The 143,138-nt window shown below is 37.6% G+C and overlaps 7 protein-coding genes and 4 long non-coding RNA genes across 22 annotated transcripts; 7 read left to right on the top strand and 4 right to left on the bottom strand.

Moving 5' to 3' along the window:
* The first annotated feature begins 2,481 nt into the window (after positions 1–2,481).
* marchf5l (membrane-associated ring finger (C3HC4) 5, like) lies at positions 2,482–15,714 on the top strand. Its single transcript, XM_051938728.1, has 7 exons — positions 2,482–2,591; positions 4,797–4,878; positions 6,343–6,545; positions 10,220–10,350; positions 12,181–12,352; positions 13,161–13,327; positions 13,415–15,714. The coding sequence occupies exons 2-7, from the start codon at positions 4,856–4,858 to the stop codon at positions 13,574–13,576; spliced, it is 858 nt and encodes a 285-aa protein (XP_051794688.1). The 5' UTR covers positions 2,482–2,591; positions 4,797–4,855; the 3' UTR covers positions 13,577–15,714.
* A 1,117-nt stretch (positions 15,715–16,831) lies between these two features.
* kctd9b (potassium channel tetramerization domain containing 9b) lies at positions 16,832–26,261 on the top strand. The gene is made up of 12 exons (XM_051938729.1): positions 16,832–17,004; positions 17,126–17,247; positions 17,885–17,928; positions 18,182–18,275; positions 18,526–18,584; positions 18,666–18,794; positions 19,867–19,934; positions 20,023–20,118; positions 21,504–21,653; positions 23,157–23,262; positions 23,956–24,089; positions 24,605–26,261. Exons 1-12 carry the CDS (start codon positions 16,957–16,959, stop codon positions 24,719–24,721), a joined length of 1,167 nt encoding a protein of 388 aa, XP_051794689.1. The 5' UTR covers positions 16,832–16,956; the 3' UTR covers positions 24,722–26,261.
* Positions 26,262–45,217: 18,956 nt separating this feature from the next.
* fgfr1b (fibroblast growth factor receptor 1b) lies at positions 45,218–71,830 on the top strand. Its single transcript, XM_022208463.2, has 17 exons — positions 45,218–45,595; positions 57,481–57,610; positions 63,061–63,162; positions 63,248–63,420; positions 63,508–63,631; positions 64,146–64,336; positions 65,436–65,580; positions 65,663–65,853; positions 65,923–66,068; positions 66,191–66,312; positions 67,604–67,714; positions 67,797–67,987; positions 68,862–68,984; positions 69,063–69,133; positions 69,420–69,557; positions 70,167–70,272; positions 71,264–71,830. The coding sequence occupies exons 2-17, from the start codon at positions 57,511–57,513 to the stop codon at positions 71,369–71,371; spliced, it is 2,142 nt and encodes a 713-aa protein (XP_022064155.2). The 5' UTR covers positions 45,218–45,595; positions 57,481–57,510; the 3' UTR covers positions 71,372–71,830.
* Positions 71,831–78,594: 6,764 nt separating this feature from the next.
* stc1l (stanniocalcin 1, like) lies at positions 78,595–89,304 on the bottom strand. The gene is made up of 5 exons (XM_022208454.2): positions 82,230–89,304; positions 80,646–80,788; positions 80,462–80,569; positions 80,286–80,389; positions 78,595–79,153 (listed from the first exon to the last, which is right to left on the bottom strand). The coding sequence occupies exons 1-5, from the start codon at positions 82,342–82,344 to the stop codon at positions 78,865–78,867; spliced, it is 759 nt and encodes a 252-aa protein (XP_022064146.1). The 5' UTR covers positions 82,345–89,304; the 3' UTR covers positions 78,595–78,864.
* Positions 89,305–89,346: 42 nt separating this feature from the next.
* Positions 89,347–114,170, bottom strand: LOC110961004 (cGMP-dependent protein kinase 1-like). 11 transcript variants are annotated; one of them, XM_051938989.1, is made up of 21 exons: positions 113,912–114,170; positions 112,548–112,884; positions 110,078–110,213; positions 108,907–108,973; positions 108,736–108,835; positions 107,713–107,826; positions 100,251–100,356; positions 99,249–99,312; positions 99,083–99,160; positions 98,196–98,290; positions 97,265–97,330; positions 97,097–97,171; positions 96,551–96,647; positions 96,344–96,483; positions 95,185–95,274; positions 94,257–94,398; positions 94,016–94,179; positions 91,333–91,455; positions 91,192–91,254; positions 91,047–91,113; positions 89,350–90,116 (listed from the first exon to the last, which is right to left on the bottom strand). In XM_051938989.1, exons 2-21 carry the CDS (start codon positions 112,744–112,746, stop codon positions 90,021–90,023), a joined length of 2,082 nt encoding a protein of 693 aa, XP_051794949.1. In that variant the 5' UTR covers positions 112,747–112,884; positions 113,912–114,170; the 3' UTR covers positions 89,350–90,020. The 11 variants fall into 11 exon arrangements, with proteins under 11 accessions (XP_051794958.1, XP_051794950.1, XP_051794952.1 ...); XM_051938987.1 differs by having other exon boundaries at positions 112,548–112,781; positions 113,912–114,169; XM_051938988.1 differs by having other exon boundaries at positions 112,548–112,749; positions 113,912–114,169.
* On the top strand, positions 91,232–99,549 carry LOC127530977 (uncharacterized). Its single transcript, XR_007937767.1, has 4 exons — positions 91,232–91,352; positions 95,172–95,305; positions 98,204–98,313; positions 99,236–99,549. It is a non-coding gene; the product is annotated as an uncharacterized LOC127530977 (long non-coding RNA).
* On the bottom strand, positions 100,385–103,243 carry LOC127530979 (uncharacterized). 2 transcript variants are annotated; one of them, XR_007937769.1, is made up of 3 exons: positions 102,986–103,243; positions 102,887–102,952; positions 100,385–102,853 (listed from the first exon to the last, which is right to left on the bottom strand). It is a non-coding gene; the product is annotated as an uncharacterized LOC127530979 (long non-coding RNA). The 2 variants fall into 2 exon arrangements; XR_007937770.1 differs by having other exon boundaries at positions 102,920–102,952; positions 102,986–103,242.
* On the top strand, positions 108,715–110,258 carry LOC127530981 (uncharacterized). Its single transcript, XR_007937772.1, has 2 exons — positions 108,715–108,827; positions 110,093–110,258. It is a non-coding gene; the product is annotated as an uncharacterized LOC127530981 (long non-coding RNA).
* Positions 114,171–115,177: 1,007 nt separating the features above from the next.
* On the top strand, positions 115,178–117,353 carry LOC110961014 (EKC/KEOPS complex subunit Lage3). The gene is made up of 3 exons (XM_022208462.2): positions 115,178–115,311; positions 116,893–117,021; positions 117,114–117,353. The coding sequence occupies exons 1-3, from the start codon at positions 115,265–115,267 to the stop codon at positions 117,232–117,234; spliced, it is 297 nt and encodes a 98-aa protein (XP_022064154.2). The 5' UTR covers positions 115,178–115,264; the 3' UTR covers positions 117,235–117,353.
* Positions 117,354–120,579: 3,226 nt separating this feature from the next.
* Positions 120,580–123,862, top strand: LOC127530978 (uncharacterized). The gene is made up of 2 exons (XR_007937768.1): positions 120,580–120,840; positions 121,130–123,862. It is a non-coding gene; the product is annotated as an uncharacterized LOC127530978 (long non-coding RNA).
* A 4,422-nt stretch (positions 123,863–128,284) lies between these two features.
* Positions 128,285–136,083, bottom strand: wdr45 (WD repeat domain 45). The gene is given in 14 exon segments (XM_051939000.1): positions 128,285–128,542; positions 128,544–128,566; positions 129,431–129,576; positions 129,653–129,707; positions 129,710–129,753; positions 132,133–132,341; positions 132,415–132,494; positions 133,530–133,582; positions 133,584–133,622; positions 133,866–133,971; positions 134,521–134,625; positions 134,813–134,887; positions 135,597–135,736; positions 135,940–136,083. Coding segments are annotated over 13 exon segments (1,071 nt in total). The 5' UTR covers positions 135,646–135,736; positions 135,940–136,083; the 3' UTR covers positions 128,285–128,455.
* Between the last annotated feature and the right edge of the window lie 7,055 nt (positions 136,084–143,138).

Here is a 143,138-nt window from a genome sequence, read left to right as displayed (position 1 = left end):
CAAGAGGAAGAGCCAATCATAGTGTTGGACAGAGAGGCCATGCGGCTGTTTGTCAACGGCAGCAGCAGCATCAACAGCAGCATCTGTCTGAGGGAATAAAGGAACCAGTTTAACCTCCAGTAATGCTGCTGGTCAAACTGACCCATTTTAAAGTGAAAAAAATCAACAAGAAAATAATAGTTTTTAATATTTTTTCGTTTTGAGACTTCTTCTGCTTGGCTTCATAGGTGTAATCAACACATAAAATGATTAACTTCACATATTTGCACCCTGAACAGAAGAGTTGTTAATTTATCAACTCCATATAAACAAAAACAAACCAAAACGTAAAATAGATTTTTTCTAAAAAATCATTATCATGTAAAACTGTTGCATTTTATATGTAAGTCATTCCAATCAAGGGCGCCAGTTAGACCACAGCACTTTGAGAAAATGTCGAAGAACGGTGGAAAAATGACACAAGCTGGGCTCAAACTCACAACTGCTGCACCAAAGGCAGAGGCTCAACCTGTTGAGCTATCGGAACATACAGGTAGAAGGGTCTGTGGGCCGCTATAGTACTAATTCTCCAGGGCCGAAATTTTGCCCCTGCACGCCTCTGGTCGGAGCTTCCACTTGGCACAGGCGCAAATTTAGCATCTGCGCGTTTTTTTTTTTTTTGTTTTAACCTCACGAAGGTGTGCTGCGTGTCTGTGCAACTCTCGGCCGAGTGCGGATGGTGCGTTCAGGAGCGTCGGAATTTTCTATACTACTGAAAATAACTGGGTTTACAGCGGCTTACACGTAAAGAATTTGAATGTGTTGGAGACAAAATGACCCCTGACAAAAAGTGGGGGGGACACGTCCCCACCGTCCCCCCCTAAACTGACGCCTATGATTCCAATGTACATTAAAAAAAGTTTTGACTAGATTTTTTCATGAAAAATGAGTAAATTATTCTCATTGAACCATTGATCTATGAGACACAAAGAACACCACTGCACTACCATTAATTGAAATGATTAGTAATGGAATTAATAATGAAATGTAAACAATGATCAGTGGTATCTCTGGATACTTAAGCATGCCCCGGCTTTAATTAACGTTCTGAGAAACAAACCTAGCAGGTTAATTTGACTGGTTTATTCTAGTCTATAACCTCATTTGAAGTGTTTATAAGTAAATGCATTTAGCAAACTTTAAAGATACATAGATAAATAGCTAACAGACAGTAAAAAAATAAAAATAAAAAAAATAATGCTTTGTTGTGTTACTGTCACATTCACTGATCTAATCCATGAGTACAGACAACATTAATAAAGAGTGTTGGTGTTCAAATCTGCATATTTAAATGCTAATAAAGCCTCAATAAAGACTTTGCTATACATGTTAATATGTTAATAATGACTGATATAGCCACACATCTCCATGTTTAAATGGTAATAAGTCCAATGACCTATTACCAATGACTTATCTGCACCTATAAATGTCAATAAATCATTAATACAGTGTTGAATGATCACCTTTGCATGTTTTAATGCAAATAAAGATGTTTGATTATGAAGTCTGCAGGTTAAAATGGTAATAAATTGGTACTAGGATGTTGTCATTAATCAAAAAGGTGGGTTTGAATCGTAATACATCGTTAATAAAGCATTTTAATAATGAAGTCTGCACTTTTAAATGTTATTAGATCATTAATAAAGACTTGTAGTCACCACATCTGCAAGTATAAATGTTACTATATTAGTAATACATGTCTTAATTACCAAGTCTGCAGGTTTAAATGTTGACATGTAAATGTCATTAAAAATCTTCAACTATGAATGTTAATAATTTATATATAAATAGTTTAGTCTCCAATTCTTCTGGTGTAAAGGTTAAAATGTTATTATTGAAGAGTTTTATTCACCAAAAATGCAGTCATACATGTTAAGATGTTATTATTTAATTGTTTAGTTAGTTATCACGTTATTAAAAAGAGATATCATCATGAAATATGCGTGCTGAAACATTAATCTGCTATTTATCAGTCATTTTGTCGACAAGTCTGCACGATTTAACGTCAATAAGTCATTGACTATGAGATTAAATTGGGAATTCTGCAGTTTTAAATATAATAAAACATTATTTAAACCATTTACTGATCTAATATGGATATATAAAAGTTGATAATTTGCTAGTGAAGGATTTTATTCTCCAATTCTGCAGTTTTTAATCAACCAATCAATCAAACTTTATTTACGGGGCAGTATATAAGAAAAAACAAAGCAAATATTGCTCAAAGTGCTTTAAAAGTGACTGAAAAACACATCATGAAGACAGATTAGATACTAAAGCACACAAAACAACTGAATAAGGCAACAATAATGCAAACATTCCTCAATAGAAAGTAAAAATGTCTAGAAAATGAGGAATTTTTCGATTTTTTACTCAAACACCGTGAAGGCACCACATGCTATCACAATTTTCGACCAATCAGAAAGCACCTAAAAGATATACTGGGCGGGGCTTGACCTGTCTATGGTTCAGAGAGTCAACAGAAGCCAAAGAGTGAAAATCAGTGGAGAACTACGGAGGATTTTAACCGTAAAAACACTATTTATCCTCAGGTAGGCGGTGTTTTTATATCAGTACTACTTAGATATCAATGTTTTACAGACTGACCCTCACCGAGATCAGCTGTATTGTCTGTTAACTGAGCTTAGCTGCCGTTTGTAGCCCGCTGTGAACTGAACTAGCTAAAGTTGTGTTAGCCGCCGAGCTAACCACCGGCTAATCTGACAGAAGCTGAACTTTTACTGATTAAAAACAACTTTTAGAAACACCGACAGCTGCTCAAAATGTGTGTCTTCAATCCTTACAAATTCATCTAGTGATAGCTGAAACAAACGTAACGTTTACTGAAGGATAAAACAGATTTTTAAGTCGTTTCTTAAGTTTCTCGGTTTCAAAACAAAGGTGGCGGCCTGCTGCCAAAAAGTGCTTATTAATGCCCCAAAGTCCAGGTTATGCAAATACTTCAATCTGGGTCAAATACTCAGAAATACAAGTACACACAACCTTACATCTGTGATGACAGCGAACGTAAGTATTTACACTTTCTAATAATGATGTTTTAGGTGAGTTCACATATTTATTTTTATGTTTTTTGGGTCAGTTTTCAGGTTAGATTTACCACTTAAGGTGAGTTTGCTTTATGATTTAACGTTTTTAGGTGATTTTCTTGTTAAATTTTATAATTTTAGGTGAGTTTTCATGTTTATTTTCGTGTTTATGGGTGAATTCTTAATCTAGTTTGTTGTTTATAGGTGCACTCTCATGTAAATTTGATGGTTTTAATGAGTTCACATATTTATTTCTATATTTTGAAGTGAGTTTTAATGCCAGTTTGTTGTTTTTAGATATGTATTTTTATGTTAATTTTATTTTCTAGATGAGTTCACAAATGTATATTTATGTTTTTAGTTTAGTTGTGCTAATTTTATGTTTTTAGGTGAATTTCCAGGTTATTTTCCGTATTTTTTGGTTAGTTTTCATGATAATTTTATGTTTATAGGTGAATTTTCAGGTCATTTTATATTTATAGGTTAGTTTTCATGTAAATTTTATTTTTATAGGGGTATTTTATTTGTATGCGTTTGGGGCATTTTCATTTTCTCTTTCTAAGCAGTTTCTTTTTTTTAACAGAAGGATTGTTTCTATCAGTTTCAGTTTGTACTTTTGTTTCTGCTGCGTCACATTTGGCTGCTGACTTTGGAATTTGTTTGTGGATAAATTTAGTGTCGCTGCTTTGGTTTTACTGCTTCTATATTCAGAAACGGACGCTGGTTTTCTGCAGACGGCGAGGACGATTAGTGAAGAACAAATCAGAGGCAGCTGGACTGTTGTATTTTTACGCCACGTTCTACTTCTTTGATGTGATTCTCTCTTTTTAACGAATTAGATGTGAAAGTTTTCTTTAAGAGACGTTAAAAGAGACGTTCAGTTTGTTCCGGAAACAAACGCATAATTCTTCATTTCCACGTCTCTGATTCTTAGAATATGGTTTAGTGATTTAATTTTTATTCACGTGTATATAAGATATCAAATTATGACAAAAATGGTGGAAAAATCTGTTTTATATATCAGAAAATTGTGCTAATAATGTTAATAGGCAATGTTTGTTTTTGAAAGTCTAAAAATATTTGTGATGTCAGGAAATTGGTTTTTAAACATCTGAAAAATATTCTTAAAATATTTTTAAATTAGATATAAAGAATTAAAATCCTGATTTTAAGCTTTTTTTCCTGAGAGAACAGCACATCTCATGAAATATGTTTTTTTATTTGATATAATATTAATACTTATTCAATAAATTTGATTATTTGTGACTTTTTAAATTTTGATTTATTTTTTCAGACATTTTCTTCTAACATTTTTAGCAATTTTCTGAAATGTCAAACATATTTGTAAAAAATTAATATTTTTGTCCAAACATTTCTTATCAGCATTTTTCTGAAAACATATATAGCAATTTTCACTTTTGATTCATATATATTTGCTATTTTTATTGACACTTTTTTGATATTTTAGAAATATACATTTTGCATTTAAAATATTTTATGTTTTGACATTTAATTCACACATTTTTGTGATATTTTAATCGTTTTCTCTGATGTTTTATTTGTATATTTTCAGATTTTTATTCATATTTATGTAAAGAAAAATAACTCAGACACTTTACAGAGGCGGTTTTCAACTCTGTACCTGCTGTTGAACGTTGTTTCTATGAATCAGTGTCTAAACTCTATAAATATCTTTTTATTTCTTCACAGATCTTCCTTCAGTCTGATGGGTTCAACGTCTCCGACATCAGATCTCCATCTTTAGCATCATGGCTGAGGAGACGCCCGAGAAGTAAAACAAACCTGCAGACACAATCTCACTTCACACTTAACGAAACTATAATTAAATATGTGTGTTAGTAGTTCTCAGTTATGTATTTATCCTCCAGTATTATTCATGTTTATTCATTTTACACTCCACTGATTTCCACATCAGTAACGTCTTGCTCATATTTGTCAGATTTAAGATGATATACGTATGGGATTTAAGTATAAAATGAAGGAATGATCTGTTTTTCAGTTATTCTGATGTCCTATTCATTATTTTACCTGCTTTGTGTTCTATTTTATAAAAACTACAATTATTTTCACTGGTTAAAATATATTTAAAGGATAAATTCAGCTCACGTAAAGCAGCTTTGGTGAATGCTCGTGTTCATTTTTATATTTTTAGGTGATTTTTTGTGCCATTCTTTTTGTTTTTTAAGTGAGTTCTAGTGTTAGTTTTTATATTTTTAGGTGAGTTCTTAGTTTTATGATTTTAGATTTTATTAATTATTAAATGCTAAATGTTAATTAGCATTTTATAAGTATTTTGGGAACATTTTCTATATTTTTTTCTGACATTTAAAAATTATCTTTCAAATATTTTCTTAATATTTCATAGAGGTGTTAGTAATATATTTTTTTGGACATTTAAAAACAGTTTTGGACATTTAGTTCATTTTTTTCACTTTACATTTGAAAATATTTTTAGATCGGATTTTTTCAGACTTTAAAAATTTGCTTCAGACATTAATTAATTTTCAGCATTTTAAAACTATTTTTCCAAAATTTAAAAAAATATTTTTCAGATGTTTTTAAAAATGTATTTCAGAATATTATAATAATACTTAAGACCTTGAAATATTTTTCATGTGTTTTATTATTTTCAGACATTTGTAAAATTATATTTCACCCATTTTAATGAGACATTTTATTCAGTTTCAAACACTTGAAAATATATTACAGACATTTAAAAAATCTTTTTCTGACATTATACTATCTTCAGATTGGAGCTCCAGGTTGTTGATTAATTAGTTTTAAATAATGACAAGCCGTCATTGAGTATTAATTTATAACCACCGTATATCTAAGGTAGCTACCAGTTTTGTGTTTCTGTGGTGCGTTCAGGCACTGCTGGGTTTGTTTTACCATCATTAAGTCTTAATATATAACCACCATATATCTAACTACCAGTTTTGTGTTTCTGTGGTGCGTTCAGGCACTGCTGGGTTTGTTTTACCATCATTAAGTCTTAATATATAACCACCATATATCTAACTACCAGTTTTGTGTTTCTGTGGTGCGTTCAGGCACTGCTGGGTTTGTTTTACCATCATTAAGTCTTAATATATAACCACCATATATCTAACTACCGGTTTTGTGTTTCTGTGGTGCGTTCAGGCACTGCTGGGTTTGTTTTACCATCATTAAGTATTAATATATAACCACCATATATCTAACTACCGGTTTTGTGTTTCTGTGGTGTGTTCAGGCACTGCTGGGTTTGTTTCGCCACTGAGAGGGACGACCACAGTGCAGAGTGGGTGAGTCCCTGCAGGTGTAAAGGCTGCACCAAGTGGATCCACCAGGCCTGTCTGCAGCGCTGGCTGGACGAGAAGCAGAAAGGAAACAGTGGAGGCTCGGTGAGCTGCCCTCAGTGTGGAACCGAGTACCACATCGTCTTCCCCAAGATGGGTGAGTTAGTGTAGGTAACTGGAACCAGAGGGGTGAGTTAGTGTAGGTAACTAGAACCAGATGGGTGAGTTAATGTAGTGAACTAGAACCAGAGGGGTGAGCTAGTGTAGTTAACTAGAACCAGAGGGGTGAGTTAATGTCGTTAACTAGAACCAGAGGGGTGAGTTAGTGTAGTTAACTAGAACCAGAGGGGTGAGTTAGTGTAGTTAACTAGAACCAGATGGGTGAGTTAATGTAGTGAACTAGAACCAGATGGGTGAGTTAGTGTAGTTAACTAGAACCAGAGGGGTGAGTTAATGTTGTTAACTAGAACCAGAGGGGTGAGTTAGTGTAGTTAACTAGAACCAGAGGGGTGAGCTAGTGTAGTTAACTAGAACCAGAGGGGTGAGTTAATGTCGTTAACTAGAACCAGATGGGTGAGTTAATGTAGTGAACTAGAACCAGATGGGTGAGTTAGTGTAGTTAACTAGAACCAGAGGGGTGAGTTAATGTCGTTAACTAGAACCAGAGGGGTGAGTTAGTGTAGTTAACTAGAACCAGAGGGGTGAGTTAGTGTAGTTAACTAGAACCAGATGGGTGAGTTAGTGTAGTTAACTAGAACCAGATGGGTGAGTTAGTGTAGTTAACTAGAACCAGAGGGGTGAATTAGTGTAGTTAACTAGAACCAGATGGGTGAGTTAATGTAGTTAACTAGAACCAGATGGGTGAGTTAGTGTAGTTAACTAGAACCAGAGGGATGAGTTAGTGTAGTGAACTAGAACCAGATGGGTGAGTTAGTGTAGTTAACTAGAACCAGAGGGGTGAGTTAGTGTAGTTAACTAGAACCAGAGGGGTGAGTTAGTGTAGTTAACTAGAACCAGAGGGGTGAGTTAGTGTAGTTAACTAGAACCAGAGGGGTGAGTTAGTGTAGTTAACTAGAACCAGATGGGTGAGTTAGTGTAGTTAACTAGAACCAGAGGGATGAGTTAGTGTAGTTAACTAGAACCAGATGGGTGAGTTAGTGTAGTTAACTAGAACCAGATGAGTGAGTTAATGTAGTGAACTAGAACCAGATGGGTGAGTTAGTGTAGTTAACTAGAACCAGATGAGTGAGTTAATGTAGTGAACTAGAACCAGATGGGTGAGTTAGTGTAGTTAACTAGAACCAGATGGGTGAGTTAGTGTAGTTAACTAGAACCAGAGGGGTGAGTTAGTGTAGTTAACTAGAACCAGATGGGTGAGTTAGTGTAGTTAACTAGAACCAGATGGGTGAGTTAGTGTAGTTAACTAGAACCAGAGGGGTGAGTTAGTGTAGTTAACTAGAACCAGATGGGTGAGTTAATGTAGTTAACTAGAACCAGATGGGTGAGTTAGTGTAGTTAACTCGAACCAGAGGGGTGAGTTAATGTCGTTAACTAGAACCAGAGGGGTGAGTTAATGTCGTTAACTAGAACGAGAGGGGTGAGTTAGTGTAGTTAACTAGAACCAGAGGGGTGAGTTAATGTCGTTAACTAGAACCAGAGGGGTGAGTTAGTGTAGTTAACTAGAACCAGAGGGGTGAGTTAGTGTAGTTAACTAGAACCAGAGGGGTGAGTTAGTGTAGTTAACTAGAACCAGAGGGGTGAGTTAATGTCGTGAACTAGAACTAGATGGGTGAGTTAGTGTAGTTAACTCGAACCAGAGGGGTGAGTTAATGTCGTTAACTAGAACCAGAGGGGTGAGTTAATGTCGTTAACTAGAACTAGAGGGGTGAGTTAGTGTAGTTAACTAAAACCAGATGGGTAAGTTAATGTAGTTAACTAGAACCAGATAGGTGAGTTAATGTAGTGAACTAGAACCAGATGGGTGAGTTAATGTCGTTAACTAGAACCAGAGGGGTGAGTTAGTGTAGTTAACTAGAACCAGAGGGGTGAGCTAGTGTAGTTAACTAGAACCAGAGGGGTGAGTTAATGTAGTGAACTAGAACCAGATGGGTGAGTTAATGTCGTTAACTAGAACCAGAGGGGTGAGTTAGTGTAGTTAACTAGAACCAGATGGGTGAGTTAATGTAGTTAACCCCTTACGCTTCAGTGTACCGCCGGCGGTACACCTACTAATTTGCATAGGAATTTCAAGAATGTCCGACGGCTGCAAACACGATTATACAAACACTATACGCCGATGGAAAGCTTAGATTCTCATGAATCCGCCGGTATAAACCACTTTCCGATGCGATTACCACAGCGGGTGAGAAAAACACATTTGTCCGACAAAAACAAATATTCATCCATCCGTTCTCTATACACGGCTTCAACGCACACAGCACGACTCACATTTCCGGGTTCATTATTACACACAAAAAAAAGATTCCCCGAAAAACGGCCATAATCCAACCTTTTACATCCAGATGACACAAGCCAGTAAACTATTTTGTCCAAAACATGTCCTGAAGTCGGTATAAAATCCCCGAATCGGTCATTTTCAAGGAAATGCACCTCGCGATGCCCGTCCAATATTCCCCGTATTTTTCGTAATTTTTTTTTATTAAAAATAGAATATTAGCGATTTTTTGTACTGAAAACGACTGGAATTGACTCAAGCTTAAAGGGTTAACTAGAACCAGAGGGGTGAGTTAGTGTAGTTAACTAGAACCAGAGGGTGAGTTAATGTAGTTAACTAGAACCAGAGGGGTGAGCTAGTGTAATTAACTAGAACCAGAGGGGTGAGTTAGTGTAGTTAACTAGACCCACATGGGTGAGTTAATGTAGTTAACTAGAACCAGAGGGGTGAGTTAATGTAGTTAACTAGAACCAGAGGGTGAGTTAGTGTAGTTAACTAGAACCAGAGGGGTGAGTTAGTGTAGTTAACTAGAACCAGATGGGTGAGTTAGTGTAGTGAACTAGACCCACATGGGTGAGTTAATGTAGTTAACTAGAACCAGAGGGGTGAGTTGTGACAACATTTTATTTTTTTTTCAGATATTTGAAAACATCAAAATACATTGCTAGTTTATAAAAACAAACTAACATTTTTATTAATATTTTGAAAGCATTTTTTTGATATTCAGAAACAATTGTCAGACATTTTATTATTTTTTTCAGGTATTTTAAAACATTAAAACACATTTTTTTTAGATATTAAACAACCGAAAAGTTTTATTAATTGTTTAAAGTAATTTTCTAAAACTTAAAATATAATTTCCAAAAATTTTTGCAATATTTTTTAGCTATTTAAAATCATAACAAATTATTTTTAGACATTTAGAAAAACGTTTAAAAAAAACACCATTTGAAAACCCTAAAATCTTTTTTTAGACTTAAAAAAGATAAAATTTACGATTCATATTTTTAAATAAATTTTCCTGGTATTATATTTAAAATGTATTTTTCAAGGATTAGATTTGACAAAATTTTTTTGGATATTTTAAAATAATTCTTGTCAAAATCCACATTGTTTGTGAAGCTTAACCAAATGTGATTGTAATGATAACAGTTTTTAATGTCTAATCTACAGATTCGTAGTTTTCTGTAAATAATGTGACCTGGATAATAAATCTAAACAATATAAGTGAGAAATCTGGGAGATTTTTTCAGCCAAGTTGTTGCTCTAAATATTTTCTGGCTAAGATCTCTGTCTGCAGCGGGTCAGACTTGGTAGAATTATCTGAAGTGTTTCTCGTAGGTTTCAGAGGAATGTGTGGTTTTTATCGTCCTCAGGTCCGGTGGTCTACTTCCTGCAGCAGGTGGACCGAGCTCTGTCCAGGATCAGCCCCTTTGCTGCCGTCGGCGTCGTGGTCGGGACGGTTTACTGGTCAGCCGTGACGTACGGAGCTGTGACGGTCATGCAGGTCCGTTTATTTAACGTTAGAACAACATTAGACGTCCTCACAGCTTCCTGTCTACCCGTTCTTCTCTCTACTGTCATTTTGCGTCCTAATGTTGACATTTTGTGTCTCTTTCTGGTCATTTTGTTTCTTTTTGGTTGTTTTGTATCTTTTTGTTGTTATTTTGTGTCTCTTTCTGGCCATTTTGTGTCTCTTTGTGGTTGTTTTGTGTCTCCTAATGCACATTTAGTGTATGTTTTGTGTCATTTTGAGTCCCATTGTTGATATTTTTCTTTTATCGTAAGTTTTTCCTCTTTGTGGTCATTTTATGTAACTTTTCCGACTTTTTGGTGTCATTTTGTATCACTTGAGTGTGACTTTGTGTCCCTTTTTGGTCCGATAGTGTTACTTTAGTGTAATCTTGTGTTTTTGCACCTCATTGTGTCTTTTGTATCATCTTGTGTGTGTTTGTGATCACTTTTTTGTCATTTTGTGTGTCTTTGGTATAATTTTGTGTTTCTGTGGTCATTTTGCTTCTTTGTAATTTTTGCCTTTTTAGTGTCATTTTGTCTCTTTTTAGTGTCATTTTGTTTCTTTTTTGTGTAATTTTGCAACTCTTTGTTGTCATTTTGTGTTATTTTGTGTCTCTTTATGAACATTTAATGTCTCTTTGTTTACATTTGATGTCTTTTAATGTAAGTTGTGGTGTTTGTGGTCATTTTGCATCTCTGTAGTGGTAATTTTTTACTTTTTAGTGTCATTTTGTCTCTTTTTAGTGTTGTTTTGCATTTCTTTGTGGTCATTTTTTGTCTCTTTGTGGTCATGTCTCTTTGTGGTCATTTTTTGTCTCATTGTGATCATGTTGTGTCTCTGTGGTCATTTTGTGTCACTTTGTTTACATTTAGTGTCTTTGTTTACATTTAGTGTCTCTGTTTACATTTAGTGTCTTTGTTTACATTTGGTGTCTCTCTGTTTACATTTAGCGTCTCTTTGTTTACATTTGTTTACACTTAGCATCTCTTTGTTTACACTTAGCATCTCTCTGTTTACATTTAGCGTCACTTTGTTTACATTTGTTTACACTTAGCATCTCTTTGTTTACACTTAGCATCTCTCTGTTTACATTTAGCGTCTCTTTGTTTACATTTGTTTACACTTAGCATCTCTTTGTTTACACTTAGCATCTCTCTGTTTACATTTAGCGTCTCTTTGTTTACATTTGTTTACACTTAGCATGTCTTTGTTTACATTTAGTGTCTCTTTGTTTACATTTGTTTACACTTAGCATCTCTTTGTTTACACTTAGCATCTCTTTGTTTACATTTAGTGTCTCTTTGTTTACATTTGTTTACACTTAGCATCTCTTTGTTTACACTTAGCATCTCTTTGTTTACATTTGTTTACATTTAGTGTCTCTGTTTACATTTAGTGTCTCTTTGTTAACATTTAGCAACTCTTTGTTTACATTTGTTTACATTTAGTGTCTCTATTTACATTTAGTGTCTCTTTGTTTAAATTTAGCATCTCTTTGTTTACATTTAGTGTCTCTTTGTTTACATTTGTTTACATTCTGTCTCTCTGTTTACATTTAGTGTCTCTCTGTTTACATTTTGTGTCTCTGTTTACATTTAGCATCTCTTTGTTTATATTTTGTGTCTCTGTTTACATTTAGTGTCTCTCTGTTTACATTTTGTGTCTCTGTTTACATTTAGCATCTCTTTGTTTATATTTTGTGTCTCTCTTTTTACATTTAGCGTCTCTCTGTTGACATTTGGTGTCTCTGTTTACATTTAGTGTCTTTCAGTGTGAGTTGTGGTGTTTGTGGTCATTCTGTGTCACGTTTGGGGCTTGCAGGTGGTGGGACATAAGAAGGGGCTGTACGTGATGGAGCGAGCCGACCCTCTGTTCCTCCTCATGGGTCTGCCCACCATCCCGGTGCTTCTGGTTCTGGGGAAGATGATCCGCTGGGAGGACTACCTGGTCCGGCTGTGGCACAGATACTCGTACAAACGAAAGCTTCCGCCAGGTCAACACACACTTTTGTCTTTTAGGATACATTTTTTCTGTTTGTGGTCATTTTGTGGAACTTTTGGGCCTTCTTTGTTTCATTTTGTGTCTTTGTGGTGTAATTTTGCATCCCATTGTGGACATTTTTTGTCTCTTTGTGATTGTTTTGTGGTTATTTTTTGTTAATGTCATTTTGTCTAGTTGTTGTAGTTTTGTGGACTTTTAGTCTCATTTGGGTTTCATCTTGTGTCTTTGTGGTCATTTTGTGTGTCCTAATGCTCATTTAGTGTCATTTTGTGTCCCATTGTTGACATTTAGTGTCTTTTAGTGCAGATTTTTCTGTTTGTGGTGATTTTGTTGAACTTTTTCCTGTCATTTTTGTCCCTTTGTGGACATTTTGTCTCTCTTTGTGGACTTTGTAGTAGAATTTTGTCTCTTTGTTGTCATTGTGTGTCACTTGGGTGTGATTTTGTGTCACTTTGTGGTCAGTTTAGTGTTATTTTGTGTCTTTTGGTGTCATTTTCAGTTATTTTGTACATTTTATGTCTCTCTTGTCAGTCTCTGGGGTGGTTTCATGTCTCTTGTCATCATGTTGTGTCTCTTTTGTCCCATTTTGACCTGATTTTTGTCGTCGATAATAAATTACCAAAGATCACTATTTATTCTAACATTATAACTGATCATTGTGTCGGCTGTTGAGGAAAACTGAGAACTTAAATTACTCCTAATTTTCATGTAATTAAAGTCACTGAATGTGGAACAGGTATTTTAGATTTAATATAACCGTCTGCTGTTAACGTTCATTAAACTGGAGTGTTTTCTACCAGGCAGCAGCCGCTACCTTCCCCGGGTCCCGGTAGAAGGACCCCACTCTGGAGATCATCGGCCGGTGTCCAGGACTCTGTGTGGAGCTTTAATCTTTCCCTCCATCGCCAGCGTGGTGGGGCGGCTGCTGTTCAGAAAGACGTCCTCCAGCCTGCAGAGAACCGTCCTGGTGGGTGTTTGACTGAGAGGAGCTGGACTTCATTAAATCTGTAAATAAAACAGAGCATTAAACCGTTCTGTCCTCGTCCCCCTGCAGGGCGGCATCGCGTTCGTTCTGATCAAAGGCGTGCTGAAGGTTTACTTCAAGCAGCAGCAGTACGTCAGTCAGGCCAACAGACAGATCCTAAACTACCCGGAGAGGAGCGGCGGCGGACAAACGGACGGCAGCGACGACACCGAGGACAGCGGCAACGAGTGACCGTCAGTTAGAAAGAAAAAACGGGAACCTGCAGGGAAATAAGTGAAGCTGAAACTCTGAGAGCTGAAGAGAAGCTGCAGGACGACCTGAAACCTGAGGAGCAGCACTAGAAGGTAGAAACACTGGAGCTCCTGCAGCCTGAAACTCTTCAAACACCAGCTGATGCCTTACATTTGAATTCAGCCCAAAAACCACTGAATTCTCCTCATTTAGACACAAACTGAAGCTTTTCCTCAGAAAACAGCCGAGTCTGGAGCTGAACGCCGTCTTTCCATAAAAATGTTCAAACTTTCTCTTTTCTCTCACGTTGAAGTCCAGTCTTTCTGTTTTCGTTCATTTTCACACAACTTCAGGTCGTTTTTCACTAATTATTGAAACAAGAAAATCCAGACGCAAAACAAAAACACACATAATAAGGAAATGAGACAAAACACGACTCAGAACGTCACAAACCAGAAAGACGAGACGCAAAGCAGAGAAAGGGAGACGCAGAATGATGAAAACGACAACCAAAACGAGAAAAAAATGCACAGAAGCAACACAAATCTGATGCAAAATGACAGAAGGGAGATGAGAAATGACCAAGATGAGCAACACAAAATAGAAACAAAGCAATAAAAAAACCACACAAAACAAGGAACAAAGAAAAAATGAGGTGTGTAGCCCTACCAAAGTGACCCCTGAGGAAAAAAACGTTCCAAAGACGAATGAAACGACACAAAACTGTTGAAAAAATGACAAAAGGGGCACAAAAATGACAAAGATAAGCATAAAATATCAAAAACACAAACAAAACTCAAAAAACAAGACAGAAAATGACAAAAACTGACTCCAGATCAATTTTCCGTCCATCCAGGAGTCACAATCTGATGAATAAATCTGTTTTTAGTTCATTTTTTCTGCCACAAATAGACAAAAACTGTCCCAAAGACGCACAAAATGATCCAAACGGACTAAATCCAGACACAAAGCAGAAAAAACAAAAGACAAAATTTCACAAGAAAGACGAGACACAAAAGAGGAAAAGGGAAACGCAGAAAAAATGACAAACAAAATGACAAAAAAACAACACAGATCTGATGCAAAATGACAGAAGAGACGAAAAATGACAAAGATGAGCAGAAAACAACAAAAACGAGACACAAAATGCCGAAATCTAGACACAAATTATAAAGAAAGAGGCACAGAACAACACAAATGAGATATGAAACAGAAAAAGAGACGCAAAATGACAAAAGCGACAGACAAAATGACGACAATGAGAGAAAAAAATGTCTTAAAAACACAAAATGACACAAATCTGATGCAAAATTACAGAATGGAGAAAAAAATGATAAATACGAACAGAAAACAACAAAAGATGGACAAAAAACAAGACAAAAAGAAACAAAACATGGAAAAGAGAGATGCAACGTGACAAAAACGACACAAAACTGACGTGAAATGACAGAAGGGAGACAAAAAATGACAAAGATGAGGACAAAACAACAAAAACCAGACTGAAAATAAATCAAAACGAGACACAAAATGCCAAAATCTGGACTCAAAGCATAAAAAAGGAGACAGAATGAGAAAGACGAGACAAAAAACAGACAGAGACAGACCCAAAATGACAAAAACAACAAACAGAATGACCAAAACAACACAAAACGGACATAATAGGACAAAAGGGAGACAGAAAAAGGACAAATATGAGGGAAAATGACTAAAACAAGTTTCATTTCCATCCTGTTTCTCCTAAAAAACGTCTGAATTTAAAGTTTCTGCCTCAGAATTGAAGAGAAACACCAACAAAGAAATCTGCTTTTTGTCACTAAAATGTTTAAAATTAAGGTTTGAGTTCAGATTAAAGCAAAACAATAAGCGGAGACGATCGTTGAGTTTAATTTTTAAATCTGAATTCTCTGAAGTAATGTTTAGAATCGACGCTAAAAACTTCCAGATTTTGTGATTGATTTTTTTATTTGTGCTCATCTGAAGCCAAACTCTGGTTTATGGAGGATTTTAGGGGAAAATGTTGTTTGATGAATTTAATAAAGGAAAGTTTTTATTTCTGGGATCCAGCTGCAGTAAATGTTTGTTTAAAGGATCTAATTTATTCTGTGATGATTTGTTAAATAAAGATCTTTAGAAACCACCGTCTGCTGCTTTTACTACAAATTTAACAGTTATGGGATTATTCTGGATGATAATTTTTATTTCAATCACGCTGAAAACAAATAATTATTCATGTAAATATTTTTGGAAAACTGCAGAAAACTTCGACTTTTTCCTCAGATACGATGCGCTGTTGGAAGTTTTATTGGAAATATATCAGTGAATTTTTTTTTTAATTATAAAAGAAGGAAATTTATTTGAGTGATTTAAAAAAGTAAATAATGCATCACTGAAAGTAATTAAATACAGAATAAAATGCAAAAATAAATACTTAAAGCAACAGTTGTAGACAGAAGTAAAACAATACAATTCTAGAAATAAATGAACGAAAAATAAATATAAATAATCCATGAAAGTCCAGAAATAAATGAGTTAACAATAATTATAGAAAACGAAAGTAAAACAATGAAAGTCTAGAAATAATGTTTTTTTTTAAAAAAAAAAGCTAAATAATTAGAATTCTAGTAATAATGAAAAATTTAAATAGAACTGAAATCAATGAAAAAAGTATAGAAAATTAAAGTCAAACTAGAAAATTCTAGAAATTAATGGAAAAATGGCAAAATAAATAATTTTGGAAAAAGAATCTGAAATAAAACTGAAGAATTCTATTAATTAAGTAAAAATTTTGTATTTAAAGAAAACAAATTTATGAAAAAATAATTATAATAAGAAAATGAAATTCTGGATTTTAATCAAGGAACAAATGTAAATAAATAATTTTAGAACTTAAAGACACAAATCAATGAATAATTAGTAGTAATTAAAAAAGGAAATAATTTATATTTGATAACATACAGTAAAAAATATGTGGAAAAGAGTAAAAAGCAGAAGCAAAACAATTAAATTAAAGTGGCAATGAAAAAATATAACATTGGAAAAATAGAGACATAAATTTCAATCAATAAAAAATACAGATTTTTCCTCATCTATTTTTCGACTGCAGTGTGTGGATTGCTTAGTTAAAAAATAAAAATATATAAAAAATTTATAAAAACATGAAAACTAATCAATTATCTGGAGCGCGACAGGCCCCGCCCCTCCATGTCTTGATAGGCTGTTAGGATTAAATCTAGCCCTCTGATTGGCTGCTCCGCCGCTGTGGGCGTCTGAGCGGCGTCCAGAGGGAAGAGGCAGAAAGAGAGACTGTTGCAGCCGAACAGCCGAACTCCTCTGATGGGTAAAAGTCGGAGCAGGAGCCGCTCCGGTTGATCCACGGAGCCATGAGGAGAGTCACGCTGTTCGTTAACGGGAGCTCCACCAACGGGAAGGTAAAGGGAGGCGGGATAACCGGGGAATCGGTGTTTGTGGGGCTGCTAGCTTAGCAGTTAGCTAACGTCCGCCCTCTTGTTCCGGTGTTTCCGGTGTCTCCTCTCCGGTTCTCCGGTACAGGTGGTCGCCGTGTTCGGTTCCCTGGAGGACCTCCTGACCGCCGCCAGCTCCAAACTGGGAATCAGAGCTTCCGGTGTTTATAACGGGAACGGAGGCCTCATAGATGACGTAGCGCTGATCAGGTAAGTCACGTGATCAGTAGATGAGACCAGGGGCGTCAAACTCACCTCAGTCCAGTTTCACATTCAGCCAAGCTGATAACACACACAAAAAAAGCACACGACAAAATATTACAAAAATGAGGCACAAAACAAAAAAGAGACAAAAATGTTCCAAAGCCACAAAAAATGGACAAACTACATAAATGAGACAAAAAACTACACAAATGAGTCCAGAAATAACAAAAGTGAAACAAAATGACAAAAATAAGTGAGACAAAAAGTAAACACAGTGCGACAAAAACATGAGACAAACGACAAAATTACAGAAATTAGTCAATGAACGATGCAGGAACAATTTAATAAATATATAAATACAGAAATTACTAAATAAAAGTGACGTGAGGAAACGTCTTGATGTTGGAAATCTGAGTTCAGAGCTTTTGTATTATTTTATTGTTGTATATTTATAATCAAACTGTGTTTTAATTATTTTATTGCTCTATATTCATAATCAGTTTGTGTTTTATTATTTTATTTTCCTATATTTATAATCAAACTGTTTTTATTACTTTAATTTTCTATGTTTATAATCAGACTGTGTGTTTTTATTATTTTAATTTTCTATATTTATAATCAGTTTGTGTCTTTCTGTCTCCAGGGACGATGACGTTCTCTACGTATCAGACGGAGATTCATCTGAAGGTTTGTTAGAAATAAAAACAGCTTTTTAATGTCTTAAAAACTCAATAAAAAGCCTCAGAATGAGTGAAAAAGTCAGAAATTGAATTTACCGACGTTGAATTGTTTCTGTTTGCAGCAAAGAAGCTGCTTTAGAACGTCTGATTTAGAGGAAAATTATTTTATCTTCATTTGTTGGCAGAATGAAGAATGACCTTTAAATCTACCTGTGTCTTTACCTGTAACTCCACCTCCACCTGTACCTTTCCCTGTGTAGACGTTCAGGACGAGCTCATTGGTCCAGCCAGGTGTCAGACTCACACTGATTGGTTGACGCTGAACGTAGGCGGGCGCTGCTTCACCACCACCAGGTGTGAAATATTAATGTAATCATAGCTGCAGAGACCTGATGATGCTTTCTGTTTATTCAAAGCTGATATTTAATTGATTTAAACATTAATGTTATTTATGTTTTATTATTATTTTAATTAGTTTTTTGTGGTCTGACCAAATATTTCCTCTTAGAAGGATTTTATATGTTTAGTTTTGAATTATTGTGAAAGAATTTAAAAATATTTGACCTCTGCGTTATCAGTTTTGTTTTGCTAATATGTTTTTCAGGAGCACGTTGGTCAGTAAAGAGCCTGAGAGCATGTTGGCCCACATGTTCAGAGAGAAAGGTGATCAGATCAGTAGAGTTATTGATTATTGACTGATCGGTGTGTGGTTTCCTGGTTGTAACGATGTGTGTTTGGATCCAGATGTTTGGGGGAACAAGCAGGACTCTCAGGGAGCGTATCTGATCGATCGCAGCCCCGACTACTTTGAACCGATCCTCAACTACCTGAGACACGGTCAGCTGATCATCAATGAGGGCATCAATCCTCTGGGTAGGACACGCCTCCTCCCCACACGATGACATCACCTTTACATCATGACATCACCTTTACATCATGACATCACCTTTACAGCATGACATCACCTTTACATCATGACATCACCTTTACAGTATGACATCACCTTTTCATCATGACATCACCTTTACAGTATGACATCACCTTTACATCATGACATCACCTTTACATCGTGACATCACCTTTACATCATGACATCACCTTTACAGCGTGACATCACCTTTACATCATGACATCACCTTTACATCATGACATCACCTTTACATCATGGCATCACCTTTACAGCGTGACATCACCTTTACATCATGACATCACCTTTACATCATGGCATCACCTTTACATCGTGACATCACCTTTACATCATGACATCACCTTTACAGCGTGACATCACCTTTACATCATGACATCACCTTTACATCATGACATCACCTTTACATCATGGCATCACCTTTACATCATGACATCACCTTTACATCGTGACATCACCTTTACAGCGTGACATCACCTTTACAGCATGACATCACCTTTACATCATGACATCACCTTTACATCGTGGCATCACCTTTACATCGTGACATCACCTTTACATCGTGACATCACCTTTACATCGTGACATCACCTTTACATCGTGACATCACCTTTACAGCATGACATCACCTTTACATCATGACATCACCTTTACATCATGACATCACCTTTACATCATGACATCACCTTTACATCATGACATCACCTTTACATCGTGGCATCACCTTTACATCGTGACATCACCTTTACATCGTGACATCACCTTTACATCGTGACATCACCTTTACATCATGACATCACCTTTACAGCGTGACATCACCTTTACATCATGACATCACCTTTACATCATGACATCACCTTTACATCATGGCATCACCTTTACAGCGTGACATCACCTTTACATCATGACATCACCTTTACATCATGACATCACCTTTACATCATGACATCACCTTTACATCAGGTTTACATCGTTACATCAGGTTTATATGATGACATAATTTCATTCTTTCCTCTGCAGGTGTTCTGGAAGAAGCTCGGTTCTTTGGTATTGAACAGCTGGCTGAACAGCTGGAGACACTCATAAAGGTGTGTGTGTGTGTAGAGTGTGTATAAAGTGTGTGTTCCAGACTGAGTTGTGTATTCAGTGCTAAACGTTTGTGTCTGTTGTGTTCAGTCGTCTCAGCCTCCTGATGATCATTCACCTCTGACCCGGAAAGAATTCATCAGATTCCTGCTGGCGACGACCACCAAGTCCGAGCTACGCTGTCAGGTACACAAAAATACACAAAAATACCAGCAAGTCAGAGCTACACTGTCAGGTACGCAAAAATACACAAAAATACCAGCAAGTCAGAGCTACGCTGTCAAGTACACAAAAATACACAAAAATACCAGCAAGTCCGAGCTACGCTGTCAAGTACGCAAAAATACACACAAATACCAGCAAGTCAGAGCTACGCTGTCAAGTACGCAAAAATACACAAAAATACCAGCAAGTCCGAGCTACGCTGTCAAGTACACAAAAATACACAAAAATACCAGCAAGTCAGAGCTACGCTGTCAAGTACACAAAAATACACAAAAATACCAGCAAGTCCGAGCTACGCTGTCAAGTACGCAAAAATACACAAAAATACCAGCAAGTCCGAGCTACGCTGTCAAGTACACAAAAATACACAAAAATACCAGCAAGTCAGAGCTACGCTGTCAGGTACACAAAAATACACACAAATACCAGCAAGTCAGAGCTACACTGTCAGGTACACAAAAATACACACAAATACCAGCAAGTCAGAGCTACACTGTCAGGTACGCAAAAATACACAAAAATACCAGCAAGTCAGAGCTACGCTGTCAAGTACGCAAAAATACACAAAAATACCAGCAAGTCCGAGCTACGCTGTCAAGTACACAAAAATACACAAAAATACCAGCAAGTCAGAGCTACGCTGTCAGGTACACAAAAATACACACAAATACCAGCAAGTCAGAGCTACACTGTCAGGTACGCAAAAATACACAAAAATACCAGCAAGTCAGAGCTACGCTGTCAAGTACGCAAAAATACACAAAAATACCAGCAAGTCCGAGCTACGCTGTCAAGTACGCAAAAATACACAAAAATACCAGCAAGTCCGAGCTACGCTGTCAGGTACGCAAAAATACACAAAAATACCAGCAAGTCCGAGCTACGCTGTCAGGTACGCAAAAATACACAAAAATACCAGCAAGTCCGAGCTACGCTGTCAGGTACGCAAAAATACACAAAAATACCACCAAGTCCGAGCTACGCTGTCAGGTACGCAAAAATACACAAAAATACCAGCAAGTCCGAGCTACGCTGTCAGGTACACAAAAATACACAATAATACACACTAGTACATAATAATACACACTAATATGCACAAAAATACACACCAGTACACACTAATATACACTAATATACAATACACTAATAAAACTCTCAGAGCCAGATGTGAATAAATGCTCCCAGATGTCACAGAATAAGCAGTTTAATTTACATGAAGTTTCAGGTTTTCAGTGAGTTTGTTGTAAATCTGAAGCTAAACTTTCAGATTCTAGCAGCACATCAGAATATCCTGAATGTTTTAAAGAGTTTTTTACTCGTTATTGACGTGTGTTTGTGTCCTTCAGGGTCTGAACTTCACCGGAGCTGATCTGTCTCGCCTGGATCTTCGCTACATCAACTTCAAGATGGCTAATCTGAGAGGAGCTAATCTGAGCCACGCTAACCTGAGTGGAGCTAACCTGGAGAGAGCCGACCTGTCCATGGCCTGTCTGGACGTGAGTTTAGATGCTTTATTACCAAACATAGCATCTAATACCAGGCTAACAGTTTATTAGCTCAGATGGTAAAAAGTAGGGACCTTTCTTTACGACAGTTAAACAAATAACACAAAGCTAATTATTGTCTGTTATCAAACATACAACTACAACCATAAAAGGTTTGAATTTCTCAAACATGTTGTTGACAAGGTGCAGGTGGAGCGGAGGCTAGTGGGAAAGATAAAAAGATCACAATAAAAGCACGGGGAGGACAATTACTAAAGATATCTTCAAAAAATATGACTAAAACTCACATGGAAGTCTTTATAAGGCAGTTCAGTGGCTGTTTGGTGTCTCTTAGTGGTTGTTTTGTGTCTTATTGCATTACTTTTCTGTCTTTTTGTGGTTGTTTTGTGTGCTTTTGTGGTCGTCTTGTGTCTCTATTGTCTGGTTAGAAAGTTCACAATCAAACTGCAGCTCCAGGTGAAGTCTTATGGGATTTATTAGTGGTTTAAAACCGTATTCAAAAGACAAATGACTACAGGAAAGTAGATAAATCTCTCCTTGTGTTGCTCTATTTGAGTCAACATTTATTTAAATAAATATATAATATCTATAGATAAGTAAGTAAAATGTATTTATACACACAAAAACAAAACAAGAATCAAAACAAAAACAATAATGCTAAAGGTATTAAACTGTTGAAACGGGAGCAGCCGCTAAAATAAAGTGCATCAGAACGATAAACAGAATAAAGCAGCTACAGGCCTATCAGAATAAAAAGGTTTCCAGCCGCATCATAAACGCTCCACAGAGTCGATTGCTCTCAGCTGCAGAGGAAGAACGTTCTAGTTTTGGTCACCGCACGTTTTCTACTCGGTTAGAGGGACAACAAGGAATTCTGTTGGCCTGACCTGAGAGCTCTGTTGGGGCGTTTGGCTGAAGGAGGTGGGAGATACCCTGTGGTGATTGGCCACGTGAAGCCTTAGAAGTAATCAGCATTTTTTTAACCCATAAGAACCCAGACCCATTTTTCCTGAAAGGACTTTTAATGAGTTAAGGCCAGACATAAAGCTTTACAAGGAAGAGACTGGGGCACTCAAAGTGCTTGTTACACTGGTGTCACTGTGGGTTCTTATGGGTTAAATGTACATGAAAATAGATGGGGAGTCGGTGAAGAGAGGAAAAGATCGGTCTGATACCGATAAAACACAAAGATACGATCTTATCTTTATGTTTGACTACTAGAAGATGAAACTCGATGGATTTAGATCTTGAGTCTCTCACTATTGTTGTTGGTTCATGAATCTGTTCAAGTCTGGGGACTCACCGCCGTTTTATGGACCAAAACCAGGTTCCTACAGCATAAATCACCACATTTTACCGTTACAAATGACTTCCTTTGGACTACACTTCTGGTAATTTAATCTGCGTTGGCGTAACTTCCTGTTAAAGAAGGAATCTTGTTGTACATTTATATATATATTGATATCATATTTCTGTATGTTTTTGTTTTTCCAGTCGGCGAACCTTCAAGGAGTGAAGATGTTGTGCACCAACGCTGAAGGAGCGTCGCTCAGAGGATGCAACTTTGAAGATCCGGCTGGAATCAAAGCAAATCTGGAAGGTGAAGGAACCCATCGATCACATCCTGATAAACACCACAGGGATCAATCACATCCTGATAAACACCACAGGGATCAATCACATCCTGATAAACACCACAGGGATCAGTCACATCCTGATAAACACCACAGGGATCAATCACATTCTGATAAACACCACAGGGATCAATTCTGCACATTCTCTGTTTATCGATCGATCGATCCATTGACGTTGATCGGTTTGTCTGCTGCTGTTCTACCCACTGAGACCGGTCTCTTTGAGCTTTATTAGGGGTATTTTTGTAGCAGCTGTTTCAGTTTTTCTCTGGCTGCCTGCTAAGTTAGCTGCTAGCCGCTAGCGTAGCATTAGCCGCTGTGACGGCAGCTAATGTCCCGATTTGTGTTGATTTGTGCTTTGTAGTTCTAGCTTTTGTGTCTCTGGTACCAGTTTTAACAGAGTGTTAAAGCTAATCTGAGTTTAGACAGATGTGATGCTACAAATAGTATTAGGTGAAGGCTAACCTAAGTGAGAACTTATCTGTCTCAGTATCACTTTCCTGTGATCATAATCAGCTGTTTAGACTCATTTCTGTCGCCACTCAGCTAAAGTAGAACATTTATTTTATCAGTAGTCATTAATAAAAATAGCCTGATAATCGGTTGATCCCTGAACCTCACTGAGATGAATCTGGTCCTGAACTTTTGCTTGTTTTCAGGAGCGAACCTGAAGAACGTGGACATGGAGGGAAGTCAGATGACGGGAATCAACCTGAGAGTCGCCACACTGAAGAACGCCAAACTGAAGAACTGCAACCTGAGAGGAGCGACGCTGGCCGGGACCGACCTGGAGGTGAGAACACGGAGCACATGTAGCGTTAGCTAGCTTTGAATGTTGAGGGCATTTATTTATCCTCAACATTCAAAACTGCCTTCTACGTACTAATGACCAGCGTAGTTTGTGGTATTCGACTGATAAATCGTCACAAACCAATAAGGCAGAAGATGAGGAACCTGCAGCTCACTGAACGTGTCATAGATCAGCTGTAGTTCCTGTTTTTTTCCACAAGGTGGAGCCTCTTACTGGTTACTGAGGTGGAGTTACAGGTGTGTTTGCTGACCGACCGTCCATAAAACAAACACACCTCAATGCTGTTTAACTGGTATTCATGTTGATGAACTCTGCAGCTTCAAGTGTCTGGTTCAGCTAGCTACCTGAGGCTAATGCTATGCTAAGCTACAATTCTCAACTTTAGAGGGTAAAATCTTCACTAACAAACCAGCCAGAGCTTCACTCAGAGCGCCGCCGCTGTGTTTCAGCTTCTGCAGGTCAATGATAAACTCCGGTTGCTCTGATTTTCTCTCCAGAACTGCGACTTGTCCGGCTGTGACCTCCAGGAAGCGAACCTCCGAGGCTCCAACGTGAAGGGAGCCATCTTTGAGGAGATGCTAACTCCACTACACATGTCTCAGAGCGTTCGGTGAAAGTCCGTCTTCCATTTTACCGCTTTAAACCACAACAGTCGCTCCAAGAACGAACACCAAACCTTTCTTTCCGTCGCTCTGAACCCACAGGTGTCTGAGTTTTCTGCTTTATTGCACCATTTTTAAACCACATCTGTGTCTTTTGAGGTCTGTGAGCAGCGATGATGATGATGATGCCTTCTGGGCCGATGAATGTAGTTTTAGATGTTTTTTAACGTGTCGTAGGTGTTTGACGCGGGTTTGTGACATTCATAAGCCTTCAAACCGCTTTAAAGTTGCTTCAGATACATTTTTAGTAAATGTAGCGTGATTTTACAGTTTTTATCCTTTCAGTTTCTGCAGCTCAAATACATTTTAAATAAATGTAAAAGTTTAGTGAATTGATGTTTCACAGAATGTGAAATGAGTCCAGTGTGCGTTAGAACCGGTTTTACCTCCATCCTGTTACCTCTGACAGTTAAACGTTTGTTCTGCTTCATTTCAGCCAAACTCACATTAATGTGTCTCTGTGGGTCAGAACCCGTCTGGACTCCAGTATGGAGATTAGAAGTCACAGAAAACAGCATTTAAAGTGGTGGACTGGCACCCTAATCCTGCCCAAAACCAGATCCAGAACCTGTTAAAACCAGGTCCGAAACTAAAACTAAAACCGCTGTAAAAACCAAGCCCAGAACCAGTCTTAAACCAGTCCAAAATCAGGTTCACAATCATTTGAAGACCAATCTTAAACTAGTCTGGAACCAGGCCCAATACCAGTCGACATGCCGTCTAAAACCAGGTGCAAAACTAGTCCAATTACAGTCTAAAACTAGGTCCACAACCAGTTAAAAACGGACCAAATACAGGCCCTTAACTAGTCCAAATCCCAGTCCAAATTCAGTCTAAAACCAGTTTAAAAATCTCTGTAAAACCAAATCAAAACCAAGACTAAAACATGTCCAAAAGAAATCTCAAATTAGTTCAAAACCAAATCCAGAACCAGTCCAAGACCAGTCTGAATCCAAATCCAAAACCAGTTTAAAGCAAGCCAAAACTAGTCTAAGATCTAAAACTCAATCCAAACCTAGTCTATAGGCAGTCCAAGATACCAATCTAGTCTAAAACTAAGCCCAGAACCAGTCTAAAATGAGTCCTAACCAGGTCTTAAACTAGTCCAGAACCAACTCTGAGTCCAGTCTGAACTGGTTTATCTGAATATCTAATGAAGGGTCAGTTTAAAGTAGAGACTCATTAATTAATACGTCAGGCTAAAATGAACCAGAATTAACTTTTAATGATGAAACATTTAAAGCAGAAACATTTTGCACAATGTTTCACTGAACATTTAATAAACCTGTTGGAGTAGATCAACAGATTTGTCTTTGTGTTCTTCCGTTCTAACCAGACGGTGTTTGTTGTTTCCATGTCGACAGATAATCGTATATTTTAGTAAAAGTCTGATTCTGCTGATGAATAAAGTTTATATCCATTGATTCTGTGCACATTACTGTAAACTGTCTGGTTCTGCTGCAACATCATGTTGAATAAATGTTTTTTCTTACGTTTTCTAATGTTCTTCATGTTTTAAACTAATTCTGACTCCATAGATTTTATATTTATCTTTAAGTGAAGTTCTACCTTCAGACTGTGAAGGTTTTCCGAGTTCCAGGTCCTTGAAGTCCATAGAGGCGAATGTCTCCTGGAGAAAGTTCTAGAGTAGACCTACCGACAACTGGAGAAAGTTCTAGAGTAGACCTACCGACAACTGGAGAGAGTTCTAGAGCAGACCTACCGACAACTGGAAAAAGTTCTAGAGTAGAACCTACGACAACTGGAGAGAGTTCTAGAGCAGACCTACCGACAACTGCGAAGAGAGTTCTATAGAGCAGACCTACCGACAACTGGAGAGAGTTCTAGAGCAGACCTACCGACAACTGGAGAGAGTTCTAGAGTAGACCTACCGACAACTGGAGAAGTTCTAGAGCAGACCTACCGACAGCTGGAGAAAGTTCTAGAGCACAGACCTACCGACAGCTGGAGAAAGTTCTAGAGCAGGACCTACCGACAGCTGGAAAAAGTTCTAGAGCAGACCTACCGACAGCTGGAAAAAGTTCTAGAGCAGACGCTACACGACAACTGGAGAATATTACAAACATTACGACATACGGGCCCGAATATCCGGAGCCCATAAACTCTTATTCCAGCCAAGCCCTAATATTTTGGATGTCTTTTGAGTTATTTCGCACAATTTTTGAGTCATTCTGCACAAGTTTAAGGGAAAAAATGCATTCTGGGGTAAACTTTCATATCAGCATGGGTTGATGATTGGTTTGGTCAGAACTAGTTCTAGACGATGAAAGAAGAAACCAGGATCATTTTCTGCATGTTATAGTCATTTTTTATCACTTTCTAAATGTATTGTATGTCAGTGAAATGGAAAAACAACATATAATGTTCATGACTTTTAATAAGTTTTTGATTTATTTAGTTGATTCAGAACAAATCCTTTGTACAAACACCTGCTATAAGGGGTCCAGATGTCAGATTTATTAGATTTTGATGGAACAGCCCAAATAATAAAATAAAAACACTGATGTGATATTGTCTATGGATGTTCCACCTCATGGGTCCAGCAGAGGGCAGTGTTGTCTGTGTGATCAGTTCACGTGTTGTAAAAACCTTTAGTGGTTTGGTGACTTTATCTCCTCAGAAATAGTTTTCAAATCCTGGTCCCTTCAGTGGAAAGTTCCTCAGAAAGGTTCCTGCTCAACTTTATTTATTTTTGGTTAGAACGCCTCCGATATTAGTTGGATTTCACGTCACTACATGGATGTTAAAAGAGTCATCATGGTTCAGTGAAAAGATTTGGATAGCCAAAATATTCAACATCTCTGCTTGAAGGAAAACCAGTTAAAAGCCAGGACAAATAATAGTCTAATAAAAGCCAGGGGTACCAAAACCAGTCTAAGTAGACTTCGAAACGGAGTCAAATAACAGTCTAAATATGGGTCAAAACCTGGTCCTAAAAACGAGTCTAAATAAGACCAAAACCAGGTCCCTAAAACCGTCTAAATACAGGCCAAAAACCAGGTCTAACCAGTCCTAAAAACAAGACCAAAACAGGTTCTAAACAGTCTAAAATCAGACCAAAAAGGTTCTAAACCAGTTCTAAATAACAGACCAAAACCAGGTTCTAAACCAGTCTAAATACAGACCAAAACCAGGTTCTAAACCAGTCTAAATACAGGCCAAAGCCAGTTATAAAAACCATTGATTCAAACCCAGTCTAGAACCAGTTTAGTCAGATTTCACGTCTCTATGGGTGTAAAAACACTTGTTGTCGTGGTTACAGTGAACAGGTTTGGATATCACAAACTATTCTAAAGTGTTCCAACATTTATTCATCTTCTGATGGGAAATAATCTGCAGAAAGGTAGTTTTACTGGAAACGGTCTGTAGAGGAACAGGAAGAAGTGGGTGTTTACTGGCAGCTTTAAGTAGTTCAAGGATGAAACATTCAGGTTCTGACACTAAAGCAACAGAAACGAAACTTTATCAAAGCAAATGCTCAATGAAAGTATGGTAATTTCAAAAATGTAAACACATTTTAAATAATATTGGACATATTTTAGGTAGTTTAAGTCATTTTGAGTCATCTTGGACCAATTTTGTGTCATTTTGGACCATTTCTAAATATTGTTGGGTCTTTATAGGTAAGTTAAATCCATTTGGGTTGGTAGTGTCTACAGATACGTAGCCTGTGGACTACGGATACGGCACTTTCCATTTGCCGACAGATAACGGACCCCGTAACGAGTCTCGCGAGTCAAGAAGACTGCTAACCACTGCAAACTGTTGAAAAGGTAAGCCAAGGGTTAAGTTAGGGTTATGTTAGGGTTAGGGTTAGGGTTTGGGCCGTACCTGTCAGTACCGATGCTATGGGTGCCGTACCGCTAGCGTCTACCGGGAGTCACGATGACCAAGATCTCGCGTATCTGATTCGGCAAATGGTAAAGTACCAGAACAACCTGTTGGAGTCATCTTGGACAGATTTTTGCTCTCATTTGGGACAATTTTTGTCTCATTTTTGTATGTTTTAATTCATTCTTTGACACATTCTAATAAGGTTTGGAGTATTTTAGGTCATTTAAGCCATTTTGAGTCCATGTTCTACACGTTTTGAGTCCTTTGAGACATTCCAGAAGTCAACTAGTGACATTTTCTGAAAGTAGCTGCAGGTCACAATAATACAAAACTAAACCATGTAGAATAGTTTATATGAATACTTGGTCATCAAAATGAAAAAAGAAAGGTTTTTTAGTTGAACTTCATGAGTGATTGAGCAGGTTACTGGTTGTTCCACTAAAACTAAAACACAGGTAGAAGTCTGATCCAAGCAGAGCAGAGTGAAACCAAGACAGTCATCTTTGAAGATCTGGTGGAACTCTGTCCAGAGGTTTTAGGGCTGTAGGAATGTAAACGCTATCAGAAAAGTCTTTCCTCTGTTTTTGGGGTTTTTTCTGTGAGATTCCAGTTTCCTCACTAATCCTTTAACTACTGTCCTGCCCTCCAGACCTCCAGATCCTGACCAGGAACCTCCAGAACCTCCCAGATCCTGACCATAACCTCCAGAACCTCCAGATCCTGACCAGAACCTCCAGAACCTCCAGATCCTGACAGAACCTCCTGTTTGCTCCTGCGGTTTGTCCATGAGTTGCTGTTTACTGCTGGCTGTAAACACTGAACATGTAAACTGGTTTCCTCACATTCGTGGAGCTGTGTGGCGGCCATGTTTACACAGGAAGTAAACCGGAGGTGGAGGCTCCTGATTGGTGGTTTGTGGTCGACATCAGCAGATCCAATCAGAGTTCAACACACATCTGAAAAACCACTAAGAAAACAGAACCAGGCTAATACCTTTGTACACAGGAGGCAGCAGAAGAAACACGACACTGACGGTTAGAAAACTTTTAAGACACATTACAGAGGACAGTGTTGTGGTTTTACATGTTTTAGTGGTTCTTTTCTGTCTTTTTGTGGTTGTTTTCTGTCTTTTTGTGGTCGTTTTCTGTCTTTTTGTGGTTGTTTTTCTGTCTTTTTGTGGTCATTTTCTGTCTTTTTGTGGTTGTTTTCTGTCTTTTTGTCGTTTTATGTGTTTTTGTGGTTGTTTTATGTCATTTGTGGTTGTTTTCTGTCTTTTTGTGGTTGTTTGTGTCATTTGTGGTTGTTTTCTGTCTTTTGTGGTTGTTTTATGTGTTTTTGTGGTTGTTTTCTGTCTTTTTGTGGTAATTTTTCATCTTTTTATAGTTGTTTTGTGTCTCTTTGTAGTTGTTTTGTTGTCTCTTTGTGGTTGTTTTGAGTCGCTGTGGTCATTTTCTGTCCTTTTTGTGGTTGTTTTATGTCATTTGTGGTTGTTTTCTGTCTTTTTGTGGTTTGTTTTTGTGGTCCATTTGTTGTTGTTTTCTGTCTTTTTGTGGTTGTTTTATGTCTTTTTGTGGTTGTTTTCTGTCATTTGTGGTTGTTTTCTGTCTTTTTGTGGTTGTTTTCTGTCATTTGTGGTCATTTTCTGTCTTTTGTGGTTGTTTAGCATTTTTTCTGCATTTTCGACTGTCTCTATAGTTTTAAATCTCTTTGCCAGTGGTTTTGTGCCTCTTTTTGACTGTTTTTTTATTTATTTGTGGTCATTTTATGCTTCTTTACATTTGCTTTTTGTCTCTGAGTGATTATTTCCACCTTTTTGCAGTTGTTTTGTGTCTTCTAAAGGATTCTGCATCTCTTTTGAAGTCGTTTTGAGGCTCTTTGTGGTCGTCTTACATCTCATTCAGTGAATTTGTGCCTCGTTTTGACCATTCTGCACTTCTTGCACATCTTTATAGGTATTTTTTGTCTTTTTTGATGATTTTTTTACATATTTTGCAGTTGTTTTGAAGGCTCTTTGTGGTGGTTTCACATCTTTGTCGTCATTTTGTGCAGTTTTTTTGTTGCTGTAGTCGTTTCACACTGACTTTGTTTCTTTCTTTGTAGACATTTTGCATGTTTTTACAGTGATTGTGTCTCCTGTGATGTTTTTGCTTCTATTTGCTGTGGATTTGTGTGTCATTTATTTATATTTAGACATTTTGTGACTATTTACAGCCACCTTTTTGCAGTTGTTTTGTGTCTTTTTGAGGATTTCTGCTTCTTCTTTGCAGTTATTTCAGTGGATTGGTGTCTGATTTGAACCATTCTTCATCTCTTTGCACCTCTTTATGGTCATTTTTGATGATTCTACATCTACTTGCAGCTGTTTTGAGGTTTTGCGTCTGACTTTGGCAGTTTTTTAATCAGTTTACGATGATTTTGCATTTCTTTGCAGTTTTTTAAAATCTCTTTATAGTCACTTCATGCTTCTCTACAGTTCCTTTTTGTCTCTTCTTGATAATTTTGCATCTATTTACAGTTCTTTTGAGGCACTTTGTCGTGGTTTGTGTCTAACTTTGACCATTTTCTGTCAGTTTGTGGTGATTAAGCATCTCTTTATTCTAATTTTGCATCTTTTTGCTGTTGTCTGTGTGTCTTTGTTCTTTTTTTATCCCTTTTCAGTCATTTTGTGCCTCTTTGTGATTATTTTTCATCTATCTGTGGTTGTTGTGAGTCCTTTGTGGTTTTTAATGGACTTTTGTTCGTCTTTCATGGCATTTTTTGTGTCTTTCAGGTTATTTGTGTCTCTGTGGTGATTTTTTAGTCTCTAGTCACTTTATGAGCCACTGTTGTGTTTGTTTTGAGCAGGAAGCTTTAGATCCACAGTAACTGGTTGTATTGAGGCTCTGCAGCGTAGATTTGCCCTCCAGCCTCTCTGAGCTGCAGACTGATGTCATTTTCTGCAGCCTGCATTCATACGATGTCATTTTCTAACCGAAGTCAGCCTGAGCGGCGGCCGGTCGGGTGTAAACCATCCTGACAGCTGCCAGCGGTGACTTATAGGAAGCCGGAGGCTGTTTTCTGCTGGAATCAAACACACAGCTGTGGGCTGGAAGTGTTTGTGTTGCACTGCGGGGTCAAACTACACAACCTGGACAACAAGGTTAGCTAATAGTCTCACCACAGACCCACAACAACATCCTGAGCTGGACTCGGCCCACGTTTCCTGGATCATCTGTCCAGAGGTTATCTAACCGTTCTGTCAGGTTCTACAAGAAAACAGCTGCAAAGAGCTGAGTTCAGTCAGTCTGAGGCCATTTTGCTTCTTTAACAGCTGTTTGGAACATCTGTCTAGTTATTTACACGTGTTTGCAAAGATTTTGTGTCTCATTTGGACCGTTTTTTTTATGTCTTTGTGGTCGTTTTTTGTATCTTTGTGATGATTTCGCATCAACTTGAAGTAGTTTTGAACGTCCTTTAATCACATCAAACTGACCAAAAGGAAGAAAAAGAAGAAATAAGTGATAAGTAAATGGTCACATAAAACTCCACTTTAAAAACTGAATGAAGCCGCAGAAAAACGTGTTCTAGTTCCTCTGGTTTCCTGTGGTTTGACCTCAGTTCTAATAAAAATAATCATCAGACAAACTGAACCTGGACAAGTTAACGCTGTGATGACAGCAGCCCACAGATCTGAGCTCATCAGAAAAACTGAGTCACAGATGTTCCTCCAACACTGGAACATCTGTCTGCAGACTGGATACAAACCAGGAAGAAGTAGAAACCAGTAAGAAACCAGCTACAAAACAGGAAGAAACTAGCTACAAAGCAGCTAAAAACCAGTAAGAAACAAGGAACAAACCAGGAAGAAACCAAGAAGAAACCAGCAACAAACCAGGCAGAAACCAGGCAGAAACCAGCTACATTTGAGTCTTTGTGTCCCTTTTGTGTCTTCAAGTTGATTTTTTTTGTCTTTTGTACTCATTTTTTGTCTCTTTTAGGACGTGTTGTGTGTCTGTTTGGAATTTTTCTGCATCTTTTTTGACTCCTTGTGGTCGTTGTGTGTCTGTTTGTGTGTTTTATCTGAACTCTAACTTCCATCCCGTCGGTTCGTTCGTCTCCGAAACTCAGAAAACCTCCTGGATTATTAGATGTTAACAGCAGATGGAGGCTTTTATTTTGGACGTTCACTCTGTGTGTGTGTGTGTGTGTGTGTGTGTGTGTGTGTGTGTGTGTGTGTGTGTGTGTGTGTGTGTGGTGTGTTGTGTTGTGTGTGTGTGTGTGTGTGTGTGTGTGAGGGATGTGGCTTGGTGAACTCGATGAGGGAACATTTTCTTCAGGCCAAATAAAGCTGCCCGTGTAAAAGTCCACATTCCTGAGTTTGCGGTGCGTCGTCTCTTTTCTTTTATGGAGGGAGGAGGCAGCAGGAAACACAAAAAACACACAAAACACACTCCTGGACGGTCTGCAGGAGTGTGTTTTTACCGACTAATACTCCTGCACATCTACATGTGTGTGTTTGTCAGAAATAAACACTCTTCTACGTCTGTAAGTGTGTTTGTTTTTTATCTGCTGCATCAAACTTCACATTTTCACTCCATAAACTCACACATGCTTCCTATCACTAGTAGAAAGTACTCACTGTGAACATCTGAGGTACTTTACTGTTTTACTCTGTTTTATACTTATACTGCATCTTATTTCACAGCAGAATATTTGTACTTTTACTGCAGTATGTTAATCTGACAGCTGACTTTTCTAATAAAGATTTAAAATACACAATAACTAGAAAATTTGTGTATTTTTACTACTAATACTTTATAAAGCTCATAATATTTGTGTATTTCACTTTGTTATGTACTTTTACTACATGAAGCTGAAAATTAACCTGATCATAAGGTGTATTTTTACTGCATGAAGCTGATAGTATTTGTGTACTTTTACTACACACAGCTACACACAGCTGATAGTAGATGTTTATCTTTACTACTCAAGGCTGATAATACTTGTGTAATTTTACTACAAGGGGCTGATGATGTTTGTGTACTTTTGGTCATGAAGCTGATAAATCTCAGGTACTTTTACTACATGATGTTGATTATCTTTGTGTACTTTTACTGCTTTAGGCTGATAATACTTGTGTACTTGTACTGCATGTTGAAGTACAGACCACCCGTAGCGTCTCTCTGACTGTAGAACTTTAACCACAGCAGCGCTACGTTAGTGTTAGCGTTAGCATTAGCTTGTCATCATGAACTCAGTCTGTCATTAAAGAGGAGCTGCTGCTAAAATTAGACGTTTCTATGAAAGAAGCTTCAGTTCAGCTGAGATAAACTGGGAGGAGACCAGGGACCAGGGGGGACCAGGAGGGACCAGGGGAGACCAGGGGGACCAGGGGGACCAGGAGGGACCAGGAGGGACCAGGAGGGACCAGGAGGGACCAGGGGAGACCAGGGGGACCAGGAGGGACCAGGGGAGACCAGGAGGGACCAGGACCACGAGGTCCTGAGACCCCCAAGACCCTACACAAGGAGGACACAAGACCCTTAGACAATACTCTGGACCCACAGAATCCATGACCACAGACACTGAGACTCTAGAATCCAAGACCACAAATACCAAGACCCTAGGCCCCCAAACTGCCCACTCCAAGACCCCATACCCTGAGACCACAGACCCCTAGACCCCAGACCCTGAAACTCTAGACTTGAACACAACAGACCCCAAACCCTGAGATCAAGTCCCTAAGACTCTAGACCCCAAGATCACAGATAGAGAGAACTTGGAACCTGAAACTTGACCTCGAAACCCCAAACACTGAAATCCTAAGACCACATACACTAAGACCCAGTCCTTAAGACTCCAGACCCTGAGACTAAATACACCCAGACCCTGAGACCCCAGACCACCACACTCCAGACCCTGAAATGGAGTCCCAGAGACACAAGACACTGAGGTCCCAGAACCCAAGACCACGAAACATCTAGACTCCAAGACTGTAGCCACTGAGAACCTAGAACCTGGACCCACAGGCCCCAAAACCCCAAACCCTGAGATCCAGTCCATGACCTCAAGATCCTGACACAGTGGCCCTTGAGACCCCAGACACCAAGACAATGAGACTCTAGAACTGAGGACACCAGACCCCGAAATCCTGAACCTTGAGATAAAGGAGACCCCAAGACCACAGTCCTCGGACCCCAACAACACAGACATTAAGACCATACATCCTAGAAACTGAGATCCAAACCAGGAGAGTCCAGACACTGATGCCCTGGATGTCAAGACCATGAAACCCTAGACCCTGACACCTTAGAAACTAGAATCTGGGCCCACGGACCCCAAAACCCCAAATTCCAGACACTGAGATGCAATTCCCGGGAACCCAAGTACCTGACAGGGTGACAACTTGAGACCCTAGACTCCAGAACCTGAGGCTACAGATCCTGAAACCCCAAACCCTGGGACACAGAGCCCCCAACACAGACCTTGAGGCCCCAGACCCTGATACTCTAGACCCCAAGACCCCAGACACTGAGATCCAGACCTCAACACCCCAGATAAACAAGAGCATTAACCCCCAGACCGGGCCCACAGTACCCAAGACCACCAACCCCAAACCCCAGAGCCTGAGACCCAGTCCCCGAATCCTTGACTCAATGAGACCATAGACCTCAAGACCCCAGACACCAAGACCCTGAGACCAGACTCCAGAACCCTCAGACCCTGAATACTAAGTAAAAGTAAACAGCTACTACTAAGATCTAGTATTTGTTGGGCTGTGGAGGGAACAGATCTGGTCTAAGTGAGTCCACGTTAGCTCTGATCTGCATAAATGGTTTCTGGACTGAGGTGGTTCTGCAAAAAAACAAAAAAGAAACACCACAGGAACTGAGTACAGAAAGTGTGGAGGTGGAAAAGGATAAAAATACCACAAAGTAAATAGTTGTAATGATGTTAATACTGAATATGTTTGCACTTTTTGTTCTCCTATAGCATAGTTTTATCACATGATTTAATAAACTATAACATATATAAAAATCAAAACCAAAAAATGAATAGAAATCTTCCAAAACATCTAAAGTGATGACGTATTTATCAGTAAAACTTCTGTTTTCTTTAACATTCGGGGAACAAAATCTACCAAAATCCAATATTTTTTGAACATTTCTTTTTTTCCACCAAAAATGTTCAAAAAATTCCCCAAAATGTTGAAAATGTGGAAGTTTTCGCTGTGAAAATATATGATTTTTTTCCCACATTTTCAAACTTTAAACTGGGTCAACTTTGAGCCACAGGACGACACGAGGGTTAAACGTTGTTTCGCTGCGTCTATATCCACTGAAAAACACATTATTTTACAGATTTTTGCTGCTGTTTTTCCAACTTTTTCACTAATATATTCCACCTTTAATGCATTTTTTCTGGCACCCTTGCTGCCAGATTCCACCTTTTTTAAGGGATTTTTTACAGTGTCTTTTCTATTTCCTCGGCTTTCTTTCGTTTCATCACTGCTAAACGTTTCTCTGGATTCTTTTCTCTGTAAATCTTATTCTAACTTCCTAAACTCTCGCCACCTGTGTGTTTTTCTGCTGTCGAGGGTAACGAAAAGCCTCGACGCTCTGATTGGTCACCAGGAATGTGCTTTTCTCTCTTTTATTGGTCTGGAACATCCCGGCTCTGCTGGGTCAGTCCAGAGTTCTGGGGTTTGGCTCCGGTTCCAGGTCTGGGTGGGTCCAGACTGGTCTGTGGTTGGACAGGGTCGGTAGTTAGCGCTGGGCTGGGGTTGGGGCTGCTGTGGCTTTGGATCCAAAATAATGCCTGGATGGAACCGTGAGAGGACACAGAATGACCAGAAAACAGAATCAAACGGGTTTTCATTTTTACTGAGAGTCTGAATCGTCGTCTGAAGCTCCACCAGAAGTATGTGGACAGCTGTCTGAGTTACTGAGAGCAACAGTAATACCTGCACATTTCAGTACTCGTGTCTACATTGCACAGATTTGTTTGTAAGTAGAAGGAACACGACACACTGCATAGGGTATAAGATGCAGTGTTTTTGCATCCACAGAACGTGTCGACATTGTAGCAACCAGAAGTATGACAACGTCTAAAAGCAGCAGGACCAGACCCAGGAACTGCAAATGTTCTTGTATCGTCCTGACTGATGCTTTCCAACAAGCTTTTCTCAGAGTTTCTGGTTCTTCAGTCTTCATGGTTCTATCCAGGAGTTTGATCCAGCACAGACCGGACCTTCAGATCCACCAGTCTTTATCCTCCAAACACTGACCTCAGATCATCCATTACTGACTTCTACAACCAACTGATTTTAATTAGATGAGTCACTTTAAAGGAGGTGAATAGTTGTGTAATCACGTATTTTTACATTTTTAATGAGCTGGCATTGCTCTGTCAGAAGTCTTTTTCCTTTAATTCTCGTCCAAAAAGCCAAATTTTGTTGTCCATGACTCAACGCTGATAAGCAGCACAATGTGAAAACTTCCAGGGGAGGTGAAACTGAACCTTCTATCAGACTCATACATAAATAGTTTGGCTTTGTGCCCACTGAGACACACCCAGGAGAACAAGCTGTACACTGAGCAGCCAGTCACTTATTAAAGACCATAACTTCCCCTTCCTGTCTGATAAGGCCTGCACAGTCACTGGCCGCTCCTAAATCACTCCTCAAAACACTTTTATAGACTTGATTCATGTGAAGTGTACTTCAATGTAAAATTTAAATGTTGTCTCTTGTTTTACTGGGATTTTAGCTGTCTTCTTCTTTGGTGTGATGTCATCTGTAATTCTCTAATTTTTTAAATTTCTAACTTTTAATCCTCCATCTGATTCATTTCTAAACAGTTCCTTTGTTTGATATGCATGCTAATCTAGCTAATTATTCATTTATTTTATTGTCATTTTTACAATTATTTACTGTGACTTGTCTCCTTATGTCTTCATTGTCTGTGTTGCATGTTTTTTTGGTGACATTTTGGATCTTTTTAGGTCTTTTTGTTTATTTTGCTCTTGCTTTCTGTCATTTTGTGCCTCTTTGTTTTCATTTTGTTTGACTTTGTTAAATATTTTGGGTCTTTTTGTGTATATTTGGCATCACTTTGTGTCATTTTGTGTCTCTTTGGAGTCAGTTTATGTCTCTTTGTGTTACTTTGTGTCATTTTGTGTCTCTTTGGAGTCAGTTTATGTCTCTTTGTGTTACTTTGTGTCATTTTGTGTCTCTTTCTCGTCATTTAGCGTCTCTTTGAATCATTTTCTTCAAAGTTTCTAACTGTCTCAGTGCCACTTTCCTGTGATCATATCAGCTGTTTAGACTCATTTCTGTCGCCACTCAGCCGACACACAGTCACATTTCCTTCATTTCTGAGAACATTATGTCTCTTAAGGTCAGTTTATGTCTCTTCATGGTCATTTTGTGTGACTTTGTTGAACATTTTGTGTCTCTTTGTGGTCGTTTTGTAAATGTTTATTGGTCATTTTGATTAGTCTTTGTTCTTTTTCTGTATATTTTGTGCCAGTTTCCCTCAGTTTCGGTCTCTGGTGTCATTTTGTGTCTCTTTGTGGTCATTTTGGGTCTCTTCTGGTCTTTTTTTGGTGTATATTTGGTGTCGCTTTGTCATTTTAAGTCTCTTTAATGTCCGTTTATGTCTCTTTATGTGGCTTTTGTGTTGGTTTGGTATCATTTTGTTTCCTTTTATGGTGGTTTTGTGTCTATTTGTGGTCATTTACTGTCTTTCTGGTCATTTTATATCATCTCTGCTGGTAGTTTAGTGCCTCTTTGACTCGTCTCCTTGTGTCTTGTGTTGCATATTTTACCTGTAAAGCATCTTGTGAATGCGGTTCTTCAGGATGCTATATAAATAAAATTATTATTACTGTAATAACTGTCAGATGTGTTGATCATCAAGCTGTATAATTGTTAGTTACAGTAAGTTTAAAGGGTTGGTTTTGTGGTTGAGCTTAGAATCGGGTAGAAAAGCCTTTTATCAGCGGCGGTCCTCACAGAGATAGAAGCAGAAATTCGTTTTGTTTGCAGCAGGAAGGAAAAGGATTTCCTCTCCTTTACATTCCTGCTGTGCACGTTCAGCCCACCGTCCCACCGGCTTGACTATTGATTGCATTCGGTTTTTTAGGGGATTAAAAATTAACTTTCACAAAGAGAGAGTTTTCTAGATTTGGTTTCCAGCAGCTCAGGAGGGAAATATGAGGCTCTGGCCAAAAATTACTCAAAAGTCATCCAACATGACCTAAATATTGCCCAAAATGACTGAAACTGGTAAATAGGGATTTAAGATTTAGCCAAGATGACTGAAGTTTTGTTAGAAAAGCTTCAGAATTTGTCCTAAATGGCTCAAAACTGGATTGAAATGACTTAGAACTTTCCCTGAGTGTCTCAAAAATTGTCCTGGACAATTTCAATTGCTCCACAATTACTGAAAATCACCCAAGTGACTTAAAAAATGATCCAATGTGACCTAGATCACATCCAAAATGACTCATATAGATAAACATTGACTAAACATTTGGCCAAAATGACTGAAAACCAGTTGAAAAAGACTCAAAGCTTGTCTCAAAACCACATCGAAACTACTTTACATTTTCCCCCGAATGTCTCAAAAAATTGTCCAGAACATTTTAAATTTGTCCAAAATGACTTAAAATTGTCCAAGTGACTCAAAAACAATCAAACATGACTTAAAACTTGCACTAAATTGTCCAGTGCTACTCAAAATGTGTCCAAAATGACTCAAACTGGTAAAAACACTTTGCCAAGATGAAACAAACTAGCTAGAAAAGATTTTGAATTTGCTCTTAATAACCCAAAAATAATCCGGCATGACTTTAAGGTTGCACAGAATTACTCAAAATGTGTCCAACATGACTTCAACCTCACTCAAAATGAACGCTTCACTGTGTTCACCACCTCATCTCTAACTGTACAGAAGCTGTTTAGAGGTTTTCCTCTGAAATCACCTCAACCTGTAACTAAAAGTGGCACTGAGAGGGACTAAAGTCGTACCTGGATGGCTGAACAATGAGCTAAAACTCACTACAAAGCTGCATAAAGTCAACTTCTAGGGTGACAAACCACTTAAAACTCTCAATTAAGTCAACTACTAGGGTCATAGATCACTTAAACGTCTTGAAAAAGTCGACTACTAGGGTCATAGAACACTTGAAAGTCTTGATAAAGTCTACATCTAGGTTCACAGAACACTTAAACTCTCGATAAAGTGGACTGCTACGGTCATAGATCACTTAAAACTCTTCATAAAGTCAACTGCTAAGGTCATAGATCACATAAAAGTCTTGAAAAAGTCTACTAGGGTCATAGAACACTTGAAAGTCTTGATAAAGTCTACAACTAGGTTTACAAAACATTTAAACTCTTGATGAAGTGGACTGCTAAGGTCATAGATCCCTTAAAAGTCTAGAAAAAGTCGACTACTAGGGTCATAGAACACTTAAAACTCCTCATTAATTCAACTAATAGGGGCATAAAACACTTAAAACTCGTCATAAAGTCGACTGCTAGGGTTTTCTATCAGTTCCAGCTGGATCAGTTCAGACTTCTGGACTTATTCTGCTGCACTAACAGATCATCATTGTTCAGCAGAGGGTTGAACAAAGCTCCAGCAGATCATTAAACATTCATCTGGAGGAAAGTGACTCAACAATGACGTGTACAGCTTCACTTATGATCGACTAACGCTGCGGTGGTCTCAGAAAACACTGACATGCTTGTTCCAGGCTGCAGATTTCTGGGAAGTCAGAACTCTGAAGTGAGACTTTCATTGAGCAGTCTAATGGTTCTGTTGGATCTGGATCAGTGTTAAACTCTAACTGAGCATCACAATGACCGCTCAGTTCATGACTCAGCAATTAAAGGTTCTGTGTGATCGTCTCGGTTTTACTTCCTGTGATCAGAATCAGCTGCTTTGATTCATTTACGTCACCGCTCAGCCTCCTCAGTCACACTTCCATCATTTCTGACAATATTTTGTCTGTTTGGTGTCACTTTGTGTCTCTATGGCCATTTTGGGTCTTTTGGGGTCTTTTTGTGTATTTCTGCTGTCATTTTCTGTCTCTTTTTGTGTCAATTTATGGCTATTTGTGTTACTTCTTTGTCTGTTTGCTGTCATTTAATGTCACTTTGTGGTCATTTTGTCTGTCTTTGTTAGCCATGTTGGGTCTACTTTGATCGTATATTTGGCATCATTTCATGTCATTTTATGTCTCTTTATGTTACTTTTGTATCATTTTCTGTCTCTTCCGTGACCTTTTGTGTCTCCTTCTGGTCATTTTCTATCTGTTTGGTATCACTTAGCATCTCTTTTGGTAATTTAGTATCTCTTTGAGTCATTTTTTTTTTTCAAAGTTTCTGTCAAATTGTCTCAGTGTCAGTTTCGTGTGATCACAATCAGCTGTTTAGACTCATTTATGTCACCACTCAGCCTCCACACAGTCACATTTCCATCATTATGTCTGCTTGGTGTCACTTTATGTCTGTTGGTGTTAATGTATGTCTCTTTGTGGTCAATTTCTGTCTCTTTATTGGCCGTTTTGGTTCTTTTTGGATCTCTTTGGTGTCATTTTCTGTCTCTTTGTGGTCATTCTGGGTCTCTTTTGGTCTTTTCTGCGTATCTTCGGTGTCACTTAGTGTCTTTTTGTGTCTTAGTGTCAGTTTATGTCCATTTGTGTTACTTTTGTGTCTGTTTGGTGTCATTTTGTATCCCTTTATGGTGGTTTTGTGTCTATTTGTGGTCATTTACAGTCTTTCTGGTCATTTTAAATCTGTTTGGTGTCATCTCTGCTGGTGCCTTTTTGAATGGTTTTCTTTAAAGCTCCTGTCTGATCGTCTCAGTATCACTTTGCTGTGATCATAATCGGCTGTTCAGAGTTTCCTCACATCACCACTCAGCCCACACAGTTCTGCTTCCATCACTTCTGAGGACTTTACATCGACTTACATTCATCTCATGCTGACCTAAATGAACCTGAAACCAAGTCTGGACCTAAAGATGAATAACTCTCCAGACTGGGACTTTCTTTTCGTCTCCATATTGAGGCTGAATGTCCACAGTGTGGCCGTGTAAACACGTTTATGTCCCTACAACATAAGAATCAGCAGCACACTCACACTGACTGTCCCACAGATGGATTCCTTTGTGGATTCATCGGCTGACTGGCATAATGTGTGTTTGAGAGTGTCAGGCGGCGAACAATGCAGCCGAGTGTTTGCATCTGGGTGTTTGTGAGAGTCCAGCAGAGCACAGAGGCAGCACTGTGGGTTCATCCCACCGAACAAAGCCTCGTCTTCAGCCAGACGCTGGACGGAGGGGGTGGATGGAAGCACCGATGTCATTAATCTGAGAGGAATATGGTCGCAAATCAAACCCATTCAAAGCAAACAAACGGTGTTTTACAGCAGAAACAACAAATCAAATGCTTGTAAAGTAAAGGTTTAGATGAAGAGCTGTGAGAAGGAAGCTGTGTGACGTGGCAGAAACTTTAAAGCGTGACGGTTGTTACATATAAAATCAGCTGAATTTATATGAGAAAATGATTTTGCCCCACAGTGAATCATGTCTACAGATGGTCCTGGAATCAAATGTAGTTATAAATGATCCTTTCATCGTCTATAATTGTTCTGACCAGCCACCTATCACACATGCTGATATGAAAGTTTACCCAGAATGCACTTTTTTAAAGTTTCTTTAGAGAGAATTATTCAAGCTACTTAAAAACTTGCTCCAAATGACACCAAAGCCGTCCAAAATCACATAAAAACTACCAAAATTACTCACTGTCATTCAAAATAAGATGCAAGTATTCTAAAATGACTTAAAAATTGTTTTAAAAAACTAATTAAAAACTGTCCAAAAGTCCTTAAAAACTTCTTCAAATGACACAAAATTATCTAAATATGTACAAAAGCAGTCAACCTTTGTCAAAGTGGACTCAACATTTCTTCAAAATCATACAAAAATCATCCAAACTGAGAGGAAATTAGTCCAAACTTAGTTTTCTTTTGCTGTAACTTATTCTGACCAACCTCCTACCACACATAACTTAGAAATTGTTGAAATTGTTCAAAAAATGATCCAAAATGACTGAAATTTGTCAAAAATAACATTTTTTTCACGATGACTCAAAAATTGTCCAAAATCATGTAAATATTTGTTTCAAATGACAGAAATCTGCCCAAAATTACTTAGATAAAAAATGAACAAGTTTCAGTGTCTATAATTGTTCTGACCAACCACCTATCAACACGCTGATATGAAAGATTACCCAGAATGCACTTTTAAAAGTACTTCCTGTCTTTAGATGTTTGTTCAAAATAACATGCAAGTCATCTAAAATGACTTCAAAAGCTGTCTAAAAATCCTTAAAAACTTCTTCAGATGACAAAAAATTATCCAAATATGCACAAAAGGAGTCAGACTTTGTTCAAGTGGACTCAGCATTCGTTCAGAATCACGCCATCTCATTAATAACCGTATTATTTATTCATTTAGTTCCATCATTCTGCATATCCAGCTCTACATTCTGCTACACACTGTTTACTGATGCCATCTACACCGATATCTGTTGTTTCTCTGTTAGGTATGCTAATGCTAATGCTAACTCATCAATAAGCACACATAAAACTTGTTTAGTTTCACTCTTAAATTCACATCTCAGTCAACTTTGCATATGCTTCTCAGTACAGCGGGTGCCTTATGTTTGAATCAGCTTTATAGTTAACACAGCTAAAGTTACATGCTAATGCTAATGCTAGCTCATCAATAAGCACACATACTGCAAAACTGCTTCACAATCTGATGTTTCCGAAACATTTAACTGCAGAATATTTTCACATTTGTTAAAACACAATCTTCTGCACTAGATTTTCAATAAAGGCATAAATGAAAAATTAGCATTTTATGAAGCCCTGATGTGACAAACTGATCAGCAGAGAACATCAAGCAGCTGCTGTCTGGTTTTAAAGTGATTAGTCTGGATAAAATGCAAGCGGTACATTAGCACATATCACTAAATCAGGAGTGGAAAACCATCTGCCACCTTTCTATCTGGATAAATAGTTCTGTTGGCAGCGGGTTGAATGAAGAATTAACTTCAGCTGCTTTTCCACTTTGTTTAAACCGACGTCAACATCCGACTCACAGAAAAAGAAAAAAGGACACTGAAAGCTAAATCAATATTTTCACAGGATTACATAAAAGCCTTAATGCCAGGAGCCATTATTCACTTATAAACGCTGCGGGGTAAGACTGTCCAGAGGATGTGGCTTCGGTTCCTGTCAAACTGTGGCTTTATGGAGCGCTGCAGTGGTCAGTCGGTTTACTTTAAACATCTGAATTTTCTGCACCTGTAAGCAAACACAAATGTAGGAAGAGACTTTAAACCAAACCCCATATTAAGTGAAACCACATTTCTCATTGTCAGGGCAGAATTTAATCATTTAGGTCTTTGCCATCAGTATTTTCACACCGATGCATCTCTTAAAACTTTCCAGAACACAAACGGCAGATATTCATGATTTCAGTTCTCTTGAACGTCACAAGTTCCCAAAGTAAAATGTGTACTTTTTTTTTGCAATTTATAGCAACATGAAGAAGTATTTTCTAATTTAAGGTCTCCAGAAACTCGACAACCTCATCTATCCATCGTCTGTTTCTTCCAGAACTGTCACAGCTGGAGAAGATGAGCTTTCATTGAATCCGTCTGTTTGCCTCGAGTCTTTGTCCACTTTGACTCTGATGAAGGAACAGCAGAGTACAACTGTGGGTCAATATATCTGGACGTTTGCTGTCCTTGAGCAGAGAAACACACTATTAATTTACGTTTCGCTTCTGTTTATTAAGCGTAGTGATTTTCCTGTTCTTTCTGATAACTTTTGACCTCCTAAACTTTGATCAGTGTGTATTAGAGAGGCTCTGACTCCCACACACTTCTTTCTATACTGGACTCGTTTTTCACATCTATCTAAAGTCCTGCAGCTCTGTGGAAAAAGAGCAATCACTAGGAAATGTCTTCTGTCACTATGACAAAGTTAGAAAACCAGAAATCATTAAATATAAAAAACACAAAAGTTTCATTTATTGATTCACAATAAATAAGGGGGACAATCAGTACCAATACAGGAAATAAAATGGTGGCTACCTGAGCTTTAGAAATTTGTCAAAGATGACCAAAATATTGTCCACATTGTTTTACAAACTGTGAAAATCACTTGTAACTTGTTCAAAATCACATAAAAGATGCAACAACGTGACTCACAAATTATCCAAAATGACCTGAAACTTGACCAAAAAAGGCTCAATATCATATAGGATATTGAGTAGGTAAATACGGCCATGTTTTAACTTAAAATTGCTCAAACCTAAACTTAAATACAGAAAAAATACAGATATTAATAGATAATGATTAATATTACGGGGACTTTACTGAACATATTACAGTCCCCATAACGCATCATTGTAAACACTCCGCTGCCACCGGGCCTCTCGCAGTGATTTGCCCCGGAGAAAGTCCCTGCGAGCCGGACGTTTCAGAGGAGACCTCGTCGCTGGGGTCCGTGAATCGATTCTATTCATCTAGCGGGGGTTCGCTGGAGGAAACTCCCACTGTGGGCGTTCCTCCCCGGTCACTATATCCAGACAATACCGTCACCGGGCGCCGCTTTTCCCACGTTTCTGTCTGGGGAACGAGCGTCACTTGGAGTTACTCCGCCGGGACTTTACGTTAGCTAGACCCGCTCGGACCGAGGAGTCCGGTTTCATTCGGAGGTTTTTAATCGGTGTCGTCGGTCGGCTGGAGGCTGCTGGAGGTTCTACCGTTTAATGAGTTTTTTTACAGCCCAGGAAAGTCCTCAGAGAGCGGGTTGGAGTCCCGGATCCAGCCGGACTAGCTAACCTTTGATCCATCCACGGTTCCTGGACACAGCAGCCAAGTGAGGACCCGCTCCTACAGGTACCAGAAAATATCAAGTTTTGCTGCTTAAATCTGACGTTTTTCTACTTTAACGCTGTGCTAGTGAGCTGCAGAGTTTCTGTAAGTCTGTGTGTGCATGTAGAAGCTGTTTATGGTGTGTTTTTTCAAGTATTTAGACCATAAAATCGCCACACAATCGCAACACTCCATTAGATTCACAGTAAAATCCTACAAAAATCAAGTTTTACTCCTTAAATCTGAAGCTTTTCTACTTTAACAGTTTGGTAGTGAACTGCAGAGTTTCTGTGGATCTGTATGTGCTTGTAGAAGCTGTTTGTAGTGTGTTTTTTCAAGTATTTAGAACATAAAATCACCACACAATCACAGCACCATTAGATTCACAGTAAAATCCTGCATTCAGTAGGTGGAAGAAGTACCACAGTGTAGAAGTACTCAGATCTGTAGTACCACAGTGTAGAAGTACTCAGATCTGTAGTACCACAGTGTAGAAGTACTCAGATCTGTAGTACCACAGTGTAGAAGTACTCAGATCTGTAGTACCACAGTGTAGAAATACTCTGTTACAAGAAAAAATCATGCATTATGCATATGGTGTACATGTTGATGACTTAAACTCTCAAAATGTTTGAAGTTTTCTGCGAGTATACCCAACTCTAGATATGCAAACGCACTATAGAACTATTTGAACATTCAATAAATCCAATGTCTCTTTATTATACTCTTTAACATCCTCTCCATAACTCAAAAACAATGTCAGCAGCCAGGATAACACGTTTTGTTAGGTTTTAGGTATAAAATCTTGTCTAAACCAGACTGAATCTTATTTAAACAAACTTCTTGATGAAAACCGTCACAGTGTAGATGGATATAATTAAAGCTGGAATGTTTGGTGTCTGTAGGAGCTGCTGGTGTGGAGATTTCTGACTCAGAATGTGAAAAAAGAAGTCATTTTGAGGAAGCAACCTTTAAATATTTGTATCATAATTTAAATCTATGGATGCAAATCGACTAAATGCAGAAAAATAAACACTTTATTGTGATTTTTTTGTTGTTGTTTTCCATCCACTAGTCAGACAGAAGACACGTTCTAGAGGTAAAATATATAGTTTTTGTCTGTAGTCTCTTGATTTAAGTAAAATATAGTTAAAGTACCAAAAGTAGTAATTATGCAGAACAGCATATTTCAGAATGATGTGTATCTCTGCTGTAATTACTGATGCAGGAGAGCTTCTTTAAACCTGCTGCTTGTCATTTTGATGTCAGGGATCAATAAAGTTTAAACTCAGTCAATAACATTACTTCTTTGTTGATCACATTTTGTGCTGAAGGCCAAATCTGCCAAATAACTCAAGTTTTAAAGCAAATATAGTGGAGAAAAAAAGAAAAAGTGAAGTATTCATGTTGAGTTCTACAGGACTAGAAGTGCAAAGCAGCAGAAAATAGAAATACTCGAGTAATCTACAGGTAACTGAAAGTAACTAGAAACAGAGAAATAAAGCCACAGTTCTATGTCAGATGATTTTGCATTTGGAGAACAATTAAGCTTTTATTTTTGCTACGTGAAGCTCATTTTAACCACTTTACTCAAGCAGATATATTGGAGTATTATTTACTGCAAGGTAATCTTTAGTTGCAGCCGTAGTTACATTACAAGTAAAATTACTGAAATGAAAGGTTGCACATATTTTATCAGAATGTGCTTAAAGTTTTCAATGTAAAAGTGCAGAATACTGTCAAAGTGATAAACAGTCTTCACATAATGGATTATTTTAAACGATGGTAGAATGTAGCTTAATAAATCTATAAACGGACCATGTTCTGTGTGAAATCTGGCTTTGTTAAATAACTGGTAACCAATGGTGGAAAACATGGGTAAATGTAGTACTGCACTGTAAAAATACTTCATTGCAAATAAATTCCTACATTGAAAATGGCACAAAATTAAATATTGGCCAAATGTACTTAAAGTATCCCAAGTAGAAGCAATACCATTCATGAATATCCTATTATTACTGCTGTAGTTCTTCAGGTTGAGGTTATTTTTATATACTGTGACATTTTATGAGGTCATGGTGTATACTGTTACTCAACTGTAATACTGCAAAAAAAATGCTCTATTTTATTTTACTGTTATTTTGTGAATAAATATTCGGTAGAAGTAGATGTACACACATGCAGAGGAGTAACAGGTCAGTGAAATGCAGTACTGTAGAACTACAGTGTCATGAAAACTCTGAAAAAGTTCTTTAGAATATACTTAAGTACTGTATTGTACTTAAGTATTTTTCTTCTAGATTTTCATTAAATTTGTATTTTCATTTAAAAATCATTCACAAAATCATGATTAGTACATTTAAAGTGTCAGATTACATTTAATGCTTCAACTAATTATTCTTTTCGTGATTTATTCTTCTGTCAATTTTTTTTCTCAATTGTTTGTGTATTAGTTGTCAAAAAAGTGCAAAATGTCCTTTAAAAGTGTCTCTACTGATCTAAAACTCCAAAAATATTCAGTTTACTATCAGATATAGCAAAAAAGGATCAAATCTTTACATTTTAGAGTCTGGAAGTACAAAATGTGTTCTAAATCTGCTTTAAACCCAATTATTGAATGATTAAAGTCATTGCAGATTCATCTTCTGTTGCTTAACTACACCCCCTGTCAAAAGTTTTAGGACGTTTTTTTATTCAAATGAATGATAAAGTGTCCTAAAACTTTTGACAGGGGGTGTATGTAATATATAAGATATGTGTTGGAGTTTTAGTAACTAGTGGATGTGAACACTTTGCTCCACCCTGCAGGTGAATTAAATGTTGTTTTTTCTGTAGTAATTAGTGGGTTTCAGGCTGAGTTTCTTCGTCATTTCCCAGCAGCAGTTGTTTTTAATGAGACTTTGAGTTGCTCTGTGACTGTCGCAGTGATCTGATGCTGATATATCTCCATTAAATCAGCTCAGTTCACGGTCTGAAATATGTGGAGCGTGTATGAGGAGACTGACTCATTTTTCCACTCAGTCTTTCAGCCATTTAACCAGCTGTTAGCTGTTCTGCCTTTTACTGAACTTTTATTCCCCTGTCAGGTTTAGATGGAGTCTGTGTGAGGTTTACGGCATCTCTTGGTGCATTGTTTTGATGGATGATGGATGGACGGATGGATGGATGGATAGATGATGGATAGATGGATGGATGGGTGGACGGATGGATGATGGATGGATGGATTAATGAATGGATGGATGGGTGATGGACGGACGGATGGACGGATGGATGGATTAATGGACAGCTGGATGGACAGGTGGACGGATGGATAAATGGATGGATGAGTGAACGGATGGATGGAGGGATTGATTAATGGACGGATGGATGGATGGATGGATGATGGATAAGTGGACGGATGGATTAATGGATGGATGGATGGATGGATGGATGATGGATAAGTGGACGGATGGATGGATGGATTAATGGATGGATGGATGGATGGATGAATGGGTGGATGGACGGACGGATGGATGGATGGGTGGATTGATTATTGAATGGATGGATGGATGGATTGATTAATGGACGGACAAATGGATGGGTGGACGGATGGATGGATTAATGAACGGATGGATGGGTGGATGGACGGGCGGCGTTGGGAGTTGGTGTGTCAGTATGACAAGTATTCAGAACTGCCAGCCGGCTGCAGAATGTGGTGTGTAGGTGAGGCCTTCAGCACTGGAACTTCAACAGACGGAGCGCGTTTAACACGCTTAGAGGTTTTATTTAAAGTGTTTTAACTGTGGAATGACAAACAGGAGACAGAAACTCAAACTTAATAACGTAGAATCAGATTTCCCCTTTCTTTATCTTTACTTCAGAAAAAGCCACCGTGATGCAGATCAGACCCTTTAGATCCACCTTGGTCTTTACAGGTGGGTTCTTTGAGGTTTATCAGCTGTCAGGCCGTCTCCACGCCGTCCATCCTCCAGTCTGTACAGTGACTGATATATGCTGGTAGTCTGTCCACAGAGATTCATGGATGTTTTCTCTGCTTCATCAGTCATTTTACTGCAGAAAAATCTGATAGTTTAACTTTCTGAGCCCCCAGATTACCAAAAACTACACAAGAAACTGTAAAAACAGAATTAGTAATCAGATTTCAGAATGAGTGTCGTCCTCACAGCTGAAGGCGGTCCAATGAAATATTAGAGTGTGACTTCTTTCTTGGCCGGGTCGTGTATCGTGTATGACTTGTGGCTCCGCCTAGAAATAAAAAATAAATCTAAGCTTAAAATGCTGACATTTCATCAAAATTACTTTATTCTAAATGTGCTTGTTTCAAAATTCAGTAAAGCTATAAAGTGTTTGAAACAGATTTTTCTTTAAAACCAGAACCTTCTTTTGCTGGTTCTGATTTTCCAGCATGGCTCAGAAACAGTGAACAGAGGAGCAGTTTGTGGGAGATCCATTCAGCATGGTGGAACATCTTCTACAGATGATGAGCAGAGAAGCTCAGGAAACATGGAGATACATGATGAGGAGATTAGTTCCACATTGTTGGTACATCTGTGGAAACATGCTGGACCTGTTGATTCCCTTTTTTTTTTACATTTTGTCAGGTTTTTTGAGTAATTTTGAATTTTCACATCATTTTTGGAAAGATTCGAGTCATTCTGGACAGGTTTTGGTCATTCTGAGACATATTTTAAGTTATTTTCAATAAGTTTCAAGTCATTTTGAAGGAACTGAGTCATCACAGAGACATTTTAAGGGACTTTGAACAAATTTCAAGTGACTCTTGACAAGTCTTGAGTCATTCTGGACAGGTTTTGGATAATTTGGACACATTTTGGACAGAATCTGAGTCATCCTTGACACATATTATCTGTAGTATGAGGGATGGTGTCTTTTGTTTTCCAGAGCTGGTAACATCTGTGGACACTTGGACAAATGTTGGACTCATTTATTTCAGTTTTTTTCAGTCTTTGCAAAATACAAAAGAAATTCCACTTGATTTTTTTTGTCATTATAAGAGGTTGTTCCTTTTCCATGGAGGTGCAGGACTTTATGTTGAATCTCAGTGAAGAAAAATGTGCAAAAAGCGCCCATAAACGTCTGTTTGGACGGTGAAAGCAGGACTTGTAGTGGAGTATTTCTAAAGTGCTGTATTGGTACTTTCAGTGGATTAGTTCTTGCTTGTGTGAAAGCTGTTTCTGTCTGCAGCGTCCAAACCAATCCCGACTGAGCTCCAGAAGCGATTTCTGTTTTTCTAATTAAGTGATGTCTGCAGGATTTGGCAGAAAACAAAAATATGACTGAATGATTTTCACCACAGGCGTTCCCCGTTTTCCAGCATCAGTCAGAACTTCTGTGGATCTTCCTCCCGTCCTGCTTTGACTTTCACATGGTGGATTGTTTGGATGAACTGGATGTTTCTGAGCTAAAATGAGGCTTCACATGGACCTGAATGTGTTTGTGTTTGGGAGTGTTTTTGGAAGAGCTGCTCCCCTCCCAGCCAAAGTATGAAAGCAGCTCAAAGTGATTAATTAAAGAGGTGTCTTAATGCATTCGTTATGTCTCTGTGAACGAGGCTCGCTCTGCCGTCTGAAGGACGAACGCCGACATCTGGCTGATCTGAGGCCTGTTTGGAGCCTCTCAGCATGATGACTGTCATTCACCGTCCTTTACTGCTGACGACATTTTCCTGGCTGAGCTCAAACTTCTGCAGCGACACGGAAAAATGTTCATTCTTGTTTAGTTTGCTGGATAAAAACATCTGGCAGTAGTGGTGGTGGAAAAGTATGGTAAAAACTGTGAAATACTGCAACACAAAAGATGTAAAACTGGTGAGAATAATGGAGAACTTCACCAGTTAATCAAGGAGAAGTCGTACAGATTAAGTGAGAATTATTTTTTTAATAGACAGACAGACCATAGCTGTAAACTAGTTGCTTTCCAGCCAAAATTTGAATTCAAACTTTCTTATTCTTATAGGTTTTGGTCGTTTCAAGCAGATTTATTGCTACAATGTGAAAAATAAAAATGTTAAAAGTGTAAAACGAAATATGCGCTGTAAAGTAAAACAAAAACAGAACTCGATAGCAGCAAGGGCATCAGAAAACGTCTGATAAAAGTGGTGGAAATGAAAGGAAATACCTCTAATGATTAAGAATAACAATGTTTTTTTTGAAGTAAAACTATAATTTTTCAGTCACTCATCATAAAATAACAAATTAGAATTTTACAAATGCAAATTTTTTATTATGATATTTACAGGTTTGCTTTTCTTACAGTCAACATGTAAATAAACACTTTTTTCTGTGATTTTATTAGATATTATCTGTAATTTAACTTAAAAAATAACATCCATAATCTGTAAAATAATCAGACTTTTGCTTATTAAAGTACAGTAAGAAAATAAAACGCTATTAAAGAACAAATTACCATTTCTAAATATATATATTTATGTATAATTATTTACAGTTTTGGCCTGCCTTTCTCTTACAATCGACGTGTAAATTATCACTATTTTTTCTGTAATTTTATTAGATATTGTTGAAAATACAGAAAATAAAAGCAGAAATCTGTAAAATAATTTAGCTGATTTAAATATAGTATAAGTCAAATTTTCTGGTCACTCATAGTAAAAGAACAAATTACTATTTGTGAAAATGTAGTTTTTTTATTGTGACAGTATTTACCGTTTTGCCATGTGGTTTTTCCTCGTCAACGCTTAAATTAACACTTTTTTCATTGATTTTTCTTGTTATCTGTGATCAAATAAAGCAAGAAATATGTGTGAAATTACTAGCCTAGCCGCGCTAGACAACCCACGGCAACGAATTTAATTCTCTGCCAGGGTGGGTCAAGTTACCCTCCATAAGGCTCGAGGCTGGATTCTCCTAAAACTGGCCGGACCAATCACCATGAAGTGTAGAGTCAGAAGGCGGGCGTAACGAAGTGACGACAGAGGCGTGACGATTCTGACAGAAACAACCGGCGCACAATAAACAGTTATCTTTCGACTCGACTTTGGCCACAGCCCTTAAAGATTTGAAGCTAAAATTCAACTTGAAAGATAAACAAAGGACGGCACTGAAGTGTTTCATTGAGAAGAATGACGTACACACGTGGACAAAATTGTTGGTACCCCTCAGTTAAAGAAGGAAAAACCCACAATTCTCACTGAAATCACTTAAAACACAAAAAAGTAACAATAAATAAAAATTTATTGAAAATTAAATAATCAAAATCAGCCATTACTTTTGAATTGTTGATTAACATAATTATTTAAAAAAACAAACTAATGAAATAGGGCTGGACAAAAATGATGGTACCCATAACTTAATATTTTGTTGCACAACCTTTTGAGGCAATCACTGCAATTAAACGATTTCTGTACTTGTCAATGAGCGTTCTGCAGCTGTCAACAGGTATTTTGGCCCACTCCTCATGAGCAAACAGCTCCAGTTGTCTCAGGTTTGATGGGTGTCTTCTCCAAATGGCATGTTTCAGCTCCTTCCACATATGTTCAATGGGATTCAGATCTGGGCTCATAGAAGGCCACTTTAGAATAGTCCAACGCTTTTCTCTCAGCCATTCTTGGGTGTTTTTGGCTGTGTGTTTTGGATCGTTGTCCTGTTGGAAGACCCATGACCTGCGACTGAGATCAAGCTTTCTGACACTAGGCAGCACATTTCTCTCCAGAATGCCTTGATAGTCTTCAGATTTCATCGTACCTTGCACACTTTCAAGACACCCTGTGCCAGATGCAGCAAAGCAGCCCCAAAACATTACTGAGCCTCCTCCATGTTTCACCGTAGGGACAGTGTTCTTTTCTTCGTATGCTTGGTTTTTGAGTCTATGAACATAGAGTTGATGTGCCTTACCAAAAAGCTCCAGTTTGGTCTCATCTGTCCAAAGGACATTCTCCCAGAAGGTTTGTGGCTTGTCAACATGCATTTTTGCAAATTCCAGTCTGGCTTTTTTATGAGTTTTTTCAGTAGTGGTGTCCTCCTTGGTCGTCTCCCATGAAGTCCACTTTGGCTCAAACGACGACGAATGGTGCAATCTGACACTGATGTACCTTGGCCTTGGAGTTCACCTTTAATTTCTTTGGAGGTTGCTCTGGGCTCTTTGGATACAATTCGAACGATCCGTCTCTTCAATTTGTCATCAATTTTCCTCTTGCGGCCACGTCCAGGGAGGTTGGCTACTGTCCTGTGGGTCTTGAACTTCTGAATAATATGAGCCACTGTTGTCACAGGAACTTCAAGCTGTTTAGAGATGGTCTTATAGCCTTTACCTTTAAGATGTTTGTCTATCATTTTTTTTCGGATGTCCTGGGACAATTCTCTCCTTCGCTTTCTGTTGTCCATGTTCAGTGTGGTACACACCTTTTCACCAAACAGCAGGGTGACTACTTGTCTCCCTTTAAATAGGCAGACTGACTGATTATGAGTTTGGAAACACCTGTGATGTCAATTAAATGACACACCTGAGTTAATCATGTCACTCTGGTCAAATAGTTTTCAATCTTTTATAGAGGTACCATCATTTTTGTCCAGGCCTGTTTCATTAGTTTGTTTTTTAAATAATTATGTTAATCAACAATTCAAAAGTAATGGCTGTTTTTGATTATTTAATTTTCAATAAATTTTTATTTATTGTTACTTTTGTGAGTTTCAAGTGATTTCAGTGAGAATTGTGGGTTTTTCCTTCTTTAACTGAGGGGTACCAACAATTTTGTCCATGTGTGTATTTGGACTTATGCCGACGGGATATGGCAAATCCTTAATATACCAGTTGGCTCTGCTGGTTGGGAAGCTAATGGGACTTAGCCACAATCCGCCGGCGCTCTCGGAACTATGTCAGCCTATTCGTTGCGCTGATTGGTTGTATACCTACCCAATTGCTGCAGAGGGATTTGATAGACAACCTTTTAGCCCGCCTCCCTCCCTGTCGAGCTTCCCTAGACCCTTGTGCCGTCAGAAACATGGGTGTAGCATGGCTAGGCTATGAAATTACAGTTATTTGTTCAAAAATACTTTGAAAACTGATGATTTTTTACAATCATAAATAATGTAGCTGCATCAGTGTTCAGCTCCATTAGTTTCCCTTCATTAAGGAGCAGACGTTCATTTCTACGCTGACGACACTCTGCTTTAAGAGAGCAAATGAACATCCAGTTATGAAACCATTTCTGTAATTTTTAATGCAAAGATAGTAAAAACCGTTTTATTAAGGGAAGAAAGTTCAGAGAATTGCTCCACTTTAGCAAAGAGTTTTATAAAATGTGGTCAGAATCAGCAGATAGGTTCTTAAATTCTATGTTTGTCGTCTAAATAGAAGCTAAAACGCTGAAGAAATGACATTTTCTGAGCTGACAGCTGCATGTTTGTGTCTTCAGCTCCCACACTGGGTTCAGTTTTCACACCTTCATCCAGACAGATGGTGTTTGTTTAGGAAATCCTGCGCTCCCAGTGTTCTTCCCTGTTTGACGGATGTTCAGGTGAGCTGCAGGAGGCGACTCCAGGCGCTAAAGCTTTCTGTTTACCCACATCATCGTGTCGACGCCTCGGACAAACAGCTGCAGGAAAGAAGTCAGAGAAAGGAAATTCTGCAGAGGATCCGAGTCTAGTGGAGGTTTTCTTATAACTTAGTAGATTTTTAACAGTTCAGAAGGCTTTAGAGGAAGCTGATAAAAACATAATTAAGATGTAAACAGTGAAGAGAATGGCTGACTAAAGCACATGAGATTCAGAAATATGGTGAAAAAGCTGAAGTTTAACCAATGAAAACCATTTAAGTAAGAAGTAAATGTGTTCATCAGCAGTGGTCTCTAAAAAGGTGCACAGAACCGCCTTAATGCTGAGTTACAACAAACATGTTCACACATGAGGAATACAATTCTAACTTGCTGTTAAAAAAACATAAATGCTTAATTTTTCTGTGAATGTTTCTGAAAACACTTTGGAACTGAGCTCTTGAATTTGAAGTTAAAGTGATTTAATTTTCAAGTATGCAGCTTTTTCTGTTGTTTGTTACTCTGGAGTTATGCGATGATCGGTGTACATCTGTCCGTCCGTCTGTCCGTCTGTTTGTCTGTTTGTCTGTTTGTCTGTTTGTCCGTCAGTCAGCAACACCACTCTAAAACAGACCAACAGATTTGGATGAAACTTTCAGGGAAGGTCAGAAATGACACAAGGACCAAGTGATCAGATTCTGGCAGTGATGCGTCTTATAGTCTGGATCCACGGATTTGTTTAAGAGTTGCTGTCAAATGAGACTCACTGAATTCATAATGATCTTCTAAAATCTATTCTGTTCAGGAAAATCCCACACCTTGATTGTTTTTACAAAAAACAGCCAAAAAATATGAAAGAAACCTTAGGTGGAACCACTGAGAAGCTCAGTTTTAACAGAATTATGCATCCATGAGGAAGCAGCTTCCTGATGTCAAATTTGACATGTTCTGCCGCAAAACATGGATTAAAACATGAACTGTTAATGCGCTCCTAACTTGTGTTTTATTAGCAGTTTAACTGCATTTAAAAACAACAACTTTAGGCTTAATTTGCAGCTTGCAAGTAGTACAGTCACATAATGTCCATTAGACCCTTAGAATTAATAATCTATCATCCATCCATCCATCCATCCAATTATCCATCCATCCATCTATCATCCATCCATCCATCCATCCATCCAATTATCCATCCATCCATCCATCCATCCAATTATCCATCCATCCATCCATCCATCTATCATCCATCTATCATCCATCCATCCATCCAATTATCCATCCATCCATCCATCCATCCATCCATCCAATTATCCATCCATCCATCCGTCCATCCAATTATCCATCCATCCATCCATCTATCATCCATCCATCCATCCATCCAATTATCCATCCATCCATCCATCCATCCAATTATCCATCCATCCATCCATCCATCCAATTATCCATCCATCCATCCATCTATCATCCATCCATCCATCCATCCATCTATCATCCATCCATCCATCCAATTATCCATCCATCCATCCATCCGTCCATCCAATTATCCATCCATCCAATTATCCATCCATCCATCCATCCATCCAATTATCCATCCATCCATCCATCTATCATCCATCCATCCATCCATCCAATTATCCATCCATCCATCCATCCAATTATCCATCCATCCATCCATCCATCCATCCAATTATCCATCCATCTATCATCCATCCATCCATCCATCCATCTATCATCCATCCATCCGTCCATCCAATTATCCATCCATCCATCCATCCATCCAATTATCCATCTATCCATCCATCCATCATCCATCCATACAATTATCCATCCATCCATACAATTATCCATCCATCATCCATCATCCATCCAATTATCAACCCACCCATCCATCCATCCATCCATCCATCCAATTATCCATCCATCCATCCAATTATCCATCCATCCATCCATCCATCCAATTATCCATCCATCCATCCAATTATCCATCTATCCATCCAATTATCCATCCATCCATCCATCCAATTATCCATCCATCCATCCATCCAATTATCCATCCATCCATCCAATTATCCATCCATCCATCCATCCATCCATTGACTTTTAGTTTCCCTTCATTAAGGAACAGACGTTCGCCTCTACGCTGATGACACTCTGCTTTAAGATAGTCATTGAATTTCCAGTTATTAGCCATTTCTCCAATTTTTAATGGAAAGACAATAAAAAAATTCACGTTTGCATATTTCAGCCTTTCATGTCAGATGTTTTACAGTTTTTTTGTTACTGTCCGTCCTGCAGGAAGGTCATCGTGTTGAAACTCTGCTTTAGAAACTTCTGGACAAACACAATCTGCAGTAAACTCTGGGAGAAGTGTCTCGTTTTCTAATGTTTCTGTGTCTTTCTGCAGATCGTTGCCGTCTGGACGTCGCAGGTCACGATGCGTCGCTGCCTCCTGCTGCTGCTTCCCTGCATTCTGCTGCTGCTGCTGCAACTTCCTGCAGCTCAGAGTCGACCGACGACCGACGACGGAGATGCAGGTAAGAAGATTCACAGGTGTTCAGAGTTTCACTGTTTCAGGAAAACATCTAAACGTGGCTTAAAATGGATTCTTTAAATTCAATAACTGTGGTTCATTTATCCAGAGTTTACATCTGCAAACTTTTTGTGGTGATTTTTTTGTTTTTTTGCTGGCATATATCAACGTTTCAAGCTAGTTTTAGATCTTTTTTGGTGATGTTTTTTGTTCCGTTGTTCAGTGTTTGTCGTAATTTCGCCTGTATTATTGTAGTTTTGGTCCTTTTTATGGTAAATTTGGCCGTTTTTGTGGTGATTTTCTATGTTTTTGCTGGCATATTTGAATATTTCAGGGTAATTTTGGCTGTTTTTGGTGTAATTTAGCAAGTGTTTTGAGTTTCTTTGGCAATGTATTTGTTTTGTGTTCATTTTAGTACTTTTTCTAATGATTTTGGGTGTTTTTCCTGTCATATTTGAACCTTTCAGGCTAATTTTGGTTCTTTTTGTGATAATTTTGGCCATTTTTGTGGTGAAATGATAGAAAAAAATCCAATAAAAAGTGATAAATCTCAACCCCACCTCTGTGGACTTCAAGGACCTGGAACTCTGGAAATATTCACAGTCTGAAGGTAGAACTCTGATCATTGATAAAGTTACTGGAGACAAAGAACTGTAACTTTACTTAACATCTGTGATTGAAATTTTGATGAAAAATCATAATAAATGTCTTAACGAGCTGCATGAAGTTTTGTTCTCTTAGTTTCCTGTTCGTTTCTATGCTGATGACACTCTGCTTTGAGAAAGTCATTTATTATCCAGAACCAGCTGATTCTGAGGAGGTCAGAAAGCAAAACAAACCCAAATCCAACCATCTGGACACTATAAAAGTCTTTTTTGTTCTGGTTTTGTAGAAGTCACTTACTGGTCTTTAACTGGTGCGTCAGCCTCTTTAACTGGTGTTTGCGGCCCGTCCTGCTCTTTGTCTCACGTCTGATCCCAGCTGTGGTTTCACTCTCTGCATTATATAAAAGCTTATAAAACTTTCCAGTGAGAGAATTCTCTTTAATGGGAAAGTGACTTCTTTTTTCAAGCTTTGGCTGTCTTTGGAGGCATCTGAAGCTGGTTAGGGTGATTTTTTTTTTTTGGGCTTGGCTCTCGGGGTGCTGGTTATGGTCTGTATATCCTGTCCAGACTCACTAACACATGCAGACTCAGGCTCTCTGTGGGGATTCGGGCCTCCAGAAAAGCCTCGTTCTGTTTGTTTGCGAGCGTCTGCATGTATGTACCTCCGGAGCGCCGCTTTGTTCCGACCATCTGGACTCCAGCTGAGCCCGGCTCTACGTGATACTGTTGTTTTTCAGCCCGTAAATTCTTGTTTTTCTCCTGGTCGAGAACAAAATTTAGCCTCTCTGCTGCCTTCTCTGCTTTCATAAACAAAGCCTGCTTTCAATTTCCCACCGAGGTTTGTGAAATCCAACCGCTCTCTGAATAAATATCCCTCTGCTCTGCTCTGGTAAAAAAAAAAACAACATCCAGCAGTGTTTCACAAGATCTGCAATCTGCATTTTCACTGGATTTCACTGATTCACGGCTGGTTTTTCTGTGTCTGTTTGTGGATTTATGCCGCAAAAAAACTCGAATTAAGCTGCAGTGATGAGAAAGTGTTCTAATAAGTTGATTTTTATTAGTTTCAAGCAAACTTTTGTTGTTTTCTGTCTCATTTTTGTCATTTTGTGTCTCATTTTTGTCATTTTGTGCCCCTTTCTTGGTGTTTAGTGTCTCGTTTTTGTCGTTTTGTCTCATTTTTTTCTCTTCATGTCTCACTTTTGTCATTTTGTGTACTTTTTTGTCATTTCATGTCTCATTTTTTTCCGTTTGTTTCATAATTTTGTCATTTTGTGTCTCATTTTTGTCATTTTGTGTCTTGTTTTTGTCATTTTGCTTCATTTTTTTGTCATTTTGTATCTCGTTTTTGTCATTTAGTTTCATATTTTTGTCATTTTGTGTCTCATTTTTGTCATTTTGTCATTTTTAATGTTTAGTGTCTCGCTTTTGTCATTTTCTGTCTTTTTTTGTCATTTTGCTTCATTTTTTGTCATTTTGTATCTCGTTTTTGTCATTTAGTTTCATATTTTTGTTATTTTATGTCTCATTTTTGTTGTTTTGTTTAATACTTTTGTCATTTCATATCGTTTTTGTAATTTTTATTAAGTGTCTTGTTTTTTTCATTTTGTGTGTCACTTTTGTCATTTTATGTCTTGTTTTTGTCATTTTGCTTCATTTTTTGTCATTTTATATTGTTTTTGTCATTTTTATTGTTTTATTGTCTTGTTTTTTCATTTTGTGTGTCATTTTTGTCCTTTTTGTTGTTTAGTGTCTCATTTTTGTCATTTAGTGTCTCATTTTTTATCATTTTGTGTCTCATGTTTGTTATTTTGGCTCTCATTTTTGTCATTTTATGTGTTGTATTTGTCATTTCGTTTCATATTTTTGTTGTTTTGTTTTTTGTGTCTTTCATTTGATGTCTCATTTTTGTAATTTTGTGTCTCGTCTTTGTCGTTTTGTTTCATATGTTTGTCAATCCGTGTCTCGGTTTTGTCATTTTTTGCTTGATTTTGTTGCTGAGCTTCCTGTTCTGACTTGCACTAAATGGACAGATATATTCTGACACCTTGTCATTATGCGGACATCCTTTGACGTGTTTAGTTCGGGTGTTCTTTGAAGGTTTCCACAACACTTTGGAGTTGATTTAACTAATTTAAATCTTGTAGAAAATCAAAGGCATTGACCTACTGTCCATTTCTGTCAGGTGGCGTAGAGCAGCTCCTACACAAACAGTCTTTGGGGGTCTTTCTGGTTTAATAAGTGAAGCATCAGCCGGCCTCCCTCCAATTACTGATGTTTTCCTGCTGTTAACGGTGGAGGCTGGAGGTTGGAGGTCTCTGAAGTTTAGGAAGTGGTTTTTCTGTGGCGACAAGCTTCTGTCTGCACAAACACTAGAACCAGCTCAGACCATCTTCAATCTGACGGATGTTTGTTTAGTTTGGTGAATATTGATTTGGCTGATCACATGTTTAAAAGTTAACTTTGGTTTTTGGGTTAAAAGTGTTCCTAAAGAAGCAGAGTCATAATTTTCTTTCACTCCAGTCTGTGGATTAAAGTCATAACTTGAGAAACAATGTAGCTGAAGTTGTGAATTTTGCAGATTCATTGATATCTTCATATGATCTCCAATGGTTCAACCCTGCTTTGATAGAATAATACAAACCAGTTACATGATGGTGCAAATTTGGTAAAAAAAAAAAAAAGAAAAGTTAAATATTTTTCTTGACTTCGATAGTCAACCAACCACAAAACCTTCATTTTTCACTGCAAACAGCTGATTTTTTCCTTTGTTTTCCTGTTTGGCACTACTATGAGCTTTAAAATGTAGAGTTTGGTGCCAGTCAGGGTTTTCTTTCCGTTTATGGCCAATATTAGAGCAGTCATTGAGCAGGTATGATGGTGAAACCACTCCAATAGTTGACTTTTATGGTTGCTTGACTATCGGAGTCGACAGAACTTTTTTGATCAATTTGTTTCATCGTAGAGCCTGTTTATATTATTCTATCAAAGCAGCGTTGAAACATTGGAGATCAGATGTAGATATCAATGAATCTGCAAAACTTCAGGACTCTAGGTTATTTCTTAACCTTTGATCCAGAGATTGGCGAGAAGAAAATGATGCCAAAATTGACCCAAAAGTTACAACACCCATGACCAAAACTTTTGCATATTTTAATTGATAACATGCACAGAAAACAAATCAGGCAGATGTGAGATGAAGAGAACTGAACTGTTGACTCGAGAGGTGAATCCACAAACTAACTTCCTGTCAGGTTGAACTCTGAACCAATTACTGTCAGGTTAAACTCTGAACCAATTACTGTCAGGTTAAACTCTGAAGCACTTCCTGTCAGGTTAAACTCTGAAGCACTTCCTGTCAGGTTAAACTCTGAACTACTTCCTGTCAGGTTAAACACTGAACCACTTCCTGTCACGTTAAACTCTGAACCACTTCCTGTCAGGTTAAACACTGAACCACTTCCTGTCAGGTTAATCTCTGAACCACTTCCTGTCAGGTTAAACTCTGAACTACTTCCTGTCAGGTTAAACACTGAACCACTTCCTGTCAGGTTAAACTCTGAACCACTTCCTGTCAGGTTAAACACTGAACCACTTCCTGTCAGGTTAATCTCTGAACCACTTCCTGTCAGGTTAAACTCTGAACCACTTCCTGTCAGGTTAAACACTGAACCACTTCCTGTCACGTTAAACTCTGAACCACTTCCTGTCAGGTTAAACACTGAACCACTTCCTGTCAGGTTAATCTCTGAACCACTTCCTGTCAGGTTAAACTCTGAACTACTTCCTGTCAGGTTAAACACTGAACCACTTCCTGTCAGGTTAAACTCTGAACCACTTCCTGTCAGGTTAAACACTGAACCACTTCCTGTCAGGTTAAACTCTGAACCACTTCCTGTCAGGTTAAACTCTGAACCACTTCCTGTCAGGTTAAACTCTGAACCACTTCCTGTCAGGTTAAACACTGAACCACTTCCTGTCAGGTTAAACTCTGAACCACTTCCTGTCAGGTTAAACTCTGAACCACTTCCTGTCAGGTTAAACTCTGAACCACTTCCTGTCAGGTTAAACTCTGAACCACTTCCTGTCAGGTTAAACACTGAACCACTTCCTGTCAGGTTAAACACTGAACCACTTCCTGTCAGGTTAAACACTGAACCACTTCCTGTCAGGTTAATCTCTGAACCACTTCCTGTCAGGTTAAACTCTGAACCACTTCCTGTCAGGTTAAACACTGAACCACTTCCTGTCAGGTTAAACACTGAACCACTTCCTGTCAGGTTAAACACTGAACCACTTCCTGTCAGGTTAATCTCTGAACCACTTCCTGTCAGGTTAAACACTGAACCACTTCCTGTCAGGTTAATCTCTGAACCACTTCCTGTCAGGTTAATCTCTGAACCACTTCCTGTCAGGTTAAACTCTGAACCACTTCCTGTCAGGTTAATCTCTGAACCACTTCCTGTCAGGTTAAACTCTGAACCACTTCCTGTCAGGTTAAACTCTGAACCACTTCCTGTCAGGTTAAACACTGAACCACTTCCTGTCAGGTTAAACTCTGAACCACTTCCTGTCAGGTTAAACTCTGAACCACTTCCTGTCAGGTTAAACACTGAACCACTTCCTGTCAGGTTAAACTCTGAACCACTTCCTGTCAGGTTAAACTCTGAACCACTTCCTGTCAGGTTAAACACTGAACCACTTCCTGTCAGGTTAAACTCTGAACCACTTCCTGTCAGGTTAAACTCTGAACCACTTCCTGTCAGGTTAAACTCTGAACCACTTCCTGTCAGGTTAAACTCTGAACCAATTGCTGTCACGTTGAACTCTGACCTCACTTGTGTTTCAGGCGATGCTCTGAAATCCTCGGAGGATGAAGAGGACGACAAATCGTCCTCGGAGGAGAACAAACTGTCGAATGAGCTGTCGACGAGCAACGAGAAGCTGCAGCGTGAGCCTCCGCCGCCTCGTTCTGTCTGTGCTGTGTTTGAGTCTGGCTAATGATCGTAATCAGGATGTTTACCTCTCGCCTTTAGCGCTGGCGCCTCAGTGGGTGTCGCCCGAGTGGATGGATAAGAAGCTGCACGCTGTCCCGGCCAGCAAGACGGTCAAGCTGAAGTGCCAGGCGACCGGAAACCCGCCTCCAACGCTGCGCTGGTACAAGAACGGGAAGGAGCTGAGGAAGGACCAGAGGATCGGAGGGTTCAAGGTGGGTCAGCAGCTCTGAAAATGAAACATCAGAGCTCCAAACTGGTGTTCGACAGAGATCTAATCCTTCTTCTTCTGGGTTTCTCAGATCAGGGACCACATGTGGACTCTGATAATGGAGTCAGTGGTTCCGTCTGATAAAGGAAACTACACCTGTGTGGTGGAGAACGAATATGGAAGCCTGAAACACACCTACCAGCTGGATGTAGTCGGTAAGAGGATCATCTGTCCAGAGATGTTAGTGAATAATTGATTGATTGATTAATTGCTGTTAACAAATTGAACTCCAAAAGCCTGCCAGTGGGTTTGAAAGACGTGCTTTCTTAATAAAAAATCACCAAAATGATGCAATTTATCAGCGACAGAAACTAAAAAAACGGAATGAATCATCAGATTTTCAGTTTTCCCACAGTCCTTGAAATAATCATTTATGTGCAAGAACACCAGAAAAAAATGGCAAATTACACTTAAAAATTGTGATTTTCTTTTTATTAGACTCACTTTTTTTTTATGTCTCTTTCAAAAATTTGCCACCAAAATTTTCTTCTCCTCTGCACATCATCTAAACTTCAAAACTTTGTCTGCTTTGAAAGATGTTGTCTTTAAATATAACCAAAATGACACCATTTATTAACAACAAACTGGAAAAACTGGGGCAAAAAAATTCTAGGATATTCAGTTTTCCCCCAGTTCTTGAAGTAATCACCTGCTTCTGTGTTTCTGCAGAACGTTCTCCTCACCGGCCGATCCTTCAGGCCGGACTGCCAGCCAACCAGACTGCAGTCGTCGGCAGCGACGTGTCGTTTGTTTGTCGAGTTTTCAGCGACCCACAACCTCACATCCAGTGGCTGAAACACATCACGGTGAACGGCAGCAGAGTGGGGCCAAACGGACATCCATACGTCCTGGTTCTGAAGGTACCAACAGCAAGAACGTTCACTTATATAGATCCTGTTAATTCAGCAATCACCACAGAAGAAGACAGAAACTCAATAAATCGTCTCCTGGAGAAGCTTGAATATTTCGCCTGCAGAGGAATTTAAGGTTTATCATAGAAGCTTAATATTTAAGAAGCTGTTTTGAACAAAAAAATAAATACAGTTAACCAAACTGTCACAATAGTTGGTGAATAACCGACGAGTTAAAGCTGTATTTGACAGCATAAACAGGGATGTTCTCTACAGCCACAGATCCTTAACAATGTTTAATTCCAGATCTGGACACTTGCTAAAGGTGCTCAAAGCTGCAAAAACCTCTGGATGATTAGAAACCATGGCAGCAGTTGTTAGATCTTCAGACTGATCCAGAACCAAAGCTGCTCCGGTTGTTGGTTCCTCTTTCTGCTCCAGTTTGATTTACTGACGTCTGTCTTTGTTTTAACCTTCACTCGCCGGCTGTTGCATGACTTGGTTTGTCTCCGACAGCAGAGTCGACCACATCTGTGGAGTGTTGAGGCTTCACCATGAAACACAGTTTGGTTTGTTGTGGGAGGCCTGCAGCCAGCCGCCTCGCACGGACCTTTAGTTTCCTTCAATCCAAACAGAAGCTCAACGCCTGCAGATTTATTGGTAGAAGAACAAATTTGAAACAGAGTCTGATTTTCTAATCATTTCTGAGACAAAATATGAGAAAACAATAGCAGAACTGAACTGGATCAATACCAGGAAGTTAGAATGGAAAGATAGAAGAAATAAAATCATAAGACGAAGAACAAAACATCACAATAAGCTGGAGACAGTTGAGCCAAAATCAATCAAACTTACCCCTAAACCTTCTCAGAACATCTGGTTCTTCATCTCCAGTAACTTTAATAATGATCAGAGTTCTACTTTCATACTGTGAATATCTCCAGAGTTCCAGCTCCTTGAAGTCCATAGAGGTATCTTATCATATCTTATCTTGTCTTATCTTGCCTGATGCTGTTTTTAAACTTTCCAGATGAACATGAAAATTCGACTGTATTTTGATCTTTGGACCAGACGGGAAGTTTAACAAAGGAGTTTGTTTTTGTCTCAGACTGCAGGACTGAACACAACGGATAAAGAAATGGAGGTTCTGACTCTGAGGAACGTGAGTCTGGATGATGCAGGTGAATACACCTGTCTGGCAGGGAACTCCATCGGCCTGGCGTATCACTCAGCGTGGCTCACGGTGGTCAACGGTACGCTAACGAAGCTTCAGCGGCTCCACAAGTTACTAGAACCCTCTGTTTCTCTGTAAACGTCCATGCTGTCCGTCCTCAGAGCTGCCGCCGGCGCCGCTGCCCTCCCAGACCTACCTGGAGATCTTCATCTACTGCCTCGGCTTCTTCATTGTCATCATCCTCACTGCCACCGCCGTGATCTGCCGGCTCTGCTGCACCCCGAAGAAGAGCGACTTCAGCGGCCAGCTGGCCGTCCAGAAACTGGCCAAGACCATCCCTCTGAGGAAACAGGTGAGGGTCTACCTGTCCCAGTGCTGCTCCGGCCTCAGGTGATCAGACGCTAACGTTTTCCCTCTGCAGGTCTCAGTGGAGTCTTCGTCCTCGCTGCAGTCAGGAAAGTGTTTAATGCGTCAGTCTCGACTCTCCAGCGCCGCCACCACCATCCTGGCCGGAGTGTCGGAGTACGAGCTTCCCTACGATCCGGTTTGGGAGCTTCCTCGGGATCGGTACGACGGTTTTTAACTGCAAACACTGCTGCATCCCTTATCATGAGCGTTTATTTTCTGAGCTTCTCTATCAGACCTGGTTGTTTGTTTCCTGACCTGTTGGATGTATCTTCTCTCCTCAGGTTGACTCTGGGTAAACCTCTGGGCGAAGGATGTTTCGGTCAGGTGGTTCTGGCCGAGGCTGTCGGGATCGACAAAAACAAACCGACTCGTCTCACCAAGGTGGCCGTGAAGATGCTCAAAGGTGAGAGGAAGACTCTGATTGAAGGGATTTGTTCTTGAGAGTATATCACAGTGCAAAAGAGTGAGGTTGTAACAAGACAACAACAAAACAATAACAAGACAACAGGGCAAAGATGTACGAAACAAATACAAAAAACGGCATCCATGGAATTGTTCACACCCCTTGGAAGTTTTCCGTTTTTATTGCTTTTCAACATTGAATTGATTTAATTAGGCTTTTTGGACAAGGATTTACAAAAAAAAAGTTTTAAGAAAGAGACTAGTGAGGGAGGCCACCAAGACTCCTATGACTCCTCTGAAGGAGTTCCAGCTTCAGACTGTTCATCCAACAACTGTTGTCTGTTCTTCACCAGTCAAAGCTTCATGGAGACAAAGAGAAAGATTCTGATGGAAAAAGATCCAATTAAATGTGGACTAGAGTTCACCAGAAGACATGTGGAGACTCTGAAGACACCTGGAAGAAGGTTCTTTGGTCTGAGGAGACCAGGATGGAGCTTTATGTCCATCAGACTAGATGATAGGTTTAGACTAGGGCTGGCCCGAATAGTGGTTTCTGGTCTCCGGATATTCGGGCCTTATTAAGGACGAATATCCGAATATTCGTTACGCCCCATAACGTTCGACCGGGGGGTGGGTGGGGGGTGGATCCATTCGTCTGGTCTCCCAGATGCAAATTTTGCCTTCGTTTTGTCTTCAGTTAAACTGAAGAATTCTCAAACAGCAGAGGTCTTCAGCATCTTGTGTTTATGCAACAAAGTGAAGCGTGACGTCAGAGTCAGCAGCCACCCGGCCATTCAGGTGGTGGTAAGAAACACGAATGGATGAGCCGAAGTGGGCCGAAGGCGAAGGGAAGACCGTAACGCCAAATATTCGTTCCACCCGGTAACATCTGAGCAGGGGGGGGCACGGGCCGAATATTCAGATACCAAAATTAATATCCGGATACTGCCGTAGTGAACGAATATTCAGATATTCGGGATATTCGGGTCCAGCCTTAGTTTAGACGATACCAAACAAAGAACATCATCATAAATGTGAAGCATGGTGGTGGCAGCATCATGATGTTCTTCAGCAGCAGGGCCTGGAAGGCTTGTAAAGGTAGAGGATAAAATGAATGCAGCAAAGTCTACAGAAATCCTGGAGGACAACCTGATTCAGTCTGAAGACAACTGAGACTTTAGATCAGTTTTCCATCCAGAATAAGGAAGTAACCTGTAAATGATTTCTGTATTTCTGTTCCGCTCAGTTTGAATGAGTTTAATTTATATTTTAATACCTTGATGATTTTTCAGCCGACGCCACAGAGAAGGATCTGTCCGACCTGATCTCTGAAATGGAGATGATGAAGATGATCGGCAAACACAAGAACATCATCAACCTGCTGGGCGCCTGCACGCAGGACGGTGAGTCTGGTTCAGTCTGAACATGCTTTAAATCTGCAGGTTGTGTTTCAGGTTCTAACCGGTTTGCTCTGTTCTGGACCAGGTCCTCTGTACGTGGTGGTGGAATACGCCTCTCAGGGGAACCTCCGGGAGTATCTGCGATCCCGCCGCCCGGCCGGGTTAGAGTACTGGAGTGGGTCGAGGCAGGCGTCGCTGGGCAGCGTGGAGGTCCGAGAGCTGGTGTCAGCCGCCTACCAGGTGGCCAGAGGGATGTCCTACCTGGCCTCAAAGAAGGTCAGAGAATCCTTTCTGCTGGCAGGAAGTCATGATGAATTTACAGATTTGCTTTAAAAGTGACTGAATGTGAATGTAGAAGGATGAATTTAAAGTTCTGTGTATCTGAGCTGTTTGAATTGGAGTTTTTTTTAATTTGTGGGGCCCAGTTGGTTCATTTTTATCAGCTTAAAAAAAGGCAAAGCAATACTACAACATAATCAACCAGGGAAGAAATAAGTATGATATATTACTAAAAATAAAATAAGGAAGCTAAATCAAGACTAGAAGATCAATCATCACCAACACATAATTCCCACTGTGAAGCACGGTGGAGGCAGCATCATGATATGAAGCATGGTGGAGGCAGCATCATGATATGAAGCATGGTGGAGGCAGCATCATGAGGTGAAGCACGGTGGAGGCAGCATCATGATATGAAGCATGGTGGTGGCAGCATCATGATATTAAGCATGGTGGAGGCAGCATCATGATGTGAAGCACGGTGGTGGCATCATCATGATGTGAAGCACGGTGGTGGCAGCATCATGATGTGAAGCACGGTGGTGGCATCATCATGATGTGAAGCACGGTGGTGGCATCATCATGATATTAAGCATGGTGGAGGCAGCATCATGACATGAAGCACGGTGGTGGCAGCATCATGATGTGAAGCACGGTGGTGGCAGCATCATGACGTGAAACATGGTGGAGGCAGCATCATGATGTGAAGCACGGTGGTGGCAGCATCATGACGTGAAACACGGTGGTGGCAGCATCATGACGTGAAACATGGTGGTGGCAGCATCATGACGTGAAGCACGGTGGAGGCAGCATCATGACATGAAGCACGGTGGTGGCAGCATCACTTCTTATCTCTTCCTTTTTGTTTCAGTGTATTCACAGAGACCTGGCAGCCAGAAACGTCCTCGTCACTGATGACAATGTGATGAAAATCGCAGACTTTGGTCTGGCCAGAGACATCCACCACATTGATTACTACAAGAAGACGACAAACGTACGACAAACTTTAACATTAACTCACTGAATATAAATAAACTCTGACAACATGCTGACGTTTTTAAATTTCCTGCAGGGTCGGTTGCCGGTGAAGTGGATGGCTCCTGAAGCGTTATTCGATCGCATCTATACGCACCAGAGCGACGTGTGAGTGACTGAAAACTTCATGTTTCTTTATTTAACTGGTTTGTGCTGCAGCGCCCCCTGCTGTGTGGAGGCTAAAGAGTCCTAACAAGCTGCAAGCACATTCAATTTTAATTTAGATTTTCAGTGGGTTTGTGAAGAATTTTGTTCATGATCTGCTTTTTACCATCAGATAATGTCACTAACGGAGACAGAACGTTGCTGCAGCTCTGAGACTTTGTGTTAAAACAGTTTAGTTACCTTTTTTACCTGCACAGGTTAATTTTTATGGTGTTTTTCGCTGTTTCAGGTGGTCATTCGGGGTCTTGCTGTGGGAGATCTTCACCCTCGGAGGGTCTCCTTATCCCGGCGTCCCGGTGGAGGAGCTGTTCAAGCTGCTGAAGGAAGGACATCGGATGGAAAAACCTTCAGCCTGCACTCAGGAGCTGTAAGTTTATTAAAATAAATCACAAACCTGCTGTAAAAAACAGCACTTACATAGCATTAAACCACGCAATTATATTAATAATTTCCAAACTGGAGCCACAGGATAGTTTACAAAAAAGATTAAAAACAAAACATTACATTTTACAATCAAAATCATCAAAAAATGGATGTAAACAGAAAAAACAGCAACAGAAAAATTTCTGCTGCTATAGCTAGCAAGTTATGAAATATAACAAAACATGTAATTGAATTTTAGGTGATAAATTCATCATGATGTGAAGCATGGTGGTGGCAGCATCATGATGTGAAGCACGGCGGTGGCAGCATCATGATGTGAAGCACGGCGGTGGCAGCATCATGATGTGAAGCATGGTGGAGGCAGCATCATGATGAAGCATGGTGGTGGTAGCATCATCGTGTTATTAGCTTATTTCCAGCACTGCTTCAGTGTTTTTGGACCAAAAACAAAGAGTTTTTGAATTGATGCTGATCCTGTTTTGGTCTGTTTCCTTCCTATTCCTCTATTTTATCCGTTATCCTGTTCTCTACTTTAATTTTGCTTCACTCCATTTCAACATAATTCCGTGACAAAGCTGAAATCTGTTTCCAGGTATTTGATGATGAGGGATTGTTGGAATGCTGTCCCGTCAAGACGACCGACTTTCCAGCAGCTGGTGGAAGATTTAGATCGAACACTTTCCCTCATGGCCAACCAGGTAACATCCAGACTTTTATTCAGTAAAACACTCAATGATTAACATGAATTATCAGCACAAGTGATTAGATTCAAGTTTTTAAAGAAACAAGTCACAAGCATCGGGTTGTTGACAAGTTTTGAGTCTTGTGAATCGCAGATCTGTTGTGTCAGGTTGTTGTGGGGCCTCTAGTACGATGTGTCTTGGGTCTTTGATGAAACATGAATCTTTGTTGACAAACCTCGAGTTGTGTGAATAATCTGAGAGCCTCAAGTTGCATGAAACCGGGGAGCTACGAGTCGTGGAAATCTGGATTTTGTGGCACACATCACGTCACAAGAGTCTTGGGTTGTTGTCGAGCCTCGAGTCACTTCAGTCTCAGAAATGGGGGTGGTGCGAGTCTTGAGTCATCAATCAGCTTCAGGTCAGGTGTTTGCAAGTCTTTCACAAGCTTTAAGCTGCTTGAGTCTTCTGTCATTTATGGGTGTTGAGTTGCACAAGTCTTGGGTGGCTGACGGACCTTGAGTCTCAGGTCATTGACGGGTCTTGAGTCTGTTGATTTCCTGGTTGTTGATGAGCCTCGAGTCATCAGAGTCTAGTGTCGTTGATGAATCTCAAGTCTCAGGTCCTCATTGACGTGCCTTCAGTCGTGATTTGGAGGTGAGAATAAATCCCTGAGGTTCTACCGGTCAGTTAAACCTCTGGGATGAGGACAAAATGCTTTCAAAAAATTAAACAGTGTTTGGTTAGTGTCAAGCTACGAGTCACATGAATGTTGGGTTGTTTGCAAAATGTCTTCAAGAACTAAAAGCAAGTCCAGTTACCGTCTACTGAGGCACTGAAGTGTACAGGAGTGTTCTACATTGTTGTAAATCTAGCCAAAGCTGCCTAAAAAAATCTCCTTAAAAGTCCTAAATGTGGCCTTCATAGACCTCCGTTAACCTCCAAAAACCTTGTTCTGACTCTGTGGTTCTAACTCTATCGTTCTGACTCTGTGCTTCTGCCTCCTCAGGAGTACCTGGATCTGGCGGTCCCTCTGGTCCAGTACTCTCCGGTCCAGTACTCTCCGGTCCAGTACTCGTCAGTCGGCCCGTCGGCCCGGTCCTGTTCTTCCCCATAGCCGTCGTAGGATCTTTCTTCCTTCCTGTTTCCTGAGCGGCGCCGGGCGGTGGCGTCCGATTGGAGGCCGAGGAGCTCAGAGGAGCTGCTTCTCTGCAGCCTGATGTGAAGAACATCTGGACTGAGCTGGACTGAGCTGGACTCCCGACCGAGGCCTCCGGAAACTCCAGTTCTCCTCTTAAAGGTGGAAAGACACTGACAGGAGAACAGCTGGATCCTCAGCTCCAGAACCGATGTAAATACTGTAAATAAAAACTGGATCCATAAATAAAGATCAGAACGTAGGAACCGTCCTGTCAGTGATAAGAACCGCTGTAGATGGACGTCCATGTGTTCTTTGTGTGTTTTATTTATTGTCATGTTGCCAAAGTTAACGTCGACGTTGCACTTAACCTCCAACCTGCTTCATGAATGTGTAAAGTAACGGATTAACAGTATTAAAAGGTTCTTTGGTTTTTAATGCTCTGATTTACTGGATGAGATGTTTGTTGGTTTGTACGTCTGTTTATCACCAGGATGGAAATGTTCTTCAGTTTCCAGGTTCTGTGGATGATTTCCTCTTGATGTGGTTAAAGTCTGAAGCAGCGTTTTCCTCCTGGAGCTTCAGACCGTCCGACATCTTGTTCTTCGTCTGTGGCGTTTTATTCCCTCTGTTATGTTTTCTTCCTTCAGAGACTTCAATCATTTCCGGAGAAAACTCTCCTGCAGAACCTGTGGGAAAAACGACGAGACAGGTTATAACATAGATAAATAAATAGGAGGCAGGTAAAACTGAACAGGAGCAGTTTAGAACCTGCATATTAAAGCAGAAAACAGTCAAACATGGACATTAAGGTGCAAAAGTGTTAAAAAAAAATGAATATTGATGAACAAAAGTGTTGAAAACCTGAATGTCAGGAAGGAAACATAAAACAAATCTGGATATTGACACATAAAAGCGAATATTCATCAACAAAGTGTGAAGAAGCTGGAGATTAAACTAAACTGTCAACAACTTGGATATTAACAGACAATAGCGCTGAAAAGCTCAACTATACTGCACAAAAGTTTGAACAACCTGGATATTAATGTAGAAAACGGTTTAACATCTGGATATTGCTGCAAAAAAACATCAAAACCTGGATGCCAACCAGAACAAGTGTCTAAAACCCTCAATATTTATGTAGAAAATTAAAATATGAATGCAAAAAATACGAAAAACCTGAATATTATTTTTTTTAAAAAGTCAAAATCTGGATTCTAACGAGCAACAAAGTAAAAAACCTTGATATTAACGCACAAATGTGTCACCAAGTGCAAAAAAAGGATATTAATACACAAAACTGTAGAAAATGGGGATATTAATGCAAAAAAAACTATAAAAACCTGAATTCCAGCAAATGAATGTGTAAAAAATGGATATTAAAACAAAAAATGATTGAAAAAATGGATCTTATTTATGTAGAATAGTTTTCAAAATCTAGATATTAACTCACCTGTCATACCTGAATTTTCATGAACAAAAATGTCAAAAATCCGGATATAAACGCATACAATTGTCAAATATCTGTTAACACACAAACATTTAAAAAAACATGGATATTAAGGTAGAGAAGTATTAAAAACCCAGATATTCATTAAGAAAAGTGTGAAAAACCTAAATGTTAACACCCCAAAGATGCTAAAAACCTGCATAGATTACTTACATGTGTAAAAAAAAAGATGGATATTAGTGCACAAAACTGTGATACTAGTGCAAAAAAAGTAGTAAAACCTGAATATTAACAGATGAAAGTGTCCAAAAACTGGATATTGAAGCACAAAAAGATAAAAAAAATGGATTTTAACAAAGTAAAGTCTCAAAAACGTGAACATTAATAGATAAACTGGATAAAAACCTGGATGTTGCCATGGGAAACTGTAGATAAATGGTTACTGAGAGTTTTCAGGGTGTTTCTGACTGACCTCTGATGGATGAAGCCTGATGGAGTTTAATGGAGCTGAAGGACGTCTGTGTCTCTGTAGGAACCTTCTCTGATTGTTCTGGACAGACGGTGGAGCAGAAGATCATTTAAAGTGATCAGAGTTTGAAAATGTGGGAAAATATCTCGATTTTCACAATGAAACTTCTGGTGAATGAAACTTTATTTTTGACATTTTTGGGAGGTTTTTGGACATTTTTGGTTTAAAAAAACAGTTTCTTTTTGCAAAATTTGCTGGATTTAAATAACAGAAGTTTTACTGATATATATGGAGTCACTTGAGATATTTTTAGGATTTTTTTGGAAGATTTTTAACCTTTTTTTGTTTTTAGATATTTACATGAATTTTCTTGCCAAATTTGAGGGTTTTTTAAAAATGAAACTTTAAAGAGAAACCTTTAATGAATTATTTGAATTTCTTCCTGAAGTTTTTGCAAACCTTCAGAAGTTTGTAGGAATTTTTTGCTGAATTTTTAAAAATTTTTTCAGACAAGGAAACAGTAGAGCTGCACAGTGGGCTAGTGGTTAGCACTTTGGCCTTGCAACTAGAAGATCCCGGTTCAAATCCCGGCCTGGGATCTTTCTGCATGGAGTTTGCGTGTTCTGCCTGTGCATGCGTGGGTTTTCTCCGGGTACTCCGGCTTCCTCCCACAGTCCAAAAACATGCTGAGGTTAATTGGTTACTCTAAATTGTCCGTAGGTGTGAATGTGAGTGTGATTGTGTGTCTGTATATGTAGCCCTGTGACAGACTGGTGACCTGTCCAGGGTGTCCCCTGCCTTCACCTGAGTCAGCTGGGATAGACTCCAGCACCCCCCATGACCCTAGTGAGGATAAAGCGGTGTATAGAGAATGGATGGAAACAGTTTTTTTTTTTGGTGCCTGTAGGCTAAATGAAGACAACAGGAGGGTTAAACAAACATCCAGAGCTCCTGCTTCAGCTCCTTTTTTTTTTTAGCAGGTTTAACAGAACCAGGACCATGAATCCATCCGTCCACCAGGTGTCCTCCTGCTCACCTGCAGCTCGTCGTCCAATCAGCTCTCAGCAGGACTTCCTGTTTAGTTTGAGGTAGATTTAAGTTTTTGCCTCTTTGTCCTGTCAGTTCTTATTACAGAAACTAGAAAACATGAGTCATGTGACGGCTGCAGGTGAGTTTAATGTTGACTCTGAGTTACCTGGAGGTGAGATTCTAACGACATGAAATGATGTTTCACTGCAACATTTATCTCTATTTATCTCTATCACCTGCCTTTAAACGTCTTTATAATTATCTGTGTCGTAATATCTCTGTTTTTATATTCTTCTCTATATTTTTATTAGTTTCTGTCACTAAAAACATCTGGTTCTATGTCTTTCTGTAAATCTATCTATAGCTTTATTTCTTTTTATTTCTGTCTGTGTTTATTTCTGTCAGTCTTAGATTATCTTTCTATCATCTCTGTATTTCTATCAATTTATTTATTTCTCCTTTTCTATATGTATATATATCTATGTTTGATCATTTTTTAAATCTATATCTCTGTTTCTGTCTTTCTCTGTTTATTATTATATCTGTAGGTATTTTCACTGTCTTCCTTTGTTTCTATCTTATTTTTTCTCTATAATTCTGTCTTTATTTCACTATTAATGTTTATTTCTGTCTAATTTTAGATCTATCTGTGTCCTTTGCTGTATATCCATATCTATATTTTTTACATTTATTCATTTTAACTCTGTATCTCTGTTTCTATCTTCATTCATCTCTGATCAAATCTGTTCTTTAATCTCTATGTATCTTTTTTTACATGTGTTTTAATCTGTCAGTCTGTTTATTTTTCTATCTCAGTATTTATTTCATCTTTATCTCTATTTCTAATATCTCGATGTACCTATTATCTTTCTATATCTGCCCATTTCTATCTCCATCTCTTTCCATTTTTGTCTATACCTGCCTTTATTTCACTAAAAATGTCCATTTATTTCTGTTGTTATATCTATCTGTGCCCTGTCTATAGATCTATATCTGTATGTTTACATTTATTTATTTCAACCTCTCTATTTCTATCTCTAATATCTCTAATGAAATATATTCTTTAATCTCTGTTACATATATTTTAATCTGCCAGTCTGTTTATTTTTCTATCTCTGTGTATTTCTTTCTATTGTATCTCTATTTCTACACATATCTCTATGTGCCTATCATCTCCATGCTCTAGTGTTTATTCATGTATGTTTTAAGGACATCCAGGATATATTTTGAGATATAGAGAAATGATTTCCGTTGATTTCTGTCCGTCATTCTGATTTTCTTTCTGTCTCTATGAATCTTTATCATCATTTTATGTATTTTTTATCTTTAATATCTCTTAGAAATAAAGATGCCCCTATTGATATTTATAGTTAGATTTATTTATCAGTTTTATTTATTGGAGAGATGAATTTTTGAAACAGTTAATCTACAAAATAAATGTCATTTTATTTCAACAACAGCTCGGTATTTTCAGAAACTGCTGCTTCCTTCAGGTTTTATCAGAGACTTCAGTGCATCATTCAGGGACTACTTTCAGCGGCGGATGGATCCTTCACATCTGTGTTTAAAGAAAATACCACAAAAACTGACTTCCAGAGCAGAGGATGGAACAGTTTACTGATCTTCGGTTTCTTTTCTTTGTCCGTGTTTCAGAGACTGCAGATGTTGTTAGTGGGATCAGTGCTGCCCCCAGGTGGTCGGTCTGGGTATGAAGAGGATCCCAGCTGCTAAAATCAAACCTGCTGCTGTGAGGAGGTTTCAGTCTGTTCATCATCTGTGAAAGTGAGTTTCTGCTGAGAGACAGAAAACATCCTACAGGATATTTAAGCAGCATGACGCCCCCTGGTGGCTGCTGTTGGAAGTGAAGTACAAGGTCAGATCTTAAACGACGTAAAAGTAGCAAAACAATACAATAAAATACTCAGTTACACTTAGATGTCGTGTATTTTTATTTTTGTTGAACCCTCTGAACTCCCAGCAGCAGTTTCTGGGTCGTATTTGCTCTTATTGTTCCTCAGATAAAATGTTTTTGGTGAAATATCTCAGTTTTGCATTTAGATTTCATTATTTTCCAGATGGACCTGCAAGAAACACATGATGCGTTTAAGGACCGTCAGATTCTGTCTGCTTTTATAGTTTCTGCCTGATAAAGTTTTTTCACTTAAAAATGCATTTCAGACCTGCTGGTGTGTTTTGGTGTTAAGAGGTTACAGTAAAAGTACTTATTTTGGCGATTTATTCAGTGTATATGTATTATTTTGTCTTTTGTGTGCAGAGCTGCAACACTTAAATATCTATTAAATTAATCACCAGCTAGTCTGAGTAATTTTGAAAAATGGAAATGTCTAAATTCTCTGGTTTCAGCCTCTTCATTGTGAATGTTTTCTGGTTTCTTTCCTCTGTGTCCATAAACGGAACATCTTTGGACAAAACGAGGCATTTGAGGACGTCATCTTTGACCTTTTCTGACATTTCATAACCAAACAACGGATCCATTATTCCAGAAAAGAAACAGCAGTGGAAATAACGGTTAGCTGCAGCTCTGTTTGTGTGATAGAAACAGCTTAGAGTTTTATTTTAATATCTCTCAGTATTTTATCAGATGAACATAATTTTATTTGTAAAGTCCTGATCTGAAAGTTTCTGTCAGACATTAAAGGTACTGTGAAGTAGCACAAAACAGGGAAGAACAAATGCTGCTAAAGTTCTAAACCAAAGTTATTAGTAAATGCCGTGTACTTCCTAGTCCTGGTTGGTTTTCTGTATTTCCTCATAGTTCTGGACCTTTTTTGATTAAAGTTTTTTCTTAAGGTGGAATTCATCTATCAGTCTGTTTATTTTTTTTTATCTCCATCTATTTCTTTATCTCTAATTCTATATATATATCTCTTATCTTTCTGTTTCTATCCATTTCTGCCTCCATCTCCTTCAATTTCTCTCTATACTTCTCTTTACATCACTTTAAATGTCTATTTCTTTCTATTTGTTATGTCTATCTGTCACTTGCTGTAAATCTTTGTCTATATTTTAATATTTATTTCCACTTGTCTTTCTCTATTAATCTCTAATCAAATCTATCTCTGTGTATATTTATAACATTTGTTTTAATCTATCAGTTTATTTTTTTGCGTATTTCTATTATCTCCATGTAATTCTTTCCATCTTTGTCACTATTTCTCTATATATCTCTATTATGTCTATTTCCGTCCACTCCTATCTCCCTTCTGTTTCTAACTATACCTGTCTTTATTTCACTATAAATGTTGATTTCTGTTTATTTGTATGTCTGCTCCTTGCTATAAATCTTTGTCTATATTTTTACATTTTTTTATTTGAACCTCTCTAATCTCTATTAAACTCTAATCACATCTATTATTTGAGCTCTGTGTACCTTTATTACCTGTTTTAAACTATTAGTCTGTTTATCTTTCTATCTCTGTGTATTTCTATTATCTCTGTGTTTCTTTCATCTTTATCTCTATTTCTACGCATGTCTCTATTATCTCTCTCCTTAAAATTCTATTCCTGTTTTTATTTCACTACAAAAGTCTATTTCTAATTTTATATCTTGCTATAAAACTCTATATTTTCACATTTATTCATTTTAACTTCTATATCTTTATCCCTATCACTGCTAATCTCTAATCAAATCTCTCTATGTATCTTCATTACATGTCTTTTACTCTAACGATCTGTTGATCTTTTTGTCTCTGTGTATTTCTATTATCTCCATCTGTTTCATCTCTGTTTCTGGATTTCAGCATTTGTTGTAATGTAAATCTGTTTATCTTTCTATATCTTTTTACCTATATCTCTTTTCTTTATGTATCTCTATATAACTCTTTAACTTTCTGCCTGTTTCTATCTCCATTCTATTTCTTCCTTTTATATCTCTCTTGCTGTAGATCTATCTGTATTTTTATATTTATTAATTTTAACCTCTCTACCTCTATTTATATCTCTATTCATCTCTAATCAAATCTATCTCTGTATATCTTTATTACATGCATTTTAATCATTGGTCTGGTTATCTTTCTGTCTCTGTGTATTTCTATTATCTCCATCTATTTCTTTCCACCTTAATCTCTATTTCTAGAATTCGGTATTGGATGACTTATTTACAGCTGAGACATCACTAAAGCATCATCAGCTGGTGAACTTTTAGGCAGATTAATTTCTTCTTTTGCATTGATTCATCTTGTTTTGACCTCTTTTAGAAGTCTTCAGTGACAGAACAATCCCCCGAGTCAGAGCCAGTGGTATAGTCGTTTATTTCTAACATCAGACTATTAGACTTTACATCTCAGACCAGCAGGACGGAGTCTTAAAGAGCTTCACGACCAGCGTTAAAGCGTCTCCTGGACCTCCACTGCTCCCTCCACTCCTCACCTCATAAATTATTAAGAAAATAAATATCAGAATCATGATTAAAACATCTGAATCGGGATGTTTAGTCGGTGGACGGACTCAGAACCTCCACAGTAACAACAAGAACACATCAGCAGTAGTAGTCATAAAGCCATCTCATTGGTCGGCTTTAGCTTCCTGTTCGTCCACGGATCTCTTCCTGGCGAACAGGTGGGTCGGGTCTCGGCCCCTGAAGCCCGGCTGGACGTTGAACACCGGCATGTTCCTCCAGCTGGACGGGTTGTTGAAGGCGGTCGATCCGGGTCCGGGGACGCACGGTTTGTTCTGGACCAGCTGAAGGAAGGTTTCCATGTCGGGTCCCAACCGGGCCATGACCCCGGCCCGGACCGCCGCCACCGTCTGCTCATCGCATCCCTGCAGCGTCTGCAGCAGAGTACTGTAGTACCTGCAGCAGGGACAACACACATTCAGCATTTTAGACTTTAAAACATGCTGTAATTTAACTGTCAGCACATTTTTGTGTTATTACATCCCAACCCTCTGAACCTGAAGCAGTTCTTGGTGTTTTTTTTGCTCCTGCATCTCCATGGAAACAAAAACAACCATCGCTAGAAGCTACAAAAAACTTTCCAGTAAAAATTGGTATTTTACTCTGTTTAGAGTGTTATTAACCTAAATTTATTGCCGTAGAATTGATTGCAGCCCTCTACAGTAGAATATGAAGTTTAACATTTAGCCACATTTGCTGCAATCACATTTTAAACATCTGGTCACTTCAGCTGCAATCACAGGTCAAACATCAGCTGCAATCACAGGTCAAACATCAGCTGCAATCACAGGTCAAACATTAGCTGCAATCACAGGTCAAACATTAGCTGCAATCACAGGTCAAACATCAGCTGCAATCACAGGTCAAACATCAGCTGCAATCACAGGTCAAACATCCGGCCACTTAAGCTGCAATCATGGTTCAAACTTCTGGCTAATTCAGCTTCATTCACAGATGCATGTTTACCTACAAAAACTTCATCAGTGTCCAGTTTTGCTACCTTTGTGATTGTGCTAACAGACTTAGCCAAAGCTAACAGTATAATGCTAAAGTAGCATTTCCCAGGTCATGATATTTCACTAACATTTAGAATTTTAGTCCATTTGCTACCGTAACCAACGTGTACATTCTGCAGGGTGCTTTAGTCATTTGGTAGAACGTACTCAGACTGTTAGCAGAGAATAGCCGAGCTGCAGTTGCTCACGTTCCCCTGAGGATGAATCCTACTGACTTTGTAGTTTCTTTGTCTTTTACTGAGATGCTAATCTCAGGTCAATATTTTATAACGTTTAGGACCAAATACCTGCAAAACTAACAACAGATTCAGTGCTAATTAGCAAAGCCCTAGCATGCTAACATGCTAAACCCAGATAAACATAGTAAACATGATACCTAAGCTAAGCTAACAAACTTGATGCCTACTAAACATTAGCATCCTGATGTTAGCCTTTAGCTCGAAGCACCACTGTGTTACTCCAGGGAGCTGCTAGCGTGGCTAAATGCTGCTATTACAGGTGTGTTTCTTTACCTGTTGGGGAAGTGGGTTGGCACCTGGACCACCTCTCCGATGGCATCAGGGTTGGTACGAGCCACGGTGCAGATGTCCAGACTGGTGTAGCACTCCTCTTGTACCTTTAATAAGACACAAACACTGTGAGCAAAGGCTAAACCAGAACCAGAACCTTCAGGGCTGTAAACACCAACCTCAGCAATCATCCTCTGGAAGATGTTGCAGCGGCGGATGGTCTGGAAAACTTTTCCTGAGATTCCCTGGGAGATGCAGTGCAAACTCTTCTTCACAAACGTTTTACCCTGGAGAACAAAAACAGGTCAGACAGGTGTAGGGATGGACAGGTGTACGGATGGACGCACAGAAGGACAAACTGACCTCGGTGTTGAAGGTAGCAGCTGAGTGGAGGAACAGTTCACAGATCTCGTGCATCCCGTCAGTGTCGCAGGTCGAGTTTTCCAGACAGGAGAAGAATCCACAGCCCACAGCCACAGCACCGTTCAAACATCTGGCCACATCGCCTGCAATCACAGTTCAAACATCTGGCTACATCACCTGCAATCACAGTTCAAACATCTGGCCACATCGCCTGCAATCACAGTTCAAACATCTGGCTACATCACCTGCAATCACAGTTCAAACATCTGGCCACATCGCCTGCAATCACAGTTCAAACATCTGGCTACTTCAGCTGCAATCACAGAATAGTATGAGTACTTTTAGTTCAGTATTTTTAAAGTGTGGTATTAATACATTGACTTAAGTATTTTACATATTAGTATTCGAGATTTTACACTGTGGTATCGGTACTTTTATAGTACTTTCACATTGCATTATAAATACTTCTTCCTAACTATTTTAGTACCATTGTTTTACAGTTCTAAGTATTTCATAGAGTGGAATTAGTACTTCATTTTAATATTTTACAGTCTAGTATTACTACTTTCACTTTTTCATCCCTTTACTTAGTTCACAAAATACTAATATTACTTTACTTCATTGTACTCTTAAGTATTCTACAGAAAAGAATAAGGCCGAGTACCATTAGTATAAGCCTTTCACTTTATAGTACTGTTACTCAAGTGGTTTTGCAGAGCAGTGTTATTACTTTTACTCAAGTGTTTTTACTTTAAAGTACCGTTATTAAAATATTCTACAGTGTAGTATTAATACATTTACTTTATAGTACTGTTAAGTGTTCTACAGAACAGTATGAGTACATTTGATTACATATAGTCATACCATGTAGTATTACTTTAAAATAGTATTTTACAGTAAACTTAAGTACTTCAGTGTTTTACAGAGTAGTATAAGTATTTTTACTGGAGCATTAGTGCTTTCATGTAAGTATTATAAATAGCAGTGCTGGTACTGCTGCTTTGGTATTTTAAAGTTAAGTGTTAATTTGTTTATTTTATAGTACTGTAACTTAAATATTCTACAGTGTAGTAGTAGTACCTTCACAGTACTGTTAAGTGTTCTACAGAGTAGTATGGATACATTTCATTAAGTATTCAAACAGTTCAGTATTACTTTAAATAGCATATTACAGTAAACTTAAGCAATTAAGTGTAAGTACTTTTACTGCAGTATTTTCAAACTGGGGTGTTAGTACTTGGTGGTGTACTACTACTTTTACTTACTACTACCACTAATTTAAATAATGCAGCATAGTCTAAGTACTTTGTCCTCAGTATTTCACAGAGTAATGTTAGTACTTTCAATTAAATATTTTTACAGTGTAGTATTGTGTTAAATTAGAATTTTACAATAAACTTTAGTAATTAAGTATTTTACAGAGTCGTATAAGTATTTTTACTGGAGTACTTTCACACTTGGGTGTCAGTACTTTAATTTAAGTATTTTAAATAGTCGTCTAAGTACTGCTAGTATTTTCACAGACTAAAGTACTTTAACTGAAGTAACTTCTCCCAAACTTTCCTCCAGAGAACCGGGACTCACTCGGGCTGTTGGCGGAGAATCTCGCCCGGCGGGGAGCAGCTTCCTCCGGCAGCAGCTCGAAGGCTGCGGCGGCGCTGAGAGCGAGGAGGAGCAGCAGAGCGGAGCCGCGGAGCATCGTGTCTGGTCGGGGAGCAGGAGGAGGACGGAGCCGCTGCAGCTGCTGGTTCTTCTGGCTCGGTGAGTCCGGTGGTTCGGTGGTTGTGCCGGTTCCTGCTTCCTCCTCCCGGTATTTATGTGAACTCTGACCAACCAGAGCGCAGCGGAGCCGCAGTTAATGTTTATTCACGGGTGTAATTAACCCACGGAGCTAATTGGATCTTTCCAGACGGAATTTCCGAGCAGAGATAAATGTAGGTTCTGTTTAATTAGGTTCTATTTAAAAGGCTGCAGGAACGGAAGGAGGCGCTTTAAATCCACTATAAATAGAACTTTACACATAACTTATAATTTCATAACACATCCGGATCAGAACATTTTTATAAATCTAACATTAAACATTAAAACTCTTTATTTATGTGAAATAATACCATTAAACTACGTATTGAACCATATTTACTGTGAGCTACAAGCTGATTGGAGCCTACACTTGTTTACATTTTACAAAAATAATGAAGCCGAATTATTTATTATTAGTCTGTGTTTGTAAAGAACCCAAACGTGCTCCAATAAATTGTCAGTAAATTATAATAATATCGAAGAAAACGTAAAAATATGAATGTTCTCAATGATGTTCTGAAGCGTCTTTTTTCTGCGGATTCTCTGCAAGTTTATAAACGTTTATTATTAAAGAACTTCAGAAGTAAAGACATAATCTGAAATTTTATGTGACATAGAATCTAAATTTATGAGTTTCATGTATGTAAGTTTATCTTTATTTAAGTTATGAGTGTAGCTTTTGACAATAAAAATAAATTCCCAAAACTTCATCTACTCTCTAATGTGGCCTCACTCCTATCGCCCACCCTTCAGGGAAATGGTCAGTGTGGGACAGAAAATGACCACAAAGAGACAAAAACAACCAAAATAAGGGACAAGATGACCTAGATGAGGTAAAAATACTACAAGGAGTGGCAAAATCACCAAAATATGCCACAAAATGTGCAAAACCAAATGCAAAACAACCAAAATTAGACAGAAAAACATTAAAATAAAGCACAACAACAAAAAATAAATAAAATGGTCGAAATGAAAGTAAAATGACCAAAATTAGACAAAAAATTGGTTAAGCTGAATGCAAAATCACTCAAATTAGATTAAAAAAAAGCACTACAATGAAACATAAATCAACAAAATTACACAAAATACTCAAAATGAGAGGCAAAATTAGACAGAAATGGACAAAATTAAATGCAAAACCACCAAAACTAAAAGTAAAAATGATAAAATAAAAGAGAAAAGCAACAAAAAATAAATATAATAGTAAAAGTTAAAAATAAAATGACCAAAATCAGACAGAAAATCAGCAAAACTAAATGCAAAATCACAAAAATTAGATATAAAAACACTGAAGTGAAACATAAACCAACAGAATTAGACAAAAGTATCAAAATTTGGAGTAAAATGACCAAAATTAGACAGAAAATGTGCAAAATTAAATGAAAAACCACTGAAATAAAAAGTAAAAATAATAGAATAAAGCACAAAAGCCCAAAAAAAGAAATAAAATGGTCAAAGTTAGAAATAAAATGACCAAAATTAGACCGAAAAACGGGCAAAACTAAATAAAAAACACTCAAATTAGAGGTAAAAAGAATGAAATGAAACACATCAATGAAATTAGATGAAATGATCAAAATAAGAGACAAAATAACCCAAATTATACATAAAAATCAACAAAACTAAATGCAAAACCACCTAAGGTAGACATAAAACATTAGAATATAACATTAAACCAATTAAGTTAAATAATAATTATTAGTAGTTTCTTTTAATACTGCTAAAACAAAATGCTCTAAACTCTGACTAAAAGTGGGAAAAAATACAGACGATAAAACCCTAATTCATAATCAGCTGCAGCTTTAGTGAATTTAATGATCAGACATTGAAGAAATATTTCAGATTTCCTGTTTTTTCCACCACCACCAGGCAGGTTTATTTGTAAGGATCTAAAAATAGCCGCTGGTTTCTGATTCCAGTCACGCTGACTAAACTTCCTGTTGGGTTCAGTGAACGCAGCACGAGGAGACGAGTACTCTGTGGTAGAAATGCCACTACAGGAGTACAAGTACACATTTAAAGCAGCATTTAAAGACTCATTTAGATAAATAAAAGTACAGAAATACTAATGTATCAGTAGTTAAAGCACATGAAGTCACAGTATCTGGAAACCAGTAGTAAAAAGTGCAGTATTCTCTCTGGAATATAGTAGAAGTATTACGTCCAGAAAGTATTCATACTGCTACACTTTTTCCACATTTTGTTGTGTTATAGCCTCGTTCCAAAATGGATTCAATTCTTTTTTTCCCCTAAAAGCTCTACACACAACATCCCATAATGACAAAGTGAAAAGTGTGTTTTAGACAATTTTGAAAATTTATTAACAGCATCATGATGAAGCATGGTGGTGGTAGCATCATGATGAAGCACGGTGGTGGCAGCATCATGATGAAGCACGCTGGTGGCAGCATCATGATGAAGCACGGTGGTGGCAGCATCATGATGTGAAGCATGGTGCAGGTAGCATCATGATGAAGCATGGTGGTGGCAGCATCATGATGATGCACGGTGGTGGCAGCATCATGATGAAGCATGGTGGAGGCAGCATCATGATGAAGCATGGTGGTGGCAGCATCATGATGTGAAGCACGGTGGTGGCAGCATCATGACATGAAGCACGGTGGTGGCAGCATCATGATGATGCACGGTGGTGGCAGCATCATGATGATGCACGGTGGTGGCAGCATCATGATGAAGCATGGTGGAGGCAGCATCATGATGAAGCATGGTGGTGGCAGCATCATGATTTGAAGCATGGTGGTGGCAGCATCATGATGAAGCACGGTGGTGGCAGCATCATGATGATGCACGGTGGTGGCAGCATCATGATGAAGCATGGTGGAGGCAGCATCATGATGAAGCATGGTGGTGGCAGCATCATGATGTGAAGCATGGTGGTGGCAGCATCATGATGAAGCACGGTGGAGGCAGCATCATGATGAAGCATGGTGGAGGCAGCATCATGATGAAGCATGGTGGTGGCAGCATCATGATGTGAAGCATGGTGGAGGCAGCATCATGATGAAGCATGGTGGTGGCAGCATCATGATGAAGCATGGTGGAGGCAGCATCATGATGTGAAGTATGGTGGAGGCAGCATCATGATGAAGCATGGTGGAGGCAGCATCATGATGAAGCAGGGTGGTGGCAGCATCATGATGAAGCATGGTGGAGGCAGCATCATGATGTGAAGTATGGTGGAGGCAGCATCATGATGTGAAGTATGGTGGAGGCAGCATCATGATGAAGCATGGTGTTGGCAGCATCATGATGAAGCATGGTGGAGGCAGCATCATGATGTGAAGTATGGTGGAGGCAGCATCATGATGTGAAGTATGGTGGAGGCAGCATCATGATGAAGCATGGTGGTGGCAGCATCATGATGAAGCATGGTGGTGGCAGCATCATGATGAAGCATGGTGGAGGCAGCATCATGATGTGAAGTATGGTGGAGGCAGCATCATGATGTGAAGTATGGTGGAGGCAGCATCATGATGAAGCATGGTGGTGGCAGCATCATGATGAAGCACGGTGGTGGCAGCATCATGATGAAGCACGGTGGTGGCAGCATCATGATGAAGCACGGTGGAGGCAGCATCATGATGAAGCACGGTGGAGGCAGCATCATGATGAAGCATGGTGGAGGCAGCATCATGATGAAGCATGGTGGTGGCAGCATCATGATGAAGCACGGTGGAGGCAGCATCATGATGAAGCATGGTGGAGGCAGCATCATGATGAAGCATGGTGGAGGCAGCATCATGATGATGCATGGTGGTGGCAGCATCATGATGAAGCACGGTGGAGGCAGCATCATGATGAAGCATGGTGGAGGCAGCATCATGATGTGAAGTATGGTGGAGGCAGCATCATGATGTGAAGTATGGTGGAGGCAGCATCATGATGAAGCATGGTGGTGGCAGCATCATGATGAAGCATGGTGGTGGCAGCATCATGATGTGAAGATTTTGATCATTTTGTTTAGTTTTTGTCGTGCTCTGACCTATTTTAGTCTCTTTCCATCAGCTTGTGATCATTTTTCTTCACTTTAAAGTTATTCAGTCTCATTTTTGTGTCTGGTTATATTTGGTTTGGTTTGGGGGAATGTTGTGTCTCTGTTTTGTCTGTGAAACGTTTTCCGTCTTATTTTAGTCATTTCGACTCATTTTGCTCATTTTGTTTTACTGCTGAAAGTTTCGTCTTCTCGTGGACTTTTTTTCCTCTTTAAAGTTATTTTTTCACATATTTTTGAATTATTTGGTTTGTCGGTTGTTTTGCGTTCGTTTGTGGTTGTTTTATGTTCAATTGTTTGCCGTATTGGGTCCTATTTGGATCATTTTGCAGCTCTTCAGAGTCATTTTATACCTGTTTTTAGTCATTTTATGTCGGTTTAGGCCATGTTGTGTTCTACTTTTTAAAAAATTTACAGCCGTTTGTTGTGTTTTGTGTCAGTTTGAATTATTTTGTGTTCTATTTCAGGTGTTTTGTGTCTCTTTGGGGATGTTTCACGTCAGATTTTTGTGTCATTCTGGTTATTGTGTCTTATTTTGTTTGTTTGTTTGCATCTTATTTTGGGTCATTTTGTTTAATTTTTCCCATATTGTGCCCTATTTTGATCCTTTTATCACTCTGTGTGGTTTTGAATTGTTTTGTTTACTATTTTTGTTGTTTTGCAGCAAATTTGCACCTCTTTGTGCGCCTGTTGCATCTTTTCATATTGATTTTTACCACATTCTGGCAGCCGTGGGTGTCATTTGCGTCTCCTTTCAGTAGTTTTGCTTTCAGCTGTGGCCATTTTCAGTCCCATTTTGGTCATTTTGCATCTTCTTGAGGTGATTTTGGATCTTTTTTTCCATCTTATTGTGGTAATTTCCCATCTTTTTAATGTCAATTTGAATCATTTTGTGTCTTATTTTGGTGATTCTCCATCTTTTTGTGGTCATTTTGGATCATTGTTTGTTTTATTTTGGTGATTTTGCATCTTTTTGTCATTTTTTTTTAGGTTATTTTGACTCTCATGCTGGTTATTGTGTGTCTCTTTGTGTTTTAATGTTTTATTTTATATTTAGCAGCAGATATCTTCTAGCTGAAGCCTCCTCTGAATCACAATGATGTTTGTGGAAACTCTGAGTTTCTTATCTGCAGGTAAAAGTTTCCGTCGTGCAGAAGCGTTGACCCTCGAACGACTTCGTTAAGCTGATAAACATCTTTCCAGCTTCTCATTAACTTCCTCTGAACCAGGAGGAGAAAAACTGAAGACAGCCCAGTTTGTTCCGTTTTAGTTTTACGTAATCTTTAATTCAGTACAAAACAGAAGAACAGAAGAACAAACACGCTTTTATTTGACTTCTTCCTGAACTTTTCACTGCTTTTCTGTAAAATTAAGACGATTTTCCTTCACTTTATTTTCACCATCAGAGCTTTTATTTGGTAAAATAAAAAATATTCTTGAAATGACTTTTTATTAGTAAATTAGTTCATTTATAAATGAATATTATGTGAGGTTATAAATGTTTATTATATTTACACTTTTTTCTCAGTTTGTGACTTTCTTTAATTTCTTAAGACTGTAAAAGTTTTCTTTCGGCAGAATTTATTTTTTCTTTGGATAACATTTTTCTGAAAAATTCCACATTGGGAATTTTACATTTTTTTGTCCCACATTATTTATATAATAATTTTATTTGTATTTTTTTTTCCAGAATTAAGGCTTTATTGTTTGGGATATGAGGATTTTTTTTGTCAATACAACACTGCTTAACCTTCTGATTAATTGATTTAAAATATTTCTCTTTAGTTTGACTTTATTTTGACATATTCAGATTTTTATGTATTTATTCTTGAAATAAAGATTTTTTTAATTAGAATAAAATTGAAAGTTTCCAGATGTCAATTATTTTATTTAGTATTTTTTCTATTTTTATTTGAATTATTAAAATTTTTATTTGCTAAATTATCTAATATTTCTTGAGATATTATGACAGTAAAACCTCATTTTCTGGTTTATTTCTTTATAATATTTCTCTTTCATTTTGACCTTATCTTAACATTTTATTACTTTTGTTTTGTGGTAAAAATTTTAATTTTGTTTTTGAGATTCCGAAATTTCTCCTCATTTATCCCTGAGATAAATATTTTTCATTTAATTAAAATAAAAATTAGAGTCATTGAAATTTTTATTTGCAAAATTCAGACTAAACTTCTTGACATATTTTGACTTTTTACAAACAGTAAAATTTAATATTTGTAAACAAATTATCTTATATTTGACTCTATCTCGACACATTTTAATGTTTTTTTTATTTTTGTGGTAAAATATTTGGACATTTTTCTTTAAATAAATGTTATCTAATATTTGTCCACATATGGAAATTATCTCAACATTTTATTTATTTTCAAATTAAATTACATTTTTTTCTTGAGATAGAGATTAAAATTGATTTTCTCCACGTTATTTTTTTATTTGATGTTATTTCTAATTTATTATTCTGATTTTTTTTTAAACTTCTTGACATATTTTGCATTTTAACGTTGATATACTTGAACGTTTTCTTTAAATAATATATTGTATAATATTTCTCCACGTGGAAATTATCTCAACATTTAATTTTTAAATTACAAATTTATTGTTGAGATAGAGATTAAAATTGATTTTCTCCACGTTATTTTTTTATTTGATGTTATTTCTAATTTATTATTCTGATTTTTTTTTAAACTTCTTGACATATTTTGCATTTTAACGTTGATATACTTGAACGTTTTCTTTAAATAATATATTGTATAATATTTCTCCACGTGGAAATTATCTCAACATTTAATTTTTAAATTACAAATTTATTGTTGAGATAGAGATTAAAATTGATTTTCTCCACGTTATTTTTTATTTGATGTTATTTCTAATTTATTATTCTGATTTTTTTTTAAACTTCTTGACATATTTTGCATTTTAACGTTGATATACTTGAATGTTTTCTTTAAATAATATATTGTATAATATTTCTCCACGTGTGGAAATTATCTCAACATTTAATTTTTTAAATTACAAATTTATTGTTGAGATAGAGATTAAAATTAAATTTCTCCACATATTTTTTTCTTGTGTTATTTCTAATTTATTATTGCAATTTTTTATAAAAGAATTCACTATTATATGAAAACGTAGGACTATTTCTTGACACATTTTCCATTTTAACACTGAAATAATTGGACTTCTTTATGATTTTTGTTTTTCTCAACACTACAATTGTAAAAGCAACAAAAACTATAAAAATTACAACTTTTTCTTCATTTTTCTACCTGATTTTTATCCTTTATTTTGTCTTTTTTTAAAGTAGAATCACAGATTTAGGGTTTCGTCGTCCTGATTTTACTTTAAAAAGTCGACTTTATTTTTTACATCTGAATATTTTTCTGATTTTTCTCCAATTTTTCTTTATTCTGTTTTCAGTCTACATCAGAAACTCCTTCAGCTGCTTATTCTCCTGGTTTAAAACAGTTTGTCTCTGTCCCGGTCCTGGTCCAGGTCCAGGTGTTGGTCCTGGTCCTGGTCCTGGTCCTGGTCCTGGTCCTGGTCCTCTAGAACTCCAGATCCCATCCAGACTCTTCATCTGGAGGTTCTTCTGTGTCTTCAGGGAAATAGTCAAAGTTGCTGTTGTCCAGCGGTCCGTCCACCTGGAGAGAAAACCGGGTTAGAGTCTTTAACTGCAGGACTCAGATCAGACAGGAGGTGGCGCCATCGCTGCTTATTACTGATCCAGGAGTTTAACATTAAGACCAACACAGCAGGTTTCAGTCTCACTTCTGCTGCTTTTCCTCTTCAAAGAGGTTTTTTTTTGCTAATTTTTAATCAAACTTGAATCATTTTGTCTTTACTCTTAGTCAATTCTGGTGTTATTTTGATCATTTTTGCCTCGTTTTTGTCATTTCGTTTCTTATTTTGGTCTTTTTGTGTCATATTTTGGTAATTGTGGATCTTGTTTTGGTCATTGTGGATCTTATTTTGATCATTTTGTGTCTTTTTTGGTCATTTTGGGTCTTATTTCAGTCATTATAGGTCTTACTTTGGTCATTTAACATCTCCCTTTTTCATGTCTTTAAAGTTATTGGTCCTTTTGTGTCTTCCTTTGGTCATTTCAGGATGTTTGGGATCTAACTTTGGTAGTTTTCCGTTTTAGTTTGGACTGTCTTGTCTTTTGTGGATTTTCTGTCATTTTATTTGCTTCTTCTTGTGGTCCCCTGGCTTCACTTTAAAATCATTTTGTGCCTGATTGAGGTACATTTTGAGGCTTATTCTGACAATTGTTTGTCCTTGTGGGCCTTTTATAAGTCATTTTAGCCTCATTATGACCATTTTGACTCATTTTGTGTCTTACTTTGATCACATTGTCTCCTCTTACATGATTTTCAAGGCATTGCGTCCTGTTTTGGTTCATTTCATATCTAATTTGAATCATTTTACATTTAGTTTAGTCTGTTTTTCACCCTGTTTTGGCAGTTTTACGTCATTTTAAAGTTCTGTTCTGGTTGTTTTTTCGGCTAAATGGTTCTACTTTGGTTCTAAAAATCATCTGCTAAACTGCTGGTAAATCGACTGAAACCCACCGTGGGGGTGAACGGAGGATCTATGGTTCCCTGTCGTAGTCCGTCCCAGTTGAAACCCTCGAACCACCTGAAGGACAAAGATGGACACGTTGCCATGACGACAGCCTCACATCCTCCACAGATGCGTCATTATTCAGCGTCTCACTTGTGCTTCTGGATGTCCTTCACTCCGTTCTTCTGGTTGCCGAGTCTCTCTGAAGGGTTGTCCCTGACCGACACAAACACAGCGAGTTAGAACCGGAACCGGCTCCGGGTCCGACCCGATCTGAGCCGACGGGACCAGAACCTGCACAGGCGCTTGATGAGGTTGGCGGCGCTTTTGGTGATCTTCTTGGGAAACTCGATCATGTCGATGCCTCTCAGGATGATGTTGTAGGTCATCATGGGATCAGAGCCAGAAAAAGGAGGACTGGAGACGCAGGAAAGACGAATTTATTTACACAGAAAACAAACAGAAGTGATGCAGATCCACAGTTCAGACATTAGAGACGATTAGAACCAAATTATTAGGAACCAGATGGTCACAACAAGCTCAGAGCTACAGGTTATGAACGGTTAAGTTTTCAGTTTTTAGTGCTTTTTTATGGTGGAACGTTGAATTTTCAGAAGTTTTCTATGAAGTAAGGAAAGCAGACATCTGAACTCTGTTAATAAGTCATTAAACACTGAAGTTTGAATATTTTTAACCCACACACGGTCAACTTTGCAACTTTACTACATGTTTTTATCTCAAAATATTGAGATTTTGTTGTGAAACTATTTTATTCTTGAGGCATTTCCATTTTTTTATCATAAAATAATAGTGTTTACTCCACATGTTGATTTCTTTTCTTAGACTATAACATCTATGAAATTACAACTTTATAATAAACTATGATTTCTACAGCTTCTCCACCTCATACGACTGTTTTTGGTAAATTGCCGTTGATTATTGAGATTTTTTTTTCTTCATGTTACATTTTCAAATAAATGCAATCGATGTCAATTATCTCAACTGAACTTTGTAATTTTCCCACATTTTACTGAGCAGTTGCTCTAAAACTCATATTTCTCCAGTTATTCTCCCATAGCATCCATTAGTTTAATGAAACACTTTCAGAGACTTTAGCTAACATTTGCATCCTTTTGTTTGGTGCTCTTTATTAATTCATAGATCAATGTGTGTTTTATTATTTTGGGTCATTTGTACTTGTTTTTGTCTTTGCGTCTCTTGGTAATTTTGGGTAATTTTCCATCTTACTTTGGTGGTTTTTCATATTGTTTTATCCATTTATTGTCCTATTTGGACATTTTTCCATCTTCATGTGGTTCTTCTGCACCTCTTTAAAGTTAATCAATCCTATTTTAGGATTGATTAACTTTTAAAAAGAAAACAAAACGACGCACAATGGGATCCGAAAGGCCTTCAGTCCCACTAGGTGTGAATCTAAACCTCACACATCTATAAAATAAAAGACACAACGTGGGATTTAAAGAGTCTTTCAGGACACAAAAGGCACCATGTAACTGCCACGGTGGTGTCGTCTTGCTTTTAAAATAAATCCCACAGGCTATTCTAGGGTCTCCTTTTGGGTTCTTTCATATTTAATTTTGGAGATTTGGTCTTTTTGAAGTTTCTCAGTCCATTTTTCGGCTTTTAGTATCTTGGTTTTGTGTCTTTATGTTGTTTTGAGTCTCTTTGTGGTAGTTTTATGTCTCACTTTGACATTGGGTTTAGTTTTGGTCATTTTCTATCTAACTAGACAATTTGGATCTCACTTTGGTTGTTTGACATTTTGGTTTGACCATTTGTTGTCCTATCTGGACAATTTTCCATCTTCTCTTGGTACTTTTGCACCTCTTTAAAGTTACTCTATCCTGTTTTCATCATTTAGTGTCTCATTTTGGGTCATTATATTTAGTTTTGGTCAGTTTGTGTCTTATTTTGGTAATGCTGCATCTCCCTGTGGTTCTTTAGCATCTTTTAAAAGTTCTTTTGTTTCTCATTTTTGACATTTAGTATGTTATTTTGACCAAATCATATCTTTGCAGTTCTTTTTTACCTCTTTAAAATTACTCAAACCTATTTTTGGGATTTTGTATTTCACTTATTTTTGGGCATTTTGTGTTTTTTTGTGTGTCTCATTGTGGTAATTTTCGATCTCCTTGATAAAGAACCAGAAAAAAGTGGACTGCGGCTCAACAGGCTTTTTCTCTCCATGAAGTCAGTAATTGTAGATCAGCTGTAGTTCCTGGTTCTTCCACCAGGTGGAGCCTCTAACTGTCTGACACAGGCGTAAACTAACAGTGACATCACCCGTTGGTTTCAACGCCGAGAAAATGAAGCCCGGATTTTGCTACTTCCTGGTCGCCGTTTTGGATTTTTTGGAGCCAGTGACGTAAAAAGCGTCATCAAACAGACTGGACCGGAGAGCAACTCGGGGCAGGATTGGCTGAGGACTCTCTTATCCCGCCCACATTTTACCGCAGAGGCTTCTGTTGCTGTCTATCAAGTATAGCCACGCCCCCTGGCTCCGCCAACTTTAACGATTTATTTAAAATTCAGTATTGATTTATTTTAAGATCGGCCACCTGATCTCTCATTTTGACCATGAAAACTAACGGGAAAAAAAATCCTGATCTGTAGAACATCAGTCTATCAAATTTTATTTTTTCCAAAAATGAATTGGGGTCTATGGAGAAAAAGCTTTTTGGAGCCAACCCTAGCGGACGGCAGGATATTGCAAGTTTTTGACACTTCCGGGTTGGCTTCAATTTTGGAGCCAGATGCTACGTCCATCTTTATATACAGTCTATGATCTGACACTGTAGAGACCAGAGGAGGCGTCACTCAGATGACAGGAAGTTCATGTTGGTGGGAGTTTATCTAGCAACGGGACCATGACAAACACTCCTGTGGAGGTTAATGAGCTCCAACCAGAACTCCTGCGTTTATTACGTGGTAAACGGAGAAGGTTTTGGAGTTGTACCTTCCACTGAGCAGCTCAAACACCAGGATTCCTAAAGACCAGCAGTCGGCCGAGCTGTCGTGTCCTTTGTTGAGGATGATCTCAGGAGCAACGTACTCTGGAGTCCCACAGAACGTCCACGTCTTCTTCCCCAAACCCACCTTCTTGGCAAAACCAAAGTCCACCTGCCAGGAAGAAACAAACCTCTGAGCTTCATGGAGGTCTGGACCCTCATTCATCTGATAAAAGTGGAGGACCTCACCAGCTTGGCATATCCTCGGTGGTCCAGGATGATATTCTCCGGTTTGAGGTCTCTGTAGATGATGCCTCTGGAGTGCAGGAAGGCCAGAGCTTCGATCACACAGCCGGTGTAGAACCGAGTGATTCCGTCATCGAACAAACCTCTGAAACAGAAACAATAAGAGCCGATAACAGTATTGAACACCCTGGAAATGGTCGATTTAATTTGACTTTTTCTGACAAGAATTCCCCCAAAAAACCTTAAATCCTCTTTCATGTCAAAGTGAAAATGGACTTCTACAAAGTAATGTCAATTAATTAAAAATAAAAATGTAAAATAAGTGATTGAATAAGTATCTAGTATATAAGGACCTGCTCCTGAAAAAACATGATGATGCTGCCTCCACCGTGCTTCACAGTGGGGATGGTGTGTTTGTGATGGTGTCCATCAAACACATCATCTAGTCTGATGGACATAAAGCTCCATCCTGGTCTCCTCAGACCAAAGAACCTTCTTCCAGGTGTCTTCAGAGTCTCCACATGTCTTCTGGTGAACTCTAGTCCACATTTAATCTGAGCTTTTTCCATCAGAGTCTTTCTCTTTGTCTCCATAAAGCTTTGACTGGTGAAGAACAGACAGCAGTTGTTGGATGAACAGTCTGAAGCTGGAACTCCTTCAGAGGAGTCATAGAGTCTTGGTGGCCTCCCTCTCTAGTCTCTTTCTTCTCGGTCTCTCAGGTCTTGAGGACGTCCTGCTCTAGTCAGATTTATTCATGTTCCATCTTCCTTTCGTTTCTTAATGATGGATTTAACTGGACTCCATGAGATCTTCAGGAACTTGGAAATGTTCTTGTATCGTCCTGACTGATGCTTTTCAACAACCTTTCCTCAGAGTTTCTTTGAGTGTTCTTTACGATTGTTTTATTTTTTTTTACAGGTGAATCACTCACCTGTCCCTCAGCAGCGACCACAGTTCTCCTCCAAGACAAACCTCCAGCAGCATGTAGAGATACTTGGAGTCCCTGAAAGTCCGATACAACCTGCAGGGAAACCAACAGAATCTGTTAAACGGTAAGACTTAAATATCACATTTTCAGTACATGTACAGGTTGATAAGTGTATTTTTTGGCTCTGCTGTAATTTGTTTATCTGCTTTAATGTTTAGAAACCACATTACATTTTTCAGGAGCTGGTGCAGACCAAAACTGGAGCTAAAACAGAGTCAGTATTGTTTTTTTTAATCATCAGGATGTTTCATGCTGCGACATGTGGACATAAGCAACCATAGTCCATAGTTTGGATTTTTACAGGTTTATGATGGTATTTTTGGCTATACTAAAAAATGTTATGTTGGTTAGTAAGTCCAAAACTCTGATCCAAGCAATGATACTGATGCTCAAAGCTGATCATAGAAAAACAGTCAAAAATTGCTATGAAGGTAGAACTCTGATGACTGATAGTTACTGGAGATGAAGAACCAGGAAGTTCTGTGCAGGTTTCAGAGGAACTTTAATTGTATTTGGCTGATATTTTTGTTCTGAATTTGAGTTTTTATCGTAATTTCACCTGTTTAGTGGTAATTTTGGTACTTTTTGTGGTGATTTTGCATGTTTTTTGTGACATATTTGAACCCTTCAAGGTAGTTTTGGCTGTTCTTGGAGTGAGTTTCTGTTTTTGTGGCGATTTTCCTTCTTCTTTCAGCTGTTTTAGTTCCAGTTTTTACCAGAACTCAGATGTTTTTCTCCTCCTAAACGTCATGGTTCTATCTGCTGGACTGATGAAGTTCTGAGGCTCAGAAATGATGGAAAAAGTTCATTAAAAAGTGATAAATCTGGACCCACCTCTATGGAACTCTGGAAATATTCCCAGTATGAAGATAGAGCTCTGATCATTAATAAAGTTACTGGAGATGAAGAACCAGATGTTCTAAGGAAGTCTGGGAGGATTTTTTATCACATTAATCTGGTTTTATATGAAATGACTCCACATTAATTAAAATGAGATGAATTAAGAATGTGGATCTTTGTCTCTGTGATGTAATGTTCCACAAAGTGAGCAAAGCTTTTAGTGACCTCCTGTGGATGACGTTAATTGGATTAATTAACGGACCTGATGATGAAGGGACTGTGAGCCTCCATCATGATGCGACGCTCCGACAGGATGTGACCCTGCTGGCTGGTGTCCACGATGTGACGCTTCTTCAGCACCTTGAGGGCGAACGATCGGTTGGGATCGCTCTTTAACTGGACCTGAAAACACAGAAACATGTAGAAAACACAGAAAACGGCGTCTTCATGGGTTTAAATGTGAACTGACCAGCTCCACTCGGCTGAAGCCTCCCATCCCCAGAGTGGAGATGATGGTGAAGTCACTGAGGGAAACACTGGAGAAGAAATCAGCTTCAGCCTGCCGTCTGCACAAAACAACACAGAAAACAAGTTAAATCATTATTAATTCATGTTCATATTTAGTTCTTGTCTGGCTGCACAGACATCAAACAAACCAACACAATAAAAACATTCCATATTTCAGACTTCCGTATAGTCCTTGTGTGGTTGTTTCTGTTTGGTTCTCAAACCTTTTCTGTCATTTTTTTGTTTTGGGGAAAATCCCTACACATGAATCTAACCATTATTTTTAGACTCAATAACAGACCTCCAGTAAATAGTGGGACTAATTGGTTAGCATGAAGCTATTAGCACGTTATTATCATGCTGTTCCTAATAAAATCCCGGCTGACTTTATAAAGAGGTGTCACAAACAGCCAGAACATTTTAATTTCAGAGTTTATCTGAGCTCTTTTCATCCAGCTGCTCTTACGTAAACCTTTAAATGCCGTTCTGCAGGTTTCTTTGGACTCACTTGGCCTTGGCCTCGTCGCTGTCGTACTGCTTGTCGCTGCCATCGTCCAAACCTCCAATCAGCTGTTTGAAGGACCTGAAACACAGACAGAGGCTCCTTTAACGGAGAACCGGAAGCTTCACCGCCGAATTCAACTAGTTTTAATGGAGAACAAAGATCCACACTGACTCCCTGTCGATGACCAGACATGTGACGTTGCCCACGGCCGTGACGCTGGCGGTCCGAACGTCTTCTCTGCAAACCGACAAGAAGGAGAAGAAGTTAGAACGGCTGCAACGTGCTCTGAAGGAGTCCATAGTGTCAGATATTTCAAGAAATATGCCACTTTAAAGGTGTTTTTGACAGATTTCTGAAGATATATTTCCAAAGAATCATTGCTTTGCTTTAGAATTCAGACTGTTTTTATTCTGACGTAACAGATTCACTCTAACAGGCTCTTCAACCACTGTGGCTAAAATTTGGTACACTAATTTCGTAAAAACGTTTGTTTGTCCACTTCATGGCAACCTGAAGAGGCCGTAAATGCTTTTTCTGGTACAAAATGAGTTTCTTTCCCCACATCCAACAGTTCGAGTGACGTTATCTTTCTTTGGAGTCTTTTTTGTGTTTTCAGGATTCATGTAAGTGCAGTATTTGCACCAATGTTGGTCTCCACTAGTTCCTGAAGGAAATATTTGCCTCTTTAGCTTCTTAATCTAAACACCACAAAATACTAAAAATGCCACTTGGTTAAGTTTAGGTACTAAAACTACTCGGTCGTCAGAACATGAAAAACACACCGAAATCCTGAAACTGCTAAAAAAAAAAAAAAAAATCAACAAAGCACTTAAAATGCAGCAAAACACTGAAAACACAACAAAATACTGATGCTGCAGTTATCACAGATGACACTGTAAAAGTTCCTGTATTAAATCTAAAAGTGAGCGCGGCTGGAACACACTTGTTGCCATGGTGACACATGAAGTGACTGAAGTCTACTGTTTCACAGTGGAGATGGAAAATGTGCTTTTTTGTTTTAAATACATGATTTCAGATATGATTGCAGATATACAGTAATAATGAAGCATGACGTGTGTGTTCATGTATGTTTGTGTTTCACCCTTTCAGAGCCTGTTCTCCAAACCAGTCTCCTTTGGAAAGAGTCTTCACAGCCGCCTCTTCATCGTTTGCAGAGATCTGCTGAGAGACTTTCACCTGTGGACATCGAATACACTCAGGTACTGCATCTAAGTACAGTTTCCTTTTAGCTTCCTGTCTACACCTGGATCCTCTGTGGTCACTTCCTGTTAGTTTTCTGCCTCCTCTGTGGTCACTTCCTGTCTATACTTGCCTCCTCTGTGGTCACTTCCTGTTACTTTTCTGCCTCCTCTGTGGTCACTTCCTGTTTACACCTGGATCCTCTGTGGTCACTTCCTGTCTATACCTGCCTCCTCTGTGGTCACTTCCTGTCTATACCTGCCTCCACTGTGGTCACTTCCTGTCCATACCTGCCTCCTCTGTGGTCACTTCCTGTCTATACCTGCCTCCACTGTGGTCACTTCCTGTCCATACCTGCCTCCTCTGTGGTCACTTCCTGTTTACACCTGGATCCTCTGTGGTCACTTCCTGTCTATACCTGCCTCCTCTGTGGTCACTTCCTGTCTATACCTGCCTCCACTGTGGTCACTTCCTGTCTATACCTGCCTCCTCTGTGGTCACTTCCTGTCCATACCTGCCTCCTCTGTGGTCACTTCCTGTTAGTTTTCTGCCTCCTCTGTGGTCACTTCCTGTCTATACTTGCCTCCTCTGTGGTCACTTCCTGTCCATACCTGCCTCCTCTGTGGTCACTTCCTGTTAGTTTTCCGCCTCCTCTGTGGTCACTTCCTGTTAGTTTTCCGCCTCCTCTGTGGTCACTTCCTGTCCATACCTGCCTCCTCTGTGGTCACTTCCTGTTAGTTTTCTGCCTCCTCTGTGGTCACTTCCTGTCTATACCTGCCTTCTCCTCACCTGTCCTTCGCTGATGATGAAGAAAGTGTCTCCTGTGGCGCCCTGACGGATGATGTAATCGCCGTCACTGTAACGAGTCTGATACACAAACGTGTGAATCACGTGTTAAAATGACACCTCAGGTTTTCAGAAACAGGAACTGTTTTGTAACAGGAAGTAGAATCACCTCCTCCAGAGCGTCGGCCAGTTTACTGAGAACGTCTTCAGCCAGAGACTGGAAGGATGGAACACTGAGGAGAGTTTACAGAAAAACGTGAGTTATTGTCATGAGGTCAGAGCTGTTTTGTCACTGAATTAAAAAAACAAACAATTTAATGTTATTTCACTTCATTGTTTAAATGACACATAACTGTTCAGTCACAGAAAAAAGGTATTAATTTACATATTAACTGCATTTTGACAAATCTGGTTGGTTATAAGATTACACTATTTTCTTCCTATATTTTAATCAGCAAAAATGATTTTTACTTGACATATATTTGATTTCATTTGATTTTTTTTTAAATATCAAAAGAAATGGAAAACAATTTTTAAACAGCTATTTTACAGATTTTTCATATTTTGATCAATTACAAAAAATATCCAATAAAACAGTAATTTACTGAAGAAGAAAACAACAACAATTTGTTCTTTTAATAAGTTTGACAGTAAAATTATATTATTTGTTTTACTAGTTTTTAATGTATTGAAATCAGCAAAAAAATAAAATGTACAGATGTTTTACCATTTATTTCAAGAAACATACATACATACATACATACATATGCATATATAGATAGCTTTGTGAAATTATATCTGATCTCTGGTAAAATCACAGAAAAAAGTATGAACTTACATGTTGAAAGTAAAAATAATGACAAATAGTGTCCAAAAAGTCTTACATTTGACTGCAAAATGACATTTTTGTTATATATTTGAAAGTAAAATGGTACAGAGGAACATTTCCAGCAACCATCACTCCTGTGTTCTAATGCTACATTGTGTTAGCTAATGGTGTTGAAAGGCTCATTGATGGTTAGAAAACCTTTGTGCAGTTATGTTAGCACATGGATAAAAGTGGGAGTTTTATGGAAAACCTGGAATTGTCTGAGTGACCCCAAACTTTTGAATGATAATCTGTTTAGATACAGATAGACGGATAGGTAGATAGATATGTGTGATGAGTTACCTGCGTAGGAAGTCGGTGTACTGGGAGTATTTAATCAGACCAGTTCTCATCATGATGGTCTGGAAATCCTGTCGGTCGATCGCCCACAGCTTGATGTCCGTCAGAGCTACAGAAAGATATAAAAATCTGCTTTTCTTCAGAAGGAATTATTAATTAGTTCAAATTCAATCAAAAGACTTTTAGAAAAAAACATTTAAATACAGAGAATACCTCATAAACCCCTAAAGATGTGATCAGCTTCACTAGCAGTGATCAGAGATGAAGACTCTTTGATGAAATGTCAATTTAAAGCTTAGATTTGATGTTTTCTCTGATTGAAGTAAAGGTCTCACAGTTCAGAGACGGTTCTTTCGGTTCCAGCTGGACTACGCAGGTAAAACGATGTCAGATGTTACTTTAAATGTGCTTCTATGCGTTTTTTCAGTGTGTGACAACCATAGAGCTGGTTTGGAGAGTGATTTACACCAGAGGAGAAGCTGAACATCATTCAGAGTCTCTCTGAGGTCTGAATATACAGACTGATTGATGTTTAATTTCTATTCATGCTGGTTTACATCTATCATGTATGAAGAGTCCTCCATGTCTCACACTAAACACAACCCTCCTCCTCTTTGAACTGAACCTTTTCCAACCTCGTTTCCAGCTGAAGCACTTTAGATTTTCTTTTTCCCTGCATTTGAAATACTGTTCAGCCAGAGGTAGGACTCAATACTTCAAAGGTTTGACTGGAAATGTAGCTTTTTATTTAAATTAGGACTCTGTATGAACACAACCTGAACCCACAGAAGAACTGCAGGTTCTCAGAGATGCTTCAATCAAAATGCCTTCAAATGACTTTAAAGGGACTCTAATTGAACTCAGGTGCAGCCATTTGGTTCTAGAAGTCAGCAAGAAGTAGATGATGATCTGAGGTCAGTGATTGTAGGATAAAGACTCCTGGATCTGGGAGGTCCAGTCTCTGCTGGATCAGAACTCCTGGATAGAACTACACCATGAAGACTAAAGAAAACTCCAAGAAACTCTGAGAAAAAGTTGTCTAAAAACATCAGTCAGGACGATACAAGAACATTTCTGAGTTCCTGAAGATCTCCTGAAGTCCAGTTAAATCCATCATTAAGAAATGGAAGGAAGATGGAACATGAATGGATCTGACTAGAGCAGGACGTCCTCAAGACCTGAGAGACTAGAGAGGGAGGCCACCAAGACTCCTATGACTCCTCTGAAGGAGTTCCAGCTTCAGACTGTTCATCCAACAACTGTTGTCTGTTCTTCACCAGTCAAAGCTTCATGGAGACAAAGAGAAAGACTGTGATGGAAAAAGCTCCAATTAAATGTGGACGAGAGTTCACCGGAAGACGTGGAGACTCTGAAGACACCTGGAAGAAGGTTCTTTGGTCTGAGGAGACCAGGATGGAGCTTTATGACCATCAGACTAGATGATATGTTTGATGGACACCAAACACTGAAGATCATCCCAAACACACCATCCCCACTGTGAAGCATGGTGGAGGCAGCATCATCCAACTGAGAATATGTTAATGAACTGACATTTTTTTTTTTTTGCTCTGAATTATTTTTTTAAGTTCTTGTGGAAAAAAGCCAAATTAAATTTATTAATCTTGGAGAACCGTTCACATTGATGGACCTAAACAAAGGGAAGACCTTCAGGTGGAGGTCCTGGTTCTGTGGACGACCGTCAGAGGGGAACAAGGACGTGGACATATTTTCATTTTCATTTAAAGATTATCCTTGTGGAGGCCGACAGCACTTTCACATGAATACCAGATGACCGTGTGTTTACTCTTCAGTGATTAAATGAAAAGGATGCTTCAATCACAGCTTTGCAAAGATACGAAACAAGACGAGGAAACCAAAGAGAGCAACAACACTGTAGGTCTGATTACCACAGAGATGTATGTTCTGTTGATTACAGCTAAAAACCAAAAGGCTCAGTTTAACCCTAAAGAATCAGGAAGCTAATGCAGATTTAGAGGAAAACAAGTTTAAGAATAAGAGAATAAACAGGAAGAATGTGATGCTGAAGGCAGAAAACTGAGGGAGAACTCAGGAGATGTGAAGAGAAAAGACTGGAGGTGACATGAGGATGCTGCTGTCAGTCACAGCGACACATCAGGTTAAAAATAAACCAACAGCAGATGAAGATAAACACTGCCTTAAGGAACAAGAGCATCAAACATCCCAGTGAGCGTCAGCCAGGATCTCAAGGTTGAAAACTGGATAATGAAGATCTAAACTTCAACATCAACGACATTTACTAAACGCTAACATATTTCATCATTGAGGTAATTTGTTCAGCTGAAGGTTGAAAGAGAAATAAATCTGCTAAAAGTTCCCCCAAAACCTCCTCAGAACATCTGGTTCTTCATGTCCAGTAACTTTATCAATGATCAGAGTTCTACCTTCATACTGGGAATATTTGCAGAGTTCCAGGTCCTTGAAGTCCATAGAGGAGAACGTCTCCTGGAGAAAGTTCTAGAGTAGACCTACCGACAACTGGAGAAAGTTCAAGAGCGGACCTACCGACAGCTGGAGAAAGTTCTAGAGTAGACCTACCGACAGCTGGAGAAAGTTCTAGAGCGGACCTACCGACAACTGGAGAAAGTTCTAGAGCGGACCTACCAACAGCTGGAGAAAGTTCTAGAGCGGACCTACCGACAGCTGGAGAAAGTTCTAGAGTAGACCTACCGACAACTGGAGGAAGTTCTAGAGCGGACCTACCGACAGCTGGAGAAAGTTCTAGAGCGGACCTACCGACAACTGGAGAAAGTTCTAGAGCGGACCTACCAACAGCTGGAGAAAGTTCTAGAGCGGACCTACCGACAGCTGGAGAAAGTTCTAGAGTAGACCTACCGACAACTGGAGAAAGTTCTAGAGCGGACCTACCGACAGCTGGAGAAAGTTCTAGAGTAGACCTACCGACAACTGGAGAAAGTTCTAGAGCGGACCTACCGACAACTGGAGAAAGTTCTAGAGCGGACCTACCGACAGCTGGAGAAAGTTCTAGAGCGGACCTACCGACAACTGGAGAAAGTTCTAGAGCGGACCTACCAACAGCTGGAGAAAGTTCTAGAGCGGACCTACCGACAGCTGGAGAAAGTTCTAGAGTAGACCTACCGACAACTGGAGGAAGTTCTGGAGTACTCTAGAACTTTCTACAGGGGACGTTCTCCTTTCCTGCTTCCAGCCTTTAAGTTTAGTCGTGCTTAGAGCATTCCAGGTCCTAGAGTTCCATAGAGGTGGGTCCAGATTTATCACTTTTTAATGGACTTTTTCCATCATCTCTGAGCCTCAGAACTCCATCAGTCCAGCAGATATAACCAGGACATTTAGGAGGAGAAACACATCTGAGTCCTGGGAACTAAAATAACTTAAAAAACTGGAAAATCACCACAAAAGTGGCCAAAATTATCTCAAAAAACCCACAAAATCACCTCAAAATAAAAAAACTACCTTAAAAGATTCAAATAAACCAGGAGAAACAGCCAAAAACACCACAAAAAGAACCACAATTACCACAAAACAGGCGAATTGTGACAAAAACTCAAACTTGGCACAAAGAATTTGCAAAATTACCCCAAAATGAGCCAAAATTACCCTGAAATGTTTAAATATGCCAGTAAAAAACAACAACATAGAAAATCAACGTAAAAATTGTCAAATTTACCATGAAAAGGATCAAAACTACCATAATACTGGTGAAATTTAAAAAAAGAATCTCAGATGTGTTTCTCCTCCTAAATGCCATGGCTTTATCTGCTGGACTGATGAAGTTCTGAAAAAGTCCATTAAAATGTGATCAATCTGGACCCTCCTCTATGGAACCCTGTAAATATTCCCAGTATGAAGGTAGAACTGTGATCATTGATAAAATGACTGGAGATGAAAACATTATTAACATGTAATCTGTATCTGGTAACATCCTCTACTGAGGTGTAAACTCAGATCACATTTAGAGGGGAAACTCTACGTTTGTTGACACCAGCTCGGCCGTCTAATTAATGTTTTGATTTGGGGTCCAACTGTTGCTCGGTGGAGATAACGGATCAGATGCCGTGTCCAGACTGCATGTTAGAGACTCCGGTCCTCACAGAGATAGCAGTTACAGCTGATGAACACAGAGGAAACATCCGATGTGTTAAAATCGGACGCTTCGTGGGAACCACAGCTCACAGACGACCAACCAGTACGACCAGCGACGGCTCACTGGTCCGTGTTGCTACGGCAACGTCAAGCATCACGTCTTCCCACATTCAGGATGTTTTCAGCCCCGCTCACCTCCCCCCACAGCACTCCACTTCATCACCACATGGATGGACCCACTTCTCCTCCATCTTCAGCCTGGAGAGCTTTTATTCAGTCCAACACTCCTACGTACCTCCAGCCTCAACCAGCGACCCGATACAGCAGGAAAACACCCACATCTCATGGAGGTTTATTCAATTTAAGCTAGCAAACACTGGGTCCTCTTTTAAACAGATGGGACACCACCACAGAAGAAAAAGAGTGTTTCAGTCTTTTATTTAGCAAAAATATCAGTAGATGTAATATTACTCTGTGGGAAAAGTAGCTGAACCCCTGGTATGCTAGCAGATCCGAAATGACTTCCTGTAGGTGTTTGCTGGAATAGTTTCTGCCAAATTCCTTCATTTGTAGATGTTTTAGGGTTTTTCTTGGATCATTTCGGTGGGACTTGACTGTAATTTCTGTACCTACCTTGATAACCAAACAGACTTTGCTAGTCATTAGCATCCCTATATTAGCAACTAGCATTTAGCATCGCCAGTCAATCAGGAGCTAAAAACGTCGATATTCTTCCATGGACAAAGTAACTTCGCTCTTAGTATCAGAAGCTCGCAGCAGAGATAACTTCTTCTGTGATTGTTTCCAGTTTCTGACGTCATTTAGCTGAAATATTTTACTTTTCTTCTTGCAAACTTCCTTCAGTTGCTGATGTTGGAAGCATAAATAAGACGACTTTTAATCATTTTTCTGCAGCATTACAAAAGTTTGCTTCAAACTCACTTCACAGCTAGATGGAGACTTGACTGCAGTGTTTTCATCAGATTGTTTTTATTCTGTTCATACATCATAAAACATTCATGTTAAAACTAAATTCAGACTGAAGCAGCAGAGAAACTGTCGGCTTTAACTTCCGTTTAGTCAAACCCGTTACCTTGGTAGTTATTTTTTTCTCTTTTACTCACTTTTCTTTCTCTTGAACCAAACTTTCCAATCACTCAGACGAGGCTGGTTACTTTACAAATGTTTTCTCTTTCTTTCTCTCTTCATTTCACTCTTTGGACGACATTGAACATCACAAAGACTCCGACTGACGGAGTAGAAAAGGTGAGAGGGTCTCATTTAGAGAGAAATGGGATTTAAAAAGAAAAAAACCTCCTTCAGCCAAGGACAGGAGCGTTGTAGAAGAGAAGAGTTAAGAAAAACACATTTTATACGAGTGATGCCAGAAGAATGCTGTTAGACGACAAGTTTAAAAAGGAGCAACAGCTTCAACAGATCTGAGAGGTTTTCTCCTCTAGACTCTATTTTCCTGTGGTGTTTGTTTATCTGCACGTATTTTCACCCCAAAGTATAACTTTATAGTGGTTATTTTAATATCCAAAATGAATCCATCTAATCTAAACATTTATGAACTATTTGCTGCTATTTTACAGTTTTTGTTCAATTCAAAATAATTTTAATCACAGAAATAATGAAAGGTCTGTATTTTTACAAAAATTTTTTATGTTTGACATTAAGGTTATGCATTTTTAATCTGTATTTAAATCAGCAAAATATAAATTTATTTTACAGATATTTATTGTTACTTGAAAGAAAAATATTAAGGATTAAAAATAATATTTTCACTGGTGTTTTACAGATTTATTTGCTCCAGTGTTTCCTGTTAAAAATGTGTGACTGTATAATTATCAGCAAAAAAAAATTATTTAAAGTATATATAATATAAAATAATAATAAAATATAAATTAATAAATAAATAAAATAATAAACATGAATAAATTTAAAATAAAGAAAGAAATAAGCTACATATAAAATAATACAAATAAATATAAAATAAAGTAAATATAAATTTAAAAAATAGAAATCAATAAAAATGAAGAAGATTTTAGCTATTTCATATACATTTAAAATGCAGAATTTTACTGTAAAATGTTGTAAAATAAAAAAACAGGAAAATCTGAAAAATATTTTCCTTTAAAACAAGCTAAAAACCTAATACTGTTTAAACTGTAGTTTTATTTAAAAGTAATAATAATTAAGTAATTAGCCAATATATTCATGCAGATAGACATTCATTAGTGATTAATGATTAGAAATGATAATAGTTTACGGTGTTAAAGGCATTAAATTGAATTAAATCTGTGACGGTTCATAAACTCAAATATTGCTTCAACATAAAAGCAAAAAAAAAAATCCACATCAGCTGATATTTCTGAACACAATAAAATGAAAAAGATGTTTTTTGTGTTTGTTTGGATGAAGAGAAACTTTTTCAAATTCAGGTAAAAGAGACTCTGAGCATCAAGAAGACGAAGGTTTTCAGTTCTCTGATGCTGGTTTACGAATAGATCGCTGATATTTTGGTTTATTTTCTGTTTTTTCTGCTCTAAAGGTGTTTTATTTACCTGTTTATTACCTGTTGTTTTTTTTTTTACCTGTGTACTACCTGTTGTTTGTTTCTGTAACTTGGTTTACTACCTGCTGTTGTTGTTGTTTTAACCTGTTTACTAGCTGTTGTTGTTGTTGTTGTTTTTTAACCTGTTTACGACCTGTTGTTGTTGTTGTTGTTTTTACCTGTTTACTACCTGTTGTTGTTGTTGTTTTTTACCTGTTTACTACCTGTTGTTGTTGGTTTTTACCTGTTTACTACCTGTTGTTTTTTTGCCTGTTTACTACCTGTTGTTTGTTTTTGTAACTTGGTTTACTACCTGCTGTTGTTGTTGTTGTTTTTTACCTGTTTACTACCTGTTGTTGTTGTTGTTTTTTACCTGTTTACTACCTGTTGTTGTTGTTGTTGTTGTTGTTTTTTGCCTGTTTACTACCTGTTGTTTGTTTTTGTAACTTGGTTTACTACCTGTTGTTGTTGTTGTTGTTTTTTACCTGTTTACTACCTGTTGTTGTTGTTGTTGTTTTTTTACCTGTTTACTACCTGTTGTTGTTTTTACCTGTTTACTACCTGTTGTTGTTGTTGTTGTTTTTTACCTGTTTACTACCTGTTGTTGTTGTTGTTGTTTTTTTTTACCTGTTTACTACCTGTTGTTGTTTTTTACCTGTTTACTACCTGTTGTTGTTGTTGTTGTTGTTTTTTACCTGTTTACTACCTGTTGTTGTTGTTGTTGTTTTTTTACCTGTTTACTACCTGTTATTGTTTTTTACCTGTTTACTACCTGTTGTTGTTGTTGTTGTTGTTGTTATTTACCTGTCACGGTGGCCGTCCGGGTGCAGTTGTAGAGGATCGCCAGCTCTCCGAACACTTTCCCCGGTCCGATGCTGCAGAGCTTCTTCCCCTCTTTGGTCACTTCCACCATCCCCTCTGTGATCAAACACTCTGATTACCAATCGATCGGCTCATTGATCGAAATCATTTGTTTCTGCTGCAGATGATTTATCTTTTTAACGCTTCCTAAATTATCAGGCAAAAATCACAGAACAACCTGAGATAATAAATATAAGAACATAAATTATTTCTGTGTTTATATCCATAAAATATTGATCAAATCAAAGGTCTGCAGCTTTTGGTTTGTGGACATAGGCATCTATTATTTATTTATAAAAGTAAATGTTTGCTGGAACTGAAGTCTCTGTCATTCACTGTAAAAACAATTCTGTAAAAAAAATCCTAAAATCCAGCAGAAAAAAAACACTGAAAAATGGGGAAATTTTCAAAAGTTCAAAATCTGTAAAAACAAAAAATGATTGCAAATAAAAACTAAATGTAAATTAAAATAAAATAATAAGAATTCAGAAATAAATTGTAATAAATAATATGTAAAATAACAAATAAATCAAAAAATTAAATAACCATAAATTATAATAAATAAACTGTATAACAATAATAATAATAAATTTAAATTAGAAAAGAAATAAAATAATGAAAAGAAAAGAAAGAAATTATCATAAATTAAATATAAAATAATAGTAATTCATATAAAATGAATATTGATTAAAATAGTAACAATGAAAAAATAAATAGAAATAGAAATAAATTATGATAAATATGATGTATAATAATAATAATATAGTAAATCAAAAACAAAACAAGAGAAAAGAAAAGAAACTATAATAAATGAAATTCAAAATAAAATGTTGGATTTTATCTTTTAGTTTTGCTCCTTTTCTATTTTATCTGACTAAATTAAATTTTTTAGTTGTTTTTGGACTAAACCAGGAAGCGAATGACCTCCATAATGGGACATTTTCAGAATAAAAGCGTGGCTCTGACCCTCCAGAACGTAGACAGTGGATCCGTCGTCGCCCTCCTGGATCACACAGCAGCCTTTGGTCAGACTGGTGGGACGCATGCAGTCCATGATGGTGAGAATCTGAGGACAGAAGAGGTTAGCGGTCATAGAAATAATAAATAAAAGTTTTTACAGGTGAGCTCCAGGTTTACCTGTCCGTGTTCCAGGTGTTTCATGAAGTCGTTGTCCATCAGAGCTCGTTGGATCAGATCACTGGACCTAAACAAACAAAAAAATAGGATTTTTATGACATTTAGTGGGTCAAAAATGTTTTTAAACCACATTTTTGTGTCTGAAAAGACGTATAAACTAAAATAAATTACTTTATTATTAAATGTTTTGACACATTTCTTCTGCAAGGATGCAAATATTTTATTTTAAACAGAGAAGTTTTAAATATTTTTGACATTTTCACATCTTATATTTGTAAAGTATAGTTTCTACATTTAATTTATTCATACATTATAACACAAATCAGTATTTTTTCACGTTCCTTTGTTTTTTACATTTTTGTTTGTGATGTACATTCAAAACTATAAATTAACACAGTAAACTCTGACTTTTATTGTGAAAGGACACTATGAAAATGAGCTTGGGTTGTGCTTTTTGTTGTATTTCTGGGTGTTTTCTTACTCTTTGCTCTTGCAGTAGCTGGTCAGACCTTTATTGTGAAAGGACACTATAATCCAGATGTGTTCTTACTCTTTGCTCTTGCAGCAGCTGGTCAGGCTTTTATTGTGAAAGGACACTATAATCCAGATGCTTTCTTACTCTTTGCTCTTGCAGTAGCTGGTCAGACTTTTATTGTGAAAGTACACTATAATCCAGATGCTTTCTTACTCTTTGCTCTTGCAGTAGCTGGTCAGACTTTTATTGTGAAAGTACACTATAATCCAGATGCTTTCTTACTCTTTGCTCTTGCAGTAGCTGGTCAGACTTTTATTGTGAAAGTACACTATAATCCAGATGTTTTCTTACTCTATGCTCTTGCAGTAGCTGGTCAGACTTTTATTGTGAAAGTACACTATAATCCAGATGCTTTCTTACTCTTTGCTCTTGCAGTAGCTGGTCAGGCTTTTATTGTGAAAGGACACTATAATCCAGATGCTTTCTTACTCTTTGCTCTTGCAGTAGCTGGTCAGACTTTTATTGTGAAAGTACACTATAATCCAGATGCTTTCTTACTCTTTGCTCTTGCAGTAGCTGGTCAGACCTTTATTGTGAAACGACACTATAATCCAGATGTTTTCTTACTCTTTGCTCTTACAGTAGCTGGTCAGACTTTTATTGTGAAAGTACACTATAATCCAGATGTTTTCTTACTCTTTGCTCTTGCAGTAGCTGGTCAGTGTGACGTCGCTCAGCTGGGACGGATCCAGAGCTGAAGGTTCTGCTGAGATCGCCTGACGTTTGGTTCTCTGAGGTTCATCTGGAGCCGCCGGCGTCTGAACTGAAGATCCTGAGAGATTCAAACCAGAACAATAAACATGAAAACAGCAGCAGGTTTATTACTGAAGATTGTGATGTTTGTGGAGGTTCAGTCACTTAATGAAGGTCAGAAAATAAAAACACTGATGGAGGTTTAACCTGCAGCCTCATGAACCTGGAGATAAACACTGAGATATAAAACCCTGAGATAAAACACTGAGATATAAAATCCTGAGATAAAACACTGAGATATAAAACACTGAGATAAAACACTGAGATATAAAACACTGTGATATAAAACACTGAGATATAAAAACTGAGATAAAACACTGAGATATAACCACTGAAATGTAAAACAAATATAAATACTGAGATATAAAAACTGAGATACAATACTCAGATAAAACCAGTGACATAAAAACACCAAAATAGAAACATTGAGAAACAGAGATGCAAACACTGAAATATAAAAACTGAGATAAAAACATTGAGATAAAAAACAGCAGAGATATGAAACTGAGATATAAAAACTGAGATGAAAAGAACGTTGAGTGTAACACTGAGATCATTAAACAAAGATGCACAAAATTATCCAAAAAAAATGGACACAAAATGACACAAATCCTCTAATACACACGTGGACAAAATTGTTGGTACCCCTCAGTTAAAGAAGGAAAAACCCACAATTCTCACTGAAATCACTTGAAACTCACAAAAGTAACAATAAATAAAAATTTATTGAAAATTAAATAATCAAAATCAGCCATTACTTTTGAATTGTTGATTAACATAATTATTTAAAAAAACAAACTAATGAAATAGGGCTGGACAAAAATGATGGTACCCATAACTTAATATTTTGTTGCACAACCTTTTGAGGCAATCACTGCAATTAAACGATTTCTGTATTTGTCAATGAGCGTTCTGCAGCTGTCAACAGGTATTTTGGCCCACTCCTCATGAGCAAACAGCTCCAGTTGTCTCAGGTTTGATGGGTGTCTTCTCCAAATGGCATGTTTCAGCTCCTTCCACATATGTTCAATGGGATTCAGATCTGGGCTCATAGAAGGCCACTTTAGAATAGTCCAACGCTTTTCTCTCAGCCATTCTTGGGTGTTTTTGGCTGTGTGTTTTGGATCGTTGTCCTGTTGGAAGACCCATGACCTGCGACTGAGACCAAGCTTTCTGACACGAGGCAGCACATTTCTCTCCAGAATGCCTCGATAGTCTTCAGATTTCATCGTACCTTGCACACTTTCAAGACACCCTGTGTCAGATGCAGCAAAGCAGCCCCAAAACATTACTGAGCCTCCTCCATGTTTCACCGTAGGGACAGTGTTCTTTTCTTCGTATGCTTGGTTTTTGAGTCTATGAACATAGAGTTGATGTGCCTTACCAAAAAGCTCCAGTTTGGTCTCATCTGTCCAAAGGACATTCTCCCAGAAGCTTTGTGGCTTGTCAACATGCATTTTTGCAAATTCCAGTCTGGCTTTTTTATGAGTTTTTTTCAGCAGTGGTGTCCTCCTTGGTCGTCTCCCATGAAGTCCACTTTGGCTCAAACAACGACGAATGGTGCGATCTGACACTGATGTACCTTGGCCTTGGAGTTCACCTTTAATTTCTTTGGAGGTTGCTCTGGGCTCTTTGGATACAATTCCAACGATCCGTCTCTTCAATTTCTCATCAATTTTCCTCTTGCGGCCACGTCCAGGGAGGTTGGCTACTGTCCCGTGGGTCTTGAACTTCTGAATAATATGAGCCACTGTTGTCACGGGAACTTCAAGCTGTTTAGAGATGGTCTTATAGCCTTTACCTTTAAGATGTTTGTCTATCATTTTTTTTCGGATGTCCTGGGACAATTCTCTCCTTCGCTTTCTGTTGTCCATGTTCAGTGTGGTACACACCTTTTCACCAAACAGCAGGGTGACTACTTGTCTCCCTTTAAATAGGCAGACTGACTGATTATGAGTTTGGAAACACCTGTGATGTCAATTAAATGACACACCTGAGTTAATCATGTCACTCTGGTCAAATAGTTTTCAATCTTTTATAGAGGTACCATCATTTTTGTCCAGGCCTGTTTCATTAGTTTGTTTTTTTAAATAATTATGTTAATCAACAATTCAAAAGTAATGGCTGTTTTTGATTATTTAATTTTCAATAAAATTTTATTTATTGTTACTTTTGTGAGTTTCAAGTGATTTCAGTGAGAATTGTGGGTTTTTCCTTCTTTAACTGAGGGGTACCAACAATTTTGTCCACGTGTGTAAGAGATATTAAGCTATTCCAGAGATCCATTAAATGTTCTGACAGGTGAGGCTGTGGTTCTGCCCCAGCTGTACCTCCAGCTGAGGTTCTGACCCACCTGTGCTGGCCGTCTGCTTGCGGTGCCGGTCCAGCTCCACCTGCAGCTGTCGGATCAGGTCGTCCTTGGTGTCCAGCTCCAGCTCCAGCTCATCGATCAGAGCGTCTCTCTGGCGGAGCTCCTCGATCTTCAGCTGCAGAGCCAGCTGGAGGTCCCTCAGGGTCCCGGAGGTCTTCGGCACCGACATCAGGACACGCATGGACTGAGCAGAACCCACACCAGAACACGGTCAGACTACACAGGGAACAGAATCATTTAAAGGAGGAGCTTTCTGCTGAAGACTGGAGGAAGGTTGAGACAAAGAAGGACCAGAACCTCACTTTGGACCGATTGCGTTCTACCAAAAAAAGGAAATAAAAACACAAAGAGATACATAATGTCCACAAAAAGGTACAAATGTCCACAAAATGTCCACATAATGGCACAAAATGTCCACAATGGGACACAAAATTACACATGTTCAAAAAGAAACACAAAATGATACAAAATGTACACAAAGGGACACAAAATGTCCACAAAGAGACACAAAATGACCCAAAATGTCCACAAAAAGGTACAATTGTCCACAAAAAGGTACAATTGTCCACAAAATGTCCACAAAATGGCACAAAATGTCAACAATGGGACACAAAATTACACAACATATTCAAAAAGAAACACAAAATGATACAATATGTACACAAAGGGACACAAAATGTCCACAAAGAAACACAAAATGACACATGTTCACAAAAGGACACAAAGAGATACAAAATGTCCAGAAAGAGACACGAAATGTCCACAAAGAGACACAAAATGACCCAAAATGTTCACAAAAGGACACAAAGAGATACAAAATATCCTCAAGGAGATGCAAAATATGCACAAAAATACACAATATGACACAAAATGTCCACAAAGAGACACAAAGTGACACAAAATGACCACTAAAACACAGAAAAAGTCTACAGACACTCTATACTTTAGTATTTTACTGCAGTAAATGTATCTGACATTTTTAGTTCTCTTAAATATTAAGATTTTAAAACCTATTGTAATGAACATTTTCACAGTTTTCTGAATTTATAAAGAAACAATCGATTAACTAATCAAATAATCAGCAGATTAAATCAATAATCAAATGCAGTTTGGTGTAAAAGTATTTAAAATGAGCTCAAACTGTCACATTAATACGTGATATTTAACATCTATAACATTTTTTACTACATTTGTAACTTTATTTTAATATTATTTTCACATTTATATCATTTTATTAACTTATTTTTTACTAAACTGATCTTTTTTTCTGCTCCTCAACTTTTTCTTTTCTGTTTTTCTGTGATTATTAATATTTATTTCTGCATATAAACTCGTGTTTTACTCACTTTTCCAGTCAGACGCAGATCAGTGAGGCGCTGAGTCCAGACAGAGAGAATCTGAGCTGATTCTGATCACAGCTGATCGATACGCTCATCAATTATTAAAGCAGATCAGCGGCTGAACGTTCCTCTGATTAAACATCAACAGCAGCGTTTGATCCGAGTCAGACTGAGGAGCTTCACGAGGCTGCGCACAGCTGAGTTTGACAGCGCTCCTACAAAATAAAAGACTCCGCGCTTTTATTTGGGAAATACACTAGTTACAATGGACTTTTAATTTGAAATAAATCCAGGTATATTCAGATGTTAATATAAATCAGCTAATCGCATGTGTAAATGTTTAAAAAATAAAACTCATAGTGTCATTTTACTTTGAAGGACCGATTTTTATTTGTCAACGTAAAAGTGTCGTGTAAGTGTTATTTATTTAAAAGCAAACTAACTGTATGACTGCTATTTCTTTTTACTTTTTAAATATGTAAATTTCTCAAAATAAATGCAGATTTTTATTAATATCAAAACATAAATTGCAGTATGAGGTTTTTATTTCACATTTATTTTGAAAAGGAAAGGTTTTAAATTGCATTTTTATGTTTATTTGGAAATAAATCAACCTCACATTGCTTTATATTTTAAAATAAAAATTGTGCAATGCTTCTACCATGAATGAAATGTGACAGCGCTTTTTATTTTGAAATTAATAGAACTCAAACTCTACTTTTATTATGATGTGAATCAATCACCTTTATTTTGAAAAGGAAAATACTCACTACAATTTTAGGGTTAGGGTACGATATAATCAGCCACTTTTATTTTGGAATTGATAGCAATTGAATTAAAAATAATGAGGGTTATAATAAAATAAAGATAAAATTCACACCTCATTTTTATTCTGAAAGTCTTTAAATATTATCTAAAATACACTATACTGAAGCTGTGCTACAAAAAAAAAACAGCCCCAAAAATATACAAAATATATGTACAGCAGGCACATTTATGTTGAAAGTCATCAAGCTTCATTGAATAAAAGAAATAAAGTTCTGGTAGTACACACGTTTACACAAATATAAATAAACATAGTACTATTAAAGCAGAAATTATGCACATTAAGTAAAACAAATGAACATAAACATGCAGAAAAAACAATAACATATATAGAATATATTTTTTCTGATCACATTTTGTGTTGTTTTATATCTATTTGTGTGCCGTTTCTTCAGATTTTTAGTTATTGCGGCTCTTATTGTTGTTGTTGTAGTTCTTCTCGCCGCCGCAGGAAGCAGCTGCGCCGCATCACTGCCTCACTTCCGCCAAACAAGAAGAACTTTCTTCTTCTACGGTCTGATCGTAAACAGCAGCATGTCGACAGACGGAGAAATAAACCAGGAAACCGGCAAACTGGAGTTGTATCCTTAAGAGTTTAAACTTTGAAGGGTTTTATGACGCGGATATTTGATTAAATTCGATGTTTGGACGGAAAATGGAAAAAATACTGGAGTAAAGCTGAGCAGCCGGTTAGCTGTTAGCCGGTTAGCTGTTAGCCGCTATGATTCTCGCTGCTCTCTGTTTGGACACTTTCTAGTATGTAATTTCAATTTATACTTAATTCTGGCTTCGTTTCTTCTACTTCAGTACAGGGGTGAAGTATTTGTACTTTACTTGAGTATTTCCGCGATTTACTCTTTAGTTCTTCCACTGTTTTTCAGAGACAAACGTGCTTAAAGCACTGCTGTTATTTGTTAAAAGAAGAGCAACAGCTCGTTTCAATTTTATAGTCAAATAAATTAACAATAATTGAACTAATATTAATTGTTCTGAATTGCCAAATTGCTCTTAATCAGCTGTTAGCTTTTAAATTTATCCTGGTGCTTTTTTACGCAGCTGCTCACTGACAGTAAAGATGCTCGCTGTTTATTTTTGTGAGATGTAAATGAGGAGTTTTATTATTTATATGAATTTTTGCTTCAATGCTGCAGATTCTGAGATTTAAATGTATTATATTTTATTGAAAAGTTCTTAAACCAGGTGTCCTTGTGTTCAAAACATTTATATTTTGAAATAAGTAGACCTCATATGGTTGAAATGCATTAAAAAAATCAACACCGACTGTTTATTTTGAAAGCATATAATGTAAATAACACTTTAATTTTGACTTAAAGGAGCTCACCTGTTTTTTCCAAAATGAATGTATTGAAATCACCTTAATGCTGAAAATATAAACGTCATACAGCACTTTTATTTTGATAAAAATGCAATTTTGTTTTGTATTTAAAGCCATGCAATATTCTAATTAGATTTTAAATGGGTTGAACATTGCTTTTCTATTGAAAATAGCTCCTAGATTAAAAAATAATACTCCTTTTATGTCAAAGTAAATAAATCTGTAAAATAAAAGTCGTGCAGCACTTCTACTTTGAAATAAAAATGTCAAACTTCCTCTTTATTTTGCAGAAAACATGATTTACTTTGCACTGCTGTGTTTTCAAAAATAAAAGCCACATAGAGCCATTATTTTTTTAAATAAATAAAAATGAACATTATATCTTATGAAATAAATTCTTGTGCAAATAATCAGATTTCACCTTTATTTTGAAATACATAGGGCTCACTGCACTTTTATTTTGTACTAAAAGTTAAAAAGCAGGAGACGTAAAATGTACTCAGAATCTTATTTTGAAAACCCAAGCAGTGCTCCATCTTTATGCTACAAAGTAAAAGTCAAATCTTTTTTTAGAATTAAACACAACTCTTACTGCACCTTTATTTTGAAATAAGAATCATGCAGCATTTGTGCTTTATTCTGAAAAACGTGCACTTTTATTTGATAATAAAAGCACCACAGGAAGGCGATTTATTGTTTTTATTTCCAAAGTGAATCAATAATTTAAGTCAGAAACAGGAAGTAGCTTCTCTCTCGACCTTCAGATCTCAGATTTCTGCCTGTTCCGGCTGCAGATGTTTGCAGATGTTCTTTAACCGTCCTGCAGCTCTCTGGATGTTCCGTTCCCGTCGTCCTCTGAAGCGTCCATCGCTCTGCGGTCGCTGTCTCCAGACCGAGAGCCCAGGAGAGGAGGAATCAGCAAACGGCTGGCGGTGACAGGAAACACTCTGTCTGTGTGAGGAAGTCTCAGCTGCTCCTTCAGAATAAAAGCCTCTGAGTTGCTTCTGTTCACCTGCTGAGCTTTTATTTTTTGTTTGTTTGTCTCAGGCGGTGGAGCGCTGACGAGGCTCGGATCCTGCGGGTGTCGGTGAACTCGTTCCTGGATCATCTGTCGCTGGTTCTGGAGACCATGGAGACGTTCGGACCGCCGGTCCACTCGGGAATCTGACTCGTCTTCAGGTGCGACTTTTGGAGGAAACTTTCTGAAACTTTGAGGATTTTTTTTAAGGAACTCTGAGCAGCTTTGACTCTAAAACCGGATTATTAAAGTGAAACTAAAAGACCGAGTGTCGCTCTGTGGCTAAATCTTATTTAAAGATCTCCTCCTTAGTTGCTTCAAAACACAAAAACGCATTTCTTTGGAATCATTTCATGTGTCTGACGGCGTTTCTATGCAAAAATCTTTGGATCTGGACCCTAAATAATGAAGATTTTTTATTGTTTTGGTTCTTTTTTTTTTAGTAAAGCTGAACTTTTACAGCTTTAAACTACATCAGACCGACTCTGATTGGATCGTTTTTCACTTGGCGAACATTTTCTGGAATCTAAAATGAAAGTTTGAGGATTTTTTAAGGAATTCTGAGCAGCTCTTAGTCGAACACCAGGTCGTTTGAGTGGAACTGAAGCTCTGTTGTCGCTCTGTGGCTGGATTTCCTCTTTAGTTGCTTCAAAAATATGGATTTATTTTGATTATTTTTACGTGTCTGATGGCGTTTTTCTGCAAAAATCTGAAAATCCAAACGCTTATTTCACACTTGGTCTTACTTTTCTGAATTTTTTTCTCCGTCATTCAGTTTAAAAATCCATAATTTAACAAAAACATTTTAATCAAACTCAGTTGTACATAAAATAATTGTTTGTGTTGCTCAGTAAAATCTGTGGATCTGGACCCAAATAATGAAGACTTTTATTGTTTTGTTTTTTTTTTAAAGTAAGACTGAACTTTTACAGCTTAAATCTTCATCAAACTGGAACATTTTTCACATTAAACATTTTCTAGACTCTGCATCGACGTCAACAAAGATGAAACTAAGAATGTAAATAAACAAATAAACACAAATATTTAGCAGAAATGAGAAGAGCAAAGAACGAACCTGTTTTTGTTTTTTATATTTTCTGAATAAAAAGAAAAATCTGAGAAAAAAAATGTCTGAAATTTGTTTTTTAGAACATTATAAAATCTGCAGGTCTGTGATCAAAATTCATCATAAAAAAACCTTAAAATGATGAAAACTCTGGAGTTTGGTTTAATGGAAGTGAAAGTAAAAAGTGGAGCTCAGTGAATTTAATGAGTAAAACCTGAAGGTTTGCTGTGAAACTCAAAGCTGCATTTTAGAATCGACATTAAAGGAATCTGATGATTTTACAGCAGATTATTTGAGTTTGGTTTGAGAAAAGTAAAAACTGAGGGAAATGAAAGAAGTTTGAAAGTCCGATATTCAGAATAAAAGAGTCAAAAATCAGCAGGTTTCTGAAGGAACTTTGGTCTGAAGATTTAAGCAATGTCAAATAAATATTCAAGTTTCTGTCTGGAGTTTGATGTCAAGAATTAAAGGAGTGAAAGATGATCAGGTTTCTGAGTGAACTTTGGTGTGAGGAAAGTGAAACCTGGAGACGTCTGACTGCAGCTTGGCGTTAAATTAAGTGAGCAAAGTTTGGTATTAAGCTTAAAGAGTCTTAAAATCTACAGGTTTCTAAGATATAGTTTGGTTTCAAAGATAAAAGATTCTAAAATCAGCAGATTTCTGACTTTGGTCTGAAGATGAAGTAAAATTATCAGATTGTCTGAAGGAAAGTAAAAACTGGAGCTTCATGTTAGATTTGGTGTGAAAAATCAGCAGATTTCTGATTGAAGTTTGGTGTTAAGGGAGTCTAAAATCTCCAGGTTTCTGTCATGAAACTGTAGAATTATCAAGTTTGACTGGAATCTTTAGAAATAAAGGAGTCTAAAATCTGCACGTTTCTGGTTGAAGTTTGGTGAGAACGTATTAAACTGTCAAGTCTGTTTGGTTTGGTGTAAAGAAAATGAACAAAAACCTGCAAGTTTCTGAGTTAAAGTTTGGAATTAAGGAGTTCAAAATCTGCAGGTTTCTGAGTTAAAGTCAGGGTTCAAGAATAAATGAGTCTAAAAGCAGAAGATTTCTGACCGGAGTTTGGTTTCAAGAGGAGTTAAAAATCTGCAAATTTTTGAAGTTTTATTTAAGATAAAGCTCAGTTTGGTTTGAAGGATAAAGGATTCTAAAACCTGCAGGTTTCTGTGTGAAGATTATGAAAGTATTAAATTATCAAAGTTCTGTCTGGAGTTTATGTAAGAAAATGAAAGAAAATCTGTAAAAGTTTGTTCTAAAACTGAAGGGAGTCTAAAATCTCAGATTTCTGATTGAACTTTAAGGACTCTAAAACTACGATCTGCACCAATCTGAGGTTTTTCTTAATAAAAGATAAACTGATCAGAGCTCTGACTGGAGTTTGGAGTGAAAGAAAACTGAATCTAAAAGCATCCAGACTCTGACAGGAGGAGAAAATCTGATGTTTTATAGAATTAGTCAAAGATGAAACATTTTTCTCTTCTAATGCAAACTACATATTCTTATTTTTATCAATCCTCTCTGATTCAGTGCAGAGTTTTATAAAACAAAGATTAAATGAATAAAATTCAGCTTTCGGGTTCATTTACTGCAGGTCAGAGACTCTATTAAAGCTTTTAAATGTTTTTAAGTTGATGAAATTTAGAGTTAATTAAAGTTTGAAGAAGCTTCAATAATTCATCCTGAACGATAACAAAGCATGAAAATGTCAACGTTTCCCTTATAAATGAGGTGTTTCCCTTTTTTCTGAAGATAATTTATCATCTGATGACAGACGTGGGCTCTGACCAGCAGAGGGCGCTGCAGGGTTGACTCAGGGCAGAACAGAAACTCTGAAATTAAAAGTTCCTCAGAAAGTTTCATGACAGTCTGTGATTATTCCAGGAGATAAAAGTGACGAGTTCACAAAGGAAGAGTCGACAGAAACGGAAATGAAGCTTCAGAGGCTCAGAATGAGATGAAACCAGACCGAGGTTTGATTCTCTGGAGCTCCAAAAAAACAGCTTTTACCCTTCGTTTAGTCTCAACTTCAGCAGAATTCACATTAAAAAGTCTAACTGTGACGTTTTTCACCTGATTCTGAGAAAAGGTCAGAGTGGTTTGAAATGTCGCCCAGAAATGTGAAGCATTTTTGGAAAATGTTAAAAATCTCGAGTTAAGAGACGAAATAGTTTAGTAGAAGTGGAAAAAATCTGTTGCCACGGAGACGGCGAGTTTAGTTCCTGAAAGTCGTCTCATCGTTTCACAAAATCAAACTCTGAACTGAAAACAGTCCGATGGAAACCTGCAGCACAAAAACACAAACGAGTGAAGAAATTAAGAAGAAAAACCAGCAAACGGAACAAAAAACAGACTCAGCAAGCATGGAAACAGACAGAAGACAGAAGCTAAGCTAGGTTAGCAAACAACAAAATCAAACTAAAAAGAAAAACACTAAAAATACAACAAACAAGCAACACGCAAAATAAACAGCAAGAAATAAACAACAAAAAACAGACTCAGCAAGCATGGAAACAGACAGAAGACAGAAGTTAAGCTAGGTTAGCAAACAACAAAAATCAAACTAAAAAAAGAAAAACACTAAAAATACAACAAACAAGCAACACGCAAAATAAACAGCAAGAAATAAACAACAAAAAACAGACTCAGCAAGCATGGAAACAGACAGAAGACAGAAGTTAAGCTAGGTTAGCAAACAACAAAAATCAAACTAAAAAGAAAAACACTAAAAATACAACAAACAAGCAACACGCAAAATAAACAGCAAGAAATAAACAACAAAAAACAGACTCAGCAAGCATGGAAACAGACAGAAAACAGAAGCTAAGCTAGGTTAGCAAACAACAAAAATCAAACTAAAAAGAAAAACACTAAAAATACAACAAACAAGCAACACAAAAAATAAACAGCAAGAAATAAACAACAAAAACAGACTCAGCAAGCATGGAAACAGACAGAAAACAGAAGCTAAGCTAGGTTAGCAAACAACAAAAATCAAACTAAAAAAGAAAAACACTAAAAATACAACAAACAAGCAACACAAAAAATAAACAGCAAGAAATAAACAACAAAAACAGACTCAGCAAGCATGGAAACAGACAAAAGGAAAGACAGAAGCTAAGCTAGCAAATGCAAGAAAAATCAAACTAAAAAAAGAAAAACACTAAAAATACAACAAACAAGCAACACAAAAATAAACAGCAAGAAATAAACAAACAGAACAAAAAAGAAACTGAAAAAACAAGCAAACAAACAAACATGCAAAAATATAAGCAACAAGAAAAACGAATCAAAAACAGAAAACTTAGAAAAATAAACCAACAAAACGGGCAAGAAAGCAAACAAAAACAAAAACAAACTGTAAACACAAATAACAAACAGATCGATCAAACTTTTAAAACAACTGATTAGAAAATACAGTTTAAAGGCAGAATGAATCATTTCTATTTGAACCAAACTTCAGCTGCTTATTCCTGTTAGCTCTTAGATTAGCTTAGCATTTTAGCTTAGCATTTTAGCTTCTTTAGCTCTTCTGTGAAACTCAACTATTAAATCAGTCAACAGCCAGTTCTGACAATCAGCTGATCAGTTTGAGTTATTTTTTTAAATTTCAAACAGTCTAAATTCTGTGAATGTATTTTCTGTGATGTGAATATTTTCTGGTTTCTTTCCTGTGACAGAAAACTGAAGATCTTTGGATGAAATAAGGAACCTCTGATTCACATTTTCTGACATTTTAGAGGCAGAATAATTCATCCACAATAAATATAATGACTAGTTTCTGCTGTAATTAAAACATTTTCTACCTTTTTTTTCCTCCTCTGACATCAAGTCTTCACCTTTAACTCCTTAAATATCTTTTTTTAGGCTCCAGAAGGAAGCAGTGAGGTTCAGACTTCAGTCTCTGTGGATAAAATCATGTTCCTTATATCAGACGGTTTTATTTCTGGCCACAGTCGATGATAAAAACTCCTTCATGTGGTCCAGAAGCCGAGTGACCTGAACAGAAAGCAGCTGCTTTAAACGGCGTCTTCCTCCTAAATGTGAGCGTGAGTTTGCATTAATGGGAGTTACTGTTGGTGAGACGTCAGGATGTAGAGCTGTGGAGGGAGGAAACAAACCCACTGATCTTTATGATGTTAAACCATCAACAGCTTTGATCCAGACTGATAAAGAAACACAGAACGGCTCATTTACGTCAATTAAAGTAGAAGAATTCTGTAACAATGAACACTTTTCACCGGCTGAAACTGTCAGTTATTGAAAATTTTATTATTTCAAAGTTTCCTTCTTTCTAAAGAATGAAGTTTTCTTCATTCAGTAACATGAAGTCAGACAAAAAACAACACAAAATATTACAAAAAACACGAGACACAAAATGACAAAAAATGAGACAAACGACACAAAAGAAAAGAGACAAATAGCTTGACAAAAAAGACCGAAAAAATGGACAAACGACAAAAACGAGATGAAAACAACGCATAAAGCAAAACACAAAATGAGAAAAATGAGATAAAAAACACAAGTGAGACAAAAAGAAAACACAAAACAACAAAAACATGAGACAAACGATACAAGTCAGACAAAAAACAACAAAACAAGACAAAAAACAACAAAAACAAGACAAAACAACAACAAAACAAGACAAAAAACAACAAAAACAAGACAAAATATGACATAAACAAGACAAAAAAACAACAAAACAAGACAAAATATGACAAAAAACAACAAAAACAAGACAAAAAACAACAAAAACAAGACAAAAAACAAAAACAAGACAAAATACTACAAGAACGAGACAATATGACAAAAACAAGACAAAAAAACAATAAAACAAGACAAAAAACAATAAAAACAAGACAAAAACTACAAGAACGAGACACAAATGACAAAAAAAATTGACAAACGAAACAAAAATGAGACAAAAAGTTTTAAAGCATCAAAGAAATGGACAAACAATAAAAAGACAAACAATGGCAAAAATGACAAACAAAATCATAAAAACAGACAAGTGAGACAAAAACACGAAGCAAATAATAAAGTGAAACACGAAATGTTTTTGTGATTCTGCATCTTTATGTGATGATTCTTTCTACATTAATTTAACATCTTTTCAGCTGATTTTCTGTCCCTCTGTAGGGATTTTGGTCCTTTTTGGGATAATTCTGGTCCTTTTTGGGATAATTCTGGTCTTTATTTTGTTTTTTGGCATGTTTTGCTGGCTTATTTCAATGTTTTAGGGTAATTTTGACTCCTTTTCGTGTAACTTTGGAAGTTTTTGGAGCCAAATTTGAATTTTTGTTGGAATTTCTCCTGTTTTGTGATCATTTTGATTGATGATGTGAGCTGCATATTGAATCTTTCAGGGTAGTTTTGGCTGTTCAGGCGGTGCTTTTATGCCTTTTTGTGGTCAGTTTGGACCTTTTTGTGGTGATTTTCCAGCTCTTTCAGTTGTTTCAGTTCCATTTTTGCCAGAACTCTGATGTTTCTCCTCCTAAATGTCCTGGTTCTATCTGCTGGACTGATGAAGTTCTGAAAAAGTCCATTAAAAAGTGATAAATCTGGACCCATCTCTATGGAACCCTGTAAATATTCCCAGTATGAAGGTAGAACTCTGATCATTGATGAAGTTGCTCTAGATGATTCTGAGGTTTTGTCGATAAAATATCTCACATTTCTAAGAATTAAACATAAGCTACTGAGACTTCAGACCGGCTCCTGAGTGAATCCAGCGGCAGACGGAGTTTCAATGCGACATCGACGCCTCGCAGCAAATTAAAAGAGCATTTTATCGGGTTTGTTTTCAACAGGTGACTCACCGGCGCTGACATTTAAACATCATCCCACTTCCACAAATGACAAGAGGCTGTGAAAGGAGAAGGTAAACCTCCATCAGCAGAAATGTCAGTCTGCTCAGCGAGACTCAAAAACAGCTCAGAAAGCTGCAGGTTCAGGCTTTTATTCTGGTCTGGATCACAAATAATACCACTGGTGGAATGATCTCATCTACTGTAAACAAATGCATTATTGACAAGATTTTTTTCTTCTTACAACATTTGTTTAAAATTACGTTTTATTGTATTTAAATCAACAAAAATGTTATTTCAAAGAATATTTATGTATATTAGGGACTGGAAAATGGTTAAGACAAATGTTAAAGTCATATTTTTACAGATTTTCAAATAATATTTAACAAAGTCACAGAAAATGTATTTTTTTTTTTTTACAAAAACATAAAAATCTCTAAACTTTAAATAATCTCACAATTTTTTTACAAACAATTCTTTCTTTCTTTTATAATGTCTGATGATAAAATTACTGCATTTTAATGTATTTAAATCAACAAGAAAACTTTTTACAGTTATTAGTTCTTCCTGGTTTATTCTTCCTGGTTTTATTCTTCCTGGTTGTAGTTCTTCCTGGTTGTAGTTCTTCCTGGTTGTAGTTCTTCCTGGTTGTAGTTCTTCCTGGTTGTAGTTCTTCTTGGTTGTAGTTCTTCCTGGTTTTAGTTCTTCCTGGTTGTAGTTCTTCCTGGTTGTAGTTCTTCTTGGTTGTAGTTCTTCTTGGTTGTAGTTCTTCCTGGTTGTAGTTCTTCCTGGTTGTAGTTTTTCCTGGTTGTAGTTCTTCCTGGTTGTAGTTCTTCCTGGTTGTAGTTCTTCCTGGTTGTAGTTCTTCCTGGTTGTAGTTCTTCTTGGTTGTAGTTCTTCCTGGTTGTAGTTCTTCCTGGTTGTAGTTCTTCCTGGTTGTAGTTCTTCCTGGTTTTATTCTTCCTGATTGTAGTTCTTCCTGGTTGTAGTTCTTCCTGGTTGTAGTTCTTCTTGGTTGTAGTTCTTCCTGGTTGTAGTTCTTCTTGGTTGTAGTTCTTCTTGGTTGTAGTTCTTCCTGGTTGTAGTTCTTCCTGGTTGTAGTTTTTCCTGGTTGTAGTTTTTCCAGGTTTTGGTATAACTCTATGCTATAGTTTTGGATTAATTTTGGAGGTAAAATGTGTAAAAATCCTTCCTTAAAACACTTCACAATACTCAGAGTTCTGTTTCTTGTACTGAAGTGTTTCAGGTTCCATCTGGTCAGTTTACCTTCAGGACTTTAACAGGAAACTCAGTTTATTCAGACGTGAAGCTGACAACCTCCAACCTGAACTGTTTTCTAATGAAGTTCTGCAGATTTTCCCTCCAAACTTTCCTCCTGCAGTTGAAAACATCTAATTTCTCTCCATCAGTCTTCGTTTTTTTTCCCTCCAAACTGCATCCGGCTCCGTCAGAGGTTCATTTTTAAACTTCTGAACGTTGCGTTGAGGTTCCAGGAAGGTTTTCTTCAGAACAGAAACTCTCTCCTGCAGTCAGACATTTAGATTTGACAGAAAGTTTTCTCAGCCCTCGGCTCAACCTCGACGTTCCCGCTGCCTGAAAACACTTCCTGTCTTCTTCTTCCTCTTGATGTTCAGAGTTCTGGCAGCTGCTCAGAGTTGGAGTCAGACTTTATGACTCTGAGAAGTTTGAACCACCTGATGTTCCTTAATGACGACGACTTTCAGACTTTGGTGGAAGTTTTCTGGAAGTTCATCGGTTCAACTTCCAAACCTTCGAAGAACTGAGTTTGTTTTTGTATAAACTCGAGATAGAGAATAAAATCTGCATATTTATGAAGATATCACAGAACTTTTAGCTTCATTCATCAGAAATGCTTTCAGAAATCTGTTGTTTCAGACAAATTAGAGATGGCTGAGCAGAATTTATTAAGATTTGATGATTTGAGAAAGACTAACAGTTTTATCTTATTTAACACACTGAACAGCAGCTGAAATTAGATGAATCTGTCATTTCTGGTCTGTATTTACACTGTGGTCAGAACTTAGTAGTACTATGACCTTTTTTTATGACATTTTTGACGACATACTAAACTATGACTTTTTGGAGGCATTTTTGAAAACGTGCTAAACTTTGACATTTTTATGACCTTTTCACGACATTTTTGACAACCCTAACTATTACTTTCTTACAACATCTTTGACGACATACTGAACTATGACATTTTTACCGTATTTTGGACGACAGACTAAACTATTATCCTTTTTACTCGTTTTGGACGACATACTTCTTCTTTTCCTTTCGGCTTTTCCCTTCAGGGGTCCTCCATCTAACCCTGTCTGCTGCATCCTCTTCTCTCACACCAACTACCTTCATGTCCTCTTTAACCACATCCTTAAACCTCCTCTTTGGTCTTCCTCTAGGCCTCCTGCCTGGCAGTGGGAAACTCAGCATCCTTCTACCAATATATTCACTCTCTCTCCTCTGGACATGTCTGAACCATCTCAGTCTGGCCTCTCTGACTTTATCTCCAAAGCCTCTAACATGTGCTGTCCCTCTGATGGACTCATTCCTGATCCTATCCATCCTGGTCACTCCCAAAGAGAACCTCAGCATCTTCAGTTCTGCTACCTCCAGCTCTGCCTCCTGTCTTTTCCTCAGGGACACTGTCTCCAGACCAAACAACATGGCTGGTCTCACCACAGTTTTGTAAACCTTTCATTTTAGCTGAACTCTTCTATCACACATCACACCTGACACTTTTCTCCAGCCGTTCCAGCCTGCCTGTACACGCTTCTTCACCTTTTTCCACACTCTCCATTGCTCTGGACTGTTGACCCTAAGTACTTAAAATCCTCCACCTTCTTGATCTCTTCTCCCTGTAACCTCACTCTTCCACTTGGGTCCTCTCCGACCTGTCTCCCTGATCACATTGCTGTAGTTGTCCAGTCATCTGGAAGCACCTCCTGACCATCCAAAGCCTGTCTCAACTCTTTCCTGAAAGTCATACAACACTCTTCCTTTTTCAGTTTCCCACCATTTGGTTCCTCTGCTCTGGCCTTTGCCCTCTTCATCTTCTTCACCACCAGGCGTCATCCTACACACCACCATCCTATGCTGTCTGGCTACACTCTCACCTACCACTTACTTTGCAGTCACTGATCTCCTTCAGATTACACCGTCTACACAAGATGTAGTCTACCTGTGTGCTCCTACCTCCACTCTTATAGTTCACCCTATGTTCTGCCTCTTCTGGAAGAAAGTATTCACTTACAGCCATTTCCATCCTTTTTGCAAAGTCAACCACCATCTGTCCTTCTGCGTTCCTCTCCTGGATACCAACCTGCCCATGACCTCCTCATCATCTCTGTTCCTGCACCAACATGTCCATTGAAGTCTGCACAATGACAACTCTTGGACGACATACTAAACTATGAAATTTCAGTCAATTTGGACACATATTAAACTATGGCATTTTTACAACATTTTTTACGACAAACTAATCTGTGACTTTTTGATGACATTTTCACCACATAGTAAACCATGACTTCTTTCCGATATTTTTGATGACATTTTGACGACTTTCTGAATTATGACCTTTTAGAGGCAATTCAGGGTTCGGTTAGTTGGTTTTGGTTGGCTGAGACAATTCAGCTTTAGTTCCTGATGCTCTTGGATGTAGATGAGAGTTGCCTTGGTTTTTCTGTTGATTCAGTTTCTTTGTCTGTTGAAAAACTGTTAGATCCATATTTTTATTGTAATAAATATAAAATATAATATTGTACAAGCCTAAAATCAAACACTACTGCTGTGAAAATGGTTTAAACTTTGTGCCTTTTGGAGATCAGCTCATCTTCTGTTCTTCAGATGTTACTTTTGTGTGTTACTGCATCCATTAGCACCCTGACGCCAGCAGCTAGCAATACTCAGATATTCATTTTATACAGTAATTATGATCGTTTACATTCATAAGTTGTTTACACCGTATAAACAGTCATCAATGTTAAAGACGGTGAATTTTTCCAATCTTCACATTGCTTTAGACAGAAAATGTGAGGTTAAAGGATAAAATATATCTAGTTAGAAAGGTAAAAGCCTCACTTTACTCTATCAGAAGTTTCAGTTTTATACAGCAAACTAATAAACCTGAGAGTCCAGAATAAATAACATTCACTTATTAAATTATATTAAAACAGTAAAAATAAATGCCATTAAACATTGAGAACACTGGCAGATAAACTAAAGCTAATGTGGAGATGCGAACGACAAGCAAAGTCTGCGAAGTATTGCATAAAAATGAATAAAAACGTAGATTTCTGAGTGCAACTGATTTTATTTTCAGTTTTATTAGTAACGTCCCATAAATACAACATCAGCCAGTCAGTTTGGTTAGAAACTGTTTCTATTCACTGTAGATAAACAGTCTGTGTTTCCATTTTTCCGTCTCCAAACAGAATTTCAGCATCAGGTCAGTTCGTTTCTTCGTGTTTCCTCGAGTTCAGAAGTCGTCGTCGTCACAAATGTCCAGGTAAACGTCAAAGGCCTCTCGGTTGCAGTTTCCATCAGGAGTGAACACGTATTTATGGGAAGGTTCCGTCCACACAGGATGGCTGCAGTAACAAAGAAATCTGGAATTAGGTTTCAGTTTAGACGCTAGTTTAGTATGTCATCAAAGAATAGTCACAGTTCAGTATGTTGTTGAAAATGTCACGAAACATCACCAATTTGGTATGTCGTCAACAATGTTCGGAAAAAAGTCATACGAATGTTGTCAAACGTTGCAAATAGTCGTAGTTTGGTATGTTTGTCGTCAAAAATGTCAGAAAAAGTTCATGCTAATATTGTGAAAAACGTTGGAAAAATGTCATAGTTCAATATTCGTCAAAAAGTCGTAGGAACATCAGAGTTTACGTATCTTAAAAAATGTGTTAAAAAATCATAGTTTAGTATGTCATCAAAAATAAGGATATGTAGTCAAAAAAGTCATACAAACGTCAGAGTTCACCGTGTCATCGAAAATGTAAAAAAAAGTCGTCGTTGTTCAAAAGTGGCTTTAAATAGTCAACTCACGTTTCGTAAAAAAGTCACAGTTAAGTGTGTTGTGAAAAATGTCATGGTTTGATGCATCATCAAAAAAGTTGTAGAACGTCAGAGTTTAAAATGTTGTTAAAAAGTCATAGTTAGTATGTCGTCAAAAAAAGACTCGATATGTTGTCAAAAAAGTCGCAGAAACGTCAGTTTAGCGTGTCGACAAAAATGTCGCACAACAATGTCAAAGTTTACTATATCGTGAAAAATGACGTTAAAACATCATTTTAGTATGTCGTCAAAAACGTCGTCATAGCAGAGTACATCATAAATACGTCAGATTTGTGTCATCAAAAGTGTTGTGAGAAAGTATAAAAATGTCACAGTATGTGGTCAAAAACTTAGTGGTTAATATCTGATCTCATTAAAGCAGGTCTTTTCTCACCGATGACGGAGTTGACGTTCTTGGACGTGTTCTTTCCGAAGGCGCAGATGCAGGCGCATTCTGCTGGGACGGTGAAACTAGCCAGAGACCACTGACTGTCCACGTACTGACCAATCACTGGACCCACCTTCCCCACCCGGGCCAGCCTGAAGGGGCAGCAAACACAGGGTTAGAGTCTCCAGAACTACACTAAAGAACGAGATGATGGGACCGAGTTCTTACGCTGAGCGCCGGTTCAGTTTGGTGTCTTTGAGGGCGAAGATGTGGACGGTTCCTTATCACTGGAGGCGCAGAGGAAGGACGAGTCGTGGCTGAAGTTGATGCTGGAAACAAATGAAACTGGTTTAAATCTGATAGCCTGGATGTTCTGCTTCTTTATGAGTATGGTGTGATGTGCAGCTGGGAAAATAGTCGATAAACTTATATTATTTTTAATCAAAGCATTAGTTTTCTATCAACTATCAAATTATTTGCACCTCCAGCTTCTAAAATACAACAATTCCTATTTCATAGGTTGCCTTATTGTAATTAAACTCTCCTTTAACTCTGGGAAAATCAGGACTGTCACTACTTTTTATGTTCTGCAGAAAAACAACGAATTGAGAGAAGAATCATGTAAAGAAGCATAGAAATGCTCTGAAAATGTAAGAGTTTAGTTATGGTCGTCAAAAGTCACACAACAGTATGTCGTCAAAAATGACGCAAAAAGTCAAAGAACAGTATGTCGTCAAAAATAACGCAAAAAAGTCACAGAAAAGTATTTCAAATTCAAATTCAAATTCAAAAAACTTTATTTGTCCCCAAGGGGCAATTCAAAGGCACGTAGAGCAGTCAGTGCAATGGAATAATAATAAAGGCAAAATACTATGTACAGAAATAAAAACTAAAAAATTAAAAGTATGTCGTCAAAAATAACGCAAAAAAGTCAAAGAACAGTATGTCGTCAAAATAACGCAAAAAAGTCACAGAAAGTATGTCGTCAAAATAACGCAAAAAGTCAAGAACAGTATGCCGTCAAAAATAACGCAAAAAAATCACAGAACAGTATGTCGTCAAAAATAACGCAAAAAAGTCACAGAACAGTATGCCGTCAAAAATAACCGCAAAAAGTCACAGAACAGTATGTCGTCAAAATAACGCAAAAAGTCAAAGAACAGTATGTCGTCAAAATAACGCAAAAAAGTCACCAGAACAGTATTGCCCGTCAAAAATAACGCAAAAAAGTCAAAGACAGTATGCCGTCAAAAATAACGCAAAAAGTCACAGAACAGTATGTCGTCAAAAATAACGCAAAAAAGTCACAGAACAGTATGCGTCAAAATAACGCAAAAAAAGTCACAGAACAGTATGTCGTCAAAATAACGCAAAAAAGTCACAGAACAGTATGCCGTCAAAAATAACGCAAAAAAGTCACACAACAGTATGCCGTCAAAAATAACGCAAAAAGTCACAGAACAGTATGCCGTCAAAATAACGCAAAAAAGTCACAGAACAGTATGTCGTCAAAAATAACGCAAAAAGTCACAGAACAGTATGCCGTCAAAAATAACGCAAAAAGTCAAAGAACAGTATGCCGTCAAAAATAACGCAAAAAAGTCACAGAACAGTATGTCGTCAAAAATAACGCAAAAAGTCAAAGAACAGTATGCCGTCAAAAATAACGCAAAAAAGTCACAGAACAGTATGCCGTCAAAAATAACGCAAAAAAGTCACACAACAGTATGCCGTCAAAAATAACGCAAAAAGTCAAAGAACAGTATGTCGTCAAAAATAACGCAAAAAAGTCAAGAACAGTATGCCGTCAAAAATAACGCAAAAAAAGCCACAGAATGTCATCAAAAAGTCATAGTTAGTATGTTGTTGAAAAATAAAAAGCCAAAGTATAGTATGTTGTCTAAATCATCGTGAAAAAAGTCATAGTTCATTCAGTATGTCATCAAAAAGTCATAGTTTAACGTGTCAAAAATGTCGTAAAACGTCATAGTTCAGTGTCAAAACTGACGTAAAAAGTCATAGTATGTTGTCAAAAATGTCGTAAATGTCAGCTCAGATTGTCGACAAAAATGCCTACAAATGTCGTAAAATCAGCGTAGTTTAGTGTGTCGTCAAAAAGTCACAGTTCAGTGTGTCAAAAATGACATAAAAAAGTCATAGTTCAGTCTGTCATCAAGAATGTTGTCAAAAGTCACAGAACAGTATGTCATCAAAAATAATGTAAAAAAGTCACTGTATGTCATCAAAAAGTCATAGTTTAGTATGTTGTTGAAAATATAAAAAGCCAAAGTATAGTATGTTGTCTAAATCATCGTAAAAAAAGTCATAGTTCAGTCTGTCGTCAAGAATGTCAGAAAAAAAAATCATAGTTTAGTATGTCGTCAAAAATGTTGCAAATAGGAGCGCCCCTAATAGCTCAACAGGTTAAGTGGGTGAACCATGTACAGGGGCTGGTCTCTGACGCAGCGGCCCTGTTCGATTCCTGCTTGCTGCATGTCTTCCCCCATTTCCTGTCTTCCTTCACTACACTATCCAAATAAAAACAAAATATTTAAAAAAAAAACATGCTGCAAAAAAATCGTAGTTAGTATGTCGTCAAAAATGTTGTAAAAACGTCACAGTTTAGTAACCCTGGACTCATTAAACACACTAAGCTTCCTGTAGATGTGGGTACTGTAGACAGTCTGCTGGTTGTGATGTTCTGGTACCAGTAGAGCGTTGCCGGGTCGGTTCCTCTCCTCAGCTCCACCAGCTTGTCTCTGGTGGTGGTGTCAAACAGGCGGATCAGGGTCCCTTTGCGGGACGCCGACGCCGCCACGCTGCCCGGCTGGTTGAGGGCCACGCAGGCGATCTCGCTCTGGTGGGCGTTGATGGTGAACGGAGCAGACGACGTGCCGGGTTTGGTGTTGGACAGGTCCTGAAACACAACAATCAATCACTGCCGGTCCTCCGACGCCTGGACGGTTCCTCTAAAAGTCTCTAGAACTTACAACCAGCTGGAGGCTTCCACATTTATGACCCGGAAACACCAGCAGCTGCTTCTCCAGACTGGGACACAGATCACACAGACCTACAACACACAGGGAAGGAAGAAGACATGAGTATTACAGCTGTGGAGGGAAAGGTCTGCAGCAGGAGGGCGGAGAGCACAAAGACACACATAATGACCACAAAGTCACCTCAAAGACACACAAAATCACGTCAAAGACACACAAAATCACCTCAAGACACACAAATCATGTCAAAGACACACAAAATCAACTCAAAGACACACAAAATGAGCAAAAAAAGATGGAAAATGACCACAGAAAATGCAACATGATCACAAAGATACACAAAATGACCACAAAAAGAAGCAAAATGAGGATGAAAAAAGAATGAAAACAACTACAAAGGATGAAAATGAACACAAAGACACACAAAATCATGACAAAACAGGCAAGAATGTCCACAAAGACACAGAAAATAACCAAACAGATACAAAATGGCCACAAAAAACACACAAACAACTAAAAAGATGAAAAATGACCACAAAGACACACAAAGTCACCTCAAAGACACACAGAATGAGCAAAAAGATGGAAAATGACCACAAGACAAACAAAATCCTCACAAAAGATGAAAAATAATGACAAAGTCACAGGTTACCACAAGAAGACGCAAACAACAGCAAAAGTTGTTAAATACCGACAAAGATGCACAAAATTACCACAAAGACACACACAATATACACAAAAGACACAAAACACCACAAAATATGAAAACAACCACAAAGAGACACAAAACTATCACAAAAGATGAAAAATGGTCACAAAGTCACATAAATTTACCACAAACAGAAGTAAAATGACCACAAAAGATGAAAACGACCACAAAGACACACAAAATTACCACAAAACAGTCCAGAATGTCCACAAAGACACATAAAATAACCACAAAAGACACAGAACAACAACAAGATATGAAAAACAACCACAAAGAGACACAAAATAACAACAAAATAAAAAAAAACACAGAGACACAAAATGACCACAAACAGAAGCATAATAACCACAGAACACACCAAATGTCCACAAAGAGACAAAGGAGAAGAAGCAGCTGCTACCTTTAGGATTGTCTCTGGTGTCGAACTCGAACAGTTTAACCGGTTGTCGGGGAACTGTACACGTAGATCCTGTTCTTCAGCACGATGATGATCCTGGAGAGTCAATAAACATGATTTATTGATTATTATAGATTATAGAGTCAACAACGTCAATAAAGACGATGTTTGTTTGTAGATTATAGAGTTTAGTGTCGATACAGATGACTGAAGGTCAGAGGACAGATGGAGTGTTAATAAAGCTGATTTATGATGATCTGTAGGTTATTTATAGACTATTGACAGTCTACAGTTTAACAAAGATGATTTATTGATGATTTATAGACACGGTAAACCTACTTGTCGTGTCTCATACGAACAGCCAGGACGGGTTTGGTGAAGGTGAACTCCAGAACCAGTTTGTCTTTGGGGTCACGAGACTCTCGAGCGTCGTCCCAAACCAGCACTGAAACACAAAAGATTAACAGAAAAGGGTCACATCATGGTCAGAAATGATCCTCATTTATAAAAATGTCCACACAGATGGAAACAACAACAAATGGACACAAAATGACAAAAAGAGACATTAGAAGACTCAAAAAGGAACCAGAAATATGCAAAACAACCACAAAGGGAACAAAACAGACTACAGAGACGTAAAAACATCACAATAAAAGACAAAATGACCCCAGAGACACCACGGGACTGTAAAGACGGTCACAGAAAACTTCCTCAACAGCAACAACCAGGACGCCTGCTACGCTGCATGCATGCTAAACATTACTTGACCTGCAGATTTTTACAGTCTGCTGATACAAGTGCTTTTACCACAAAACAGTGCAAAATTACCACAAAGACACACAAAACGACCACAACAAAGCAAAACGAACAGACAAAGGCACAAAAAACGTCCACAAAGAGACGACTAACTGCTTTGACTGCAGATCTTTCCAGTCGGCTCTTTCAGGCGTTTCTACCTGAGTCTGAAGCTGTACTTCCTGTTTATTGAACTCGCCTGATATTTCTGAGAACTTGGGGTTGACTCCTCCTCCAACGACGGCCAGCAGGTTGGATCGATGCAGCATGGAGCACAGAGCGACACTTCCCACCTGGCTCATGGCTGAAACAACAAGCAAATAAACAACAAAACATCCCATAATATACACAGCTAATCATCAGTAACAGCAGGAGGAGAGAGATGTGTCTCATCTCTGCTGCAGTAATATTAACTTGAACTTACTAAAGTCTAGTTTACATCCATGTCTGTCCAGATATTATAATAAATAATAAATCCAGCTAAAACTCACCCAGGTGACCTTTCTCCATCAGCGGCTCCACGTTATAAATCCTCACTCCAGTCTCCATCGCACAACAGAAACAACCTGAAGGGAACAAAAGTTACAGTTAACACGGGTCTGGATCAGTTTATAAGTTACTTCGAAATTTAAAATGGCCACAGAGACACAAGATGACAACAAAATGGCACAAGATGACAACAACGAGACACACTGTGACCACAAGGAGATAAAATGATCACAAAGAGACAGAAACAGCAAAAAAGAGGCAAAAAATGACCACAAAGAGACACAAAATGACCACAAAGAGGCAAAAAAGACCACAACGAGGCACAAAACCATCACAAACAGACACAAAATGACAAGAGAGACAAAAAATGATCACAAAAACACGTAGAAAGAACACGAGACACAAAACGATGGCAAAAAGCCGCAAAACAACCACAGATACAAACAACAACAGACACACAAATGATCACAAAAAGACAGAAAATGACTCACAGTGAGACACAAAATTAACACAAATAGACACAAAACAAACACAGAAACATGAAACAAACACAGAGGCACAAAATGACCACAATAAGAAAAAAACACAATCAAATCTGAAGCCAGTGTCTACTTTTGTGCTTTAATCCTAAATTCAAACTAAAGCCGCTAAAACATCAGTTTTTATTCTGCTGTTCAGAGTCTTCTAGAGGGCAAAGTTTATTAACTTCTTTCCTCTTTATGTATCCTGTACTGCATTTTAAACATATAAACTAAACCAGTTCGGCCTGAATTCGGTGTTTCTTACTCTGGTCCTGGTTGAACTGCAGACTGTTGACTCCTCTCTGCTGAGCCATGGCTGCTAACCTGCTAACCGCTAACCGAGCAGCTACCGGACTGTTACCGAGCCGTTACCGGTAAACTCCAGCTGCCACTTCAGAGAAACACCTGAGACAAAAGAGACAGACACATTACGACCGTTCAGAACCACAGAGTTCATTTTACTTTGGACAATTCTGAGCTGAATGTTGAGCAACACCGCTGGACGTTAGCCCAGCTAGCTAGCCTTAGCTTTAGCAACATTAGCATCAGAGAAAAGCGCTAAAAACGTCCGTTTTCACTCCGACATGGTGGAATGAGGGAAGCCTCACCATGAAGCCGCTGACAGGAGACAACAAGGAGAGTTTAAGACGTTTTAAAAATGTTTTAAAGAGTTTTTCAGAGCAGAACAGACGGAGACAAACAAACAACACGGAGGTTTGTTTTGATTCTGACGGCTCGGCGTCACAGACACGTGTTTCCTGTTTACTTCCGCATTCTGACCGAAATGTTTTTAAAAAATGTAAATAAAAACAAAAAATTAAAAATAGACGATATAAAAATATACAATATATAAACATACGACTTGACAATATACAGCATAAAAATATAGGATTGAAAAAATTTAAATAAAATGAATACATAAAATAACAATTTATCAATTTAAAAATTAAATCAAATAAAAGCACACAATTCAAAAAGAAATAAAATAAAAATACACATTTTTAAAAATAATGCTATAAGAATACACGATTTAAAAATAAATCAAATAAAAACACTCAATTTGAAAATAAATAAATAAATACAATAAAAATATGTAATTTAAAAATAAATCAAATAAAAATACACAATTTAAAATAAATACAATAAAAACACACTTTAAAAATATACCAAACTAAAATATACAATTCAATAATACATTAAAAAATACACAATTTAAAAAAATCACAGTACGATAATATCCAACATAAAATACAGAGCACAAATTATACAATTAAAACAATACAATATGAAATTACACAATTTAAAATAATGCAGTTTAAAGATACACAAAAAAAAATATACTGTTTAAAAATATACAATAAACATTTTTATTGCAAATATACATGGGGAATACATAAAGACGCCAAAAAAAATCTAAAAATTAATGAAGAAAAATTACAATAAAATAAATACAATTAATAATACATAACAAGCCATAAATCATACAACTGTATTTGTTTATTTTTACAGCCATTTTTTAAAATCAATTTATATAATAACAACTGATAATGTAATAATTTTCAACTATATTATATCTCATCATTATTATTATTATTATTATTATTAATAAGGGAGATAAAATATGAGCTTCATTAAAATCATAAATCTTCCTCTTAATTAGAACCTGTATAAAGCGGAACTGCTGAATTCTGGACTAGCTGGAGGCAAATTATTATAAATATTATTATAGATTAAATGTCGTCTTCGTCCCTCTTTGCTCCTGAATCTGCTGGATTTATCTGTTTTATCATTTTCTGTGTTTGCTCTCCTTAACTTATTGTTTCTTTTATTCATCAGATTTCCAAACATTTCTTCGTCTTGCATCAGTTTATTAACGTCCTGCTTCCTAAAGAGACAAAGACTGATTTAAATTCTGCTGTTACAGTCTGACTGCAGGAAACTGAATTTGTTTGCACCAAACAGAATCATAAATTTGTTTCTGAATAATTTAAATTCACCTCTACGGGTTTTTATAAAGAGAAAATCCAGTGAAAGCAGCAAAGATATGATAAAATACACAAATGTGACCTCATTATGTCTTTTGTTGCAACTTCAAGTCCTCTTTGTGGTACTTTTATGCCTCATTTTGGTAATTTTCATTCATTTTGTGGCTGCTTTAGGTCTGTTCTAGATAATGTTTGGGCTCATTGTTGCCATTCCTGTTATTTTTTGTTTATTTTGGTCATGTCATTTTGTGACCATTTTATGTCTCATCTTGGTCATTTTTGGTGTTTTGTGGTTTATTTCCTGTCTCGTTTTGGTGATTTCCTATTATTATTATATTATACTATTGTGTTAATTGTGGTCATTTTGTGCCTCATATTGGTCATATTCTGACATTTTTTTGTGTTTTGTGTCTCAGTTTGGTCAATTTCCATCTCTTTGTTGTTGTTTTGTATTTCAGAGCTATTTTTTGTTATATTTTGGTCATTTTGTGGTTGTTTTAGGCTTTATCTTTGTCATTTTTGGTCAGTTTGTGAACATTTTGGTTATTTTTCTATCTCTTTGTTTTTGTTTTCCATTTCTTGAAGATTTCATTTTTATATTTTGGTATTTTTCTATCAATTTATGGTAGTTTTATGTCTAATTCTGGTCATTTTTGTTCAGTTTCTGCTCACTTTGTGCCTCGTTCTGTTCATTTTCCGTCTATCTGTGATGATTCGATGTTTCTCCAGCTGTGGGTGAATCTGTGATTTCTTCCTCACATTCAGCGATGCATCCTCACTCCCCGTTTTCTCACATACATTTTATTGTCCGGTGATATTGTTGAGGTGAAAAGAGGCTAATTAACAAACTGTGCAGCTCTTTCTGTCTCGCTGTGACTCAGCGTCTCTCAGCTGCTGCTTTCAAACCTTTTATTTTTTATTTCTGCTTCTTTCTTCCTGTCGCCTCCTCTGACTGCAGATTCACCCCAGTCCTGTAAAAAGATCTGCTTCAGCAAGAAATCTGCTTTAGAGTTAATTTTTACTTTGTCTTCCTGTCAGAATTAATGAAACAATGGATGACTGATCAGACTAACAAGACTCAGACCTGTTTCACCTGAAATATATTATAAAAGAAGCAAGAAATGATCAAGAAGAGAGAAAAAAAACAACCATAAAGAGACGGAAAATGAACAAAAATGAGACTGAACATTACCAGAGTGACAAAAGACAACAAAGACAATAAAAATTACATAAAATGCATGTAAAACAGCTAAAAAGAGACAGAAATGATAAATAGGACACACAAAACAAGCAAGAAAAGACAGAAAATTACCAAAATTAGTCATAAAAATGGACCAAAATAATAGAAAATGACCATAATGAGACACAAAAAACACAAAATGACAGAAAATGATGAAAATTAGATGCAAAATTACATCAAAATGACCAAAATAAGACACAAAACATAAGTTCTTCAATTGGGTGGTGTTTATTTGATCTGTTATTAAGTTCCTGGTTTTATGATTCTATAAAGGTTCTAAAGGGAATTTATTTCTCCTCCTAACTGATCTCTGGAGTGTTTCTCTGCTTCAGGATGTTTGGATCATGTAGCCGCTGTTTAGAAGTCGAACCAAAGCGTCTTCGTTGTTTTTCTGAACCCCGGTCAGGTCGGGTTATTAACTGCTTCTCTTTTCCCTCCAGCAGCGGCTCATAAAACACAAAGTGAAATGTGTGATAAATATCAGGACCTTTACAGAGTCAGAGGGCCAAACTCAGCCTCCGTTTATTAAGAAAAAAGAGCAGAACGACGATTTAATCAGCAGGAAAACAACCAAGAAGACGATATGAGACATCAGCACACCCCGAGGGGAACACAGAGACACAAAACAACAAGAAAGAGTCAAAAACAACAACAAAGAGACAAAAAACAACAACAAAGAGATACAAACAACAACAAAGAGACAAAACAACAACAAAGAGGCAAAAAACAACAACAGACAAAAACAACAACAAAGAGACACAAACACCAACAAAGAGACAAAAAACAACAACAAAGAGGCAAAAAACAACAACAAAGAGACACAAACAACAACAAAGAGACACAAACAACAACAAAGAGACAAAAACAACAACAAAGAGATACAAACAACAACAAAGAGACAAAAAACAACAACAAAGAGATACAAACAACAACAAAGAGGCAAAAAACAACAGACAAAAACAACAACAAAGAGACACAAACAACAACAAAGAGACACAAACAACAACAAAGAGACAAAACAACAAAGAGGCAAAAAACAACAACAAAGAGGCAAAAACAACAACAAACAGACACAAAACAACAGCAAAGAGACAAAAAACAACAACAAATAGGCACAAAACAACAACAGAGACAAAAAACAACAACAAAGAGGCACAAACAACAAAGAGACAAAAAACAACAACAAAGGCAAAAAACAACAACAAAGAGACACAAACAACAACAAAGAGACAAAAAACAACAACAAAGAGACAAAAAACAACAACAGAGACAAAAAACAACAACAAAGAGACACAAACAACAAAGAGACAAAAAACAACAACAAATAGGCAAAAAACAACAACAAAGAGACACAAACAACAAAGAGACAAAAAATAACAACAAAGAGACAAACAAAGAGACAACAACAAAGAGACAAAAAACAACAAAAGAGACAAAAAACAACAACAAATAGGCACAAAACAACAACAAAGAGACAAAAAACACAACAAAGAGACACAAAACAACAACAGAGACAAAAACCAACAACAGAGACACAAACAACAAAGAGACAAAAAACACAACAAATAGGCACAAAACAACAACAAAGAGACACAAACAACAAAGAGACAAAAAACAACAACAAAGAGACAAACAACAACATGAAGCCAAAAAACAACAAAAGACAAACACAAAGAACAAAGAGACAAAACAACAATAAATAGGCACAAAACAACAACATAAAAACCAAACAACAACAACAAAGAGACACAAACAACAACAGAGACAAAAAACAACAACAGAGACAAAAAACAACAACAAAGAGACAAAAAATAACAACAAAGAGACAAAAAACAACAACAAATAGGCACAAAACAACAACAAAGAGACAAAAAATAACAACAAAGAGACAAAAAACAACATGAAGGCAAAAAACAACAACAAAGACACACAAACAACAAAGAGACAAAAACAACAACAAATAGGCACAAAACAACAACATAAAGACAAAACAACAACAGCAAAGAGACACAAACAACAAAGAGACAAAAAACACAACAAATAGGGCACCAAAACAACAACAAAGAGACAAAATAAACAAGAGACAAACAACAACATGAAAGGCCAAAACACAACAACAAAGAGGTGAAAACAACAAAGAGACAAAAACATCAACAAATAGGCACAAAACAACAACAAAGAGACAAAAAATAGCAACAAAGAGACAAAAAACAACGTGAAGGCAAAAAACAACATTAAAGAGACACAAACAACAAAGAGACAAAAACAACAACAAATAGGCACAAAACAACAACAAAGAGACAAAAAATAACAACAAAGAGACAAAAAACAACATGAAGGCAAAAAACAACAACAAAGAGACACAAACAACAAAGAGACAAAAACAACAACAAATAGGCACAAAACACATGAAGGCAAAAAACAACATTAAAGAGGTGCACAACAAAGAGACAAAAAACAACATTAAAGAGACACAAACAACAAAGAGACAAAAACAACAACAAATAGGCACAAAACAACAACAAAGAGACAAAAAATAACAACAAAGAGACAAAAAACAACAACAAATAGGCACAAAACAACAACAAAAGAGACAAAAAATAAGAACAAAGAGACAAACAACAACATGAAGGCAAAAAACAACAACAAAGAGGTGCAAACAACAAGAGACAAAAAACAACATTAAAGAGACACAAACAACAAAGAGACAAAAACAACAACAAATAGGCACAAAACAACAACAAAGAGACAAAAAATAACAACAAAGAGACAAAAAACAACAACAAATTGGCACAAAACAACAACAAAGAGACAAAAATAACAACAAAGAGACAAAAAACAACATGAAGGCAAAAAACAACAACAAAGAGGACACAAACAACAAAGAGACAAAAACAACAACAATAGGCACAAAAACAACAACAAAAGAGACAAAAAATAACAACAAAGAGACAAAAACAACATGAAGGCAAAAAACAAACACTTAAAGAGACACAAACAACAAAGAGACAAAACAACAACAAATAGGCACAAAACAAACAACATAAAGACAAACAACAACAGCAAAGAGACACAAACAACAAGAGACAAAAACAACAACAAATAGGCACAAAAACAACAAACAAAGAGACAAAAAATAACAACAAAGAGACAAAAAACAACATGAAGGCAAAAACACAACAAAGAGACACAAACAACAAAGAGACAAAAACAACAACAAATAGGCACAAAACAACAACAAAGAGACAAAAAATAACAACAAAGACACAAAAAACAACATGAAGGCAAAAAACAACATTAAAGAGGTGCAAACAAAAAGAGACAAAAAACAACATTAAGAGACACAAACAACAAAGAGACAAAAACAACAAAAATAGGCACAAAACAACAACAAAGAGACAAAAAATAACAACAAAGAGACAAAAACAACAACAAATTGGCACAAAACAACAACAAAGAGACAAAAAATAACAACAAAGAGACAAAAAACAACATGAAGGCAAAAAACAACAACAAATAGGCACAAAAACAACAACAAAGAGACAAAAATAACAACAAAGAGACAAAAAACAACATGAAGGCAAAAACAACCACAAAGAGACACAAACAACAAAGAGACAAAAACAACAACAAATAGGCACAAAACAACAACAAGAGACAAAAAATAACAACAAAGACACAAAAAACAACATGAAGGCAAAAAACAACATTAAAGAGGTGCAAACAACAAAGAGACAAAAAACAACATTAAAGAGACACAAACAACAAAGAGACAAAAACAACAACAAATAGGCACAAAACAACAACAAAGAGACAAAAAATAACAACAAAGAGACAAAAACAACAACAAATTGGCACAAAACAACAACAAAGAGACAAAAAATACAACAAAAGACAAAAAACAACATGAAGGCAAAAACAACACAAATAGGCACAAAACAACAACAAAGAGACAAAAAATAACAACAAAGAGACAAAAAAACAACAACAAATAGGCACCAAAACAACATAAAGACAAAACAAACAACAACAAAGAGACCAAACAAACAACAGAGACACAAAACAACAACAGACAAAAACAACAATAGAGACACAAACAACAGCAAAAGACAAAAACAAGAACAAAGAGACAAAACAACAACCAAAGAGACACAAAACAAACAAAGAGATGCCAACAACAACAATAGAGACAAAACTACCACAAAGAGACAACAGAAATAATAAAAATCGTTGTCTTCCATTCATAATCTGCTTGGTCTTAATCTTCAACTTCTCTGGAACTCTATACCTACGGCCAACGCATGGAGGTGGCAGTATCATTACATCAATCAATTTAACTGACTTCACAAGTCTGAGACACAATCGGTGCCAGTTCCACTAAATTTGTGGTCTTTCTGTATTGGTTCTTCAGGTTCTTGATGGTACAAGTCAGGACTTTGGGGAGACCAGTCTAGAACCTTCATTCCAGCCTGATGGAACCATTTCTTTACCACGTCTAATGTGTGTTTGGGCTCATTGTCAGGTTGAAACATCCAACTGTGACCAAGATCAACCTTCTGCTGATGGTTTTAGGTTTTCCTGA

The sequence above is a fragment of the Acanthochromis polyacanthus genome, chromosome 18 (genome assembly GCF_021347895.1).
Source record: "Acanthochromis polyacanthus isolate Apoly-LR-REF ecotype Palm Island chromosome 18, KAUST_Apoly_ChrSc, whole genome shotgun sequence".
NCBI lineage: Eukaryota > Metazoa > Chordata > Actinopteri > Pomacentridae > Acanthochromis > Acanthochromis polyacanthus.
The sequence above is the reverse complement of the archived record's forward strand: the minus strand, read 5'-3'. Positions and strand labels throughout refer to the sequence as shown.

Bases quoted from the DNA above. Each gene is read 5' to 3' on its own strand.
- marchf5l (XM_051938728.1), top strand. From the start codon at position 4,856: ATGGCTGAGGAGACGCCCGAGAA. The intron at 4,879-6,342 runs GTAAAACAAACC...TGGTGTGTTCAG, and splicing joins GCTGAGGAGACGCCCGAGAA to GCACTGCTGGGTTTGTTTCG. The intron at 13,328-13,414 runs GTGGGTGTTTGA...GTCCCCCTGCAG, and splicing joins GCCTGCAGAGAACCGTCCTG to GGCGGCATCGCGTTCGTTCT.
- kctd9b (XM_051938729.1), top strand. From the start codon at position 16,957: ATGAGGAGAGTCACGCTGTTCGTTAACGGGAGCTCCACCAACGGGAAG. The intron at 17,005-17,125 runs GTAAAGGGAGGC...TCTCCGGTACAG, and splicing joins GGAGCTCCACCAACGGGAAG to GTGGTCGCCGTGTTCGGTTC. The intron at 18,276-18,525 runs GTGTGAAATATT...TATGTTTTTCAG, and splicing joins CGCTGCTTCACCACCACCAG to GAGCACGTTGGTCAGTAAAG.
- fgfr1b (XM_022208463.2), top strand. From the start codon at position 57,511: ATGCGTCGCTGCCTCCTGCTGCTGCTTCCCTGCATTCTGCTGCTGCTG. The intron at 64,337-65,435 runs GTACCAACAGCA...TTTTTGTCTCAG, and splicing joins CATACGTCCTGGTTCTGAAG to ACTGCAGGACTGAACACAAC. The intron at 70,273-71,263 runs GTAACATCCAGA...CTGCCTCCTCAG, and splicing joins TTTCCCTCATGGCCAACCAG to GAGTACCTGGATCTGGCGGT.
- stc1l (XM_022208454.2), bottom strand. From the start codon at position 82,344: ATGCTCCGCGGCTCCGCTCTGCTGCTCCTCCTCGCTCTCAGCGCCGCC. The intron at 80,570-80,645 runs GTCAGTTTGTCC...TTTGTTCTCCAG, and splicing joins CTGCTACCTTCAACACCGAG to GGTAAAACGTTTGTGAAGAA. The intron at 80,390-80,461 runs GTTGGTGTTTAC...GTCTTATTAAAG, and splicing joins TCCAGAGGATGATTGCTGAG to GTACAAGAGGAGTGCTACAC.
- LOC110961004 (XM_051938989.1), bottom strand. From the start codon at position 112,746: ATGCGTGTCCTGATGTCGGTGCCGAAGACCTCCGGGACCCTGAGGGAC. The intron at 107,827-108,735 runs GTCAGAGCCACG...GTTTGATCACAG, and splicing joins CACTGTCTACGTTCTGGAGG to AGGGGATGGTGGAAGTGACC. The intron at 97,331-98,195 runs GTGAAACACAAA...GTCGGTTTGCAG, and splicing joins GGAGAACAGGCTCTGAAAGG to AGAAGACGTTCGGACCGCCA.
- LOC110961014 (XM_022208462.2), top strand. From the start codon at position 115,265: ATGTCGACAGACGGAGAAATAAACCAGGAAACCGGCAAACTGGAGTT. The intron at 115,312-116,892 runs GTATCCTTAAGA...ACCGTCCTGCAG, and splicing joins GAAACCGGCAAACTGGAGTT to CTCTCTGGATGTTCCGTTCC. The intron at 117,022-117,113 runs GTGAGGAAGTCT...TGTTTGTCTCAG, and splicing joins ACAGGAAACACTCTGTCTGT to GCGGTGGAGCGCTGACGAGG.